Here is a 127,766-nt window from a genome sequence, read left to right on the forward strand (position 1 = left end):
CTAAAAAATACTCCGTAGCTTAAAAGTAATAATAATACAAAAGAAAGTTAGAAACTTGATACTTCCTCTGTCCTATAATATGTGACACAGTCAAATATTATACACATGTCAATGCACTAATTTGATTTTATTTTTATATTATTAAATATCATGAAAATTATTTTACTACTACTGGTAAAAACTATATTATGAAACTTTATATTAAAGCCTATCTAACAACATATTTTACGATAAAATATATTTTTATTATGTTAGTACTCCTTCCGTCCCACAATGCTTGATACACATCCCTTTTTTGATCGTCTTACAATACTTGACACATTACCAATTTTGAAAAGGGGCCACTATTATAAAATTATTTTCTTTACTCTCTATGGGCCCACTGCTTGCCCCACTTAGTTTTTTAGCTTTAAAATTCAAAAAGAGCATCTTTCTACAATAAACAATTACTTTGTATATTAAAAGGACCCACTTAGAATTTTATTAAACTATGTGCTCCTTCCAACGTTTCAAATATTGTAGGACGGAGGGAGTAAAAAATTATGGTCAAATCTAATGCATGAATAGTGAAAAAAAAGTCCGACATCTCATGTATTATGGAGAGGAGGGATTATTATATTCCAATAACATATGTTAAGATAAATTTAACAATAATGTAAGTTTTTATGCTTTTGTTGTGGAATTGCTTGAGAATTTTGCCGAAAATCGCACTTAAAAACCAAAAAAATTGATTTGGGGGTTTTCAAATTACTCGCTTTTTGTGTAAATTTCTTGCATGAATTTGTTTGTATGTTGTACCAATCATCCTCATGGAAGGTAGGAGAAAGAAAAACAGGAGAATTGGAATGCAGTGAGGAGTGAGGAGTGAGAAGTAGGAAAACAATAATAAAAAAAAAGTGACTGAAGCCATATACTTCCTCCGTTTTTTTAGTTGCTACACTTTTAGGGCATGTTCTTTTCAGCTTAATTTCAGTTCAATTTAGTTCAGCTCCAATCAGTTAAGTTCAGTTCCTAATTTACTTTTCTCATAAAATATTCATTTCAGCTCAGTTCAATTCAGTTCAGTTTCGTTCAGTTCAGCTCAGTTCAATGAATCAGAAAAGGCCCTTATTTTCACGGTCTCCTAGACAAGTTTTTTACAACGAGAGGTATAGAGAGAATAATAAAAGGAACCCATGTGGGTATGTAGAAGATATATATATATATATATATATATATATATATATATATATATATATATAGAGAGAGAGAGAGAGAGAGAGAGAGAGAGAGAGAGAGAGAGAGAGAGAGAGAGAGGGATGTCAAAAATAAAAAGTGTTACAACTAATTAACAATTTCCAAAATTGAAAAGTGTAACAAGTAAAAAGAAATGAAGGAAGTATGAAAGTTTGTAATTTAGTTGATTTTTGATTTTTGTTTGTTGGCCAAACTTATTTAAAATGATTTTTTTTAATATTTATTTCTAATTTATAATTATTAAAATCATATGTGGCCGATGTTATTTGATAAGGGGTTACTCGGCCGATTAGGGGTTATTCGATCGGTCTGTTACTCGGTCAGTCAGGAATTAAATGGTCGGTTAGGATTTAAATTCGTTAGCGGTTATTAAGTAGGTCAGTCGGTCAAGATTATCCGATTAGTGTTTTGGTGTGTGACAGTAAGCCACACGATGTGGTTATAGCCACACAGAATTACTTATTACGGATCAGAATAACATTTTTATTTTATAATATATTTAAAACGATGGTTTAAGTTATTTTTTTTTAAAAAAATGTCAAAGGTGTCAATTATTATAGAACAGAAAGAGTACTGTATAAGTATTTATGAAAAAAAAATCAAAGCATGTTAATTATTATGGAACGGAGGAAGTATGATACTTTTATTATATTTTAATTCGTGTTTTCTCGTTTTGAGGGTTTTACACAAGGTTTTTCTAATTTTTATTTTAAAAAAATCATATTTACCATATTTGACCCATTTATCGTTTTTTTTTTTTTTTTTTTTTTTTTTTTTTTTTTTTTTTTCCTTACGGATTTGACCCATTTATTATATTTTGTAATGATATTATGTTTTAACACTATTTGAGATAGTTTTTTAGTACAACCCAAAATATAACCCGAACCTGCCCCGATGACCTAAATTGACATTCATGTAAAATATATTGTATTTATTAATTTAATTGGGATAACATGCATATTGTTAATTTGTTACACTATATCAATCTAAGCTCTGGATAATCAAAACCTTAAATCTACCTTCAATAGCACAATAGGCCATCAACCTTTGAAGTAAAGCATCCAAAATTAACGAAGACTTATTTTACCTCGCAGGAAATATGCAAAACGTGACAATTAGTGATTTAAGTACCAATATATATTAGTGCCTATACAGCTATTCTTATGTTAGCTTTTCTTTTAAGATTAATTTTATCTCTTGAAAGGCTAATCTATACCACTAGATCTGGCTAATTATAGATAGTTTTCATAACATGATCCAACATTTCATCCACTATGCACCCAAAATAGAGATTCACTTCAAAAAGGCATCATATCTACCAAATTACTTGAATATATAACTACCAATATGATGAACATTGTAGTAGATAATTCATGCATATATCGTGCCACAAATTTGCTAGTGGTCATATATAATTATATATAGCTGGTCTCTCAAATATATATAAGTGTCTAGCAGACTACAAATTAATGCGTGCAGCAACCTCTCTCAAGGTTATAAATATGTATAATCTTCGATCTCTAACAAGTCTCAAAATCGATCTCTAGGATTTGTGCTTGAGCTTTAACAAACTAGTCACACAAAGAAAAAAATCAAATAAAATGAATGTGTTATGTATCCTATTCTTATAAACCAACTTATTAAGAGTCTAAGAGGATAGATGACTAAGTGCCTATTCTCTTCACCTTATTTACAGTTCAATTTAGCTCCAATAAGTTCAGTTTTTAATTTTCCTCTCTCATAAAATATTCAGTTCAGTTCAATTCAACTCAAATTAGTTCAGTTTATCTCAGTTCAGTAAATTAGAACAAGCCTTAACATATAAGTTAATATGTTGCTACTCCTATCACAAATTGGTGTTCATATTAAACCCTATTATCTTTATACATGGTTAAAGTTTTTTTAGAGTTGGCTTAATTTTTTTTATTTTTTTGGTTGGTAAGGAAAAGGAGCCTACTGAACTAGAACCTCTCACATGTCCTCGCGATCTGGGTTAGCAGGTTAGGCACTTTAGGAGTAGGAGGGAAGGGTAAGGGAATATCCATTTCAAAGTTTCTATATTGAGTTGGTCCCATAACCTTAAGGTTAGGAGATGCAAATCTCATCATTAGATCAAGCATAGCTTGATTTTAGAGTTGGCTTAATTGGCCCAATGAATATTTATCAATTATATCGGCATGATGCCTCTTCTTTTTATCTTTCAATATCTCACTCACTCACTCACATGATCACATAAATCTTAGCTTAATGGGTGCCCCTCTTTATTTTCAGCTTTAATTTAACAATGTGATCTTAATATCAAGTGCTTAACACTAATTAAACCAAAAAAGGAACACAATTACACATAGAATATTCCCTAATGATTTCCTACGCACTTCTTGGTGACATTTGATAATATAAAGATGTAAGCATCAAATGATAAAGCATAGCAAAGCGCTAAGCACCAACCCATTAGAGTGATCATCTACTCCAGCATTATAATTAAAATTTAGCAAAGAAATTAATATAAAAACTATAGTATATAATTTTATATATGAGGCTGCGGTTGACCGTATACTTTATAAGATTAGGAGTTAATTAATTGGACCTACAACCAAGATATTTGGGGTCCATAATAATGCTTTATTGCAAGCTTTGAGACAATAAGATGAAGATCTAGAATATAATTTAAGTCCTCTAAAACAAAAAAAAAGGTGTAAATTGGGTCAACAAAAAAAAAAAAAAGGTGTAAATTTGTTTGGGTGATGCCAACCCATTTGAACTTGTCTCCATACCTCAATCATCATTATTCCTATCTTATGGCTTGGATTCCATGGTTCTTCAACTACTAGTGATATATTGTGGATCAGGCATCAATATACTAACATTAAGTATAGCGAATAGCGATTCTCATATAATGATTTACCGTTGTCATATCAATGATCGATGCTATTGATTGTATATAATACACTGTATAAAATAAAGGGTTTAGATCGGACAGTTTACCCTCTTTTCCTTTATTACAGAAATAAAATGACCTACAAATCGAGATTTGACAAAGATTTTCTTACACTCGGATTATTATCTGAACTTAGATTTTTCCTACTTATGTATTCTAAACTAGCAATTATTTTATCTTACCCTCTATTCTAAAGGAATTACCGGAGTGATAAGTCTGATAACCCGATGTCTCAACCAAACATTTATATCCCTAAAAGCTTTTCTTACAACTCTTTCAAGGAGGAATGGAGGAATTTTCCAACTTTCACACTACTTTCTCTTTGTTCATGACAAGCTCTCTGTATATGATTGATGAGTAGACTTGGAAAGACCGCAAAAAAGGATTTTTCCTCTAAATGAATACTTTTTAAGTCATTTGGTCTACACTTTGAATTAGTAACAATGGAAATGATTATATTAGGCCTTGTTGAGTATACCTCTTCTTGCTAGTTGTCAAAGAAATTTTATCGCTATATATCATTTATTTATACGTTGTAGAAATATTATTATTCGTTAAAACTAGCTAGCAATTGGATTATAAGATAACAAATAATAACATTTTATTTTATTTTGTTAAAAAAATTACCTTTATTACCTCCCAAAAATACGTAATTTTCTAAGCTTCCTTGTTTAACTTTTATCACAAAGAGAGGCATGTGACTTCATACAAGGTGACAACTCACATATGCGTAAGGTTTTTGTAAATTGTGGGAATAATCTTCATTTGTAAACCCAAACTTTACAGGTAATTCACAATATAATAAAAGGTAAATTTTCTAAATAAGTCTTGACTTTTTCACATTTTGCTGAACTAATTAAGAACTAACTTTGATAACTAACTCATAATCTAGTAGTTAAAGGAAACCTACTCTTAAATTTTTTTAGATTTTAGTATTTTACCATAAATAATTATGGCAGTTAACAACGTAACACCATCAAACAAGAAGATGTAGCCAGCAACCTAAATTTTTTATTTTAATTTTAACATATTTTTTATTTAATAAATTAATATACAGTACATATTTTTACTACTATGGATGTATATTATTCAGAAGCAGCTTACCAAATGATGATTATATAGTATAAAAAACCAATAAATTATAATTTTAATTGAAGATGCTCATTTTAGACCAAACTTTTGGACCATATGCTTAAGTTGGACCCTTGTTACACCTAATGCTAAGGAAGGTTCTATAATTAATATGTGTGCTTTTTAGTTAGTGATTAAAATTAAATTAAAAGGGTTGTTTTCTTCTTCTTTGAAGTCACTAGACTAGACATAGTTTAGTGGCTTGATTTGATAGGCTTAGTTAAACGGTATGAAAATAACGTGTGATTAAATCCAAAATAGTGTTCAAAGCTAAACTTTGTCTTCATATTAAATACTACTATTACAATAATTAATTAAAGAAACAAGAGGAAGCTGAGATGCAGAAACCTTAAGCTTTAGCTAACCAAGGCCCACCCTTTAATTATAAAGATTGTAATTACTCCGTAGTATACACAACACACTGTTTCTTTGTGGATTTTTCTCATTCAAGCTAAGCTATTATGTATTTTAGTAATCATATTGGGAAAGATAAATAATTTCATAAATCAGACGCCTCATTTCTTCTAGAAGATATAAATTTTTGTATCTATAAATTACTCGTCTGTCACATAAATTATACGTTAGTTTTGAGTAAATTATTAAGAATGGAAAAGTAAAGAAAAGGACCAAATTTTTTAGTTCAAAATTATCAAGTTGATAGTTATATGAAGTCATGATTATGATATGTTATTGTGAGGTAATTTTACTTAAAATGATCATGTAAAAAATATATACAAGTAGAAATAATTTAATAAAAGATAAATACAAGTAATAGATAATTTTTTTTAAAATTATATATATATATATATATATATATATATATATATATATATATATATATATATATATATATATATATATATATATATATATATATATATATATATATATATATATATATATATATATATAAAGAGGAGTTCACCCCAACATGTAGTAAACCATAGCGTACAACAATACAATTAGGCTTGAAGTATCTTTAACCTAACCTAACATATACATACATACATCATCCCTAAATCCCTAATCGAAGTCGATATTACTAATTTAAGAGAAACTTGAATGGGCTCAAATCGAACTCTTGTCAATATAAATTGTTCTTTTATATACTTAATTATTTAATTTTTGTAAGCGATTATAATAAGGTTTTACATTGTTGTTGGTATATTTTAAACTTAATTTAAAATTGACCCGAACAGACCTGTAAATTCGAATTACCAAACCTAATTAAATAATGCAAATAACCTTGCACAAAGAATTCTTTGTATTGCGTAAAACATACCGATCCATGAATTTAGCCCATTTTTTGACTATAACCAAACCTTCCTTCAAGAATAATTCTCACTAATTATCTATAAAATCATAAACTATACAGATAACAATCATATTGGTGACACTTAACTCACCATGTGAAATATACAAATATATTCACAACCTAAAACCCTATACATAGATTGAACCAACCTAATGCCCTATACATAGATTGACCCTAATCTGAGTCTGCGGTGGAAATCGAAAACCATTTAATTATACACATAATAGATGTTTAATTATACAATTTTTTACTTAATTAGATATGTATATTCAAAATTCCAAAATTAGTAAATTGTACTATATGAAAAATAGGAGTAACAAATTGAGAAAATACACACACTTTGATCCGACATGAGAATTGAAAACAATTTTCTACTCGTATTATGACTCAATAAGTCATAATAGTATATACTTTTCTATCAGTTTCTAAATCGTGGAATAATTAATTAAAAAAACACATGTTTTCCTACTAAAATGTTCTAGAAGCTTTTTAATTAGCTAAAATTAATGATGTTTCTACCGTCAATCAAGTCCTTGTTTAAGTCAATTGGTTAATATTGACATAGTACAACATATATAGTCTTATTGTTGCAAGTGTGACTGTGTGAAAGTTCTACTAGGAAGGCTTTAGATGGAATTCTAAATTCTTCCCGTTTTAAAATCTATTCTTTTAGCTTCATCACCTTATGTAAACAGGTTGTTAATTTTTATAAGAATCCAATTAAATTAGATCTGATTTGAAATATTTTGACCAAACTAATTAATCACATCATCTAATTGGAATTTTATTTGTTTAATTTATCGTCAAATATCTGACATTTAATATTAATAAAATTATACAAAAATATATAGATATTTGAAAAACTACTCATTAAGAGGAATCTAACAAGACCCCTCACTTAGGGCCTGTTCTCTTCCGTTGAAATTCAGTTCAGTTCAGTTCAGTTCAGCTCTTATGTCTAATGATATTGCTAATGATATAAAGCCAAATTTCATTCTTTTAAGCTCTTATTACAACGACGCAACAAATAATAATAATAATAATTATTATTATCAATAAATAATAATAATAATCATGAATAAATAATAATAATAATAATAATAACAATAATACTAATAATAATAATCAATAATTAATTATAATAATAATAATAATAACAATAATTAATAATAATAATAATAATAATAATAATAATAATAATAATAATAATAATAATAATAATAATATCGATACAATTCATTGTTCAAATGGTTCTATTTTTTTGATACACATTTCTATTGTTAATCTTATTGAGAAAATTAGAGTACTACACAACTTAAACTAATTTTCATAGTCAGTTAGTTCTTCGTCTTCTTCTTGTCCACCAAGCTCCTCCATTACCTCGGCATTCCTCTGAACTGACTCCCATATCTGATCAGTTATTTCTTGTCGGACAATATCCATAGCTGCTTTTCTTCTACATGTAAGTGTTTTGTGTTCTTTTGTCATAATACTATTTTATTTTAAAATTAAATAGTATATGTGTTTAAAATATTTAGAGGTTTCAAGTTTTTAATATATTTTCCATAAATTTATAATTATATTATAAATTTTATAATTATGTCATATGAAATAGTACATTTGTATATACACATAGGTATAGTAATATATAATCAAAGACCACTAATCCGTAGTTAAAAATCACTAATTAATAAGTTCAGTTCAGTTCAGTTCAGTTGATTTCAGTCAATCAGAACAGGCCCTTAATGATATTGTGTTTCATATATATTAATATACGAAAAATACCATCCGAAAGACTTTAGTTAAATCAAATGATAAAAAAATAATATAAAAAAATCTAACCACAACCAGAACAGATAGTAAGAAATTTAAACCAAAACATTTTACTTCAAATAAAGAGTAAAGATTTAATCTACTTTATGATAGCAATAGCCAATATACAAAGGGGGTGTTTGATTATATTTGAGTGGACAATGTAAAACAAGGTTTGATTTTATAGGTTTGTGAATGTAAAATTTGATGATTAGCGTCTTTAATTTTTAATAAGTAAAATGTTTAAATTGGTAAAACTATTCATACATACTTTCTCTAATTCTTTTTAGTTGACACGTTTCTTTAATCACATTTGTTAACGCACTCATTCAATCATTAATACTACCTCCGTTTCATATTATTTGCAACGATTTGACATAAAGTAGAGGGGAAAAATGTCTAATCGTTGCAAATAATATGTAAAGGAGGTAGTATCTTTAATTATTGATAAACAAAAATTATGAAAAATTGATATTTTGAAAGTATATAACGTGACGATTCTAACAAGATCGCACATGACTATATTTTTCATTATATTTAAAGCACAAAACACTATCAAAGGGAGGTTTGTAAATAATGCTAAAGTCAAAACGTGCTAAGTAAAAATAACGAAGGTAGTATTTGTTAAAAAAAAAAAACTATTGATACATAAAAAGACACATCTATATAGTAATATAGCACATGTTTTTGTTTATATTACTAACAAAAATCTTCTAACTATACATTTTCACATTTATTCACGAGACTCTTTCAGAATTGAAATTATACATCACTCTAAATATATAATCACAACAATTTTTTTTAAATGATGTGATATTAATATATTATTAATATTTAATAATACTTGTATAATTTAAATTAACAACATATATAATTTGTTAGCAGGGAGAGTAGTATGGAGTACTCCCTCCGTTTCTCATTAGTTGCAACATTTTCTATTTTCGGTCGTTTCATATTAGTTGCAATACTACTATATTTGGAAAGGACCCACCATTATTTTATAATTTCTTTTCCCACTAACCCCACTTTTACAAATATTTTATTATTTCTCTTTCCTACCAACCCTACCCACACTATTTTTTTTATTACTTATTATTTTTATCTCTTATTAACAAGGGTAAGTCTTGTATGTGGCTAGCCACACGGTGTGGTCACATTAGTTTATAAGAGTAATTTTTATTTATATGTATGAGTAACCTCAATTTTTTATAAAAGTAACCTCATGTTGTCCATAAAGGTAACCTAAATTCATTATACAAGTGAATTCAAGTAATTTAGAAACAAGTAACCCCATTTGTTCATTCGAGTAACCCCTATTATTTTGTTTTAAAAAATGAAAGAATAATTCCAGTTATTTAAGAGAGTAACCCCTATTTCTCATTTAAGTAACCTACATACGTGTCAAGGTAACCCCATTTGCTCATCACTATAACCCCCTATTACTTAATTAAAATTCTTGTATGTGATTATGTGAAGTGATCACACCATGTGACTAGCCACATATAAGACTTTGTGTATTAACAATACTTTATATTATAAGCCTATAAGCCTAGTCTATAATTTTCTTAAATTATGAACCAAGCCAACTGTTGCAAGTAATGCGAAACAGAGAGAGTATAATTTATCTGGTAAGAAAATTCACCGGACACCAACCAATCGATAATTTGTGTACATACTTTGTATGTCAGTATGTGGTTTTTAATTAAGCCAATAATAATTTTTTTTTTTTTTTTTTTTTGCACGGTAAACTACGGGGAGGGGGCCCCCTTCCTATCACAGGAAAGGGGGCTATGAGGAATCGAACCCCCATCACATGGGGGGGAGATGGAGGGATTCACCACCCTTCCATCTCCTCATTCCTCAGCCAATAATAATAATTATCCATATACTACTCAAAGAGAGACAATAGAGGCGTCAAAATTGGCTTACGGATCTAAACTAATTAGTGGTTGCTTTCTGCCATATCATATGAAGTATGTACATGTTGTCCAAAAGAATAAGAATCTTTATGGTAAAATAGAATTTGAAATCCAAATAAAATAAACATTATATGTGATTTTGGGAGCAAAAAGATAAAAATAAAGTAAGGTGTGAATAATTAGAACGTACGTGTTCTAGAACTAGAGACTAGATGAGGCTCCCTAATCCCTATATATGGTTTTGCCTGAGCTTTTGGAATTTTCTTGCTGAAAAAAAGCTTATTTTGATGTGGAAATTTGAAAGAGACAATAGACTTTAGGTTGACAAAGTCTAAACGAAATTGCTACTTATTGAGTGTGCCCTTGTGTCATTTTCATTACTTTGGCTTTTTTCTACTTCACTCCTTTTTCCTATGGACTGTGGATTATTGTGGTCTATGCCTTCAATTCACTGAATTTTATACTAGTACGTATATTTAGCTTTCTAATTGTCTCCTTTCTTTTACTATGAATATAGGGCTATAGCCTATAGGCATATACAAATTACGAATCAAAATTTGGTAAAGTTGGTGGGGAATTCACCTTATTACTTTAAAGTCACAAGTTCGAGCCCCACCAACTACAAAATGCTTGGGAGTAGTGGGATTCCCTTACCTCCCCCCTCTACTCTCAAGCGATGACCTGCGAAGCTGCGGTGTGGTTTTTGAAAATGACCAAACCGCAGTTTGCGTTTTGGTGCGGTTTCCAAAAAAATTTAGACCAAACTGCACTTTGTTGCGGTTTACGATTTTTATGCTATATTTTAAATAAAAAGTTTATAAATGAACTAATAAAAAATATGAGCTAATCTTTTACTATTAGCTAATTAAATGTTAGAAATAAAAGAGTTTAATATTTGAATTATTAATCAATAATCACAAAATCGCATTCTGCGGTGCGGTGCGTGATTTATTGTTAAGAATATATATAAATAGTCACGTGAGATCTTTTTGAATACACCTTGATTTATACTTTTAAAATATCAAATTTTATAATGTTTTGGAAATATGAAATATAGATAATTGAAATAATGCCAAGTCGACAAGTGTAAAACGAAAGTGTTGCAAGTAAAAAAAAAAAAAAAAGTATCAAATTAGCGGAGGTTAAAATTTATCAATTACAACCAATATTGTTACCATAAAAGATTATCTCTATGTCGATAAAAGTTCTATATGTCGAGCCGCCTGTGAATGCTCATACAATCATACACATATAATTATAATATTGTCCGCTTTGGGTCAAGCTCGTATGATTTTGTTCTAGGGCTCCTTCCCAAAAGACCTTGTACTAGTGTATTGTGCATCATTTATATAAATAGCTCCTTATCTTGCTATTTCTTCCATGTGAGACTTGGGATGAAATTTCCAACAATCATTCCCTCATACCAAGGACCACATCACCACTCATGGCCTACCCTCGAACGATAAACCCGTTCTGTTACTCGCCCCTTTTTAGTACCGCCGATACACCATCGAAACCCGCTACTTGTTTACACCATCAACTACCATGGTTCGCAAACCATCAGACCATGTCCATCCGTTCCAACCACGAGTTACAGGGCAAGCCCACCGATTATAGGACAACCCTTAGTCCCATCACGCTGCAACCTGCCCCGAATCGAACTGCCCGACTCTGATACCATTTGTTAGGCCGCTAATGCATGTGCTCATACACACACCAGTACAATATTGTCCACTTTAAGCCAAACCCACATGAAAAAGCCTTGTACTAGTGTATTGAGCATAACTATATAAATAGTTCCTTACCTAGCTATTTCTTCCATATGGGACTTGGGATTAAATTCACAACACTATAATGACCCTTTAACATAAAAACCCAATTTAACCAGGAAAAAAGGTCGACACCTGTCAATATGTGACCCGACCTTTTTTAATTGGACAAACCTGTCCAATAACTTTCTCTAGATGGTGGTGGTGCATGTATGGCTGTTGAGTTCATGAGTTAATGCCTTAATGGTGGTCGGTAGGATTGTTGTTGATGTTGTGAAAATGAAGTCTAATACAAAAGGTAAACGGAAATAAACAAGAACAATATATAGCAAAGAAATCTTTCAAAATTAATAGAGGAAATTCGGTGTGACCTGATAAATTAGTGTCTTTGATCAAATAATAAGAAGAGATAACAACTACCCGGCTACCCCCTTAAACATCTCAATAATTATGGATGTTAAGCGGGGGTTACAGAGGAAGAGGAAAAGAAAGAGTCATTGGTCTGTTGACGCGCATCTGCGTCTGATCGGGCGAGAGTTATATGTAATCTCAACTTGCATTAGGATCCACTCTGACGGGCTTCGCCCAACTGGGCAAACAAACACATTAAAAAACACTTGTACTCGTGCCCGATCGGGGTAGAGTGCAACGGTCATCAGGTACCTTTCCTCTCTTTACTCCAACAATTGGTGCATCGTGATTGGCATGGGCAGGGAGTTGGGGATAATGGTCAGGTTTGTTAGAGGCAAAAATGAAGGGGCAAAAATGTAATATACGAGGGCAATGGATGGTACATTACGGCAATAAAATGTTCGATTCTTCGATCACATAAATTCAAAGCGGTAAAGTTTTGGGTGAGACGGACTCACGTGAGTCCACTATCATGTTTTTGGTGTTGCGGGCCTCGCGATCGGGTTTAGTTAGCCCGCGCCTTTTTATTGGACTTTTGTTATTGAGCCCGGTCTCACGTGAGTCCGGTCTCACACAAAACCTTTTGATTCAAAGCATGTCATATAAAAGTGTAACAACTATTTTGACACGACGAGATTACTAAATATCATGTTAATCATCTTCTATGGTCTTCCCTAAGCAAAGAGTCCTAATTAGCGGAAAGTTAGGCAATCAATCATATAATAGATACTGGTAAGAAGCATCAAGCATGAAAATGAAAGGGAACAACCATCACATACAATGTTCGGGACAATTCATAATTATGATGACAAAGAAAAAGATAAAGAAAAAAAGAGAAAAAGCATAAAAATTCAATCCTAAAATTCTACAAGGAACAAAACCTATAAGCATACGAATTTGTGCAAAAAGGGCCTTCCTATTTGCTAGTGTACTACCAAAAATGAATAGCAATTGGCCCATTTATCATACTGTAACACTTTTATGGAATTATATGAAATGATGAAAATTAATGATTTTTATTTTGGAGAAAAAGCACTACTCTTTAAGGTTTAGGACCTACATACTTATTGTACCTTTTTTTTGTTTAGCTCAAATTATTGATGGTGAATATATTGTCAAGACAAAATTATTTTACATTTCTGAATTTTAGGTAACATGATATAGAGGCCCAGGCCACCTTTAAGAAGAATTTGCTATTTTTTTTAGTAAAAATCTAAATAGACATGGAATTGTAAGTTTGCTACGTATAATACTTCATATATTTTAAAATTACAAAAATTGTCCATGCTTTGTGTATTCAGAAAAAATTGCTTATCAAACTATCTAATAAGGTTATTATATCCTTTAATTACACATGTTGTTAGTTAAATAACATATGTTCGCCAAACAACCTAACTCGGTTTTTTAATATTTCAAGAGATACCAAAGGAGCAAAACAGTTACATCAATTATTTGATTGCCATCTATTCATAACCTTCTAATTAAAAAGACTAAAACCTAAGCTAAGTAGCATAATCTATGTTGTGGATAATAAAGTTCAAGAAATCAAGAACCTTTTACCAATTTACCTTCCTAAGTGAAAAATGTTGCAAATTTTCACTTTCGGTGAGTTGAGCGTGTAATATTCTTACTTTGTGTTCAAGCATTCTCAATTTGTACCGTCGATTTAGGATTTATATCATAATAATAACTTCAATATATTAATCATGGGGTGCAACTTTCTATTTTATAGAAATTAGTATGCTTAGAAATGTCATGTGTTAAGCATGAGGAATATCCACCTATCCCAGGGATTTGAGCCTACCGCCAACCAAAGGTTCTGATACTATGTTACAAGACCATATCAACCAAAATCTTAAGTTAATGTTTGAAACACGGGAATATGTTTTATACTCTATCATTGGTCAAACTAACAATTCATAAAGGATTAAAGGGTAATTACTTTCATGTCAACTAAATTGATTGGGTGGCTTAACTGATTAGCAGTCTAAACAAATGTCAACTAATGGCGTTTTCGTATGAAAACAACACTGTGATATGAATAAGGTGACAATAACATTAGATAAGACAATTTTTTGGCTAATTACTGTAGCAATGAGATTTTAATTAGTTAGTTTGTTGTCGATTAATTAGGCCACTAATGTTAATTGCCTAAAATTAGTTTATTTGGATTGTTTTATCAATTGACATTTAAGTTGGTTGTTTTGGTTATTTGAGTATGTTGTTAATACGAGTAAATTAAAAATATTAGCTAAGTCCAAATATATCAGGTTGAGTGGTTGACTGTTTATCTTTGGGAAAAATAACATGTTATGGGCAACCCATCCAATTCTAAGTTTGATACGAAGTCAAGAAGATATTTATCGATTTCCTTCATAAATAAGAGATATTTACCGACCGACAACTACCAGATACAATTACAATTTTTTTTTTTTTTTGGAAAAATATAATTACAGCTTAGGGCCTGTTCTCATTAACTGAAATGAGCAGAATTGAACCTATTAGAGTTGAATTGAACTGAACTGAACTGAATATTTTATGAGAGAAGGAAATTAGGAGCTGAATTGAATTGAACTGAACTTATTAGATCTGAACTGAACTGAATTGAAAATAATCTGATGAAAACAGGACCTTAGTCTGATTGAATCACTTAAAACTTGAAGAGGTTTTTGACAAAATTTTAAGAGATTGATGGTATATACGTCTTACTCTTCTAAAATAATATTTGTGATGATTGAATTTAAGAACATATAATTTTATTTATTTATCTATTTTTTTTAATATTATTTAATAAAGGTAAGAAAAATAAGGAAAACGTTAAGAAGCAATTTTTTGGTGCAGCAGGCCACACCATGGGGTAGGGTTATCCGAGTTTTTTTGTTAGGGATTACCTAAGTTTTTCAGTCAGGGGTTACTAGAGTTTTTCAGTCAGGGGTTTCTTGAAATACTCGGTCAGGGGTTACTTGAGTTACTCGGTCAGGTGTTACTTGAGGGGTTCGGACAGGGGTTACTTGAGGGGTTCACTCGGTTAAGGGTTACTCGGTCAGGGGTTACTCGAGTTTCTCGGTCAGGCCGCATACAAAAAATTGTGACTCAAGTAACCATGACCGAGAAACTCGAGTAACCCCAGCAACTCAATAAATCCCCGACCGAAAAACTCGAGTAACTCTTGACCGAAAAACTCAAGTAACCCCGGAAACTCGAGTAATCCCTGACCGAAAAACTCAAGTAACCCCTGACCGAGAAATTGAAGTAACCCCTGCCGCGCGCACGGTACAACAGGCCGCATATAAAAATTTGTGAACGTTAGGAACCCTCCTCACGAGGGGAATTCCTTAACGCAATACAATCTTTGTGATTGAATTTAATAACATACAATATTACAATGTATATAAATCTAATACTTCGTACTTGCTAACAAACATAGATAGAAGCAGCGAGGAGTAGGCAGCAAAAAACCTAACTTGTGAGATTACAATCAAATGTACGTTAGGAGTTGTTTAGCGATTTAGTATATCATTTAATTATATTTGAAAATATATGACTTAAAGGACTACCAAGTTCCATGTATATTTAAAGATGAAACATGAGTAGCGTACATATTGTACAAAATTTCTACTTAGTTTATAATAAAGTCAAGATTCATTTCCTAACATCTAATAAAAGTTTTTGAACTGATTATTTCTCCTATTGACGATCCAAGTGGGATAAAATGGCTAGCTTTGATTTGAAATTTTGGATAATTGGCCGGACATATTCAAAGTTTTCTTTGATTATAGCTTCCTATAAATTAAATTAGTTGGTTGAATTGTCAAGTTGGAATATATTAAAAGGGCTTTGACACATTGTTATAAAGAATGATTATGTCGAAATATTGATATGGAGTATCATAATAAGCCATGGCTAATAAATTTGGCCGTCTATAATTTAAAATGGTTGGTATTCACCTATTCCTTGCTAGGTCGGACTTACACTTAAACAATGAGGGAGAAAGATTGAAAGGAAATGGTGAAATTTATCTAGGATGTAAATATACGAGTGCATTTAGGCGCATAGGATTTATGTATTTCTCATGCATATAGAAGGGCAATCTAGGATTCGGTGGTACATTTTCTCTTTTTTAATGGTACAGTGGTACATTTTTATGTATTATTATCATATTATGCATGTATAATGTACCATTAAAGTATAAGTTGTCTGAATAGTACTTTTGTATACTATTACGCATGTAGTGGTACTTTTTACCATTATATTTTCCACCAATTTTTTCTTCTTCTCAAATTCCCATTATTTACAAAAATGTCATTCTATTTACATGCGAAATGAATATGGCCTATGCGCCAATACTTCTCCTGATTATACCGAAAGGGAATCTAGGTTCTTGTTTAATTTGAAATTGAACAACTACACATTATAATATATGGCATTAATAAGAATAATTATAATTACTCCATGTTACAACTTACAAGTATCCCGTCTAATTATCTTACTCTTGGCTTATCTCACGTCGAAGAATGTCCTGATGAGGGCTGCTACTAGGGACAATTAGGCAGATTTTGAAGTTGATAGAAGCTTCTTCATTTTAAAATTTCAAAAAGAGAATAGGAATTATTGTATGAAATAAAGGGAATTTAATCATTTATCAGCAGCATTCATAAATTCTTCAATCAGGAATTTGTTAAAACAATAAAACCTATTGTCGGGAGGAGCATCACATCAATCTGGGTTTAATCAATCAAGTCTTTTTGTAAAACTTTGATAAAATTACCTGTAATCAAATTTCACCCTATTCTTTTGCTATGAACATGTATGTGTTTACCAAGACTTGAACATATACATATCATGTTGTCACTCACAATTAATGCTATTTTATCCGTTTTTATACGGTTGTCTCATATGCTAAAAATAAATATTCCGTCAAAAATATCCTTAACAATGTTGCTCCATAGTCCATACCATCATTGGCAAATTAAAATTTATGCACTTGCAACTTTGAAAGATTTGCAACCCCACTAGGTCTCTTTATAATCGGATTTTTTAGCTATCTCTTTATAATGGGAGTTTAAAAAATCCAAAAGCCCATTCTACTTTGCAGTACAATTTATAGTACAGCAGTTGCAGCCCAAAAATCTTATTGGGCAACATAGTTATATAGCCCATAATACTTTTAAGCAAGCGTTTCTTTTTATCAGTCCAAATCTTATGGTCTTACAAGACATGGAAATGACGTAAGTTATTCAATTTTTTCTTTTTCTTTTTTTTTTTTTTTTTTTTTTTTTTTTTTTTTGCAAATAAGGTAGAAACCAAAAGAAAAAGAAAAAATGTACAACCAAATAATCTACTAGGGAGGCACAAAGCGTGGAAAAGCCACACCTTGTACATCCTCGCAAATAATCCTACAAAGCTCTAAAGGAGCACTACCTAGAATAACAAGATTATTCGATTGAGTCACTCCACGATTGGCAAGCCAGTCAACTGCATGATTACCTTCACGTAAGTTATTCATAAATGGGAAATTAGGTTATATTATTATCACAATATGTTCAATGTTTGAAGTCAACTGATGTCTAAATAATGTTTGAAGTCAAGTTCTTGCAGTTACAAGCAAACCATGAACTAGATTTCTTCTTCTTCAAATGTAATACGAAGTATGAATTATAAAATAATAAATAAAGATATAGAAGCGCCACTTGATCCGTATGTTAGCGAGTAAACTTTGAATTCCAAATATGCACCGAAACAAATCTACAATTGAAAAGATATAATTTGCAAAAATTCTTCTAATGCTACCATAATAATTGTCAAAGTTTCAAAAATTACTATTGGTGGTCAAGAACACAAGCTAGGAGCATGTCATCCATTATGTAACTTTGAAATGAAAAGGTCAGCATTACTACAAATACAAACTCATTTTTCATATTTCTTGCCATCACTTAAATATATTGCCATTAACCACTTATTAAAGTAACCCAAACGTGCCATAATTCTGTTAACAAATCATGAAAATTAAGAGCAAGCAAACCAAGATTAAGAAAAGAGTGAAGATGTCAAACTCCGAGCCTTTCCTCGATGATAATGAAGTTTTAACCGATACAATGATAAGGAGGAATGGAAGACATGAAATTCTTAGTCAGACATTACAAGGCACAACAAACTTAGCCAATCTACTACCAACCGGAACCATCTTAACCTTCCACCTTCTTTCTCCTGTTTTCACCAATCGAGGTGATTGCGACAATGTAAATGCTGTGATGGCTTCCACCTTTCTCATGCTCTGTGCATTATCGGTGTTCATTCTCTGCTTCACTGATAGCTTTAGAGACAAACATGGAAATATCTCTTATGGCTTCACAACCTTTAATGGTCTGTGGCTGGTAGATTCTGAGGTACCTCTATCACCACGGCTGGCTTCCAGGTACAGACTGAGAGTCCTGGATTTTGTGCACGGTTTCACATCACTATTGGTTTTCACAGCAATTGCACTATCTGAAAACAATACAGTAAAATGTTTTTTCCCATCACCATCCAGAGATCTGCAGCAGATACTCACCGCACTTCCTGTTGGAATAGGATTCGCCTCGAGTTTCTTGTTTGTTTTGTTTCCTACACAGCGCCATGGAATTGGTTACTCCTTCCATGCCAAATGATCTCGCTTGCTCAACATTAATCTGGTTTCTGTTTCTTGAATGAGCTTCCAAATATTGTTATTAATTTGAAAATTTAGCGTAAAACTCATGTAAGACAGTTTGACTAAAGAAATCTCGACTACTGTTGGGCAAAGATGATGATGATCAGAGGATAATCATTAACTTCCTCCACTCTTCATTAATTGCATCAATTCATAACTGGGAAAGTAGGAAGCATTTTACAAAATAAAATTACTTCATTTATTTTTATCCACTACTTCATTTATTTTCCAGCTCATACTATTATGTAATCATAATCTCATGTTAAATGAGTATATACAACGCATTTATGTAAGTCTCTCTAATGGTATAATCTATGTTTCAAAGAAAGTAAAATACAAATTAATAAAAAATTGTCTCACTAATTTCAAAAGTCATCGCCAGACTCGAATAGTAAAACAAAATAATCGAATTCATAAAAGAAAGGATGATTCAACACATTTCTCTCTAATTTGGGATAGGATGGCTATAATAATACAAGCATCCAAATAAATACAAAATTACAAATATACGCCAATATAAATGACGTCCTACAAAGTAGGCACACAAAAAAGGAGCCGTTACGTTATAAACAAAAGCAACAACACAAAAGTGATACAATCTTTATAAAAAATCATACTCTAAAATGTCTACTGTATTAAACAAGTTACTCGAGATGTTTTAGAATAAAAGCAACACCCACACAAACAAAAAAAAAATATTAGTAAATGTAAACAAAGCAGCACAACTGATTTTCTGGAAAACATACCGTACAAGGGATGAAAGTAATGGACAAAAACATTATATCATATCAGGTTCTAAAATAGCCAAGAGAGCTCGGTCTGATGGTGCGATTTCAGGCCTTGCTGGATTTTGGTGGTGAGAATTTCTCTTCCCCCCCCCCCCCCCCCCTCCTCGCGGCCTACAAAAATGGACTAAGTTGACTTGCAAAGAGTATGGACTAGTAGAGAATTGAAGCAGGATCCTCCTACCATCCCGAAACTAAAAGTTCAGTACCTACCAATCTACCATGTGTATTACATAATTTTCATGTCTTAAGTAATAAGAATTCCAAACAATCTTCTTAATGAGCCTTGTCAATATTAATTCATCAATATTTCACCCAAAACAGAATTTTCAAAAAAGAAAAAAGAAATTCACAAACAGGTAAAATCATACTTAGTACTCCGTATATCTAAAATATATACATCTGGTGATCGCATGCTACAAGGAACTACCATAAGTTATCATTATTAATAAACCACTCTTTCAGGCCGAAATTAACGGGTTTATCAAGTCCAAGAGAAGATAAATTATCATCAAAAAGTTTAAGCTAACTGATATACAACCATGCAAGTAACTTTATCCAGAAGTTGCAATCAGCAACAAATTAAGTAGAAAATTAGGTTGAACTCCGAACACCAGACAAAAATAGGATGAGATATATCTAAAAAGCAACCCTTAATTGTGACTTACTATAAACTTTGGCAAAAAAATATCCGTTTCAGATGCTCTATAATCATTATAGTAGAATTCTCCAGCAGTTGCAAAAAAGATGCAATGGTTATACACAAAACATTGATAAGTCGAAGTCAAAGCAATCTCCCAAAATGAGTGCCCTCTCATCTTTTAGACCGATGTCAAATTAAGAAATGCATCGTAGCTCTTATAGTTTCATAACTGTAAACAATTGATAATATCTTTATTAACTAAATTACAGGAGCGACTTTCCCATGATTCTAATAAAGTAAGCTTTACCTCAAATATAACTTAGTTTCTTCTTTCTTGCAAGGCATTACTAACCAGCCCTCCCATTCCTTTTGCTCTACTCAATGCAATTATTAGCCATCCTCCCCCTCTTATAAAGCAGTCAGCCTCTCAAAGACCTGTAAAAAGCAGAACAGAGAGCAATCAGAAGAAAGATCAAGAAAGCGAGACATGGATGTCAATACAATCAGTGAGCAAGATCATCACAGTGATGAAGAGCAAAAGGTTCCCCTTCTCCGAGATATACCTTCTACAGTGGACAGAAATCCAATACAAGCAGCCATCAGCCAGACATTTCAGAGCACGGCTCACTTGGCCAATTTACTACCAACTGGAACAGTTATGGCCTTTCAGCTTCTCGCACCAGTTTTCACAAATCAGGGTGAATGTGACCCAGTGTGCCGAACAATGACTTCCATCCTAATTGCTCTTTGTGGGTTGTCATCATTCCTACTCAGTTTCACTGACTGCTTTAAGGATAACGATGGGAAAATCTATCATGGGTTTGCCACTTTCAACGGACTCTGGGTGATGGATGGGCCAGCGACTATTCCATCCCAGCTTGCTGCCAAGTACCGACTTCGGTTCATAGATTTTCTGCATGCTTTCATGTCAGTGTTGGTTTTTGCAGCAATTGCCTTATTTGACAAGAATACGGTTCAATGCTTCAATCCAACGCCATCAAAAGAGACCCAGGAGATTCTTACAGCACTACCTGTAGGAATAGGAGTACTTTGCAGTATGCTGTTTGTAGCATTCCCTACACAACGCCATGGGATAGGTTTCCCTGTAACTGCTAATTGATCATTTGATGTAACACGGACGCCTTACACATGTTCTTCTGTGACTAATTTCCAAATTGTATATCTTCGATGTGCATTATATTGTATATTGTATATAGCTCCAGCTGCTTCTATACCTCCACTGATCCTACAAAATGCTCTCATAAGATCAATTCATCCTATTACCGCATGTGTTTGAAATAAATAAATAAACAACTACTGACACAAAAGATGGAAAGAGAAAGAAGGATGAAGACAGGATTACCAAATACAAGTCTGCAATAAGAAACAAGCAGCTAAACTTAAGCTACTGTCAACAAGTTGTTCACGATAGAAAGGTATCACAAGATTCCTAGTGCTATGAACAAAAACTGGGAAATAAAGAGGAGATTAAAGGTAGTTGTTCAAGATAGAAAGGAAACACAAGATTCCTCGTGCTATGAACAAAAACTGGAAAATAAAAGGGGAGATTAAAGGTTATCATCTACATTAGGAACAACCAATGACAAATAACACAGCAATATATTCCTTTTAGTGTAAAAGGCCCTAAATAATATCATTTCGCGAAAACAAAGGATACTACCACAGTCATAACACAGAAATGACTTACACCTCTAGTCACATTCATTTGCATTCAGATCTCAGACTATTCCAAAATCTAGCAATCTTCTTTGATTTTGTCTCATTTTTTTTAGTATATGATTATACAATTATTGCTGATAACATACCTTAATATTCTGAGCATTGGAACAAACAAAACTAAAAGGAAATGCTGTGGTTTAAAACCGACTTTGTCAAATTAAATAATCCTTACAAATGTTTTGAGTGCCATAAAGAGATGTATAGAAAAAACAGTCAAAATACAGTAGTACCTGGACAAGAACTGAAAGAAAAAAAATAAAATAAAGGAAAACAAACCTATAAACAGCGACCCACCTTGCAGGAGATATTCTTTCAATCAAGATCATTGTTGATAGCCGAAAGCTACTAGCAAGGAGAACCATAAAAAACTCAAATCCAATAAACTACTATATACTTAGTCTTGAGCTTTTATATTTCATAGGTATTTTGATCAATCGATAATTTCTCAAGCTCATCAATATTCTGTACCAACAGCATGTGAAAGCTTTCAATGGTCTCCAACATCTTTTTTTGATCAAGAAAACCTCTTAAGATAGTCTTCCATATCTCCTCATCTGGTAGACAACCATCACAACAAACCATCTCATCAAGAATGCGGCAAACATTGTGCAAGTCTCCTTTCTTGCAGAAGCCTTTGATAAGAGAACTAAACACTTCAGATTCAACAGACAGACCCCTGGTTCTCATACTTAGGTACACATGAAATGCTCGATTGAGATCAACCACACAAAGTCCTTGTATGACAAGAGCATGGGTCCTAACATGAGTACTCCAAGTTAACCTATTGGGTGAGATTCCAGCAAGGACCATTTCATCGAGGAAATTGGCAGCCTCCCGGAACTTGCTCAAGTCAGAAAAACCACTAATGATCTTAGCATACAGTGCAGCATCAGGTTTAAGACCCTGAAGTTTCATTCTGTCAAAAAGTTTTACAGCTTCACAAAGATTCCCATCTTTACAAAGTCCAGGAATTAGAGTGCTATAAGTAATCATGTTGGGAGAAAGACGTTGGTCAAGCATCATGTCCAGTAGATCTAGCGCATGTAGGGATTGTCCATGCTTGCAAAGACCATCCATCAATGCACTGTAGGTAAATACATTTGGCTTAATGTCTTTGCTTCTCATCTCCTCAAACAAAGTCAGAGCATCACCTAACTTTTCAGTTTTGCACAGACCATGCATCAAAGTAGTGTATGTAACAACAGTGGGTAGGCAACCTTTTGTCTCCATTTCTCTGAAAAGTTCATTTGCTTCATCAATTCTTCCACATTTACACAACCCACTAATCAATGTGCCATAAGTATATGAATCTGGAGGGCACTGACGATGTGGCATTTCACGAAATATATTAATGGCAGCACCAATTGTCTCATTGCTCTTACAAAGGGCTTTAATCAAGATGTTAAGAGAAACAACAGATGGTGGAATACCTTTTTTCTTCATGTAACGGTAAAAACTCATGGCCATCTTTAACTGGTTTTCATCAACAAGAATTGAAAAGATAGTGATGTAAGTCTTCTCAGTGAGTTCACATTCATATCCTTTCGTGTTCTTAAAAATCCTAACAGCCTCCAATGGCTTATGAACTCGACCATATCCCCTACAAATGGAGAGGATTATATCCTCATTAACTTGACACTTCTCTTCCTTCATTTTGTCAAGTAGCTCCTCTGCAGGTCTAAACTGATTGGCAGAGACTAATTTAGAGATCATACGCCCAAAAGTAGTGTGGTCATGTTTAAAGCCATTTTTGTACTCAGCAGTTGCCGAATCAAATATCGCAATAGCCTTTGACAAGTCTTTTTCAGCTCGAATTAACTGTTCCACCTGTGATGTTGTAATCTTCTTAGACCACTTCAATGCCGCCTTGGTTCCCATGCTTGCGACTATTCAAGATCAATCAAACTCATATCATGGCTCAAGACGTTCTACATAAAAATAAGTCCAACAACATGTAACATAACCTGCAGTAACAGAGAATGACACACTGTTTGAAATCCTTTCCGATATCTTTGACAAAAAGTCGACACATATATTCACTAGGTTTTCGATAAACCAATTACAAAAGTTAATTTGTTTTAGCAGTATACATAAATTTACAGTCAAATTCCAAGCACATTATGCACACATAGCAACAATGAAAAAGGGTTAATTTTCATAGTTATGTCTTACAAAAAGAATTATAAACAACAGATTGCAACACATTAGCAATTACATTTGAAACAATTATCAAATTAAGCTCGAAAAATCGCATAACAATCTTCTTGCTTACAAAATCGACGTAAATTGCACATAGCAACATTCTAGCAACAAAATCGATAGTTATAATCATTCATAACTTGAGCAATTATAACCAAGAGTTCAATAATCAACATTCGAAGAACCCTAAATTGACAATATTGCTATTAAATAACGATATTTTCTAGATTGAAATATTGATATTTGATTATTTGCAAAAGAAAAAAGTAAATAAAACACTTACCTTTGAAGCTGCTTCAATGGAGGAGAGCAAGCTCAGAAGCCGCTTCAATGGAGAATGAGTTCGAGCTTCAATGGAGTTGACAGAAAGAGATGAGCGTAAAAGTGAGAAAAGCTCCAAAGGAGGAAAAAAATTTGAAAACGGAGGAAGAAGATTAATGACACGCATATATGGAGTAAATGTCCACCGTCAGATCTAAGGCTATGCTCAATTTTATTTATTTTTTATTTTTTTATTTATTTTTTTTTTTTCGTAAAGGAAGGTTATGCTCAATTGATTCGGGACTGATTCTAACTTACTCCGTCGCAAATCTCGCAATATCCCATTAACGAAGATTTTGCCCAAATCCAATCATTGTGTTAGCGGTAACAAAAAGTAGAATTTGTTATCTATACCCGGATGCACTTGCACTCATGTACGAGGGGTGTTGTTGAACGTCGCTCGTAAATTACATAGTAACGCTCCCATTTTTATAAGAAATTTCCTTTTCTACCCCTAGCATATAATTACGGAGTTTCTACTCAACGAGTCACATATTTCACTCTCTAACCTCATTCACTCTCATTTTCTCTCTCTAAAAATTTAAATCTGAAATTTTGAAATTTTCTGAAATTTAAATCCTAAAAAAAAAAAAAAAAACCATCACCAACAACCACCTTACAACCACCACTTGAAGAACAAGGCAAAGGGATGGCTGATCCGAGGCGAATTAGGGTGACTTATGGTGGTCGTGGATTAGGCGGCGGCGGCGAACAGGTAAATTTTTTTTTTAAAAAAAAAAAAACAAAACGGAAATTGGGACTTCCGCCCAGAAATTCCGGAAGTCCATATCCGCTTGAAATTTCCGGAAAATCCTTGGAGGATCCGGAAATTTCAGGCGGATCCTCCAAGGGACTTCCGGAATTTCTGGGCAGAAGTCCCAATTTCCCTTTTTTTTCGTGAATAAATCTTATTATTATTATGATTATTGTTATTTTTATGATTTTTATTATGATTATTGTTATTATTATTATTATTAGTAGTAGTAGTAGTAGTAGTAATATGTTATTGTTAGCATGATTTTTGTGATTATAATTATTGTTGTTGTGATTATGATTGTTGTTGTTGTTATGATTTTTATTATGATTATTTATATTATTATTCTTATTTTTGTTATTATGATTATTTATATTATTATTCTTTCTTTCCTTTTTTTTTTTTTTTTGTTGAAACCTTATTATTCTTATTATTAGTAGTAGTAGTATGTTATTGTTAGTTTATTTTTGTGATTATGATTATTATTATTCTTATTGTTGTTATTATGATTATTAATATTATTATTCTTATTATTATGCTTTTTTTTATTATTCTTTTTTTTTTGTTGAAACCTTATTATTCTTATTATTAGTAGTAGTAGTATGTTATTGTTAGTTTATTTTTGTGATTATGATTTTTTTTTTCTATTGTGATTATTATGATTATGATTATATTTTAAAATTTGTGGTTGGTATGATTATTTTTTTGAGTATGATTTTTATTATTATTATTAATATTATTATTATTATTATTATTATTATTATTATTATTATTATTATTGTTGTTGTTGTTGTTGTTGTTGTTGTTGTTGTTAATGGTGTGTTGGTATGAAATTAATTAATTCGAATAGTATTTTTTGTAGTCCAACTTTAAACAAGTAGTATTTTTTGTAATTATTACTGAAATTGGATTTTGTACTTATTTTATGTAGATCGAGGGTTCTGGTGCTCGACATGCAATATCACGACGTTTGAATGCGTCTGTTAGGAGACAATCATCTCGTTCAACACCGTTTCAGCCCGAGCAGCAATACGGGTCTACTAGTGGTTGGTCGGGAGACCAACAGTCAGGAAGTAGTCGGCCTATGTATTCTCCAGGTGGAGTACCTACATCTGACGAGGAGGAAGTCTCGGCTAGTCATGCTGGTGACCGGGATGAAGAATCGAGCCCCCCTCAGGATTATCATATGGTATATAGGGGTCAGTATGGGAGATTTGTTGGTAGTGGATCGAGTCAGCCTACTACCAGCTCTGCAGAGGCATGGTTAGTGTAGGAGCCGATGCCGGGTGGTCTTGAGGATGGGACTGTTATCCTTAGTTTTGGTGGTCACGTGGCACGATATATATGGATCGAGCAAGAGCGAGGTGTTTTGCGGTGTTTGAGTAGGTCAAAGCTGTGTTCTGACTTGGTTACGTGGCGAGGTGGTCAATCAGCGGAGAACCTCCAATTGATTGATGGTAGTTGGTTGTCTCACTTGCCCGGGCTGATGTTTAAAAAACTTGATTGGCCGTTGATTTCTGCTTTTGTTGAGAGATGGCAGCCAGATACAAACACTTTTCATATGTCATTTGGGGAGATCACGATCATGTTGCACGATGTGTACAACATTTTTGGGCTACGTGTACATGGAAAGATGGTCACCACTACACCTAGCACGGACTACTTATGGGACGCGTGCTCGATTACCATGGATATGACTCCGGATGATTTATTTGAGATTTGCGGCACAAAGACGATTTGGCAGGGTAGTGGGGTGTTGACTGATAAGATTTTTGAGTCGACATTGGAGGTTGAGAGGCAGTTTAGTGCTCAGTATACTGCGTACTTGTGGTTAGTGCTTGGACGTTCACTGTTTATAGACAAGAGTGGTAACCGTACGCATCCTTCCTTCCTCCACGAGCTATGTTATATGGATGTCCCTATTAACGAGTACGCTTGGGGCACAACTGCACTGACTTACTTGTTTAGGCAATTGGGCACAACATCACGGAAAGGTGCTGATTCGATCGCGGGTTGTCTCACGCTTCTGCAAGCGTGGATTTACGAGTACTTTTCGTGATTTCGGCCTCAGCAGGGTACCTTGACGAGGGACCTTAATATCCCTCGTGTGTCTGCTTGGGATGTTGGAGTGGGATGTCCTAGCAAGAACTTGGAGCGCTTGATATCTTTTCGTACTAGAATTGATGCGCTGACTGACCGTGAGGTGAACTGGCTACCATACGGAGTTGATCCTGGACTTGGAGTGCCCCCCACTTTATTCATTGGCTGCATCCAGTACCGTAACATCATAGAGCCGTACATGCCTGATAGAGTGGTTCGACAGCTTGGTTTCGTGCAAGGCAATCCACGTGACATTATCAGGCCAAGAGGCCGACTAACTTGAAGATGTACCGGGTAGACTTCCCGACCGAGATGACAGATGTGATGTGGAGGAGGTTTGTCCCTGGGGTATCTCAGAGTGTAGTTTTAGGTGCCCTCACCAAACTTAGTGCTGGAGCTCCTTCTGTTACGCCTGGTTACATGCCAGTGGCTGTACAGGTTTTCTCACCCTCGGGTATCTCCAGGTCCAGTAGTTACAAGCAATCTACCAGAGTGGACTAACACTGATTATGTAAGTTTTTGCGTTTATTTTACTATTTAGAATGACTTATAATAATTGTTGTTTATATAATATGTTATTATGTGATTTGCAGTGGATGAGTCGGTCAATGGAGATTCACCAAAGAGCACTAGCTGAGTATCCTCACATGTCTAGTGAGACTAGGACAATGACATAGCAACTTGTATTTGATTGGAAGTCAAAAATGGGACTCTAGATTGCTTTTTTGGTCGTGTTAGTGGTTTTTATGTGAACTTGTTTGAATTGTTTTATATTTCTTTTTTATTAGTCATGTACAATAAGAACTGGACAGTGTATATTTCTTAGTTTTTGTTGCACCTACTATCTAACTAATGCATCCCACATGTTCCTTCTAACTTCATATTATTGATCCCATCCATTAACACTAGCCTCGTGGTGCTCAGTCCACCAACCGGCGATCGGCGGGAGAGGTGAATCAGGTGCAAGGTCAAGACGGATGAAATGTGATCCACCAACTGTAGAATTATGAACTCCTGACTCGGTGACAGGACCCGTTTCGTGCCCTCAGCGGTAACACTGTGATGCATGGGTAGTAGCAAGTTGGTACTAGGCCTACCCCGAGACAAATCACCCTTGCGTTGAACCACGTAGCAATAGGAAATAAATCTTGAATAGTTACCATCCAATGTCGCTCCCCAACAGCCCCACCATCCCATCGAATACGCTCTATGTTCATCCATAGTCATCCAAGCCCGTAAATCCGTTCGTACAAATCAGGATGACCTGCGATCTCGTTCGCTATTGTTTCCCGAGCGTCAAACCTTTCCATAGTCCCTGATCACCAAAGAAGAAGTCGGCGACACAACGAAAGCCACAGTTCCCATCACCAATGACATCCTTCCAAGACGTAATGTACGGCAACATCGGGCCCGGAAGCTGGTTCAAATACCTGTACTGACTAATGTCACACGGATTTGCTGCACATAATTATAAAGATTAATTATTAGTAAAGCTACAAGATGAAATACATATAATTTTTAAAATCACTAGACTTTTAATATTACCTATTTCTTGGTCACCACCACGTTGACTGTATTGACGATTCACATGCTCGAAATAACTTCGATCACGCCTGGTGTCATTGTTCCTCCGTCGACCACGAACGTTGAGGTTCACATGTGGTTCTTCAAGTTGTGTATGATCCGGGTGCTGCTCCTCTTCAATGATGCGCGATAAATTTCGACGTACAGCAGGATCACTTTCCATAACTTCATCAAACAAAGAACGAAAATGTGCAGCCTCCTCGGTCGAATCGTTAACAAATTCTGGAATGTTAACACCATCACCAATAACCAAAGTCTTCCAGAAAGAATGAATTTGGCTGCTATACAAGCCTGTCTGTGAAACTAGCGAATCATGTATCTTGCAGGCACACGGTACACCATGAGTCACACGCATAGCACATCCATAGCGTTCATAAACCTGTAACTCAAATCCCGCATCCTTTTGGTCTCTGCATGAAGTAATTTCAAGCAATGTTGAGACACTTTGCCGTTTATACGTGACAGTGGCAATGGTCTGTACATCTCCCCAATTTTAGACCTTGATGCCTCCAAACTATTACGAATTTCAATAATTCGATTACTGATATGACAATGGACTCGGGCCCATACGGTATCCAAAGAACCTGCCATTGATTCCAATTAGTAAAAACATTTTGCTATTATTTATTATAATTACAGTTACGAAATAAAGACAACAACTAATATAGTAAAACAACTAACCTGTGGATGATTCAAACCACGTTTTCACTACTGAATGTTGGCTCTCAACTCTACAGTTGGTGGTGTTACCAAAGTGAAGAATTTGGTTTGTCCAATACGTCACAAATTTGGTTTTATGACACAGCCATGTTCCCTCAACGTACTCAATCGCTATCGGAAAACTTGCCCACCTTGCTTTCATGGTAGCCAGAGCATGATCATACTCCGCCTCAGTTGATGCATCCATAATACGTTTCCATTTGCCATTTTTAAAACTGGCACCAATCTTCTTGTTTTTGAACATCTTCGTCACCCTAGCCTCCACATCTTTGTTAATGTGCCATCGACATAGTAAATGCGACGTCCCTGGAAACACTTCTCTCAAAGCCGCACATAGCCCAAGTTTACGGTCTGACAAAAATACCGATGGCTCTTTATCAAACCCAATCAATTCCCTTAATCTCTACAACACCCACCGATAGCTAGCCGTGCACTCGTTGCGCATAAAACATAACCAACTAGAAAATTCTGGTTTGTCGGTGTCACGCCTACTATCTCAAAGAACGGCATACCATATCGATTGGTCTTGTAAGTAGAATCCATCCCTATGACGTGTGGGTATGTGCGGAGTATGTTGACCGTGATCGGGTGCACCATAAATGCATGTTGCAAGACGTCGAGATCATCGGACATGACCTAGTAAATGTACTTACTCTCTCTCGCCAAATGAAGAAATTGTTGAACAACTCCTCTTCCTTCGGACATCTCCATCCTGAAGTCATTCCGACAGTTGTAAATGTGCCTAATGTTTGGATGATCATCAGGAAATTGCTCTGTAATAGTTGCCATGATGTTACGGGGCGCAACCTTGGACTTTGTCATGTCACGCACAACCTGTTTTGCACCCGGGCTCAATCCGCTCATTTTACTATGACCCTCTTCATACACAATCATTGGGTGGTTATGTGTCACGGTGTGATAATTTTTCGCACGGATCTTCCAACTATCAGTGCTGACTTCATAATATATCTTGATGTAGAAAGGACAACCATTAGCTTTGGTTTTTGTGTCTTTCCGTATCGCGTTCTCCAAATCTCTCGGCTTGTTCCTCCGTGACCGATCACATCTCAAATATTGATACGGCCGACCATCTCTGGTTTTGTTATAAGACGATTTCACCAAAATAAATCCCAGATTTATGGAAACAACATCCGCCCATGTAACCGCATCCTCAAACGTTGGAAATAACGTATCCGTGAAGAGATTTCCACTATAATTCACACCGTCACCGCCGTCTTCAGATTCTATATCCTATACAAATTAAACAAAACAACGGTTTATGTCATTATGTTCTTTTTTATAATATTAATAATAATATTTATAAAACAATATTACAGCTAATAATATTATTAACATTAATAACTAATACTAATAATAACAACAATCATAATAGCAACAACAATAATCATAAACACCACCAACAACAATAACAATATTAATAATACAAATAACAAAACAATTAATACCCTAACATAATTATTAATAATAATAATAAAATTACTACTACTACTAATAATAATAATATTACTACTAATAACAACAATTACCAAACAATAATAACATTATTACTAATTACTCAAATTATCAAAAACTAAATCACAACAACAATTAAAAAAAAATTAATTAACTTAAACAATATTACAACTAATAATATTTATAAAACAATATTACAACTAATAATATTATTAACATTAATAACTAATACTAATAATAACAACAATCATAATAGCAACAACAATAATCATAAACACCACCAACAACAATAACAATATTAATAATATAAATAACAAAACAATTAATACCCTAACATAATTACTAATTAATATATTAATAATAATAATAATAATAATAAGGTTTCAAAAAATAAAATTACTACTACTACTAATAATAATAATATTACTACTAATAACAACAACAATTACAAAACAATAATTACATTATTAAAAACTAAATCACAACAATTAAAAAAAAAAAAATTAACTTAAAAAAAATGAAAAATGGGACATCCGCCCAAAAATTCCGGATGTCCCATGGTGGATCCGCCTAACATCCGGAAATTTTGGGCGGATCTATACTTCCGCCTAAAATTTCCGGATGTTCCATGGTGGATCCGCCTCCATGGGACATCCGGAATTTTTAGGCGGATGTCCCATTATCAGAAAATAAAAAAAAAATTAAAAAAAAAACTTACAGAATGTTCCGACGCATTCTCCGGCGTACGGATGTCCCAGTCATCCATCATCCAAAACCCGTCGGAAAAAACTTGATGATTAAATTTAAAAAAAAAACGATTTAAGGTGGTCGTGGGGACCAATTTGGTTTGAAGGACGTGGGGACCGATGTGGTGGGCTCGGGATTCACGGTGTACTACTTTGAGGGGACCATTAGTATATAAAATGTGCATGAAGGGAACAAAGTCCTTTTTAAATAGTACAACTTGCATAAAGGGCATCTTTGTCCATTCAAGTCAAAATGGGAGCATTACTATGTAAAATGGGAGTGACGAATAGCAATTCACTTATTGAGTTCTTATTTTAATGATTATTTTTCATTTAATCATTAAATGATGAGCAAAAACTAATATTAAGTTAGTTGTATTTGTTTACTACTCTCTTCTTTCATAATAATCGCAACACTTTGATTGGCATACATGCCAATACACAACTTTGACCATTAATATTTGTAATTCTACAAATTCAAAAATATTTTACATGTCAACAAATGTTTTTTTTTTTTTCAAAAATTTTGGTATAATTTATAGTCAAATTAAGCATATAAGTAGTGCAAAAGTCAAAAGGTTGTGATTATTACGAAACGGAGGGAGTATGTAAAACTTAAGGGTCCGTTTGGTTGGGGGTATTCATCAAAAGAAATGAAAATCAACTACCCTTATTCCTTTTTGTTGTTTTTGTTAGGCCATTTTTCCCATTTCCTTTACCCTCTCCATTCCCCCAAATCCCTCAAATTTGATTTCCCACCCCCTAGGTATTTCCATTCCATTCCTGAGCCACCACCTCACCACTAAAGGTGGGCATGGGCCGTGCCGGCACGTGGGCGGCACGGTCGTCGGCCCGTGGGTTGGCACGCCGGCACGACCCACCAGCCCGACACGTGCCACATAGCTGTTAAACTAGCCATTTTCCCAACTAGCCCATGCCATATGCATTGTTGTTTTTTGCTAAATTAATAAAATTATTTATATAAACTTAAACATAAATTATTTATATAAACTTAATTAAATTAAAGTTGTTCAAAAAAAATATATATATTAACATTAACATAAACATAAATTAATAAAATTATTTATATAAACCCAAGTTGTTCAAACCAAGTATAACAATGCCACTTAATTCTACCACCAAGCCATCAAAGTGGTGTATTAAATATTATGTACAAGTTTGATAATTATACTATTCATTTCATTTGGGGCCCTTAAAATGTACCTGTGCTGAGGACCAGCTTGCACAGGGCCTTAGCCGGCCTTGCATAGCACCACCCTCTTACCTATCCTCGCCATCGGAAAATCAGCCACCACATAGCCACTCCTCCCCTGACCATTCGTCGTACCACCCCCGCCCCTCGCCGCCCTTCTTCTCGCTCTGCAAATCTATCCCCTCCCCCGTAAAACTACCCCACGCAAAACCCTTAAAGCTCTTCTCCCTCCCCGTAAAACCATCAGTCGCCTCTCCTACCACCCTTGGAACCCTAGCTCGGTGGGAGAGGCGGCTGATGGTTTTTCGGGGAGAGAGAGATGAGTTTTTGGGTTTTACAGGGGTGGGGAAGTTTTATGGGGGATAGGAGGGGAGGGGTAGCGAAGGCTGAGGGTGGTGCTGCAAATGGCGGCGAGTGGTGGGGGAGGTGCGACGAGTAGTGAGTTGGCTGGGTGGTGGCTGAAAAAGGAGGGTTTTGAAAGAAATGGGTGGTTGTGTGGTGGTGATGTGGTGGTGGACTGATGGCTTATTTCTCATTGTTTTTCAAAACAAACAACACACCAAATTTAAGGCTTTTCCATTCCATTCTCTTTCTTTCCCTTTGTTCATTCCATTCTGATTACCCCGTTTAAACCAAACGGCCCCTAAAGACTTATCAATATTATTAAATCAATATTTCTTAGTTCCCATCATTTTGTTTTTTTTAAATTTTAATTAGTTTTCGATGGAAAATCCGTCAGAAATTATTTAATTTTCGACGGATTACATCCGTAGGAAATTTCCGACTAATTTATCCGTTGGAAAATAATTTCCTACGGAATTTTCATCGCAATTGTTTAAAATCAGTCGAAAATTTCCCTACGGGATTCTGTCGGAAATATTGTGATTTGCGACGGATTTTCTTGTCTATCAAAACACTTTTGTTGGAAATCAGCCTATTTCTTACACTTGATTCATCTGAATGTATTCGTGAGAAAAATTTTAGGAGAAAATATCCTTAAGAAGAAGAAAAACCTTGTCTTGCTTCAAGGGAGCTTAGAAAGTTCCTTTTAAAAAATAAAGACTTATTATAAACCTAAAAACAAGCAAAAGTAAAGGGGAGGATTTTTTTTTTTTTTTTTTAATATCACATGCATCTATAAAAATTATTTTATTTTATATGAATTTATTTTATTTTATTTTTGAAATTATCTACTTTGTAAACTAATTTGTTTTTTTACATATTGTTTTGTGTGCGGCTGGCCACCCCATGTGACCGTTTGTAAAATACAGTAGCAAAGTAACTCATATAAAACTCACAGAATGACCCTTGTAATATTGACCAAGTAATCCATATAACATTAATGAAGTAACCCCTATAGTGCCTGGCCACACCATGTTCAACCACATAAAAATTTGTGTTTTTTTAATAGGATAATAAAAGTAAACTTTAAAATAAAGATTAAAAAGATTCCTGTAGGATTCAATTTTTAAATTAATACTACTCTGTACAATTTAATACTTCTTCTATATCGATTAAAAACATCAATTTATGCTATTATCAATATGCAAAAGTTATATAAAAGTAAATATATAAATTCGAAAAGTACACGAATCTAATAAGAGTTCAAATAACTATGATTTTTCTTAAGTACTCATATAAAACACAAAATAAAGTAAAGTAATTTATGGGAATTGACTGTGTTGAAGTTAAAATGTATAGAGAGAGTAAGAATATAGCAAATTGACCTACCCTTCACCCTTTACCACATTTTGTGCCCTAATTTTTTTGTTTCCCTTCAACCATGTAAGAATTATAATGAAAATGATTGTAATTCCATCACATAATATCTATACATCTATATTAAAACTCAATGGGAAGACATGAGCCCGTCACGTGTCATCATGACTAGGCAGATGATGTGCCAAATCATATCATACACTTATTATAATTCATTAGAAAAAAAAAATGAATGGCTAGCATTAATGTTTAAACACCACCATTACTCTTTTGTTAAGTAACTCTTATAACCCCTCATTTAAGACGATGTTTAAGGTGATTATTCACCTCCCTTGATGCTTGAGATTCTTCTTCTATGTTCTTTCTTATTTCTCTATAAATAGAAGCCTTTTTTTATTTTTATTGAAAAATACATCAAGCACAATAATCTAAACACATTCTCTATTGGGCATAAGTTACTTGACTCAAACCTTCCACCTAAAAGTATTTTTGTGTGGAAGTGGAGTGTTAACCTTAGGGAGCGTGCCGGCAAATACAATTGATACCACCTTGGTTGCGTCAAAAAATCGTTTTCAAGTTAATGATATTGTTCCATTGTTTGTGAGATTATCTTTTTATCTTAAATATTTTTATACTATTTGTACTAGAATACTCCTTTATTTACAACAAATGTAACTAAATTAATCTATATTTGTATTTTATCACATAATTTTTATAATAAAATCTCATTTATAAAATACATATAATGAATTGGGGCATTGCCCCGGCCAAAAACTATTTATTACAAATAACCTAATATTTTTTGTGAAAACGATTGTTGAGTATTTAAAGTGTACTCTCTCTATTTCCTTTTATCATAATCTTTATTGTTTACATAGTTTAATGCACACATTTAACATAATCATATTCAAATACGTATTTGTACAATAATTTATTTAAGTTAATATTGTAAAATTATATACATTAAATGGGAATAAAAAAGGTCTTACATGAGTATGTATTTATAAACTATACAACGAACTCAAAACAAATTGTCCTGCTACAAAGTTGATGTTCACATGATTTGAGTGGATTAATTAAGGCTGAGCATCCAAAACACACTATATATTTTATTTTTTCTTTTGCCATTTACTTCTCTTAAACTATTTTGTTGTTTTTTTTTTTTTGTGTTTTCTTCTAAAAAAACAAATTCATCTTATATTCTAATGTTACAATCAAATCACAAATAAGAAAGGAATAATAGATAAGTAAATTGAAAAAAAAAAAAGTGCTGAAAAATTATGATTGGACAAGAATCATATATAATCACAAGACAAAACAATGCACACCACTCACTTACTATGGAGTGAGCTTGGATAAGGTTATCACGAACATCCCGCCATCTTTCAACACTTCCTCATCCTTTTCATTTTCTTCATCCAAACACACCCTTATTCTCCACAAGATCCTCTACACTCCATCCTACTTTCCATTTCCCTGCTCCCTCAATCTCAACCGTCCATTTCTCAATCAAACCCCATCACTGGGTCCCTTAATCACGGTCCATTTTAATTAACATGAGACTTGGTGTACCTGATAATAGATTTCATAGAATCAAAACCAAATATCAACCGCTAGTTTTAAGCATTGTTTGGTTTCCAATGCTTTAAAAAACTCTACCTCCACAAACTTAGCCATATATTCATATTCCTTATAATTTCTAGTGTTTGTTTTTTTGCTGAATTGTTCACTGTCTACTATGGAGTCGCGAGTATTGTCGCGGACTACGGCGATCGCCGCCCTCCCGAAGCTATTCCGGCCATCGAGAGAGGCGGCGAGTTTAGGTGTCGCCACCGGGGTGAAGACGCCGGTTGGATTGATTAAGGATGGTGGGAGTTTGACATGGGGAAGGCAGCTCAGGCCGGTTTTGTTGTTTGAACCGCTTCAATCCGGTTCGGTTTGTGGTGCTACTAGGAGGGAGAAGACAGCGGTTCAGCCGTGTCGTGCCGCTAGTGGTTCTTCCGGGTGAGGTTCGTTTAACTTCGTTCTGATCCAGTTCGTGTCGGGTTGTCGTGTTGGACTAATTTGTGTTTTTTTTTTATGATCAGGGAAGCTAAGGTTGGGTTTTTGGAGAAGTATCCGGCTCTTGTCACCGGTTTTTTCTTCTTTATGTGGTATGCATTGCGTTATTTTTGTGTCGTTAATGAGTATTACTGTGTTAGCGGTTCAATTTAATTAATGTTGCTAATGTTAGGTATTAAAAAGTCGATGTTAATGTCCGAAATTAATCAACCTCACACAGTCACATGTTATGTGTAACAACTCTTTTACTATTTATTTACGTATGTGAGATTGATCTATCGTGTTTTGCTTTGATTCAAAGGTTAGGTTTATTTTAGGATAATAGTAATACGAAGTATTTAATAGGGACATAGAATGGAACTTACGACCAAACCTTGGTACTTTGGAGCTTGGAACTGATTCCCTTTTGTTAAAAAGTGTATATGCTATTCTTAAATAATCTTGAACAAAATACAACCTCATATAATTAGTCAAATCTATCTGAAAAGCATCTGCATTTTATACAGTATTTTATCTATTTTTGGCTAGAATTAAAGAATATTTATATTTTGGTCAAAACTCAAAAGAAATACAAAGTAATTGTACATCTCTAAGTAATGAAAAATAATTAAGGATTTTCTAACGGGTGCAATTTAATTATTCTAACCAATCAAATTCGAAACATTAATTAAATTTATGTACTTAACTTAAATTAAGAGAGAGAAACAATTTGATGTACTTAAAATACAATTTATACAATAATTTAAGTGGCAGACAGGCCAGAAACTTGCTGGTCTGGGCGGTAGTATCCAAGATTCCAAGGTTTCAACTCAAAGCTTTCTTACTTTTATTTAATCGACAACTAGTTTTCGGCAAGAATCGTGCACATTTGCAGAAAATACGCCATTTTGGTATACCCTTTGAACTGAATTTCTATGATTTCAATTAGTTATTAGTTTTATGACTCTTATAATTAGTCTTATACTAATGTTTTCTAAAATTAAAAAAGAAATTTAAATTACTAATGTGTTTTGCAGAATAAATTGATTTTTGATTATCAAAATCATTTTTTTTTTGTTATATTTAAGCTGTCAAAATTGAATTTGATTAGTTCATTGATTAAAAGTGAATTCTACTTATCAAAATCGATTTTACTAAAACCATTATCATGAATTAGAAGAGAATAGGGTAAAAGAATGAGTTGTTGTTGGTGTTATTATTTTATTTATTTAATTTATTTATATTAATAATTAATGAAAGTCGTTAACTGCAAAACAAGGCAAAATGTGCATTTCATTTAATCATTTAGATGAGATATTTTCCTCTCTTGTAATTTTTATAACTCGAACATATGTTTGAATATTATAATTATAAATGACTGTATAAGTTTTTAGCAAGCAAATTATTACATGAAAGAGAATGTTCCATATAAGTAGTAGGATAAAAATTAGTAATGAGTATCATAATCACGAAATTCATAACATTGGTTAACACAAAGGTCTTCATTTCATTAGTAGTAATCTTCGACTTTTCATTTTTTTTTTTAGCAAAACAAGAAGCCTCGAAATTTTTTAACACATAGACAAAATAGGGAACAAAACGTGGCAGAGTCACGCCAACTACATTGTTTTGTAAAATACGCCCTAAATATATGGTGACTTCCATCAACTTAAATTTGTTCTTATGTTAGACTACATGATTAGTTAGCTGATGTACAACTTGATTTGGTTTTCGGAACTCGTGCTTTACCTCCACTTCCCAGTCATGCTTCTCAAATAGAGATATAGCATAAATAATTTCAATTTAGTAAAATTAATTTCAATTCAGTAAAAATAACTTCAATTAAAAAAAAAAAAACAATTTCACTCAAATGTTTTCAGGTGAAACAAAAACTTTTTTTCTAGGCGTTAACCATGCGCTTAGTTTTTAGTAGAGTTGATTTTTTTTTTTTTTTTTTTGGTGAAGGAGAGGGGCAAGCCCCAAACAAACAAAATATTAAACTAAAAAGAGAACAAACAAAACGAAAATAAAGAAACAAAAACAGAAAAAGGAAACTAACAGCAATGCCATATGGGCAGAAGAACTATAGCTAGAACGGCTTATTCATTGGCACCATTCGAGAAAACGCTACGCCTCCCAAATCCTCTAATAAAATAGCATGAAGATCCCTCGGGACCGCCTCCAAAAGCTCAAGGTTGTGACTCGCCGTTACATCGTAATTAGCAAGCCAATTCGCAGCTCGTTTGGCCTCTCCGTAACAATGCGAAATCACCACCTCCCTATCTCTCTGTAACCCTAGTTTTTAGCAGAGTTGATCCGCAAACATTTGCAACTTTGGAGTTACAAATGTTAAAATTGATAATTATATTACTCCATACACAAGTGCAAGTTGTAAATTTATGAAAACGTTCATATATTTAGTTATGTTTTAGCAATGAATGAAATAGAATCTATAAATCATAGATTGAACATAGCATTAGGTTTGTTTTTTTGTTTTTGTTTTTTTTTTTTTTCGTTTAGATTCTTTAAAAAATATGTTATTATTGTAAATTAGTATAACAAATGAATCAAATTTATAGAAAAAAATTATTTTCAAGTAAGTAATAGATTATCAAATGAAAATCTACAAAAAAAAATATATAAAGAAGAAATGCTAGGAATTTTCTTTAGAATTTATAGTGTGTTGCATAAGTACTAGTGTTTCACTATCAGTTACTCTGTAGCTTATTTGAATCCATTTCAACTTTTCGGGTATCTTAACTCATGATTCTAGTGTATATTTTGATTCTTCAATAATTTAACTTAATTTGCAAAAGTTAGAAGGTTTTAAAAAGAAGCAAAATGGCTTTTGTTTTTATAATTGTTAGTTATGGTTGTTTTGTAACATGTGTCAAGAGGCGGATTCAAAATATTTTATTATGAAATAATAGTGAACTTTTTTTAAGAGATGATTTTTTTTTTTGATTTTTTTTTAAAAAAATTGTTTTAGAAGGCTAAATTTCTTTTCTTTTTTTCTTTTTTTTTGGGGCTAACATGTAATCATGTGGTATCTCTTTATTCCTTGTGTAGGTACTTCTTGAACGTTATATTCAACATTCTTAACAAGAAGATCTACAATTACTTCCCATATCCTTAGTAAGTATTCCTGCCCTTATTCTGGCTAGAATGCTAGATACTTCTTATTACTATATCAATCAATCAATCAATCAAAGCCTTAATCCCAAAAGTGGGGTCGGCTAACATGAACCAAATTTGATTATTCCGTGTAGTCATCAACATAAATCTTTCTCCTCCATCCCTTACGATCCAAAACTTCATCCTCACGTAAATCCATGCACTTCATATCCTTCCTCACTCCTTCCAACCAAGTCATCTTTGGTCTCCCTCTTCCTCGTTTAATCCCTCCATGGTCCCACTCTTCCACTCTTCGCACCGGTGCACCCTCGGGTCTCCGTCTTACATGTCCAAACCAACGCAGACGATTTTCCCTTAATTTATCTACAATGCCCGCCACACCTACTTTCTTGCGAATAACCTCATTTCTGATTCTATCTCTTAAAGTGTTTCCACACATCCACCTTAACATGCGCATTTCCGTAACCTCCATCTTTTTAATATGCTCTTTCTTAGAAGCCCAACATTCTGTACCATAGAGCAACACTGGTCTTATGGCAGTCCTGTAGAATTTTCCCTTCAACTTTAAGGGAATGCTGCGGTCGCATAGCACTCCCGTGGCCGCTCTCCATTTAAGCCACCCTGACTTAATCCTGTGGGTCACGTCTTGATCAATGTCACCATTCTTCTGGATGATCGACCCTAGGTACTTAAAACATTCACTCATGGTCAAATCCTTTCCATCCAAACTCACCACTTCATTGCTTGTCCCCCTCTGAGTGCCAAAACGACATACCAAATATTCAGTCTTACTCCGACTTAGCTTAAACCCTCTAGATTCCAACCTTTGCCTCCATTGCTCCAACTTGACATTAACCCCATCCTTAGTCTCATCCACCAAAACGATATCATCTGCGAACAGCATACACCATGGAACCTCATCTTGAATTGGTCTAGTTAATTCGTCTAGAACCGTTGCAAAAAGAAAAGGGCTTAATGCAGACCCTTGATGCAATCCGATTGTAATAGGGAAATCTTTTGTCAACCCTCCGCATGTCCTCACATTTGTTGACACATCCCGATACATATCCTTAACTAGGTCTACATACCTTCGTGGGATACCTTTCTTCAACATTGCCCACCAAAGTATCTCTCTTGGCACCTTGTCATATGCCTTCTCTAAATCAATAAAGACCATATGAAGATCTTTCTTCTTTACCCTATAAAACTCCATCATTTGTCTTATCAAATGGATTGCCTCCATAGTAGATCTCCCAGGCATAAAACCAAATTGGTTATCTGAAATGCTTGTGCATGCCCTCAACCTTTGTTCAATCACCCTTTCCCACAACTTCATAGTATGGCTCATAAGCTTAATTCCTCGATAGTTAGAACAATCTTGAGCGTCTCCTTTGTTTTTATAAACCGGGACCAAGGTGCTCTTCCTCCAATCTTGTGGGATCCTTGTAGCCGTCCATATCTTGTTGAAAAGGTTTGTTAACCAATCAATACCAATCTTACCCAAACACCTCCACACCTCTATCGGTACCCCATCAGGGCCAACCGCCTTCTTAGGTTTCATCTTCCTCAGTGCAATCTCCACCTCTACTCTCCTAATCCTTCGCACATACTCCATGTTGATTTCTTCATCACTCATAGAGGTATCTCCTATCACAACTCCATTACTTCCATTAAATAATTCATCGAAGTACCCCTTCCACCTGTCCTTGATGCCCTCCTCTTGCACTAGGACCATTTGGTTCTTATCTTTGACACACTTCACCATGCCAATATCCTTCCTTGCCTCTTGTCTTCTCTTTGCCATCTTATAAATGATCCTTTCTCCCTCCTTGGAATCAAGCTTTTCATAAACCTCCTGATATGCCTTTTCTTTTGCTTGGCGAACAGCTGCCTTTGCCTTACTCTTAGCCTCCTTATACGCTGCAAAGGTTTCATCACTCCTACATTTTCCTAAGGCTTGATAGCATTCCCTTTTTTGCTTAATTACTGCTTTCACCTCTTCATTCCACCACGAAGTATCTCTCTGTACCGAAGTTCTTCCCCTTACTTCCCCTAAGACCTCTTTGGCCACTCTTAGGAAACAGTTCTTCATTCGTAACCAGGTCATGTCCGGATCCACCTCTCCATCCCAATCCGCTTCTTCAATTACCTTTTCTGTAAAAACCTTAGCTTTTGCATCCCTTAGGGTCCACCATCTTATCCTTGGTTCTTCTTGTCTAACTTTTTTCTTCGCCTTCTCTTTCAGACGAATAGTCATTACCAATAGCCGGTGTTGGGTGACCACACTCTCCCCTGGGATAACCTTACAGTTTATGCAACTTTGTCTATCTATGCTCCTTGTGAGCAGGAAGTCTATTTGAGTTGCATTTGCTCCATTCCGAAAAGTTATCAAGTGTGAATCCCTCTTCTTAAACCAAGTATTAGCCAAAATTAAATCATATGATTGGGCAAAATCCATAATAGCTTCACCACCGGCGTCCCTCTGCCCATACCCAAAGCCTCCATGGACACTCTCATAGCCATCTCGGCTCGCCCCAACGTGCCCATTTAGATCCCCTCCAATATATAACTTCTCTGAGTGGTGGACACCCTGCACCACCTCGTCTAGGTCCTCCCAAAATTGTCGTTTCTCTTCTGCATCTAAACCCACTTGGGGAGCATAAGCACTGATAACATTCACAATCTCCTTGCCACATAGCAACTTCAGCCTTATCAACCTATCGTTCTTCCGATAGACCTCGATCACCTCTTTTGCCAACCTCTCATCGAGAACCACACCAACTCCGTTCCTAGCTCCACCATTCCTTGTTCTGTGGCTCGTTTCTTGCCCAACATACCATACCTTATACCCCAAAACCAAGCCTCGAGCTCCTTCTCCTGTCCATCTTGTCTCTTGGAGGCACATGATGTTCACGCGTCGTCTTTTCATTACTTCTACCAATTCTGCTGATTTTCCCGTAAGAGACCCCACATTCCAAGAACCAATCCGCAAACTAAATTCTTTTCTCCCACGCTCCCTCCTGATCCCAACTCCAAGTCCTTGATTATTTGACACCACAATTGGGCAATATGGCGCGTCGCTTCTGGGCGACGACCTAGCAACCCTTACATACTTATCACTGCACCCGGGTCTGGGAAGTGCAGCGCGTCGCTCAGTAGGGAACGCCCCAATGGCACGCCCTTGCTCATTTGACACCACACTCGGGCAATGTGGCGCGTCGCTTCTGGGCGACGACCTAGCAACCCTTGCATACTTATCACTACACCCGGGTCTAGGAAGTGCAGCGCGTCGCTGAGTAGGGAACGCCCCCACGAAAATATCTGTTTGGCTCATGTCATGGGATGTGACGAAGTTTTATACTGGCTGTCACTGGCCTACCGTAACCCTCCTCCTTTATCCAGGCTTGGGACTGGCAGCGGGAAACCCACTGGCGGAGTTACTTCTTATTACTAAAAATAGTTTTTATTTTATTTTATTTTGTAACATTTTCTTGGCCATTGAAACATAACTGAGTTGTGAGTCTTGTGACTAAGATATTTGTGTGGTGTTGCAGCTTCGTGTCGGTGATCCATTTATTTGTTGGTGTGGTGTACTGTTTGGTTAGCTGGAGTGTGGGCCTTCCTAAACGTGCTGTAAGTATATTTCTCCACAAAAGCCCGTTTACTTTTTATTTAGTCCAACTAGCCCAAATGTCCAATAAACTTTTGTGGTGCTTATTGTTCTTTTTTTCAGTGTGAAATTTCTCCCACTACTTTTCTTTCTTCTAGGCTCCATACCTTTGCTTAATCATGTTTAGCTGGAAATTACTACCTCCATTTCGTGATAATTGCAACAATTTGACTTTTTTTGTATTCATATACTTACTTTGACTACATGTTTTACCTATATAAAAAACATATGTTGTTATGTAAAATATTATTGGATTAATCTTTATGTATATAACAACATGTTTCATTATATTAACCTTTTATACCTTTTAATAATATACAATTACATATACTAATGATCAAAGTTTTGCGTTGACACGTGTTCCAAACAATGTGAGTGTGACAAGTATTATGAAACAAAGGGATAGTTACTTGGGTGGATTTTGTTACAAGTTTATCAAGAAATGAAAATTTCATATTAGTGAGGGAGGGGATAGTTTGTGTTTGGTTTTGGGGGTCAAAAAGACAGTTGCTGAAATAGGAATGGGTAGTACATTATAAAACATCTTAAAATTGAAGTTGAGTAGTCTTTCATGAACACAGGTTAAAGTATAAGTCTGTGTTAATAAAAAAGAAAACACGCCATCAATTCAATTATCCATGAATTCCTAATGATAAGCTAGCATCTATACTATGGGATTTGTGCAGTATAAGAGATGGCTTATTTTCCTGTTCTTCAGTAAGAGCTACAACCCATAGTGTTTAGGCTCAATTGGTTGAAGGGGACTAGCAAATGAAGTATTTTGCATAAGAATTAGATTATCATAAGGTGCTACAGTAATCATGTGAATTTCTGCTTAATATTGACCATAAATTTTACAGAAAGATATTCAGCATTCTAACAATGTGAGAAATTTTTGATATGTTTGTAGCCTATCGACTCAAACCTTCTGAAGTTGCTCATTCCAGTTGCAGTATGTCATGCACTAGGCCATGTTACCAGCAATGTCTCTTTTGCTGCTGTTGCGGTTTCTTTCACCCACACTATTAAAGGTGACACTTTAACTCTAATTTCCATTATGCTAGCAGTATGCTACCATCCTTCCATATGTTTGTCTTTAAAACTTCTGTGCAACTGGTATGGATCTATTTTATGTATTGTGTAACTATATTTGTATTTATAGACTTTATCTGAATATGTGCTTCTCTTTGGTATTATGCAGCCCTGGAGCCCTTTTTCAATGCTGCTGCTTCTCAATTCGTTCTCGGACAGTCTATCCCCATTACTCTCTGGCTCTCTTTGGCTCCAGTTGTGATTGGTAGGTATCCCTTCTTGGCTATCATCTTCATTCTGTTAAACACAGGAAGGGTGAAGTTAATACTTACTATGTAGTAGTGAGCTCTCTTGACTTAAAGATTTTGGTTGCCGATTTCTTATAAGTAATGGATATATATAAAGTAAAAGATACAGTAAATTACACAAACTCATGCATAAAATTTTTGCAAAAATACCATATAAAAGATAGCGAGTAAGAACTACAAGGATACTACACTACTACATAGTTGAGAAATACACCTTGCGGCTTTGTCCAATGAAATCTTGTATACAAACTCTTACGAATGGTAACTTGTTGAGTGCAGGTGTTTCCATGGCTTCCTTGACTGAGTTATCATTCAACTGGCTTGGCTTCATCAGCGCTATGATTTCAAATATTTCCTTCACCTACAGGAGTATCTACTCAAAGAAAGCCATGGTTATGCTTCTCTTGCAACTTCTTCAATTACATCTGCATTTGGTTTTCGCTTCCTAACAACTTAGTAGTGTATTTGGCTTTAGCTTCATAACAATTTTTCTCTCCTTTTTTCAGACTGACATGGACAGTACTAATCTCTATGCCTACATTTCCATAATTGCTCTATTTGTGTGCCTTCCCCCTGCAATAATTGTAAGTACACAGAAATGTGTTTGTTCAGCAAATCTACTATTTCGTTTTCTTTTGATAAAATTGCGAGTTGTTCTATCATTCTAATTGTTGTTTTTTTTGTTAATGTTTGCTATGTATGATGTATCCAGGTCGAGGGTCCTCAACTTATCAAGCATGGTTTCAGTGATGCCATTGCGAAAGTGGGGATGACCAAATTCATATCAGACCTGTTCTGGGTGGGAATGTTTTACCACCTCTACAACCAGGTCCATTTTCGTCCTCTTCTCTTTGTATTTTCAGTGACTTACATTATTGTCATGCTAACAAAGATATTTGACCTCTCTTCTATTTGCAGCTAGCTACCAACACCTTGGAGAGGGTAGCACCACTTACCCATGCAGTTGGCAACGTTTTGAAACGAGTGTTTGTCATTGGATTTTCCATCATCGCCTTTGGTAATTATCATTTTCAAACCATTTGCTCTGTATCATTTCTTTCTTTAAGAAGAAAATGTCTTCTCGGTGGGTTTATAATTAATATGTTTCCCCTTGCAGGCAACAAGATTTCAACACAAACCGCCATTGGAACCAGCATTGCTATTGCCGGTGTAGCCATGTACTCTTTCATTAAGGCCAAAATGGAAGAAGAGAAACGAGTAAGACACACTTAACACCAGTTTAATGTCAAAATTGCTATCCTGTAATAGCATTCAGACATTCAATTAACTTGATTTGAAATTGTTGTTTGCAGCAAATGAAGACCACTTGAGTAGAATGACTTGGCCCGAAACTGCATTTTCTTGAAAGGTGCTGTAGATGTGATAATTTTCCTTCCTGAAAAGGAGAACAACAAAAAAAATGTTGTAAAATTAAATTTTTTTCGTGTCAATTTATTCGATTCGGAGAATGAACCATTGCCATTCTGTAATCTTCTTGTATTCAATAATAAGCATATATCGTACTGTCTTTGGTCCCTCAACTCGAGGCAAGTGTTTGAATGGCGGCATTAGAGAAGAAGTGAATTGTTATGGTTGTCTTAGGAGATTTTGAAAGGTTAATCACATTACAGGTTACCAGGTTACCCTGAATCATGGTGTATTCTGATGGTTGAATACTTTAATCATAATATAGTTTAACATTCTCTAGCATGTTAAAAGTAAGTTTAAAAGGGCTATATGAAGAGTTGAGCTCCACTTCCTTAAACTTGAGCTCAAATTTATTTTTCCCAAACCCCAAGCAATATGAATCATTAAATAGGAGTTAAGCATATACAAAGGACCTTAAGTTTTACTTTTTTCACCGTTAAGGACCTCTTATTTTTGTTTTCACCGTCAAGGACCTATTGCCACTTTACCGGTGAAACTTAATTACACTAGTTAAATTATTGGGTCCCTTTTAGTTAAACTTTAATACTTTATTATTATAAAATTTATATAAATGGCAATTGACTTAAATTTTTTTTTTGGAGAAAACAAAATTTAATTATACTTACCCCCAAAATGCAAGACTGACGAAACTTATCTTCCTCCAAAATTTAATCATATTGGTATTGAGAACAATTTAAGACTGGCTTAATCTTCAATTAACATAAGTTAGGTACATATCAAATTCCTTAACTTTATTTATTTATTTTTATTTTGACATAAAACTTTAAATTAATTGATGTGGTTGATCAATCTTAAGCAACTTAATCTTCTCACAACAACTTCTTCTTATTCACATTTCATCAATCTTCCTTTTTTTAACCTTTAGGAAATCAGGGGTGCATAGTTAGGAAGGGCGAAGAAGATGGTTATAATTTTAGCTAATTTTGTTGATGATTCTTCGCAAAAGCAGGGTAAGAATTTTTTGGGAAATAAAAAGTGAAAACAATTATGTAATTTTGTTAACAATTACGGAGTATTTTTACACTGAATATGGTTTTTGTTAATGTAGTTTAAATTCTGATAATTTAGTGAACTCAAGTAATATATGGTTCTTTCGAAAAAAAAAAATGTAACTTATGGTTGACGGTCAACCTTTGGTTAATGGTGAGTTAAGTGTCCGAAATGCTAACCTTAGGTCCTTAAAGGTGAAAACAAAAATATGAGGTCCTTAAGGGTGAAAAACTCAAAAGTTCAGGTCCTTAATGTATGCTTAACTCCATTAAATAGGGAGATGATGTTTGCTTGAGAATTAGAAGTTGATGGCCTTGATGATTACACTTCTATTTGATGATTACTGAACAGATTTTATAACTACAAACCCAAGATGCATATTTTGATTTGAACTGTAGCTGTTAACCAAAAATTATACTTCCTCCGTTTTTTTATAGTTGTAACAATTTGACTTTTAGACTATTCATGTATTTCACTTTGACTAGCTATAACGATTTATACTGAAGCAAAAATATAGTCGTGTGAGATCTTGTTAAATTCGTATCGTTTTATACAATTTTAATATTAAATGTTTATAATTTTTACATATTGGTAATTAAAGATATAAACGATTAAAACATGCATCGGCAAGCGTCAAAAGAGAAGTGTTGAAACTATAAAAAAAACAGAGAAAGTAAAATTTACCAAGAAAACCGTAACTATTGATTAGAAATTCATATATTTAAGTATTTAAAAAAACATGTCTCAGCAAGCGTGAAAAGAGAAATGTTGAAACTATAAAAAAAAACAGAGGAAGTAAAATTTACCAAGAAAACCGTAACTATTGATTAGAAATTCATATATTTAAGTATTTAAAAAAACTGTCTCGATAAGCGTGAAAAGATAATTTATGCAATTATTTCAATACCTTTAGTATGGAGTATATCATATTTACATATATATTTAGGTGTTCTCATGAAAATTACAAACAAACAAGAATGAATTTACAAACGAATTGTTTAGCAAGCGTAAATAAGTCAATACATAGTTACTCGAGTTAGACTTGTTTAGTACTGAGCCCAAAAATCCACATACAAGGTCATATAGCGAGTTAGTGCAAGATTTGACCAAATTTTTACTAGAATTTATTTACAATCCTACCGGATTCCATAGCAATTTAGGGTAAAACCGCGAGGAGAAGGCGGCCTACCGAGTCAGAACCTCTCCAAGCATGTCCGACTCGAATACACAAGCAAGGCCCTTTGAAAGTGGGGGGAGGGTAAGGGTATCTCCACTCTCAAGTTGCCTCTAGTGAGGATTGATCTTGGGTGACAATCCTTTCCACTAGACCAAGTACTACTCCTTTTTCTTTTTCTTTTTTTTTTTTTTTTTTTTTTTTGCATCGGTTTCACTGGCATATTTGGCGATACACAACTTTGACCAATATCATCTTTAATTGTGTATTAGTAAAAATTATCATAAAATTATATTATGAAATTAGACATTAGGACTAATCTAATGATATATTATATAATAATATTTTTTTATAGAGGTGAAAAAATTAAGTCTATCATAGGATGTGAATAGTGGAAAAATCAAAGTGATGCATTTAAAAAAAAACGATGGAAATACTTAAGTTTGTGACTTGAAATAAACTCGTATTTTGTATTCTTTTTCCTCCATATTTTTCAAGGAATTCCAAGTTTATAAGTCTAAGGGCCTATTTACATTTATAAAATTGAACCGAATTGAATTGAACTGAACTGAACAGGCCTTAAGATACACATTTTGTATATCAGGGGTTAATTATGTATTTAATTGAGGGCATTTTTGTATTTCCATCTCTTTCTTCCTCCCTTCTTCATTTCACCATGACCAACCAACCCACCTTCTTCCTCCATGTGAGTAAGATGAACAACACGACCATCACTACATGTGGCGGTCCAGAATGCCAACACGAAGAAAATGCTTTCCCTAAGAGTGAGGCCATTGGATGACCAGGTCATTGGTCATGAGGAGAGAGAGAGGAGTTTTTATATTAAAAAAAATGAAACAAAGAAAAAATTGGATGAAAGAGAGTAATGACCAGGTCTTGAAGATGACCAAGCTGAAAATTTGGTCATGAAGATGTAAATGACAAGTGGCAGTGTATTATTGGAAGAAGAAAAAGGAAAACTTGCACGTACTAGCAACAAATGACACCAACGGTAATATTGTTGGATGATCACGCATGCATTCAACGGCTAGAATTATTATCGTTGCAAATTTTTGCAACGGTAATAATTTGAAAAATACAAATAAAAAAAAAATTACCAACGTCTTTATTTTTTTTTTCTCTATAAAAAGAGAGCAATATTGAGGTATTTTTGAAAAACTTCTCATTAAGCTCAATTTCTTCATTTAGCTCATTCCTTTTAAAGTAATTTATTTTTTATCTACAAACTCCAAAAAACTATTGAATATGGATAAATCCAATCGGATAAAAAATCCTTCTAAATCGAAAAAAAATTCAAATACTCAACCTTCATTTTCTGATTATCAAATAGATCTCAACTTTCAAGTGGAACCAAACTCACAAATTTTTCCACAGTTTCCAAATTATAGAATGAATAATATCAATTTCACAAATCCAAGTTCTATCTCACAATTCCCTTTACGACCACAACAAGTTCTTAACTTCTCCTATTCTCAAAATGTTCTTCCATCTGAAGGACACTCACATTTTTAAAATCGTCAATTTGCTGAAAATGAAACATCCTTCCCTATGTCACAACACTTTAACATGTCAGAAGGTGAAGGTGCAAATTCAAATTTTAATTGGTCATATAGATCAACTGCTGCCTCTGATGACGATAATGATGACGAAGCTGAAGAAAATGAAGGTGGGGATGTAGGAGGCGGAGGTAGAGGCAATACAGATCGAAGGAATTTTTGGTCGCATGCTGAAGATGAGGTCCTTGTGAGAGCTTGGCTTGAGGTAAGTAAAGATAAAAAAAACTAATACCAACCAAAAGGGGAATGAATTCTGGGCAAAAGTTGAGGCAATGTTTAATAATGTTAGATTATATAGAGAGAGGCAATTTGAACAAGGTATTGAAGAGATTAAGAAGGATGATTTGCTAAGAGTAAGGGCTTTGGAGCCACTTAGATGTCGGTGGAAAAGACTAAGTGCTAATTGTTCAAAATTTTCTGGTGCGTATGCACATGTTGCATCAAGGAGAGGAAGTGGTCATTCTGACGACGATGTTATTAAGGTTGCGCGTAGAATTTATAGGGACGACAAAACTAGGAAAAATACCAGTAGAGTTTTCCAAGATATGCATGCTTGGGATATTCTGAAAAATGAACAATTATGGGCGGAAAATGAAGATTCAGTCGAGACATGTAAGCAGAAGACAGGAACCCAGTCCAGTGTTTCAAAGAGATCTTGGATTAATGAAGCTAGTAATTACTCGTCTTCAACAAACCCAGATACATCGACCAGTGGTGATGTTGGGTGTTCAAGCTTCCCCTCTATTGATGATTGTAGCAAAAATAAAGGTAAGAACAAAGTTATGAACATGGCGACGGAAAATTCTCAGCAATGGTTGCTTACTATTCAAAACATGAACATAACAAGGCAATCTGAAACTGAGATGGAGATGATGAAGTTGAGGTTCCAGAGAGAGAAAGAAGCTGAAAATGCCCAGCTAGAAAGGGAGAGAGAAGCACGAAAGCAAAGGAAAATCAACTTGGAATTGTTCAAGATACTTAAAGCAAAGCCATACTTATCAGAAGAGGATCAAGAACGAAGGAACAATTTAGTGAAGATATTATTCCCATCCAATTAATTTATTGTCTTCAAAATGTAGTAGTGTTAGATTCTAGAATGATTAGGTTGTTATTTAGTAACCGCTTTTGAACTTGAAGTTGTAATCATGTTGTTTAAGTTGTTATTTATTATCAATTAATGTGTAGTCATTATGTTGTTTTTAAATAGCTCTAATATAGTTGTACTATTATGTGATGTATGACTGTCATATTTAAATAGTTTACTATTTTTAAAAAGTTGTGCATTAATGGCATTGATGAGATGTAACAATAACAAAAATTGTGCATTGCTCACATGAACTTACGTATTTGTATTTTTCTGATAAATGTAGGTGTTTAATTTGATGTGATTGCTCACTGGAAAAACCAAAGACTTACTCTTCTGAAAAAGTGAAGCAATTACTGATTTTGATAAGACATAAAAATGACCACACAACCTATTGATATGAAATCACATTGAAGCTTTTCAGTACATTATTTTTGATGGTGAATGATAGCATTATAACAACACACTATTATTAAAGTTCGTACATTGTTCTATATATTGCTATATGTTTTAATTTGGTTTCACTCAACCAATAATCTATTAGCTCTCTCATCAAAGTAGCTTCCTTAGCTTTGAAAATGTCTGAGAGTTCTAATTCGTCCAACTCATCTTCTAACTCTTCCAATTCATCTGCCAACACAAATCAAAATTCCGATGATGACTACAACCGACGTTATGAGAGACGGAGGCAAGCAAATCGTCTTGTTGATCGAATGATGGATGAATTCATAATGACTAATCCAGTTGAATTCTTTCAGATGGTTAATCAAGTTCCAAGGGCACCAAGGATGGTGGTCGAAAGGGATCTTGAAGACGTACACAACCGTTTATGGAATGACTATTTTGCTGATCCTCTAGTGTTCCCTCCAAACTTGTTCTGTCGGAGATTCCGCATGAGAAAGCACGTCTTTCTCCGTATTGTGCATAATTTAGAAGAACGTCATCAGTTCTTTCAACAAAGGCAAGATGCTACTGGTAGATTTGGAGCATCAGCATTGCAGAAATGCACCGCGACTTTAAGATTACTTGCATATGGAACTGCTGCTGATTCCATTGACGACTACTTACGGATTAGTGCATCTCTTGAGAGAGACTCCTTACAACATTTTGTTGAAGGAGTTATCTCTTATTTTAGTAACGACTATCTGAGAAGACCTAATGAAAAGGATATGGCCAGACTCCTACGAGATGGAGAATGTCGAGGCTTTCCAGGGATGATGGGATTCATTGATTGTATGCATTGGCGATGGAAGAATTGTCCTTTAAGATTGAAGGGCATGTTTTCCGGGAGAGCTAATAAGCCCATTATGATTTTAGAAGTTGTGGCATCACAAGACCTTTGGATCTGGCATGCTTTTTTCGGGACGCCAGGTAGGTGTAATGATATAAATGTTCTTGACATGTCTCCATTATTTAATGATATATTCGAAGGTCGTGCACCTTCGGTTAACTATGTCGTTAATGGCCACCAATATAATATGGGATATTATCTCACTGATGGTATATATCCTACATGGGAGGCATTCATTCCCACAATATCCCTCCCCCAAAATGAAAAAGAGGGTCTTTTCGCCAAAAAGCAAGAAGGTCAACGAAAGGATGTCGAACGTGCATTTGGAGTACTACAAGCTCGTTTTGCCATAGTTCGGCATCCTGCTCTGGCTTGTGATGTATCAATGCTTGGAAAAATTATGATAGCTTGCATCATCTTACACAACATGATCGTCGAGGATGAGCGAGATACATATGCAAGATATTATGATCCAAGGTATGATGATCCAAATGAATATGAGCAACCTGAACCCCCGTCTTCAAGTAGAAGAAATTCTGAAGGACCATTTCAATTTAGCAACAGTAGTAACTGACCAGCTAATTTGGACACTTACATGGCTAATAGAGCTCGAGTTCGTGATGAAGTTACGCATAGAGCCTTGAAGTTAGATTTAGTGGAACATTTATGGCTTAGATATGGGGAGTCTTATAATAGGCAGTAATTGATGTATTATTGGGCCTTTAAGAATATTTTCTTTAAGTAATTATGTTTAGTGTATGTTTTAGCTAATGTTAAATAATGTGTTCTAATCATGCATGTGTTATCGTACTATCGTGTATTATTATTACCTAACGAGGTTTTAAATTAAGTGTCCATGTATTTTACATTTGCGCTTCAATAATACATCATTGATTACAATTAGTGTATAATTATATTTATCATTAAGCATTTTAAATTTTAATTATGTGCAACAATTATAGGAATTATTATGTTTTTAACAACAATTTTAAATTATATGGTGGGATAGAAGAGAGAGAATATATGGTGGGGTATGGTAAAAGTAGGAGAGAGAAAATCATGACCAAAGTAATTTTGGACAACCATTGGGAGTTTTTGGTCATGTTGGTCATGTGACTTGGTCATGGATGAGTGGAAAGAGAAATAAATTATATAATAATCCATAACCAAATATTTTGGGTCATCCATTGGGTATACTCTAAGGGATTGATATGGCTTTAATTTACACCCATTTGCTACTAGGGTGTCTTTTTGTTTTCACCGCGTAGTGGCGTTGGGGTGGTTGTTGAGGAAGGAGAAACAAGAAGGGTAAGAAGGGAGGAAGAAGAAAGGCGCGATTACGCGAAGAGGAACACGGGATGGTAGTGCGGTGACTTCGTGATGATCGGCAAGATGACATGTGACGTTAGATCTGAAAAAAAAACATAAAAAGGTGTATTATATTACAAAAGAGGCCCCACAAAGGAACTGATTAACATTCTTTGTTTCTCAGACTTATATTTTTCTTTCATTACGAGAAGAAATGAAGAACAGAATTGAGAGGGAAGTAGGAAAATACTTCCAGGGTAGCAGCAAAGTGGCAATGACGATGACCTTACCGACGGCGTACCTCGCAATCGCATTCTTCCTCTCTCTCTCCTCACTTCTCTTCTCCACTTCCAATGCTGTTACTGTTGATTTCACTGAGATCAACCATCCTCAATTTCAAAATCACCAAATTTGCTCAAATTCTGACACTAATTTGGAATGCGAAATCCAGGATATGAACCTCAAAATTGCTCGATTAGGTATCTCTTCTTCCTAATTTAATAAGTATCTCAAATGCTGATTATTGCATTCTAATTTCGACTATAATTGAGTGTTTTTGTTAGAGATTAATCTGAAAATTTTCCGTAAATTTGATTTGATTTGATTTGTGAGTAATTAAGTTCGATTATTGATTGAACATATTACTAAAAATTATTTGCATTATTAATTGCATTGGTTTTGTAAATTGGCATAGTCAATCGCATTGTAATGTGCAAGTACTTCGTAATTGGCTGAAAATTGATTCTAAATTGTGATATTTGATGTTGCATTCATATTGTAGAATGATTAAATTTCTTGCAACAGAAGAAATCTGTGAAACGACTAAGATTTTGAGTAGAAAGTAGAATAAGAATAGCTAAATTCTCTTGTAAGTTGGCGTTAATGCTAATTTCTGATTAGTTTGCTTCAATTAGACTGCAATGTTAATATATTTACTCCTTCCCTATATGATGATTCAAAATTCTTTGTGTTTCTTTTTTCCTGTTACTTTAGAAACAATTGATAATATTTTGCTAGACTAATAGAATCATAGAATAGATAAACCTGTTGATTGTCTTCATTCAAGACTTTAATTAAAAATGGTGTGAAACGAATAGTAGAAGACCGCAATCTTTTTGCAAATTGCATTGATTTTGGCTTATCACTTTTCCTCAGCTTAAAGTTTGAAAAGATTAAATTCAGTTGTACCTTTCGGTGTGCTGACTAATTTTGTTTTTCTTATGTTGTGGTCAATTTTTTCCATTGGTATATGAATTATTGCAAAATTTGGAATTTTCATCATTTGGCATTGTTTTAAGTTCTGATTTGCTTGACAATTTTGATTATTATTGCTTGCAGTCGTTTTAATCCCTCTAGATATTTGTCCTGAATGATATCTACTCATCTATGTTGTGGATCAATTGCTACAGAACATTTAAGTGAGATGACTGGCCAAGAACTCGACAGTAAAAGCCTTCTTATTGAAAATTGTGAGATGAAAATTGAGGAGCTTAGTCGTACTATACAACACCTGGAGTCTGATTTGTCCAACTTAAAGGTCAGCAGCTTTGTTCCTTTTTCCATGATCTGGAAGTTGTCGATTGTCATTCCCTTCGTTCCAAAATATATGTTGTGCTAGATTGTTAGCCACTTAGCCAAAGTCTTTTGATCCAAATTTGTTTGTTACACTACAATATTGATGCTTGGTTACATACTTACATGTGATTTTTTTTAACATCAATAGAAGATTGTAAGTCATGTCATGAAATCGATGTAATATTAGACACCACTTTAGCATGCTAATGCATTTTTAACTAGATTGAACTGTATTGCTTACAAGTGTATGAGATTGGAGGAGTATATCAATTTACACATCTGCATTGTTGAATTTGCTTGACTATACAAACATACACATTATCGCTTTAGGATTGAGCATTATATTTTAGTATATCGTAAATAGATTTGGAAAAATTCAAATAATTTAAAGAGTAAACCTACTAACACCTCCAAGAAGACGACAAGAAAAAAAATCCTATTGTTTTTTTTCTTTTTTTTTTTTTTTTTTTTTCCATTTACACTTTCTTTAATGCAATCAAATTATCAAATATTATCTCAACAAGCCTTCTTTATTTCAGCAATGGACTGTCAATTTAGCAATGTCAACTATTGACTAGAGAATGTATATTAGTTATGCTAATAAGATCTGCAGTACATAAATGGGTTCATTTTTATGCACATCCCAGTGTGTATTCTTGGTTGTTTTCTGCACATGTCATCCAAAGACCAAACAAGATCAACAAAAATGTTCCAAACAAAAATCAAGATCCTGTTGCTCTGTAGATAAAGTGATTTTCTCTTGTAACAAATTGCTGTATTTTTACCACTAGTTCATTATGCAAGTGTTTTTGGATGTGGGTTATCTGTTAATTAGGCTGGACAGTGGTTCAAGGGTCTCAGTTATCTTGTATGATTGATAGAGGCGGCAAAATCTTCATGCGAGCCAGGATTTTTGTACCCTCCACAATTTGAGTGTGAAAGTTGTTTGGATGGGATAGACTATAGAGCCCTAATAGCGAGAGAACAAAAATTTCCGAGAGCATGAAACCTACTTGAGAATGTATTTTAGTCATGATAATAAAATCTACAGTACATAAAGTGGGTTCATTTTTATGCATATCCAAATGCGTATTCTTGGTTGTTTCTGCACATGTCATCCTTCATTGATTAGTTGATATAAATGATCGTTTATGAGTGTTGACTATCTTTTTGGTATAAAACTGTGCTGAATAATTTTGACCTATGGAAACCTTTATTTGTTTGATCTTGTCTTATGTGATTCAATGTTTACTAATTCGCACTGTATTAATGATTAAGTAAGCTGGAAGCATTGGTGTTCGGATGGGTATAAAGTTTATCATCTTTACTCATCTGGTAAAATAATTTGCAGGATGTGCCAGACTATGAGGAAATGATAAAGTTGCTTGAAGAACAGGTATGCTAAAGTTTATTGGTTTGGTACCTTTTAAATTGGTTTTTCCTTTTAACGATTTATTGAAACCGTTGAAAGGGAATAATAACCACTACATTAATTCACTTGGGCATCGTTAGGTACGAGAACTGGAGGCTGTCGTGAGAAGAAATGACTTGAACATCAGTCAATTGAAAGTCAGGGTTAAGGATGACAAGAGATCAGTGGAATCGCTTGCTTCAAAAGTTGAATTGGTAAGGCATAAGATAGAACAGAGTTATTTCATCAATGCATGCAACTGAAATGTTCTCTGAGACTGTATAGTCACTTTTTGAAAAGTAAAAATTCCGTCTGTCACATTGATAGTCACATCCCGAGTAAGTCATATGCAGCCTTTATATAATGAAAGCAAAGTAAAGAAGAAAATTTAATGAACAGTACTGCCCAAACTAGCAAGTCTTTTTGATTTTCAAATAATACAAAACGCTTAAAACACTAGTATTTTCTGCCTGCAAATTGTCGTACATTCCATGTGTGCCAACAGGATCCGATTTAATTTTAATTGTATTTCTAGCATGCTGCCCATGTGAGATATTATACAGTTTGTTTGTGACCTCTTAGGTTCTTATTGATGGTATATTCCAAAATACTTGTCAGTATCCTAAAGTTACAATGCCACTGAGATGTCCTCTTTTTATAAATCATGTATGAAATATATAAACTAGGTATTACTCCTTTCTTATAAGAGAAATTCAAGCTGTTATATGCCTTTGTTGTTACTAATTAACCGTTTGAATTGTTATGCTATTATCGTACATTTCCTGGGTGCCAACAGGTTTTTTGTTTGTTTTTTAGTAAACAGTATGCTGTATCAGCTATTTCATTCTTAGCCTCATCTAATGACCTGCTGTTTCACAGATGGCAAAAATCGTCCCAGAACTCTGGTTTCATGTTCAAAAGCTTGAGCAGGCTCGCGAAGTCATAGAAGTATCTCTCACCTAGCTGAAGTCAATGCTTTCTGTTCACTATATCTTTTATGCTGCCTACTGAGTTTATAATTTGTTGACAGAGAAGAACAGGGGAGCTACGACGGCACTTACGCAATGAAAGATGTTTATTTTTTAAGGTCGTAGCTATGCACGTGTTTGAACTTTTTGTTTGATTCTTTCTCCCCCTCACTTTTCTGAAAGTTATATATGTTAAATATGTAGTGCTTAGTGATTTAAATGGCAGCTTCCCTTTGACTGCTTCTGTATGTTTTACATTTCCCTAGTTAACCTTTCTGCGTCTCTTGTAGTTTATTAACAAATTACCTGGTAGACGATATCATGATATGCTAGTTGCCTACTCTTCGGAAGCTATAAACCTACTAAGAAGATCATATACAGCTATCAAAAAGTATCACCATCAGGTTTGTCATCTCTGAATTGAGTCCCCTTCCCTTTATCATTCACTCTGTGGCCCTTTTTTTTTTTCTTTTTCTTTGGGGCGTGGGGGTTGGGAAGGGTGGGGAGGAGATCTTTCGGAATCGCTTGTTGATGCTTTGGCTTGAGTGTTTTTTTTGTTAAAATATGTCCTGATTTATTTGCTCCTATAAATAAATTTAATCATCAATATAGTTGATGGAAATTAATTTGATCAATCAAAAATTACTTAGTTCAATCAAACAAAATTTATATGAGAATAGCAGATCTTACATGGGAACTAGTTACATCGTGTGATCTCCGGGCTTATTTCCTGAGGTTTTAACCTAGCCTATTCCATGATTTTATTTCACTCAAGGTCAATAAAACATCTTCTTGCTTGCCGGTGGACATAGCTAACACATTGTTAGTGAAGCATGTTTGTGTTGTTCTTTGTTTATGTTCCTTGCATCTGTCACAACAGCAATCCTTAAAGCTAGACTACTTGTTTGTGAACTTGTAATGACTCAACTTACATAAGCTTTTCCTTGATATCACTCACAAACATCTCTTGTACATTTTCCCTAGAAAGATAATGCAAGGCAAACCCTTAGTCACAAAACTCAAGCGGTGATTAGGATTTTGGGCTAGCAATTTCTTCACTATATTGCAGGTACCTGCCAGCTGATAATGATTCATATTTAGCATTTTCAGAAAATTTATTCATATCAAGCCAAAGGGACAACATAGTATCCCCTATTTTTTTTATTACTTTTTTTTTGAACAAACATAGTATCCCCTATTAAGCATAATTTATTTATGTGAAAATTATTAGATTTATTTTTTCTATAGGACCTAATGTGGCCTGGTGTTGGGAGTAGTATAGTATCTTACATCCAACTTTCATCTTGAAATGAGGATTTGATTCTTATTGGATGTCGGGGTATTTCCCCAATCTTTTACTCCCCAGTTCCCACCTCATGACCTCAGATGTCGTCCTAGTTCCTACTTTATCTCTTAATTTTTGGTCATCTATTTCGATTTTCGACAGTACAGAGAATGAAACGCAAAACAAGTAAATTAGAAAAGGTGTGACATAGCTCCAATCACTCTTCTAGAACTTATCAACATTAGTTCCCTTGATTTTCTCTGACTACAGTAATTTGAACCCTTTGCTCTGCTATTTTATTTACCCTATTGTCTGGCAGAGGCTATTATAACAGTTTTTCATTACAAGTGAGACAATAAATCAATAATCTCATCTATTCAATGATAGGTGAGCTCACCACATGGACTTACTGTGACTTTTAAGTGCAATAGTCTCTTAAATATCAATGTCGGGTTAGAGACTTATCACTTACGACGTATGTTATAGTCTGCCAAATCACTAAATCTTTATAGCCTGTCATTTAGCTAGGCATGATCAAAGAATTACTATATTGGTTTTTATTGATCTATACATCAAAGTATGTAACTTGATCTAGTTGAAGCTTACATCTCATAATAAGGCAGTATGAGCTGGAGCTAATGTGATTTGTGTCCAAAATTAAAATTATGCATGAAAAGCATGCTTTGTCTGACATTAGATTGAATAACTGGACTCTGACAGATTTCAGGCTTTCTTGTTGGATTTAGGATACCAATGAATTTTGGTTTCTGGTTTGAGGTTAGTTCTGTGCTTCTGTCACATATTATGTATAATGGTGATAAATTAGTAATCAATGTTGATGATATTTGACTAGAAAATCAGATTCAGCTTATTATTCTGTAATGGAGGAAAATTTACTATGCTTTTTCTCGTGCCTATTTGGATGCTTATTCAGGGATTTTATGCTCTTGGCAGTTGGTAGACAGTAGCCAGGCGCGCTTATAGCCTTAGCTTGATGTGTACCTGAACTGTGCATGCTTTCCTACTGCTTTCTTGACATTGAGCTTATCGTATGCTATATTTAGTTGTGTGCTTGTTGCTAATAGATATGCTTATAGTTGCAAGGTTTTGTCAGACAAAAGATGGAGATAAATGATTTTACTGCTGTTTTTGCCAGTGAAGAGTTGGTGTTCTATCTGGTAAGTTAACATACATAACTATAAACTATGGACCCTTAATAAACAAGTTGTCTCATAATTGAACTGATATTTTTGAGTTTGCTTATTCCAGGTTTCTGTTGTAGTTGTATTTCCTGCCATTCTTGCTCTGAGATGGTTGTTATCAGTGTTTTTTTCTCTGGTAAGTTTATGAAGAGCCTGGATTTTTACAATTCTTTCTCGTGATTGAGCTGAAGCAAATCTCGAGTTTGCTTATCGTAGGCATCTTCTGTGGCTGTTTTCATGCTTACGCTTGCCTTGAGCATGTTGTCGTTGGTGCCCTTTCTGGTATGTCAAATGTGGATCTTCTTGTCTGGTGAATACTCTCTCGTAAAGTCATAATTAAGCTGGAAGCTGATCTTAAGTTGGATTTAATACAGGTTTCTGCTCTAGCTGTTTTCTACCTCTTGTTTGCTTTGAGATGATTGTTGCCACACTGACGATAACTAAGAACAATGCACATACAAAAGAACCCTAGAAGAAATGACACAGTTTTGGCGTTGATAATACGTAATTCAGGATTATAGATTGTAAGCTAAATATATCATTACTGCTATACGCGAAATTTCAGTGTAACAATGTTAATGTGCAGACTATTACAGATTGTACAGTGTTTTGCAAAACATGTTCTCGTGATTATCATATTGCGGTGGTTGTCTTCAGTCTGTTTCAGCGCATGGAACACAAGTAACATTACTGGGAGGAAGCCTTTTGCAAGCTTATTAGATAAGAAAGCTGCGAAAAAGAAAAATATGGATTATGTAAGTCTGTTCGGCTTGCCTTTTCACTTTTCTTCTTATTTCAGGTATCATTCTTTTTACGGTTTCTTCAACCCTCCTGAGCTATTGAAGAAATCTAATTAATGAAACTAAGCTAATAAGCGTCAACAAATTTTACTTGGTCCTTCGGTGATCTATCCAAGTTTTTAGTTCAAAATATGAAGTATTAATAAGCGTGCAAGTTTAGTAAGCACTAGCTCAATATCAAGCTTATTAGAAGACCCTATTCAATTCAATCATGTAAAAATAAGTATCTGACATGTTTGGGTAACAAATTTCAGACATAAGGACATTGTCCTAATTTAAATGTGGACACAAGTGAGGGAACGACATTAATGGAACATATGTGTAATTTTATATAACTCTACTCGAATTGCAAGTATATCGTAAAAATACTTGTACGCACATTTTAAGCTAACTTGATTGTTAATCTTGTTAAAATGTTATTTGAAGTTTATTTATAGCACATACTCTTCTTTTCGTTCCTTTTATTTCTATATTTTCTATGGTTTTGTGGTTAAAGATGATTGAAGCATCTAAGTGAGCATTGAAGTATAATGTAAGGATTTCATGCCCTCATCTGAATGTCGAGTGTCCAACACGGATACAAAATAGAGTCGAAATAACATACTTTGACATGACACAATGTATAGTACGACATACATATCAAGTAGTACGGGACGGGCTTGGCTTAACCAACCATAAGACGGATAACTATTAGCGCATAGGCCTTATTTACTAATATTGCATATAGGATGATATTTTTGTAAATATTGGGAACATGATGGTGGAAAATATGATGATAAAAGGTACCAATATATGCATAATAGTACACAAAAAGTACTATTTAAACAACTTATGCTTTAATGGTACATTATACATGTATAATAGTACACAAAAATGTACCACTATACCATTAAAAGTGAAAAAAATGTACCATCGAATTCCAGATTGCCTTCCTAATTACAAGCCAAACAAATAGGGCCTATGCGCCTATGGAGACTCAAGACATACACGGTGGGCACGACTGCACGAGGCATAGCCCAAAGCCATCTTACACTTAACTAATGACTACACGAGTAGACGTATGGAACAAAAAATTCAAACCAATCCTCTCACTCAATAATTTCATTCCAGCTTTCTTCCAAAGCAACAAAAATGGAGGGTACAACATGGGAGCAAAAATTCACAGCCCTAACACACATCTTAACAATCCCAACAATAAACCCATCACTCCACTCTCAATATTTCATTGCTAACCAAATCCCCTGTTATCTAAACTGGGATTACCCACCTTTACTCTGCCCCAAATACCAAAACAACCCAACATTCAACTTAAAATGGAGTTTATCTCTCTTCCTTAAAAGATTAAGGGCACCCCCTATTTCTTGGAGGTCAAAGTGCCCTTACAGTCAACCCCCACCTCTGATTTTGGCCAAAGGAGTTGAAGAAGCTAAATGGGATGATGAAAGTAAAAGATTGTATTTCAGGAAAAGATTGTTTAGAAAGAAGCTATTGAGTGAAGTTAATCCTTTGATTCCAATTTTGGTTCCTAATGTCTTGTTGGTTTGGGTCCTCTTTTGGGGTCCAATTCCTCTCGATGATCCTTGAAGGTGTTTGATAATGTTGGTTGATGAAACTTTTTTTTTTTTCCTTCTTTGTTATTATGTATGTGGTGGAGAAACTCTCTTGGCTGTGTTGATAATGTTGAGTTGTTGACAACTTGCACATTGCAATGCATGAGGCTTTTTTTTGTTTTTTTTGTTTTTTTTTTTAAATATTGTCTTGTTTAGAATCTTGCGCAATTTTATAATGTAATGTATTGTAATACTCGTAATAATAATAATAATTCTAGGTACATGAAATAAAAAAACATATTTGTAACATTCCGTATTTAATAAGAAATAAAAAATAAAAATATAGATATTATACAATCTCACGTCAATATCTTTTGAAGTATTTATTTTCTGTTTATTTCATTTACTTTTTACACAATTTCAATGCAATGTAATTAAAATATACTGTACTCTCTCCGTCCCTCAATTAGATTCCTACTTGTAGCATTTATTCCTCACATAATAGAGAGAAGTAGGAAATCTAATTAAGAGACGGGGGAGTATTACTTACTAAACTATGTATAATATAAAAAGAAATATAAGCATATAAATTACATATATGAAACTTAAACATTAATATAAATATTATAAAATTTTACTTGACTATATTCTATTAGGAAAAAAAAAATAATTGAATTGCTAGATTATTCTATTTAGGCCCAGTTCACTTCACCTTAAAAAAAAAAATTCAGTAAAAATAATTTCAGTTTAGTAAAAATAATTTTAATTCAGCAAAAATAAGTTCAGTTCAGTAAAAATAAGTTCAGTACAGTAAAAATAATTTCAGTTCAGTAAAAATCAATAACTTTAAAGAAAAAATACAACTGAAAATCAGTAAAAATATTTGAGTTTAGTAAAATTAATTTCAGTTTAACAAAAATAATTTCAGTTCAGTAAAAATAATTTCAGTTCAATAAAAATAATTTCACTTCAGCAAAATAAGGCAAAGTGTACGAGGCCTTACTATAAAATTTCTAATGTTTTTAAATGAGACAAACATTTCAAATGGGAAGGAGCTTGTATGTATTTATGTACTTTTATACTATCATACTACCTCCGTTTTTTATTAGTTAACACGTTTTGACTTTAGCACTATTCACACACTCTACTTTGACCATATTTTGTGAATTTATATGTAATGAAAAATATAGTGATGTGGGATCTTGTTAGAACCGTCACGATATATATTTTCTAAATATCAAATTTTTATAATTTTTGCTTATCGAAAATTAAAGATATTAACGATTGAATTTGTGCATTGGCAAACGTGACTAAAGAAACGTGTCAACTAAAAAGAAACAGATTAAGTATATATTTAATATTGAAATCTCTTAAAAGCTCCAAATACGATTAAAAAAATTATTGTAAAAAATTTTGTTTGATTTTTTTAAACAAATTCATAATATTGTACAATGGCATTGCATTGAACTCAATTTTTTAAGAGATTAGGTTAACGCTGTTAGGATCCAAACTACAAATTAAAATACGCGGGTGTTTAAGCCCTTATATGTTACTTGGCAGATAGTTAGTTGGTATAAGTTATTTTCACTATTTGATTAGTTTTATGACCGGTTATATTAAATGATTTGACTAACTCTTCAAATCATCTATCTTATCAAATGCTAAAATAACTTATAGCTCTTTCTTAAAAAAAAAGAAAAAGAACCAAAAAAAAAAAAAAAAAAAAAAAAAAAAAAAAACACACCCTATCTAACTTACTAACATTAAAAAGAATAAATAAACACAACTTACATAACAAAAAATGGTATGACTTTTTTGATTCATATGGTGAATTTTGTGATTGTCTTACGATTCTTGATATAAGCATTAGTATCATTTATAATTTCTGGAAGAGAAGGATAGACATGACACACATATATACTTGATTAAGAACATTTATTTAAAAAAATATACTGTATAATTACTAGTATGTGGCATGGATACTTGGAAAGTGCTCAGAATTGTACTTTGATTAAGAACATTTATTTAAATAATATACTGTATAATTACTAGAATGTGGCATGGATAGTGCTCAGAATTGCTGCGTTGAATGTCATATCATAACTTATCGAAATAATAAGATATCAACAATATTATAAAATATATAAATCAAATAAGAATAATGTCAAAGGCATAATTTTTTTTACAAGAAGTCAAACGAATTGTTATAGTTAATGATTTCAAAGATCTTATTGTGAAGTACGGAGTACTTTATTTTGAAATGGGAAAACGGGTCTTGGGAAATTTTTTAGTGTTATTAGAAAGTGACAGGTATCAAATGAACTTTATCTTGTGCATTATTTCGTACAGTCCGTGGTATAATTACTACGTAGATAGATACTGTAGATGTCATTTAATTTTAATATGATCAAACATTTTTATCACATATTATCACAACCTTCTAGAATAATAAGATTTCAAAAAACATTAATGGATTTCCTTTAAGTAGGAATGGAATGGTGGAAATATTTTTAAGTTGAGAGTAACATGTGTCAAAAAAACATATATATTTCGAATTAAATAATTGAATCAATTAATAAAAAAAATGTCAAAGGCGTAAAAGATTTAAAGATGAAACTCCCTATCCTTTACCAAGGAATAGGAAAATGGATAGAATATCTTTGATTAGAGAGTGACATTTGTCAAATAAACTTCTATCATGCATCTTGATTTTAGTTACGTGGATAATTAGGTGTGTTAAATTTTAGCTTCGATCAATGTACGTACTCATGCAGCACGGGTATCGATTATAACGAGTTCTTTTATATTTGAGTAGTAATCTATTCTTATTTAAAAGTTGGTCACATATTGCACTAATTTGAGAGCTTTTACCCAAAAAAAAAAAAAAAAAAAAAAAAAATGCAATAGCAATTTTTAGTTAGATGTCCATCGTTGCATATCAATATATCATCTACAAAGATAGTTTCCCTTTTAAAAAAATTATCGATACCTTAAAGATCAGTTTAAATCAGTAAAATTTTGGATAGGACAAGTATATATCCTAAGGATCTACTTCACTTTTTAAAAGTATCTTCTTTTTTTATATTTTTTTTAGAAGTATCTTAATTTTTTTTTTTTTTTTTTTTTTTTTTTTTTTTTGAGACAATAGAAGTATCTTAATTACTCTATATAAACAACGTACCATTTCTTCTTATCCATCATAAAAACTTACAAGCATCAATTGGGTTGTTTTGTAACAAAGAAATAATATTAAAAAAAATATATATGGGGAGTGGTGAAATTGCCAATGCTGTTGCTAATGCTACTGAAAATATGGCAGCATGGCTTCTTGGTGTTGATAATCTCAAAATTCAACCTTACGAGCTGCCTACTCTTGGTACGTGAACTTTCGTATTTTGTTTGATAATTATTGATGGTTTTTTTTAGTTTTATTTTTTTAGATTAGATGCTAATAAAGCTGTTATCGTGTTTGTTTAGGGCCTAATGACGTAAGGGTTCGGATGAAGGCTGTTGGAATTTGTGGTAGCGATGTTCATTTCTTAAAGGTAATTTTACAATAACCTCAATCTGTCTCGATTTAGTAGTCACGTTAATAAAATGGTTAAACATATTATAATATGTTTGTTATGGAATAACACTAGACAATGAGTTGCGGCGAATACCATGTCAAAGAACCGATGGTAATAGGCCATGAATGTGCTGGTATTATTAAAGAAATCGGTAGCGAGGTTACGTCCCTAGCTCCAGGTGATCGGGTAGCACTCGAGCCTGGAATCGGGTGTTGGCGTTGTGATCGCAGCAAGGAGGATAGCTACAATCTTTGCCCTGATATGAAGTTCTTTGCAACTCCACCTATTCACGGATCACTTGCAAATCAGGTACGTAATCAACTATGATTTCCTAACGTTAGTATAAGACTTAAAGTCTACGGAGTATTGGAGTAATACAAGATCATGTATCAATATAGAGATTATATATTGATACATGATCATGTATTACCTTATACCATATTATATGATCAATGTATCAATATATAATCATTATATTGATACATGATCATGTATTACCTTATAATCAATGTTAACATTAATTATATATTGATACATGATCATGTATTACCTAATACCATATTATATGGTTTAATGTGAGGGAGTCCCAATTTAGCTCGTCTTGTAAAATTGTAAATAACTCAGGCCTTGTTTGGTTGACAAACAAATTTATGGGAAGTTTGATTTCCTAGGAAATGAATGTATGAATACATGTTTGGTTGACAATAATGTAGAAATTGGGACTTCCCGCCAAATGGAAGAATTAACTTACCTAGTCCTCCTAGGTAAGTGGAACTTCCCATGAAAAGTAGAAATTCCTACATCCAACCAAACAATTTTTTGGTATTCCTAGAAATTACAATTGCATAGTAATTGAGATTTTAGGGGAATTTCTACTTCCTACATCCAACCAAACAAGGCCTCAATAGTTTTGCCTAGTTAATATGACTTTTTGTAAATAAATCAACAACTGTGGTGCAATTTTTGACAAAAGTTGTTAATTTATTTACACTTTTGTCATTTAATAAATATATTTTGTTTACCAAGTACATAAACTTGTATTTTCTCGTTTAATTTAGTTTTATACTTTTATTGAATTATTTGTTACATGATGATGAATACATAGATTGTGCACCCAGCAACTTTATGCTTTCAAACTACCTGATAACCTTAGTTTGGAAGAAGGAGCAATGTGTGAGCCCCTAAGTGTTGGTGTTTATGGTTGTCGTCGCGCTAATGTTGGGGTTGAGACTACAGTTTTGATAATTGGAGCAGGACCAATTGGTCTTGTAACTATGCTATCAGCCAAGGCTTTTGGACCCCTAGGATTGTGGTGGCCGATGTAGATGTATATCGCCTTTCGTTTGCAAAGAACCTTGGTGCTCATGCTGTTGTCCAAGTTTCTACTAATAAAGAGGTATAATTTCTAATTACAAGTATTGATTTTCATTTTTTAATTTGAGATCAAATTTAATGATAAATTTTTGTGGGAAGTGGCATTAGAAGTTGAAAAAAATAAGAAAGCTATGGGAAGAGACATAGATGTTAGACTTGATTGTGCTAGTTATGAGAAAACTGTATCAACTGCTTTGGGTGCTACTCGAAATGGAGGCAAAGTCTGCCTAATTGGAATGGGTCATTGTATCATGACCGTTCCCCTGACCCCGGCTGCCTCAAGGTTAATTAATACTACGTACAATACTTATTCATAAGTCATTTTAGGAAGTTTCACACATATTGTAACATTTATTGATAACGACTTTGTTTGCAATGTTACAGGGAGGTAGACGTACTAGGAGTTTTTCGTTACAAGAACACTTGGCCACAATGCTTGGAGTTTTTGAGTAGCGGAAAAATTGATGTGAAGCCTCTAATAACTCATAAGTTTGGATTCTCCGAAGAGGAGGTGGTGGACAATAGTTGGTTCCTACAGGCGCCTGTACGGTGCAACGTACAGCTGTTTTGTAGGAAAAAACATGATATATAAAAGTAATGAACGTATAGTTATAGTGAAAAGAATATATTATTAAAATGTAATGAACATATACCTAGAGTGAAAATAACATACTATCAAAATGTAATGAACATATACCTAGTGTGAAAAGAACATATTTGCACCAAAAAAAATAAATGAAAAGAACATATGTTTATGTTCTTTGATAGTCAGTGTAATGTACTTTTATCTGCGACATAATGTTCATTGCTTATTGTGAAATGTTTATTGAATTTTGTCTTCAAATTGTGGTGGTTATATATATAGATAATATTTATTACATAATATTATCATGTTCTTTATTAATATTACAGATGTTCTTTAGATATGAAAAAATATATAAAATTGGATGTTCATTACTAAACAACTATATGTTTTTTACAAAATCACTGTATGTTCTTTACAAAATAATTACATGTGTTTTTTTGCGTTTTTTGGCTGTATCAAGCAAGGTACAACCGCCTACACCTTAAAATTTTCAGGTGGTGGAAGCTTTTGAAACCAGTGCTCGGTGGCAATGCGATCAAAGTCATGTTCAACCTTTAAGGATTCGATTTTACTATGAAAATTTGAAGAGTCTTATCAAGGAATAATAACAATGTCTATGTTTTAATATAACTAGTTAGTTTTTCAAATATGTTTACATGTGGAACTTATGAAAGTTGATCTCTTTTGTTAAGTAATAGTTTGATGGTTGTATTTTATCCCCTATTTCTCTATTAAATTGTAACGTCTTGAAAGAATGCAGTAGGATTTTATATGGGATAATGGGGTTGCTCAACGCTTTCATTTTTCATCTATTTATTTATGATTAATTGCAATACTTCTTTATTTGATAATATTCCACTAACCCCATTTTTACTGTTTTTATTTTATTTGTATATACTTCCGGCTAAATATACTCCTAATCTATGTTACTCCAATATTCTTAAGCTATGTGACAACCTTATTGTTCGTTGCAATTAATCCAAAACAAATGGAGTATTTCTTCTCATTTGATAGTTTTAACTCATATTTACAAACTCTTACCCACATCATTTATATTTGTATATTGACTCTAATTATCTTCCCAACTCATTTGTTAAAACAAAGTTAGCTAAGGAAATTTACATCGAAAAACAATAGTAAAATTTGCTACTCCGTTGGAGTGATTTTTTCTATCTATACTATGATCACTGAAAAACAGAAAAAGTGAATCCCTTTTTTTTTTTTCCTTGCCTTGTTTTAAATCACCTCTTCATGATTACGTGAATATTGGGCTCTTGGGCCATTGTATTGAATTAAGATTTCTTATTAGACACACACCAAAACGACCCAACCCCGATAGTCACCAGTCCCCACCCCTTTTTCTTAGCCCATTATCATTCAGACACTTTTAGGGATGTTTGGTATGAGTTTTTGGTAGAGTTGAAAACGGAATCAATTACTATTACCCTTACAATGTGTTTGTTTAATAGGTAAAGAAACAAAAACCGTTTCCTGGTTGTAACCGTTTCCATCATTTTGTTTCCAGAGTAAAATAAGGGGAAACAAATAACGTTTCCTTAACTGTAACACAAAAAAACAAACTTTTTTCTTCTCTCTCCTCTCGTTCAACCATTCTCGTGAGAATTCCCAACTTCGTTCGACAATTTCTCTGGAAATTCTCCTAAGAAATCTGCAATTCTCCTAATTTTGATGCAAAAATTTCAATATTCTACCCAAAATCTACAATCTCAAGTATGATAAATTCTTTGCTTTCGCTTGTTCAATTTTTAGGGTTTATACGATATCAATTTCACCCCCTAATTAAGGTTAAGAGATAAGGGTAAGGTTAGGGGTGTCCATTCGGTTTTCGGTTTGGATTTAGCCCAAATCCGATCCAATCCGAAATTTAATTCGGTTTTCAATTTTCCAATCCGATCCGAATTTCTCTCCTGATCCAATCCGAATTAAAATTCAGTCATTTGGATCCGATCCGAAAATCCAAATTATAATACAATATTTTTTAGCACCTAATACAATTTATAAAAATAAAGCTTTAATATAATTACAAGTCTTCAAAATCATTATTAAAATAAATAGTTCAACATCAAGTCATTAATTAATTAATACAAAGTCTCCCTAATATATTTTATGTAATAGTAAGTATTTGAGCTAAACTTCAAAAATTAAAGAAATACATATTTATACAAGCTTAATTTTACAATTCGGTTTTCGGTTTGGATTGGATCCAATTCAGGTCAATCCGATCCAATCCCCAATCCAAAAATCCGAATTTTCAAAAAATTTCAATCCGACCCGATCCGATTTAAATTTCATATCCGATTCGAATTGATAATTCGTTTAGATTGGATTGGATTTTAGTTTTAATTCGAATAATGGACACCCCTAGGTAAGAGAATCCCACCCTCAAAGTGTCACAAGTGGGATTGAACTCTCACCCTCAAGGTTGGAAGGTGCAATCTTTCCTATAAAACCAAAATTAGTGTTGAAGTATAAACTATCACATAACACAAAAAAAAAAAAAAAAAAAAAGAGAGAGAGAGAGAGAGAGAGAGAGAGTCAAATACTTTATAAGGCTAAGGGAATAAACCTCCTACTGCCATATGATTTTAGGATAGAACCTCTCTTTGTCTTGTGAAGTGGAATCTCTCTCTTGATTTGCGGGTACGGCTCAGACTTGTATTTAATATAGTATCAGAGTCAGGCCCAAGGTTTAGGACCTTTAATGGCTAGAGCATATTGTTAGGCCCATGGTTTGGGACATTTAATGACATTAAGTATTTTCGGACAAATTGAATTGGATCATGTGATACTTGAGTTAAAGAGACCTTACATGTGAGGGGGAGTGTTGAAGTACATCCAACCACATAACACATATAAACGTCCCACATTAATAAAAATTGAAAAAGTCAAATACTTTATAAGGCTAATGGATTAAATCTTCTATTGCCATATGGTTTTAGGATGAAAACTCCTTTTGTCTTGTGAAGTGGACTCTGTCTCTTGGTTTGCGGGTGCAGTCCAGACCCATATTTAATATTTAACTTTTTTATAAAAAAAAAAAATAAGTCTATTGTGAACCCTGTCTAGCCGGACCATTGGCCCATTTACGCTACAAACTTCATTTCTTGCTAAAAACCTAGGCGATTGTTTAGATTTTTTAACTAAATGTTCAAAATTTGCGATGTTCGGATTTTATTACTAAATGTTCAAAAGTATAGGCGTGTTTCATTGTGATTGTTCAGCTATTTTACTAAATGTTCAAAATTTGCAATGTTCGGTTTCTTTTACTGAATGTTCAAAATTTGCAATTGTTCAGATTTTTTTACTAAATATTCAAAAGTATAGGCGCGGTACATTGCGATTGTTCAGATATTTTTACTAAATGTTCAAAATTTGCGATATTCAGATTTTTTTTACTAAATGTTAAAAATTTACAATTGTTCAGATTTTTTTACTGAATGTTCAAAAGTATAGGCGTGGTACATTGCGATTGTTCAGATATTTTTACTAAATATTCAAAATTTGCGATGTTCGAAATTTTTTTATTAAATGTTCAAAATTTGCAAATATTCATATTTTTTTTACTAAATGTTCAAAAGTATAGACGTGGTACATTGCAATTGTTCAGATATTTTTACTAAATGTTCAAAATTTGCGATGTTCAAATTTTTTTACTAAATGTTCAAAAATTGAAATTATTCTGATCTTTTTACTAAATGTTCAAAAGTATAATTAAGCGTGATAAACCTATTTCTAGATGGACCAGGGTCATTAGATGAATAGAATTTGCGTATTTAAAAAAATTACAAAATAAAAACACTTGAACCGAGTATGCAGGCAACTAAACCAAACTACTAGGATTAGGAACGAAATTTTGAATTATTAAAGATATTAAGAGATATCATGGATCTCTTGGTATCATGGTCTTTCTTATTTTTTTTATTTTTTATTTTTTATTTTTATTTTTACAAGAAGAAGGTATCATGATCATTATAATAATTTATTTATTTATTTATTTTTTATAATGGAAAGGTGATCATTATAATAATGTATGTTAATATTGTGTGAATACCTTTGATATTAATCTTTGTAATCGTAAATGTGTATCTTAATAACTTCATATAATCTTAGTGATTATTTTGATATACTAATACTCCTTTGTAACACGTACACACTACTATAAAAGGCGTGCTTTTTAGACGCTTTTTAGCCTTATTTTCGACACTAAAAAGCGTTGTAAAATTTTCTCTTGACGCTTCTAAAAAGCGTCGAGAATAAGTGAGTCGAGAATTTTGTTGGACATCAAAAAGAGTCGCGAATTTCGACACTTTATTGTGTCTAAATTTTTATACGAAGCGTCGCAACTTGCAACAGTTGGCGCACTTTCTTAACTTTGGTGATGCTTTTGTAGTCAAGAATCTTAGGATTGGTGACGCTTTTCTATGTCCAGATTTTCATACATTTGTTGTCTAACATTTTGGCGACGCTTTTTCCTATCCACATTTTCTAAATTGGGGACGCTTTATCTTGTCCATATTCTTTTTAAAAAATATCAAAAATACTAAAATAAAATATTTCATTCACTGACAATGATTTCTAGTATACTAATATATACTAGAAAAAAAAATTAAGAAGTACAAAAAAATTATACCGAAATTTTTATATTGCATATAAATATATTATAGCATATATACAATATCTCATAGTAATGAGTTTCTATTACAACAATTATAATTGCAACTTAGAATTTATTCGTGACTAGTTGTAGTGGAACAAATTCCGAATCATTAATTAAAATCTTTAAAGAGCTTAATATATCTTTCTTCCGTCCTTGAAATATTGCAGTGTTAGTTGTCAGACTTTTTCTACCGTTTCTCGGTATTCATACATGGATGTCTACATAATCTTTTGACCCTGCAACACATTAAAGCATATGCATCGATCAATACATCAACAAATGAATCTAAATAAAATATTAGATCAAAACTACTAACACTAGGGAGCCATCTACCAAAAAACACAGAGAATACAATTTCTGAAAAATACTTTCCACCTAATAATTTAAGCAAACAAAAATCACAACCAACGTTCATAGCTAATTATGGAGTAACGAACTTACTAAAAGTATCCAGACACCCATACACTTAGAAGACAAGACATCATTTGCCAGTATTATCAAAATTCTTAAGTTATAATTTCTGTAATGAATATAAATAATAGGTGAATATGCAGTGCTAAGATAGAAAAAGAGAGGATGGTGAAGTACCTTTTTTTCTTCTTGACTATTCTCGTTACACGTCTAGTCGTCGAAAGCCACAATTATGGTTTCTTAATCTGCTTCCAAGAGGGAGAAAAACAAAGTTCAAATTTTGACAAAATGCTCAAACTTGCAATCCAAAGAGGAAAAAAAATCCATTAACCTTTAAGACTTTGGAGAATATATACCTATAGCAGTATACCACTATACATGAACCTCTCTCTTCCTCCCTAAGTTCACATTTTGTAGCCAAAGCCTCCAAATCCCTGCATAGCGTTAAAAACAATAAAATCTTTTTACGAAAATTGTCTGTTATACTAGCCAATTAACCAACGATAGAATGCGGCTAACAACTTCTTCTTTGACCTTAGAAAATTTTTGTTCCATTTGTTCCGGGGAAAAAGTAGGGTCCAAAGCTCCTCAATAAAGAGAATTAAGCATTGTTGGAAAACAAATAAGCACACAATGGAAACTAGTAATTAAATGCCGATAGCAAGTTACCTATTTAAATTGCTTCAATAAGAAGTTCTCTTCCATAATCTATTGCAGGAATCATGTATCATGTATCTTCTGACAAATTTCATCTAGATCTACCCTATTCATTGAGGCACGCTCCTTCATCTTACTTTATTTGCTCTTCTATCCTGGAAACTTTTGCCAAGAGTACACGACATGCACAAGTACATAGATTTTTAGATGAGATCAATTATTAGTAAACCACCAATTTATTTGTAAGGAATTTCTAGGAAAAAGAAATAGACAGGAGGCATGCAGCTCATATATTCAATAAAATCTGCTGACAACATGTTGGGGGCTAGTAAGTTATCTCATGCATGTTCTAAAGCAGAAATACTACATGTGACATGTTGAAACTATTGTTGTACTTCAACTGGTGTATCCATTAGATTCCAAAGCTCCGTCAACATGTTAACAAGATCTTGAAGTTGCACAAGATTAATTATATTAAGTACACAAACTTAGCCTTTAAAAAATTCACTTAGAAGAAGGTTATATAAAAGACTAAATTTTACACCTTCTGACTCCTCCAGCTTATGCTATCACAAACTCTTGTAATTTCCTTGAAGGCTCAATCCAAGGGAAATAAATTTATTGTTATTTAGTTATCTATGAATTAAAATGGGACTTGAAACCACTCAAAAGATGCTCACATGATAATGCAACGACCTTAGAACTGGTTGCACCAAAGAAACCTATCACTAATAAGCTGAGAAGCCAGTAAATTTATGATGGCTGTAGAAATGTAGGAATGATCTCCATTATCTTCTTACCAAGATGAATGTCATAACCAATAAACTAAAATCAGCAAGTACTAACATACAAAGATAAGCTTTATAATTTAAGGAGTTATTTTTTTAGGGTAATTAGTGTACATGCAGTTGTTGTTGACTAAATAAATGAAGATATCCTGATTCTGGGCAAGCAACAAGCTCAATCAACTCGACAAGCTTATCAGGAACCTCAAACAACTCCACTAATGAAACAGACATCTGCAAACATAGTTACAAGTGGAGTTCAGGATCTACTGATTACAAACAATGGGCACATTTAGCCATTCAAATGCAAATGACAGAAAATTTGAGTGGCTACCAATACCATAACACACTTACCTGCATGTAGTGTAGAATTAATTTTGGAAGACAACACCTACGACAGAAAATGTGTTGACTTTAAAGACCTCCGTGGAATGTTCATAGAACAAACTTCCAAATAAATCCAAACCTTCATAGAGTTTCTAAATTCAAATTTTGACTACTCAAAAAGTTCTATATATCCCTCTATATATGGCTAGATCTATTTTGTTACTCTGAGTTTATTCATCATACAGACTTTAGAATTATTACTTTCAATTGCATGTGTAAAACCAACATTCTACCTTTGCTTTAGAGAGTGTTCAAAATCCATGGGTGCAAGAATGAGTGCAAGTATTATAATTATAAAATGCAGTAGGAATTATGCAGTATAGATCAAATAATTAAAATGCAAATGCATTCAGCCACGAAATTCAACAAAATTAAGCTAAAACAGAATCAAAATTTACAGAATAAGCATATAATAATAAGAAATTGACAAAACCCAAAACATTCATTAAATCGGTTGCCTGGGTTATAGCAAAGCAGATGAAAATTAGGCAAAATTAAAAGGGGAAATTAAGCTAAGCTAAACTAAAAAATTAATGAAAATACCTTTACCTTAGGCTAAGAAAATTTAGAAAATCCAAACAAACAAGCCATATAAATCGCTATAAAACAAACAAACAAACGACCCATTTTTTTTTTAAAAAAAAGGAAAATTTGAGGAACAACAAATTTGGAAATTGAAAGCACGAATTATGAACTGAAAAACGTTTAAGTATCTAATTAAGTGCAGAAAATTACCCGATGCGTCGTCAATGAATTCTTCGAAGTATTGGTATGGCGATGCTTGTTCTCTTTCAATTCAAAACCGTAAAAGGCCAAAGATTTTCCAATTTCAACCAGAGATTAAAGAAAATTCATGAGAAATTCGAACATTATACTATACCGTAGTTGAAATTCGAACCATAGATTAAGGAAAAGCAAGAAAGTTTACCTCTATTAATCGATGAAATTGACAAGTTGAAGAAGAAAATTCCCATAATTTCCAGAACGAATTTAAACTGAGTGATGAATTTATAGGAGATTATTTTAGATTTTGGAATGAATTTGAGTGGAGAATAGATAGATAGATGAGGCGTAGCAAGTTAGAAACTCTGATGATCTGACCTAGGCGGTTTAACTCTAGGGACACGTGCGGGTCATGTGACTTTGTCAACGCTTTTTAGCGTCCAAAGACTACTTCGACTTGGAAAAGCGTCGACAATAAGCGGAATATAGATCCGTACATTGACGCTAGTACCACAGCGTCGAGGTGCGTCCATAAAATACGGAAATTGTAGTAGTGACAATAAATAATTATACCATTTATAAATATAATAAAGCCTTCCAACAAAGGGTAAATTCTAAGATAAATTCATTTTGTCTGTACGTGCAGAGGGGGACTTTCCACCGGGGCCATTTAGGGCCAGCCCCCAACCCTACCCCCCCTCCCCGCGTAAATTATTGTAATAATTAGTTAATAAACTTGGATAATCTATATTTACTTATAAACTTAGTTATTGGCCCGGACGATGCCCCGATATATCATATATTTATAAGTTTTATGAAGATTAATAAAAAGGATTAATGTTGAAAAATGATTATTAAGTGAAAAATATAATAATTTATATTATCTTTTATTATTATTATTATTATTATTATTATTATTATTATTATTATTATTATTATTATATATATATATATATATATAATATGTCATATACAAATATGGAGGTTATACATATGAATATGTTTGAAGTAAATAAATCATTATTATAGAGAATTAAATTTATACTAATGAAGAGTTTTAAAATTATTTACACGTTACTACAATTCAATGTTGTGAAAGAAGGGTGTTACACATAATATAGGATGACATCACATGGCGCACATGTGGCACCAAATAATAAATAGGGGTGACACATGGCGTTAGCATGTTAATCCCATGAGTTTTAATAATAATATAAATATTGAGATATAGTGATTAGTTTGGAGCAAGAAGTAAAATATTTTAAATCCCGGCCCCTCTTATATTTTCGGAGTTGAGAAGCTACAGAAGACGGTATCTTAAAAACCGACAAGATATAAACGATGCTACCAACATCGAATTTATGATAACAACTAGTTCACTGCTGCCGACAAACGAAGAGAAGCAAAAGCAGACAACCGGCTAACAACCTTGTCAACTAAAAACCTGAATTCCAAAACTTTACTCCTTCCAAGGTCAACAGGAAGACCCAGATAGGTACCAAAAGAAGCCTTCGATTGTAGCCGAAGACTGCGAGCCAGAAAATCACGATAGTCATGAGGCGTATTCGGGATGAACTTGACAAAGGACTTCTAAAGATTAATCATCTGACCCGAAGCAGAGCAAAAGGCCGAAAGAATGGTCATGACATTATCACACACCTGGGGCGAAATCTGGAAAAATAACAGCGAATCCTATTTGCATACAAGTAAAACACAACTAGAATAAAAGGCTCTCTAACTACTCATAGATGAAATTAATTTCTAACTTTAGCGATTGTTGTATACTTGAAACAACTACAAAGTATAAGATAGGTTGAATCAACATCACTTTTTATCAGGGGCTCCCTTAAGGAAAAGTACGAAAAGTACTGCAATTTCACTTTGTATTACTCTTCTTTGAATGTTAAGCAACAAATTAAGGCAATCATACCCTCCGCTCATCACGCAAGAACTTTGCACGCAATCCAAGACATGAAAAATAAGAGGTGGTTGTGCATAGAGTTAGTAAAAGTTAGTAACCCTCTATAATTTGGGTCATCAATCACACATATTTTGTCCACCGAATAATATATAAATCACTCCTACATTCAAGCAGAGATATATTTCAAAAAGGAAAGACATTTTAGCATTGAGTACAAATTAAATTAATTATGCAGTAGTAATCATAAATTAATTTTCTATACTACTAATTACTAAACATAGTACTTGTAATGTTTAGTATTGTTTTGCCAATGACTAAAGTCAATCGTATTGTGTAATTTATTTCCATGCATTCATTACTTGTTGATTAGTTAAAAGCTGTTGAAAGATTAGGTTTTGAAATATTGCATGGGTGAGGGTTGATGAACTAAAACCTGGTACAAAGTCATGACACTATATTGTGACACTCCAATATGTCTAAATCCCATGTTACGGTACGTGCTAAGCTAATTACTCCGAAAGAATTTATTAGTGTTGATAATTTGTATACCTACTATATTACGCTACTTAATCTTTTATTATCACTTCTAATTTTATGTGATTATTTGAGATAGAATTGTTGTGGTCGTGTCACTTGGACTTTATCATGCATGCAATTAGGCTCCTTGCCAAATTATTTATGAAAATCTTTAAGAAATTGGTGCTAGAAGGGCCTAGAATCAATATACAATGGCTTCCAATTCTTTCTTAAATACCGACCACATCTATATAAACGCAATTACAGTTCATTAAACTAGCTTATGAACATTATAATGGACCACTTCTACAATCTACAATCCTACTACATACATTATTCAAAGGCCAATTAATATTTTGGTCATGTTGAAAATTTTTAAGTTGACTCTTCTAGTGTAGGAAATAGTCATTATCCTAAAAACAACTTCATTGTCTGTACTTCGTATGTCAACTAACTTAGTTAATTAGCAGTATTACTCAGTATTAGAGTAGTACATGTCAATTAAATTCCTAACTATAATTATATTTGGCTATATCTTTCACCGTTTACAACTCTTTGTATACTAAAAAATTAATTAATCTGTGAAATAAAAAGTACTACGTACCCGATCCAGAGTACTGTATAATATTGCTGTATAGTTAATGGATTGTTAATGACCTCACTGTTCGGTAATTAATGGACCATTATAAGTAGTGACTTTTATGGAGAAGATAACATATGATCGAGACCTATTGACGAATTGGCGCACTTATCCACTGATCCACTATTCTTAGCACTCATTGGAAAAATGTTGGTACGTGGAGTATGCCTAATTCCATAACACCATGCTTTATGTGTACTCAATTTTCAACGCCTTATTTATTTGATAGTCCGATTTATACCGGCTCAATCACCTTTCTGTTTTTTCCTTAAGATCAAAACAAAAAGAGGACAGAAATTGTTGAAATTAATGATGTAATTCATACTAATAGATTTAACAGTCTATATCACTTTCCTCATGTGTTAATGAATCCACAATTTACTACAAATTCTACAGTAGATGACTACCACTATAGATAATTTTTATTAACCAATTTTTAATTTATTTTTTATTGGTCAAACTTATTAAATATGATTTTTCTTTTTTTTTTAAAATTCATTTTTATACGAAAATTATATTTTCTTATATGTGGCTGGTCATACGGCCAGTAATTATGCATGGGAGTTACTTCGTTACTATTATAAGGGCTACTCGGCCAGCATTATAGGGTTACCTCGTCAGTACTATAGGGGTTACTCCGGCAGTGTCATAGGGGTTACTCGATTAGTATTATAGGGGTTACTTTGTTCTTTTACAAGCAGAATACATAACCGCACACAAGTCACTTTGTTTTTCTGAATTTTCGATTTTTTTTAATTGTCATCATTAATGAATGAATTTTTGAAAAATAATCATTTTTAATAAGTTTTACAAAAAAAAAAAAAAAAAAAAAAAAAAAAAAAAAATCAAAAATCGACCAATGAATATTAAATACAATGGCAGTCATTTTGTTTTTTTTTTTTTTTTGAAAGCAATGGTAGTCATTTTAAAAAGAATTTTAATTCCGTGTCTAAAAATTCTTGTTTAAAGAAAAGACAAATACGGAGTACAACACAAGTATGTATAAATAACTGACACACAGATAGAGTATATTTGGATTTTCCACTTGAGACAATCCCAAATACTTGTAAGGTTTTGTAGCATCAAATCAATTAAGACACATAAAATGTAACAGATCACCACCACTTATACGCTCGACTACTCATGTTATCGACCGTAAATTCCAGAATGAATACGATTTGCAAATGTAGCAATCGACCATAAATTTCCACAATGAATATGATTTGCAAATGTAGCAATAATTGATAAAGTATGAATTAATCCTTGCAAGTAATTTTTAACCCCACGAGTAGAAATACAATCAATGATTTTCATGTTGACATAGAACAATTCCAATATACATAGACTGATAGACCTATTTACTACGTTTATTCTCTTCTCTCCGAAAAGACAAAAACAATTCTTATGTTGGTTTAACTTATGTGTATAGCTTATTTTACTTCTTTATACTATCCAAGAAAGGACATACACTAAACTTGATTTACACAATGCTCAATGTTCGTAATGTAATAATCAATTCGGGAAAAAATTTATTAGAATTGTAATTTATACAAGTAATTATTACGTTGGTTGTTATAGTTTGCATTGCCATAACGTATAAGGCTAGCCATCATTAACAATTTATGTATGTATGTAAATTGGGTGATACAGAATGAGATAATATAGTCTAAGAGCATGTTCACATTTACTGAACTGAGCTGAAGTGAACTGAACTGATTGGAGCTGAACTGAACTGAATAGAGCTGAAATGAATAGTTTATGAGAGAAGGAAATTAGAAACTGAACTGAACTGAAATGATTGAAGCTGAACTGAACTAAACTGAAGCTGAAGTGAATATGCCCTAATTTATAAACTGTATGAGATGTGTGGCACATCAACTATCATCCTATCAATTACTCCGTACATAAGAAGACACGTTTTTAAACTACGGAGTACAATATAGAAAGTCACAGAAATATGGAGCATGCAATGATCGATGATGAAAGGCCAATTTGCTATAAGGTTTTTCCTTGACAATATGATAGATCGAATAGGCTCAAATTACCTCTTTCGTTAACTATTACATTAATCAGTTTAGAAAACAAAACTATGTTGAAGTATTTTAATAATTTCACAACATTTATAACCCAAAAATGTATTAAATACGAATAAAATCGAGTCACAAAAAACACGTTAAGGAAATCATAAAGAGAAGATTATAGTCTTTTCTAATTTTAAAAACTTTCTTGATTTTTATATGAAATTGTTTGTCAAAATATTCTTGAAAGATTCTACCAACGAGGAAAATTACTTTGTTTATGCACCATTGCTCCAATATTGAATGAATAGTTTAGTTGTAATCTTGTAAAAGATACGGAGTAGTATTCTTAAATTGAATGTATACAATTAATCTATTTATCATTTATGGACAATCATTCAGCCAAATATACAAAAGAAAATTGTTTATATTTTAATTTTTCTTAGGGCATGTAGTGATGATAAAATAGGAGGTGGGAGGGATGAGTTTGGTTTAACTTTTCCTAGCCTGAAGCTAATTTGCTAGGATTGTCAGGGTAAAACTTAAAAAAAGATTAGTAAATTAGTACAAAAGTAGTTTAACTACTCAAAGTAATATATTATGCAAACCAAACCAAGTGATGGGCTTTGCAGGGGTAAGCGCACGAGTCACATGACTCTTTTATACCCAAAATTATTAAATATTTTCTCTCAAATAGTTAAGTCATCAAAGAGTAACTCTAATGGTCATGTAAAATACTATATCAAATTAATTACCGGACAGTTAAAGCAAAATCTCACAATCAACGATTGGTTGTCAAATTAAGCAGAAATAATTCATAAATAGCGCAGCACTATTAGAAAGGATCATTTTTTTTTTATTAAATTCCTATATATTTGTCAAATCCTAAAGATATCCACCAATGTAATATATCCTTAGAAAATTGATAATTATAGGAAATCAATCAAAAATAATCTTTTAATTGTGATATGTTCATGAATTATACCTTATATGACCCTAATGGTTGATTATTTGATATTGGCTTATTCACTTGACTTGTTTGATCAAAATAACCATAAAACAATGAGAAACTTCCATAAAATAAAAAATAAATAAATAAATAAAAATCCAAATTATTTGATGAATTTATTCTTAAGTAAACCAAAAAACCACATTGCAAACATGTATTTTGGCTAGTATATGAAAAGATAAAAAACCATTAAGAAAATCTACCAAAAATAGTCATGTACTAACCAAAGCCATAACTCTTTCATTCAATTAAAACTTTATCACCATCTCAGTCGCAACTTAAAAACAAATTAATACTCATCATCAGTCAGTCAGTTTTGCTTAGTTTCGCTTGCTAGTTTTTTCTTTTATTTTTCTGCTTTGTTTGTTGCTTTCCTGCTCTTTTTCTTTTTCTAGTTCTAAGGTTTCTATTTGTTTTTGGGGCTTGCCCCTCGTCTTCACCAAAAAAAAAAATCATTAATCAGTCAGTTATAGTTATAATCCACTTAGGTCCCGTTCACTTCATCTTATTTTTGCTAAATTGAAATTATTTTTATTGAAACAAAATTATATTTGCTGTAATTAAATTATTTTTACTGAACTTAAATTAATTTTACTGAAATGAAATTATTTTTGATGAATTGAAATTATTTTTACTGATTTTGTATTATAATTCTTCTTTAAGAAAACTGAATTTTACTGAACTGAAATTATTTTTACTGAACTGAACTGAAATTATTTTTACTTAATATTATTTTTTTATGGTGAAGTGAACAAGGCCTTAGTGTCTGTTCACATTTACTGAAATGAGCTGAACTGAACTGAACTGATTGGAGCTTAACTGAGCTGAACTGAACTTATTAGAGCTGAACTGAACTGAAATAAATATTTTATGAGATAGTGAAATTAGGAGCTGAACTGAACTGAACTGATTGGAGCTGAACTGAACTGAAATTAAGTAAATGTGAACAGACCCTTAATAATATTTAAGCTTGAATAACAACACTATTAAAATTATATACTTTTATATAATTGAAAAAAAAAATCCATTTTCTTGTATGAAATGGAGAAAATTTTCCCGGACATTATGCATGCTCGCAATCATGACCATTTTTTCTTCCCAAATGGACAAATTATATTGAAGACAGATCTTACCCACCCAAATTTGAGGAAAAAAGAAAAAAAATTAAAGAAAAATTACAAAAAGAAAAAGACAAACCAAAAAAAAGAAAGAAAAAGAAAAAGTGTTAACTAAGGCTCTATATAAAGGGCTTTTAGACCATCAAAGTCTTACTAAGCCACTAAACCCTATTTCATTCTTCTCAATTTTGAGCCTCTTTCACTCATGGCTTCCTCACCAAAATTTGTGTGCCTCTTTTTTCTTCTTACAATCTTAGTTTGCTCAATCCAAACCTATGCTAGAGATAGCCAATTCTTTAGCAAGGTTACTCGAAACCGCGACGATGCCACCCCCACCACAACCATCAACCCAAACACTAACAACAATTACTTCACCAGCAACAAAGTAGATGATTTTGTACCATTAAACAAGCAAGAAAAGAAGGATGAACAACCCGTTTTCCTCCCTCAAACCACCGAAACCGGTTATGGCCTATACGGGCACGAAACCGGCCTAGATGCCCCTTCTACCACCACCACCACCCCAAATACCTTGTACAACATGGATGAAAACAACAACCAAAAGTACGAGAACTTCAACAACTACTACAAGAACAACAATAATGAAAATAATTATGAGAAGAATTACACACCCGAGTTGAAGGGTTTATCCGGTACTACCTACGCCGAAAAGACTCCAATGTCATACAACAATTTTAACGATGAAGGTAAGTTCTATGAAAACAACAACAATGAAAATAATTTCAATTTCATGAACAACAACAATGAGAAGAATTACGAGCCGGAGTCGAAAGGATTGAGTTACAACAACGGTAAGTACTACGGTGCATCATTTAGGTACAATAACGGCGCGGTGGAGAAACAAGGAATGAGTGATACAAGGTTCGTTGAAAATGGAAAGTATTTCTATGATGTTAATGCTGAAAATAATAATGGTGGAAAATATTTTTATGATGTTGATAATGTTGAGAATAAGTATAATAATGGAAACAAAGAGACTAATTATTACGAAGATGTTTACAACAACAACAACAAGTACAACAACAACAACAACAGGTTCTTCAATGGAAATGGCATGCAAGAGGAGTTTGATTTTGATCAACCTTAATTAGATTAGATTATATTATATTATGATGATAACTATGATTTAATCTTCTTTACATGGATGATTAAGTTAAGGTTATGTATGTTATTTGGGGTTAATTAAGCATAGGTGATATGATACTTTTTTTTTAAAAAAAATACATAATTATGGTGCTTATTATTGTAAGTTTAAGAAGATTATGTTGGTTTTTATTATTTAAGTTTTTCCATGTTTTGTGGTTTGTGGATAGTTTATATCATGCTGAAACAAAGTTGAGTGTGAAAGTGAAAGTTAAGTTGTATGGTTTAAATATTTTAATAAATGTATATTTTTGTTCAAAATATGTTGTTTCTCTTCTTTTTATGTACTTAGCCATAGTCAAGATAATCTTACTTTAGAAAAAAAAAAAAGGGGAAAAAAGTCATGAAAGTCTGTGGCATATAAAAAAGTAATGACTACTTGACTAGTATGTACTAAACTAAGCTAGTACCATAATGAATTTGTTTAATGTTGATTTTTCGACTCTATATTTAATTAAGTATTAGACGTACACGTATAGCTTCTTTTTTTTATTTTTTATTTTTATTTTTTTATAATTATCACGAATGTATGATGTTGAGTTACTCATCTATATTTGCCACTTTGGTGAAGTATTGAATTTTATGAGGGTATTGAGTAGTAGGAATGATGAACCCATTTGGTAATATTATTATGTTATAGTCTAAGAAAGTAATTTTAATGGTAGTTGTGTGATTAAGGCGAAAGCAATAATAGAAATTGATTGCTGATATTTCAACCAACCAAATCACATCTTCAATTGTCAAATTAAAAATGGCATTCTGTATTATTTCATCCTATAATTGTTGGAAGCTTAAAATAATAAATCATCTTATTTTGGTTACAAATTATTATGAGTCTTCCTTACGTGTTCATGAATCATGAAAATATTCTTGAAAGTTAATACAAAATATCTTATTAACATTAGGAAAATTATAAATGAATGTTTCTATATATTTTGTGCATGCACAGTATAAGTATTTAGAAATTTATATGAAATCTTTCATGTTTAGAAAAGTGTGATAATTAGAGATTCGATCTTGTATATTAAGGATTGTGATCTTTAAAATTAGTTCTAGGTTATTTTAAATTGCTTGTGAAAAAATAATATTCTAAAGAAACTATGGATCTGTTCACTTCAGCTTAATTTCAGTTCAGTTCAGCTCCAATCAGTTCAGTTTAGTTCAGTTCAATTCAGCTCCTAATTTCCTTCTCTAATAAAATATTTATTTCAACTCTATTCTGTTCAGTTCAGTTCAGCTCCAATCAGTTCAGTTCTATTCAGTTTAGTTCAGTAAATGTGAACAGACCCTATGTCAATAATCAATACCAATACGTATATATTTTGTTACACTTAAAAATATTGTGCACAAAAAAGCTCGAGCTAATCAATGTTTAAACAAAAATGTTATGGAGTACAAGTTAGGGCATAAAAAACATATAACATGCAAGACTTGACTAAAGATAATATTGTGTTTTCAACAATGTCAAAATTACTCACTAATGAACCTTGCACTAGTTGTCCACACTTGTCCCCCACTATCAATTTATGCAATGGGCAAAATCATGTACATATGTACTCCGTTACCTCCGTAACACGTTTGAATGCCAAATTGGACTGTTTAATTACTGGGTATTGACGTATTGTTGTGGGGCTTTGAATTTTTTATATATATATGCGAATGATATGTGTATTCAAGGTTAGTTTTTGCTAATTAAAATAAACAATAATTATCAAAATGAACAAAATACACCATACGTCTAGATATATATAAAATGGATAATGTTATACCTAGCCTTAATCTTTAGGGCTATCCGACTATGTATAAGATTGTTTAAAAGGAAAGTATTAATGAAATATCTTCATTTATTACACTCATTTGCGTATGATTTTGTCATACATTTTGAAACTAATACAGAGTACCAAATAAGAAAATATATTTAATGTCTATTTATAACTCTAAGGGCTACATATATAGAATTACTCATCTATTAACTATTACTAAAACAGAAGTTGCTGACGTCACCATTGCTCACGTGTCGCTTTCTCAATAAAAAATTTCCCATCTAAATGCAATGATGATCTTTTTTTTTTTTTTTGTAGAACTATATATTTAACATTTTTGAAATTTAAATATTGGAAGCTTCTACATTACAACTAAAACGTATCAGTTTATCATAACAAATTGAAACAATTTTAAATAGCACACTAATAAATGACCTCCTACAATGAATTATGAATTAGACAACGTTGAACAGATATTATATCATAATTTTGATTAAAATAAAAAATTTTAAAATTACAAAATATATGTAAATTCTTATTTATATTCATGTATAACAACGATTTATTTTTAAAATGTACAAATTAAAAATATGCTTTATATAAACCGTGCATCGTACGGGTTCAAACCTAATATAAATATATCCGAATTGATAACAAATTTTGCCTAAATCTACTGAAGACAGTGTAGAGTATTTTTTACAAGTCTCTTTAAAACAGAAAACTACAAAACGTCAATATAAAAAATCCGATTAAATTATCATCTCTAATTAAGTTCATTGTGATTTAAAGGAACATAGCAAATTCCCTACAACAATGGTCAATGTGGGGATTATCTTTAATTCCCGTGATTGGCGGACCAACTTTTAAACTGTCCTTTTGACTTACAATCAAAATATTCTTTTGTTTAGTTGCATTGCATTGAGTAAGACGAGTTGGAGGAATTTTACTAATAAGGATCCTAATATTGGTCACCTAGTTTCCACCCTTTTTTTTTCTTTCTTTCTTTCTTTTTTTTTTTCTATTTAATTTATCTATTTAAAATTGTAATTTTATTTGGGGGAGGGGGATCCTAAGAAAGGGAGGGTATGTTAATGATTTTAAAATAAAAGGTGCCATATCCCTAGTGAGTAGTAAGTACGTGTACTAGATGAGTTGTGCTTTACATAATTAGTTAATGTCCCTTGCCACTATTATTAATTTTGTTGTCTAAGCAATTTGATGCATAATTATGATTCTCTTCGTTTCTTTCTTCTCTTACAATTTATCTTCCCTTAATATGTAGCTTAGGTATTGTTTGGGAATCTATTATTGGTTGTATTTTGTTGATTGATTCACGTGACTTGTTTGATCAATTGATAGTATTGGTAATTTGTACGAGTTGTTGTCATACAAGTAATTTTTATTTGTATTAGATTTTGTGTAAACTCCTCAGATTGGAGTGATTCCATTGATCAAATATATATAGGGTTACAAGGGTAAGTCCTAAATACGTTAGGAGATCTCACAAGATAATTACAGAATATTAACAAACTATATCCTTCTATACAAATAATATCGAGAATATTTATCATATTCTATCATACCCCCGCATTCATAGCGGAAGGAGGACGTACGCTGAGACTGGATCGAAACTCCAAAAATAGTTGTCGAGGTAGGCCTTTCGTGAAGATGTCAGCAAACTGATAGTGTGAAGGAACATGCAAGACCCGTACATGCCCCAACGCCATCTTTTCTCAAACGAAATGAATGTCCATTTCGATGTGCTTGGTGCGTTGGTGTTGTACAGGGTTATAGGATAAATAAATGGCACTGACATTATCACAATAAATAACGGTGGCCTTTTTAAGAGGACACAGTAACTCCAAAAGAAGATTACGAAGCCAACATGCCTCGGCAACAACATTTGCTACGCCACGATATTCTGCCTCTGCACTTGATTTCGAAAGAGTAGGCTCACGCTTAGAAGACCAAGAAATGAGATTGTCACCTAGAAAATAGCAATACCCTGAGGTCGACCGACGAGTGTCAAGACACCCACCCCAATCGGTATCAGTATAAGTAATCAACTGCGAGGATGATGAAGGATATAAGTGTAAATCTTGATCAATGGAGCCTTGAATGTAACACAGGATGCGTTTCAATGCATCATAGTAAGCCCCTCTGGGGTCATGCATGAATAAACAAACCTGCTGAACTACATAAGCTATATCAGGGCGAGTGAAAGTCAGGTACTCAAGAACACCTGCAAGACTACGATATAGTGTTGGATCATGAAATTTAGGCCTTTTCTCTGCACTAAGCTTGGATTGGGTATCCACTGGAGTTGCCGCAGGTTTACAACTGGCCATACCTGCGCGCTCTAATATTTCCTGCGCATATTTCTACTGTGAAAAAAACAAATATGATGGAGTACGAGTGATAGCAATGCCAAGAAAAAATTCAGAGGACCTAAATCAGTCATTAGAAATCCTTACGTAAGTGAGAGATGATGCGCTCACGTAACAAATTTGAGGATGTAACCAACACAATATCATCAACATATAATAGAAGGTATGCCATATCATTCCTGTGTCGGAAAATGAATAAAGAGTTGTCACTCTTAGCAATGAAAAACCCCATCTGCAAGAGATAGTTAGAAAACCGCTGATACCAAGCCCTAGGAGCTTGTTTTAGACCATATAGAGCCTTACAGAGTCTGCAAACATATCCTGGAAATCTCTTGTCAACAAAACCGGGGGGTTGATGCATATACACACACTCTTTCAAATCACCATGTAAAAATGCATTTTTAACATCAAGTTGATGAATAGACCACTAACGAGTCATAGCCAAGCTCAGCACCGTGCGAATAGTAGCCGGTTTCACAATCGGACTAAAGGTTTCATCACAATCCACTCCTTCAACCTGTGAATTTCCATTACAAACAAGACGAGCTTTGTGTCGTTCCAAATCACCATTAGAATTCAATTTATAACGAAAAAGCCACATACAAGTAACAATGTTCACCCCCGTAGGCCTAAGGACCAATTCCCATGTCCCCGTTGTAATTAAAGCACTATATTCATCACGCATCATGGCATTACAATTTGGGTCGGAAAGGGCTTGTTTGTGATTTTTAGAAAGCGGGGATCGGGTTATTGGATGACTCGGGGTGGTAATGGCAAGACCGAATTTGGGTTCGGTTTAAAGATGCTGTGTTTGGAACGTGTTTGCCTTTGTGGAGAAGTGACAGGCTACAGTCGTAATCACCCAATCAAAAATAATACCTAAATCCACTATCTACGTAGATAGGGAAGAAGGGTCGAACCACAGGGAAACGAGTTAATTTATTCCTAATTAATCAATATAATCTAAATTATCAAGTAACCAAATTGTTATTGTAAAAGCGAACTAAACTACTAAGAGTAAAAGTGGGAATGAATAAAAGCAGGAGGAAAATCAATGAAATAAAAGACTAGGGAATAGGTTTACCAATAAACAATATTCAGGGTAAATCATAACAATCAATCATCAATGCATCAATTAATCAGATCATAAAGGGCTTTCGCTACGTATTACTATCACAGAGTTAATTTACCGGTATTAAATCTCATCTCTCGAATCTTGACTTAACCATTTATAAATTAGTCCGCCTATTGAAACTAAGCCTAAACATCAATTCTCATCTCTCGAATCTCGAATCAATATTGCTAAACTCATACAATTAAACCAGGCCTAATCTAATTGCATAGCATTAAATCAATCAATAGGAAATTAATCAAGCATTGATAATCAACAATAATAAATTATCCCTTCATATTATTTATGGATCCCCGCAAACCCTAAAAAGAGGACTACTCACACATAATTAAATCTAAACTAAATAAAGAAATTAAAGGAAACATGATGAATTAAAGAAATAAAATTACTGAAATTAATAAAAAGGAAAATGTTACCAAAGTTATCGTAAACAAGGAGCTGAATCAAGAACAAAGTATGGAGTTTGTAGAGAAAGAAATAAACTAAGTAGAGAGAGAAAGTCTAAGAAGAGAGGTAAAGCAAATTAAAACTACTCAATCGTACTTATACAAAAATCTCTAATTATTCCTAATTAGAAACTAAGTAATCGTCGAAGAAGCCTCCCCAGAAACACGCGCCTGATCGGACGCGCCTTTTTCTTCGCAGCATGCTTCTGACAGCCGCGCCCGATCGAGCCAATGCTTGGCCGATCGGGCCCGGCCTAAATTGGAACCTTGGACTTCGATTGGGCTATTTCTTAACCCATCTTCGAATTTCCACTTAGGAGCTTTAACCATTCCGCCCAATGCTCGTATTTCACATGTCGAGCTCCTCCAATGTCCGTATTTGCTCCATAAAATCCCGGGAAAATGCTCCAAAAGCGTACTTCCCTACAAAACTCAACCAAAACTACGAAAACACTAGAAAACACCAATTAGTAATAAAAGTTGCTCTAACGAGCCAAAAACACTACTAATTGTGACCATGGGACGGGGGTAAAATACCATATAAAATAGACATATCAAGAAGGAGGTGGACGAGTTGGTGTTATGGGAGGGCAGCCTCAAAGAGGAAGAGGTGTGTAGGCAAGGGAGCCCGAGCCAGCAGTCTGCGTGGCTGGGCTGTGCGGAGCAGCAGCACTACCCGAGCCAACAGAGTGTGTGGCTGGGCTGCTTGGCTGCACTGCGTGGCTCGGAGGGGGGGTGTTGCAGTGCTGCGCATAGCTTCCTGGCAGCACTGTCTGGCCTGCTGGGTATCCAGCGTGTGCTGGGCAGCAGGGCCAGGCAGGCTGGTCCTCAGGGTGGCTGCTGTGTGAGGCAGTGTGTCGCGGCCTACTGGTCGGGTCTAAATCTACCGCAAGTGTACGGGTCAATTACAGTAAATATAGGGTGAGCAAGGTATCGTATCCACAAGGAGGTCTACTCAAGTACCAAATTAAGAAACTAGAATATTATTTAGACGACGAAAATATGAGAAAAGTAGTACTAAACTATAAACGATTAAGGCTTGCAAACTAATAAAACGATAGACAATAATAAGAAGTAGTTCTAGGTTTCGGGTTTCGCCAATTACTCCCTATAATGAAATTAAACTAATTGCAGGGTTGAACATATATAATATAACAATGATCGAATTACCAATAGTATGTAATCTCCTCTTCCAAGGTAGAAAACGCATATTTAAATCAACATTATGTCTACTTCCGTGATCACAACAATTGAAATAAACTCATTAAGAATAAGAATTCAGAAGGACCACCCCAAGTGTATAACTATTCCTAAAATTATACTACTTGACGTTTGGTAATCCCACGAACTAGTATTGAAATTTCACTTCCGCTAATAATCCAATACCTTAAACATACAATCAATTGGCCAGATTAAAAGTACGAATTAAAACAAGATTATCAAATTGCATTCATATAAATCAAACCCAAACAATATAATTCAATTCATTGATAAAATATAATGGACTACATCCCTAACCTAGAACAAAGAGATTTAGCTAGACATGGAGATTAAGAAAACACAACTAATTGATGAAGAATTGATACTAATAAACATATTAAATCAAACCAAAATCAACCAATTGCATAAACTAGAAGGATGAAGAGTAAACTCCAATTGAAGTGGTTGAACGCTGCTCTTCGTCTCCTGCGTGTGTGTTGCTGCTTCCTTCCCCCCCTGCTGCTGCCCTCGATCCTCCTTATATCAGTAGGTCGATCTTGAGGGTTTTTCTACCAATCCTTCGTGCGTGTGCAGCTTCTGTTTCTTGGGCCTTTAGGAGTTGGTGGGTATTAAATCCCACTACTACTACTTTGGCTTATATTGTTGCACGTGAGTATATAGTGGGCTTTTGTTTCTATTGTTTTGTTTAGTCTTTGTAAGTAATAAACCTGAAACAATATGAAAGTTGAAATTTTAGTAATTCCTTTGTCAAAATCGTATATAAGGGGTATAATTAAGTAAATGTTATCAATTAAGCTCAACAAAGTAAATTTCATGATAAGCTATTAATATCTATATATAAACACATAATTTATACTCTAAAATAGAGTAACAATGATACTATTAAGTATATAAAATATGAACTTATCAACTCCCCCACACTTGAGATTTGCTAGTCCTCGAGCAAATAATAATAGATCATATCAAGAATTTCAATTTCATTTCAATATTAGTTTATTGTCACAATCAACAAGAATGGATCAAATGTGATATGAAACAAGAATTAGCACCCTCATTGACCAATCATTCTTACCGCTTCTTTTCCCCAAATTTGAATTCACCCTAGGGATGCTCAACCATTTAGCTCATGCCTCTCTTCGGTTTGATGACCCTCGTCAAGACTTGTACAAAATCTAACCCTCCACCAATTTGTAGACCAATAGCATATATAGATCAAAAGGACTTTCATATGGTTGTAGCGAGGCTAGGGTTAAGGGTGTGAATATTTAGGAATGTGGTGGTAAAAATGCCAAGCTAAAAGAGTAGTACACAACCTTCAAAAATAGAGATCATATTCAACTCTTACGAAAATAACATCACCGTACTCCAATTTTTTAAACTATAACCCTTTTTTCATCATATATTCATCATTTTCAACTTATTTCGATTATATGACATTTTTTTTTCTTTTTTTTTTTTTTATCAACCCTTTTCATTTTTTTTCTTTCAGGGCTCATTTTCATTTTTCCCTTCTTTTCATACTTTCAATTTTTTTTTCTATTACAAAACTTACGACATAACTCAATAATAACTTCACTCATTTTAGCAAGGCATAGGTAAAGGCCATAAGCTTGTAATGTAGGATTAGCCAAAAGATGGATATTACGGCACAACAGGGCTAAGCAACGGGTAAATATGTAAAAGAAAAAAAAAATGAGTGAGCCTAAATTCTGAAGGTTCTAATCATGAAAGAAAAAAAATAATGCCTTTATCATTTCTCATACACCTTGGTCTTTGATCTCAGGAAGCTAAAATGCAAGTCCCAATTTGAGCGATCAAGAAGAAGGATAAATATGTAGAAAATTGAGTCTTACGAGGTTCGTGGCCCTCCTTTCGGGATTCATCGCATAAGGGAAAAGCAATCCATCTTACCACAAAGTCACAAAAATTGTCACAACCAATGTCAATGAAGGACTTATGCTATCTTTGCATACCATGTATATTTTTATTGATCCAAAACAAGTCAATTAGTGACAATAAAAACAAAACTCTTTTTTTTTTTTCAAGGAAAATTCTGCAGAAAATTTGGCAGCACTTCCCTTGAAACAGGCAAAAATCGAAATTTTAAACTCATTGGAAACCTGCACAAAATCCCAGCCATGCTTCATACATGGCAACACATAACAAAACTAAGTATAACTCAAAACACAGAGGGAATTTGCAGCAATTTCTGACCTCTCCCCCACACTTAGGGACAAACATTGTCCTCAATGTAAATAAACAAAACTGAAAGGCAGGAAGTAGGTGTATTTATAGCAGCCAAGGACACAAGAATTTTGAAAAATAAGCAAAGAAAGAGACAACCTGATGGAATTTTAGGCTTAGTGTTTGTAGCAGCTACTCTGGTTAACAGCAGGTACACCACATAAGCAGATTCTACCAGGCTATAGCTTGCAAAGCAGTAGTTCCTTTCTCTTCATTTAAAAGTGTCCAGATCACCATCTTATTTTCAAAGCTGAAAGAAAACAAAACAAAAAAAACAGAAAAGAAAAAAAAAAGGAATGTGAAAAACAAACAAAAACCAATAAAGGAAATGGAAAAGAAAAAGGAAAAGAACTTGGGTTGCCTCCCAAGAAGCGCGTGTTTTAAGTCACGAGCTTGACTATTTTGGTGCTTAATCTTCAGTGGGTTCTTCTAAGGAGTAAGTCACTCCTGTAGGCACCATCTCATCAACCAAGTAAGGTTTAAGTCGCTGACCATTCACCTTGAAAACTTCAGATTTTCCTTGTATTTCAACTGCACCGTATGGATAAACTTTCACAACAGTAAATGGACCAGACCATCTAGATCGCAACTTTCCAGGAAACAATTTCAAGCGTGAGTTAAAGAGTAAAACTTTCTGTCCCACTTCAAAAGTCTTGTGATTAATGTGCTTATCATGCCAAAGTTTAGTTTTCTCTTTATATGTTTTAGCACTCTCATAAGCATCTAACCTAAACTCTTCTAATTCACTCAATTGTAGCAATCTCTTAGCCCCAGCAGTCTTAAGGTTCATGTTTAACTCTCTTATAGCCCAAAATGCCTTATGCTCTATTTCTACGGGAAGATGGCAAGATTTTCCATAAACTAGCCTATAAGGAGACATGCCTAAAGGTGTTTTGAAGGCTGTCCTATACGCCCATAATGAATCATCAATCTTATTAGCCCAATCCTTCCTAGAAATGTTCACGGTTTTCTCTAGAATTTGTTTTAACTCTCTATTAGCAAGCTCTGCTTGACCATTGGTTTGAGGATGATAAGCTAATGCAACTTTATGTTTAACCCCATACTTTCTTAAAAGAGAATCAAGCGGCTTATTACAAAAATGAGAGCCTCCATCACTTAAAATCGCTCTAGGAACACCAAATCTAGAAAAAATATTCTTTTTAAGAAATTTCATAACAACTTTAGAATCATCAGTGTGAGTAGCTATAGCTTCCACCCATTTAGAAACATAATCAACAGCGACTAAAATGTATCTATTGTTATGGGAAGAAGGAAAGGGGCCCATAAAATCAATTCCCCACACATCAAACAACTCAACTTCAAGCATAATATTCATAGGCATTTCATTTCTTTTAGATATGTTACCTACTCGTTGGCACCTATCACATTTGCTAACATGATCTCTAGCATCTTTGTACATAGTAGGCCAATAAAAACCAGATTGCCAAACTTTAGCTACTGTCTTATTCGTACTAAAATGACCACCACACTCTAAAGAGTGACAATGATACAATATGTTATGAAATTCTTCTTCAGGCACACATCTTCTAATGAAACTATCAGCACAAAATTTATATAACAAAGGCTCTTCCCAAAAATAATGTTTAACATCCCACAAAAATTTCTTTTTCTGGTGATAGCTTAGATTTGAAGGAATAATACCACTTACCAGATAGTTTACTAAATCAGCATACCAAGGAATACTAGCAATTGCCATCAATTGTTCATCAGGAAATGATTCATTTATAGGTATATCAGAATTATTATCAACTTCCAATCTAGATAAGTGATCTGCAACAGTATTTTCAATGCCTTTTTTATCTTTAATTTCTAAATTAAAATCTTGTAGTAAAAGAATCCAACGAATTAATCTAGGCTTAGGTTCCTCTTTACTTAACAAGTATTTTAAGGCAGAGTGATCTGTGAAGACAATTACTTTAGACCCTATAAGATAAGATCTAAATTTATCCATGGCAAACACAACAGCAAGCATTTCTTTTTCAGTAGTTGTGTAATTTAATTGAGCATCATTAAGCATTTTACTAGCATAATAAATTACATGCAGCTTTTTATCTTTTCTCTGCCCTAAAACAGCACCAACAGCATAATCACTTGCATCACACATTAATTCAAAAGGAAAATTCCAATCTGGAGCTATCACAATAGGTGCTGAAATTAACTCTTGCTTTAATTTGTTAAATGCATGCAAACATTCAGAATTAAAATCAAAGGGAGCATCTTTATTTAACAAATCACATAGGGGTTTAGAAATCTTAGAAAAATCCTTAATGAAACGTCTATAAAAACCCGCATGGCCTAAGAAACTTCTAATTCCCTTAACATTAATTGGAGGTGGGAGCTTTTCAATTACTTCTATTTTCGCACGATCTACCTCAATTCCTTTTCCGGAAATTTTATGTCCAAGCACTATACCTTCTTGTACCATGAAATGACACTTTTCCCAGTTTAAAACTAAATTAGTCTCTTCACAACGTTGCAAAATCAGAGAAAGGTTACCTAGACAGTTATCAAAAGATGATCCAAAAACAGAAAAATCATCCATAAACACTTCCATAATTTTCTCTATATAATCAGAAAAAATAGACATCATACAACGCTGAAAAGTAGCTGGAGCATTACATAAACCGAAAGGCATACGACGAAAAGCAAATGTACCATAAGGACAAGTAAAGGTAGTCTTCTCCTGATCATTAGGAGCAACAGGAATTTGATTGAAACCAGAATATCCATCAAGAAAACAATAATAGTCATAACCTGCAACTCTCTCTAACATTTGATCTAAAAATGGCAAAGGAAAGTGATCTTTTCGAGTTACACTATTAAGTTTTCTATAGTCTATGCAAACTCTCCAACCAGTCACTGTTCTAGTGGGAATTAATTCATTATTATCATTAGGCACAACAGTCATTCCACATTTTTTAGGTACCACTTGTACAGGACTAATCCAAGGACTATCAGAAATAGGATAAATTATTCCTGCATCTAACCATTTTAAAACTTCTTTCTTAACTACTTCTTGCATGTTAGGGTTCAATCTTCTTTGACTTTGAACAACAGGTTTATAATCTTCTTCTAGCAAAATTTTATGCATACAAACAGATGGGCTTATTCCATTAAGATCAGAAATAGTCCAACCAATTGCTTTCTTTCTTTCTCTTAAAACACGCAAAAGTTTATCTAATTGTTCATCAGATAGTGAAGCATCTACAATCACAGGCAAGGAATCATTTTCACCTAGAAAAGCATATTTTAGATGTGATGGTAGAGGCTTTAACTCTAAAGTAGGTGCTTGCACAGTAGAGGGAGGAGGAAGAGGATTACCTTTCTCAAGTTTCTCAAATTGATTACCTCTTTTCTTCCATGGAGGGCATGCCTCTAAAGCATTGGCCATTTCCAACACCTCAATATCATCATTATGGGATGTACCTGCACTTGTTAGACATACTTCAAGGGTATCTTTAGAAATAGAATCAATCATTTCTTTATTTAATTCATCAAGCACATCAACTCTAAACACATGGTCAGTAAAAGAAGGATATTTGGCAGATTTAAATAAATTGAATTGCACTTCTTCTTCACCAATTTTAAAAGTTAACTTGCCATTTTTAACATCAATTACAGTACCAGCAGTAGCCAAAAATGGTCTTCCGAGAATAATAGGCACGTCAACATCCTCATCCATATCAAGAATAACGAAATCAACAGGTATAATGAATTTACCAACTTTCATTAGCACATTTTCTACTACACCTAGAGGATATTTAACAGACCTATCAGCAAGTTGCAAAGAAATAGTAGTGCGTTTTAAATCATTTAAACCAAGCTTCTTGTAAATAGACAATGGCATTAGAGACACACTTGCACCTAAGTCACATAAAGCTTTAGAAAAATTAACATCACCAATAGTGCAAGGAATAGAAAAGCTGCCAGGATCTTTTAATTTAGGAGGAAGCTTATTCTGAATTACAGCACTACATTCTTCACTCAAAGCAATAGTTTCATAATCTTCCAATTTCCTCTTTTTAGACATGATTTCTTTAAGAAATTTAGAATATGAAGGAATTTGCATCAATGCATCAGCAAACGGAATATTAACTTGCAATTGCTTAAACATTTTAAGAAATTTTTCAAATTGATGATCCACTTTATTTTGCTTAAGCCTTTGGGGAAAAGGAATGGGAGGTACATAAGGCTTAACAGGAATAGGGGTAGGATTAGAACCATCACTGCCTAGTTCAGGTTGCTTTTCAGGTTCAACTTCAGCATTTTCATCAATTAGTTCTTTAGCCTTGGCTTGAACAGTTACATCATCAAGGGTTTTACCACTTCTTAAGGTTACAACTTTGCATTGCTCTTTAGGGTTAACCTCAGTTTGACTAGGCAGTGTTCCTTGGTTTCTAGAATTAATAGCATTAGCCAATTGGCCTAACTGAACTTCCACATTTTTGTTTGAATTAGCTAATTGATCAACCTTATTTTCCAATTTTATGATTCTCTCAGAAGTAGCATTAGCAAGTTTTTCAATAGCCAATTCCCATGAGGGTCTCTCTTGTTGTGGTTGTTGTCTTTGAGGGAAACCAGGTGGATTTTGTGGTCTAAGGTTATTACCTTGGTTTCCTTGATCTCTCCAAGAAAAATTGGGATGGTTCTTCCAGCCAGGGTTATAAGTATTAGAGTAGGGGTCATTTTGTGATCGATTATAATTAGAAACATATTGAGCTTGTTCAAAATTAAGACAATCATTACTAGCATGTGCACCCCCACAATTATCACAAGATAAATCAGGACTAGAAATAAGACTAACATTACTCATTTTACTGAAAATTTTAGTCAAGTTATCAACCTTAGCATTTAACATGTTAATACCATCCACATCATACATCCATGTACTCTTTTTAGCAACTGACCTTTCACTAGAACAACCATAATTATTAAAAGCAAGTTCTTCTAATAACTTATTAGCCTCTTCAGTAGTCTTACTCATTAAAGCACCACCTGCTGCAGCATCTATAGTACTTCTAATAGAGTGATTTAAGCCATTATAAAAAGTTTGAACAAGTAGCCAATCAGGTATTCCATGGTGAGGACATTGGTGTTGCAAATCTTTAAACCTTTCCCAAGACTCATATAATGACTCTAATTCATTTTGAGTGAAATTAGTAATATCATTACGCAATTTAGCCGTTTTAGCAGGTGGGAAAAATTTATTTAGAAAAGCTTGAGATAAAGAAGTCCAAGTGGTAAAAGGATCAGACGATTTAGAGGACAACCATTTTCTTGCCTTATCTCTAAGTGAAAATGAAAACAACCTAAGTCTAATAGCATCTTCACTTACACCATTCATCTTAATGGTATCACATTTTTCAAGAAAATTAGCTAAATGTTCTAATGGACATTCCACAGGTGACCCACTAAACTGATCTTGCTGAACAATATGAATTAACGCAGGCTTAAGTTCAAAATTATTAGCTTGGACAGAAGGTCTTACTATACTTGCAGAGGTTGAACTAGCATCGGGCATTGCATACTCCCGTAGCATCTTGGGCGGTGAATCTCCCATGTTTTCTGTTTCTGAGAAAAGCGACTCCAAGTTAGGAATTACAAATTCTTGTTCAGAGATTTGGAGTCTCCTTAACGCGTGCAACGTTCTTTCGATTTCTGGATCAAAAGGAATTAGAGGACGATTAGTGCGTGGCATACACTAATATAAAATAACAATTAAAAAGTAAACTAAAATACTGTAACTAAAACAGAAACTGAAACTCAGAGATAGCAAAATTATAGAGTAGGCAGAATTTTTTTTTTTTTTTTTTTTTTTTTTTTTTTTGTAAACTGCTGCTGTGTGTACAGTAGCAATCTAACAGTGATATAATTTCCAGACTACCAAATACAGAAAACAGAAAATACCAGCAGCAAAATTTATTTTATTTTTTTCAGACTCTAAACGACACAAAACAGAAAATAAATAACTAATAGAAACAAAATAAAACTGGCAGAAACTAAAATAGAGTCTAAACTAATACGAAAGTTTCTATGGTATGATATTGAATTATTGCCTCCCCGGCAACGGCGCCAAAAACTTGGTCGGGTCTAAATCTACCGCAAGTGTACGGGTCAATTACAGTAAATATAGGGTGAGCAAGGTATCGTATCCACAAGGAGGTCTACTCAAGTACCAAATTAAGAAACTAGAATATTATTTAGACGACGAAAATATGAGAAAAGTAGTACTAAACTATAAACGATTAAGGCTTGCAAACTAATAAAACGATAGACAATAATAAGAAGTAGTTCTAGGTTTCGGGTTTCGCCAATTACTCTCTATAATGAAATTAAACTAATTGCAGGGTTGAACATATATAATATAACAATGATCGAATTACCAATAGTATGTAATCTCCTCTTCCAAGGTAGAAAACGCATATTTAAATCAACATTATGTCTACTTCCGTGATCACAACAATTGAAATAAACTCATTAAGAATAAGAATTCAGAAGGACCACCCCAAGTGTATAACTATTCCTAAAATTATACTACTTGACGTTTGGTAATCCCACGAACTAGTATTGAAATTTCACTTCCGCTAATAATCCAATACCTTAAACATACAATCAATTGGCCAGATTAAAAGTACGAATTAAAACAAGATTATCAAATTGCATTCATATAAATCAAACCCAAACAATATAATTCAATTCATTGATAAAATATAATGGACTACATCCCTAACCTAGAACAAAGAGATTTAGCTAGACATGGAGATTAAGAAAACACAACTAATTGATGAAGAATTGATACTAATAAACATATTAAATCAAACCAAAATCAACCAATTGCATAAACTAGAAGGATGAAGAGTAAACTCCAATTGAAGTGGTTGAACGCTGCTCTTCGTCTCCTGCGTGTGTGTTGCTGCTTCCTTCCCCCCCTGCTGCTGCCCTCGATCCTCCTTATATCAGTAGGTCGATCTTGAGGGTTTTTCTACCAATCCTTCGTGCGTGTGCAGCTTCTGTTTCTTGGGCCTTTAGGAGTTGGTGGGTATTAAATCCCACTACTACTACTTTGGCTTATATTGTTGCACGTGAGTATATAGTGGGCTTTTGTTTCTATTGTTTTGTTTAGTCTTTGTAAGTAATAAACCTGAAACAATATGAAAGTTGAAATTTTAGTAATTCCTTTGTCAAAATCGTATATAAGGGGTATAATTAAGTAAATGTTATCAATTAAGCTCAACAAAGTAAATTTCATGATAAGCTATTAATATCTATATATAAACACATAATTTATACTCTAAAATAGAGTAACAATGATACTATTAAGTATATAAAATATGAACTTATCACCTACCTGCGGACTAGGTTGTTCGAGATTTTGGGGCATCAAACGCAAAGCGTTGTGATGTAGAAGATAAGGAGATGGATCATTGGAAGACAAAAAATCATAATTGGTTTGGCGAAACAATGAAATGTCACGATATGGAAGAGTATTCTTATCAAATGTGACATGAAGAGATATGATAATTTTGTTGGTTTTGAGATCCAAACACCGATAACCTCTATGGTCGGAAGGGTAACCCAAAAACATGCAAGGTGTGGAACGAGGTGCTAGTTTGTGAGACATAAAGTAAAAGACAAGTTCGGAAAGCAAAGACACCCAAAAACCCGGAGGTGATCATATGACGGAATTACCCCAAAGAGAGCTTGAGCCGGAGTGATTTGATTGAGAGTTTTTACAGGAAAAATATTAAGTAAATATGTCGCGGTTTCAAGCACAAGGTGCCACATAGAAGGTGGAAGGGAAGCATGGAATAGAAGAGTACGTTTAACGTTGTTAATCGTACGAATCATTCTTTCGGCTTTGCCATTTTGTGAGGATGTGTGAGGACATGAAAAACGAAAAACCAATCCATTTTTGACACAAAATAATTTGAACGGACCATCATCAAATTCGTGATCATGATCGCTTTGAAAGGATTTAATAGGACGTTCAAATTGAGTGAGTACATATTGTCGAAAATTAAGAAAGGTTTAAAACACTTGGGATTTATAGGCAAGTGGAATAGTCCACAAATAATGAGTGAAATCATCTAAAAGCACTAAATAATATTTGTGACCCTTGTCACTGTGAATAGGAGAAGTCTACAAATCAGCATGAATAATTTCAAAAGCAGAATGAGTAGTGCTATTAGAATGATAAAAAGGCAAGCGAGTATGTTTTCCCAATTGACAACCAACACAAGTACTGGAGTCATGCTCCCTATTACAAACAATCAAATTCCTACTTTTAAGAAAATCTAAGGTCGGTTCCTCGGGATGTCCTAGATGGTTGTGCCATGTGGATGGAGACAAGGCTGTAAGAGAAGTGGCTAGACAAGTTGACGGAGCTGTGGTGACAGGATAAAGGTCCCCCGCGCTATTGCATCTGATTATTAGTTTCCCCGTTCGAAGATCCTTCACTGAAAAACTACTAGGATAAAACTCTATGGACACAGAATTATCAGAAGTAAATTTTCTAACATAAATTAAATTTTTGATAATTTATGGGGCTAAATAGACGTCACGTAAAGCAAGGGATTTATTAGCAATAGTAGAATGACCATAACCCGTTATTGGAATGCGTTGACAGTTTCCCACTTGAATATAATTATGAGTGCTTAAATTAAAAAGAGGTAAGAAATTATCGGCTTGATTGGTCATGTGAGAAGTAGCACCAGAATCCATGTACCAAGACGGGTCATAGTTGCAAAAGTGTTGCCTAGCTCAGTTGGAGTCATTGTTGCACCATACTCCGAACTTTGACCATGATAATGTAGCTGCTGGTGTAAGGGCCCTGTGTAGTGTGCTTGTGGCTGTTGCGGGTATGCTGGCCTCGGTCCTGCTCCCTGCTGTAGGTATGGGTAGGGGGCATACCCCCATTGCAAGGCCTGTTGGCCTGCTGTTAGTGGCCACTGCTGTTGCGGAGCAGCCCTCCACATGGGCGCGCCCAACTGCTGTTGGGGTGGGGGCTGTTGCTGTTGTTGCTGCTGGCCATGGCCACGGCCTCTTCCTCGGCCACGGCCGCGCCCTCTGACCCGTCCACCTGTGCCGCCACCCCTACCAGCCGGCTGTTGCTGTTGCTGTGGTGGCGCGGTGGTGGTGCTGGTGGAGCTCGAATTGTTTGATTAGGTTACGAAGGATGAAGCGGATGCACTTGTATCATTGGCACGCCTCGACTCCTCAAGAAGAAGACGAGATCGAGCAGTTTCAAATGATGGCATAGGGTCTGACTGTTGTATTATGGTAGCAATGGTGTCAAAATCGGTACCTACGAGACCCGAGACCAACCGAATCACCATCTTTTGCTCCGACACTGCTTGATAAATGTTGGCCAATTGATCCTTTAAATTCTTCAACTCACGACAGTACGAAGAGATGTCTGCAAAATTGGAGAGATGTAAGGCATTGAATTGATTTTCAAGATATACCGCCCTAGTCGTTTTATTATCTTGAAAGATCGCCTTGAGCTTGTCCCAAATTTCTTGAGCCGTGGCTCCGTTGCACAAAATCGTTTCAAGCAAATCATGAGAGATTGTGCCATAAATCCAGTTTTTAACAACCGAATCTAGTCTCTTCCATAAATCATCCGATAAACCTGTAGGCCGTGAAGTTTTTGGGTCAATATGATCTAGAACGTTGAATACATGAGCATGAGCATGGCATTCAAACAATTCAACCCAATTTGAATATTGAACTTTGTCACGATCAAGAATCAAAGGGATTACATTTTTTATGTTATTCACTCCAAAGGAAGGATGATAGTCGGAGGAAGATGAATTATCACCGTCTTCCTTGGTCATGGTGGGTGACTAGGGTAAGGAAAAAAAAATATTGCGGAAACGAGGTTTGATCAAAACATGTGCTCTGATACCATGTTAGATTTGTGTAAACTCCTCAGATTGGAGTGATTTCATTGATCAAATATATATAGGGTTACAAGGGTGAGTCCTAAACACATTAGGAGATCTCACAAGATAATTACAAAATATTAACAAATTATATCCTTCTATACAAAATAATATCGAGAATATTTATCATATTCTATCATCAATTTGGTTAGATATTTGACATGATCAATGGTGATTGTTAGATGTTTATGTGTAATACAAACAACATTTGTATCAAACAAACAAAAGCTAAAACAATCAGTAAAAATCAATATTTCAATCATTAAAAATTGTAATTTTAATCAATAGAATTTATTTCAAACAGTGAAAAAATCATTTTCAATTTAATTATAATAATGAATCAAATATATGAGCAATGAAATAATGTATGGCGAACTGACTGCACCTCCTCTAAACATGGGCTTAAAACTCAAACTAACAAAATTGGGGAGACCTCTATGATGCATTTAGCCTCGAGTGTTGAATGCTCTAAAAGTAGAGTTGCCGGGGAGACAGGCCAGGCAGCAACGAAACTCGAAGTTTTTAGATTAAAATAACCATTAATAACTTAATAAACTTTAAGGATGATAGAGTATAAAACATATTTTTGGGCCTCAACCATTAACTTAAATTTTTGGTTGAGTTAGACCTTTAACATGGTATCAAAGCCAACGTGACATAGAGGTCACGGGTTCGAATCTCATCCACCCCTCCTTCAAAGTGAAATTAATTTGCGCCGGGTATGGGAGGGCTTGTGCCGCATCCACAGTTCAAGTTCTAAGCGTCTTTCATGTGAGGGGGAGTGATAGAGTATAAAACATATTTTTAGGCCTTAACCATCAACTTAAGTTTTTGGTTGAGTTGGTCTTCTAACAAAGGAGATCCTGTTCAAATGGATGGAATTCATATCAGGCTTGCTAGGACAAGCAATTTTAGTAAATAAATATTATCCAATGCCAGTTTGAGCTTCACTGAAGCAGATCGATGCACAATTATTTGAGTTATAGTGAGTGAGAACAATAACATCCAATGGCGATTAGCTGTATACTCGGGTTAAAATCAAAAGTCATCTGTTTGATCTAACAACAACTTCACTTGTTTCTTCCACGCGAAAGTTTTAGCTGTGACATGATCAAAGTTGTTATAGGAAACATTCAATAACATTGCTACATAATACGAAGTACAAGATAGTAGTATAATGTATGAACATTACTAAATGCAAGTTTAGACAAGTAGATAAGCATTGAGAATATTTAGATGTTCAAGTTCTTTTTTCATTTGCTTGGTTAACAGAATCAAAACTAAGAGTTCTGCCTGTACATATATGTATTCTTCAGCTGATCTAATTTAAGACTTTAAAACAAGCCCATGTGTTATGTGTTAGGTCTGTTAACCTTTGGACTTTGTTTTTGGGCTTATTGTTGTTAATACGAAGTATTGAAATTGTAAAATTTCTTGTTACTTTGTTACTATCATGCAATGCATTTGGGTCAACTAATTGTTGGGCTTTTTCAACCATTTTGATGTACAAATATTGCCGCATTGAATTATTTTTTTTATTTTTTTTTTATTTTATTTTTTTTTTAAAGAAAATATTAGGTAGGCATTTTATTATAAACTAGTGTTTTGGCCTGTGCAATGCACGGGTTATTCATATAAAATTGTATTGAGAGATAAGTAAGGAAATATCAGTAAGTCATTATAGGGTATAATATGTAATCGGAAACATGATTAAAGAAATTAAAATTTTGGAACTTTAATCGAAAAAGAGGCTTAAATAGAAGGTGGAAGGGCTAAAATTAAAGAGAAAATAGGAAAAGGTTGAATTAAAGGGGAGAGATGAAGATGAAGAGATGAAGTGTGTATGAAAGATGAAGTATAAGTTTAATGAAAGAATTAAAAAAAAATGGTATAATAAAAAATTAATAGTGTAAGTTGACATGTGGCACTATGATTAGAAAAGTGTAATAGAATGGATGGGGACATGTGTCTTTCTTAGTTTCTTGGTTATAGTTTTTAAATGCTAAAGTATAGATTAGAATTAGAATTCACTAAAATTACAAGTTTTTGTGCGAACGGAGCCATACAAACAAACTCCGAGCAACCATGAGTATCCTACTTAGCCATAAGGTGGGCTACTATGCTACATTGAACATTGGTCCTCCTTGGAAACTGATTTTGACAAACTAAATATTGATTTTGGCATATCCTTTTTGTGAGATAGTGTAAAAAAAATTGTGTTCTCAAAATGGGCGTTCCAAAATCAATATTTGGTGTGCCAAATTCATTTCTCGTTCTCTATACTTGTGTGTATATATATATATATATATATATATATATATATATATATATATATATATATATATATATATATATATATATATATATATATATATATATATATATTAACTATTACTAAAACAAAACATGTTGACATCATTAAGGGACACATATCAATTTTTTTATTAAAAATTTTTCCACCTAAACTATTTTGACATCATCCTTTATTTTTTCTTTTTTTTTTCCTCCTATATTCCAAAACTAATTAAGTACAGTACTTCTTTCAAAATTAATAACTACTTAATCCACGGGACTAAACTAGTATATATATATATATATATATATATATATATATATATATATATAGCTTCTCACCTTATTCTTACTTTTTTCAAATAATTTCACACTCCCCGAGTTCAAATAAACTAAGAGTTGATAATTCGGCTAAGATAATATTAGGGTTCAATAGTTTCAATAAAGCTATAGTAAAAATAGTGTCCAATAAGATTATACATCCTCCATTTCACTAATATTGCAGCATTTCTCATTTTACATTCATTAACACATTATTTCAACCACTAATATTAAGTATCAATAAGTAAAAATATATTAATTTGATAATTATGCAAAGTATAAGTTAAGGCGATCTAGTCAGCCCCATATATTTTTCCTTAACTGTGATCATACAGGTTAGTCAAAGTAAAGTATGTATGTGAATAGTTTATAAGTGATAAGTGTTGCAATTTTAGGGCTTGTTCTGTTCAGCTTAATTTCAGTTCAGTTCAGTAAATCGGAACAGATCCTTAGTAAAAATAAGGGTTGATAAAGTTTATATATAAGTTGAAATAAGAAAGTTAAGGTTTATTATAAGGTAATATAAGTTATAAAAAAAAAATCACACAGAATCGAGAATTACAAATATAAATTGCAAAACATTGAGGTTGCACATACAAGCTAGTGATGACACTAGTACCATATTTACCCAAATAAAAACACCATGAAACTTCTCGAATCACCCATTTTAGAAGCATGTAGAACTTAACCCAAATTTGTAGCAAGTGCTACAACTTCTTTCAGTGTTTCATACACAAACACACACTCTTTTTCATTGTTTTTTCCTTGAAACCAAAAAAAAAAAAAAAACACACAAAAAAAGAAAACCTCTGGTGGACTCATTCTTCAACCAAATATAAACCTCACGCTTTACACTTTCTCTCTCCTCATCGGAAAACCACTCACTCTCTTTCTCTCTCCTCCGGCACCCGCCAAACGACGTCGTCACCCGGCGTGGTTCCGTCATCGGACCTCCATTTTCCGGCAACTTAAATGGCCATTTCACCTTCATGGGCCGCTCAATGGGGCATTCGTCCCGTACTTATGTCTGGAAATTCAGTGGAAACTAAATTCGCCTCGTTTTCAACTTGGTAAGCACTTTAATCCTTCAAATTTCATGTTTCGGCTTATTGTATTTGTTTTCTAATTAGGAAAGGCAATTGTTATACTACGTAATTCTATTTTGCTATATTATAATCTTGTTATGTTGATGTGATACTGTATTAATGCGATGTTGTAATTGTTTTCTAATTAAAAGAGGCAATTGTTATGATTATATTTCGCTTCATTATAATCTTATGAGTTATGATGTTGATATGCTACTGTTTTAATGTGAGTTTGTATTATTTGAATATGTTTTCTAATTTATCTGTTGGCTTACGAAGCTAGGCATTTTAAGTTTCATATTATGTAGCGAATTTGAATACATACTTCGTGGATGAATTAGTTACACATTTCAAGTACCGGTGTCGGATTTTCGATGCTTGGACATGGATAGGATATTTCAACACTTCATTTTGAGCTAAAATCATGGAAAATTTTCGGGAAATAGCTAAGTCGGACATTTGGACACGTATTAGATACCCGAGTCTAAGTAACATAGATTATCTTTAATGATTTGAAGGATTTCCATGTATGAAAATATTGCCAAATTAATTTTGTTGGGCCTGGAACCTTTTTTTTTTTTTTTCATCATCATTAAAAAAATGTCTTTAGAATGAGTGCTCCAATGCGCTGATAGACAAAAGGAGAAGGATGTGGATGTCGACGTGTGTGTTTGATAGAAAAAAAGGAAGAGGATAGGGAGGCCTACTCTGGAGAAAAAAAAACTATTGGTAGAAGTAAGAAGTTCATTTCTTTTTTTAGGGGGAGAGGTAACCGGGTAAGTACTTTGGTGGTGGTGGTGGTTTGAAACAAAGTTGGTTGGAGGGAGTTAAGATTGATATGAAGAAACTCAATTTACAGTAGCAGGCGAGTGTAGTAATGTAGTCAGCGGTGAATGAGAGAGAGTATCTTCGTTGGCGACTAGTAGGGATATTTGGGACTTGGGAGTCATAATTAGATTTGTTTGGTTGGTTATGTATGTACCAAAGTTACTTTGCATTAGGGATGCACAATGCACCTTTACATGTTTGTGTTATTCTCAGTCTCTCATTGAAAATTATATGACCTGATCCTATAATTTTGTACTTGAAAGTGATATATTGGCTGCCTTATTGTTGTCTTTGCAGTGGACCTAGCAAGACAAGAGCGATTCAATCCCTGAGTTCAAGCATTTTTTCCCCTGAACGGGTGCATTTATTATTTAACGTGAATTCAGCTCGAAGTCCATGCCATAAAAGGGGTTTCCGTTTCATTGTTAGGGCCGAGTCTGTGAGTATCTCATTCCAAGTTCTGTATTTCATGTCTTCTTTGCTATTATGTTTCTGTTCATTTTATTTTTATGAATATGTGTGTACTCATACACCTGTATATACAGGACTACTACTCAATCCTAGGAGTCTCACGAAATGCCAGCAAATCAGAAATAAAAAGTGGTGAGTTACTGTTTTGCTTCATGACTCTATATCATCAATGATGTTTTAATTAAAAAGATTCTTAATTTACTATGATGCTTATAGCAACGTAAGAAGATTTTTATTCATCAAAAATTATTATTATTCATCAAAATTTATTCTCTTGACCATGAGCTGTGCTGCACAGTCATATTATACCCTTGCAATTAACAATTATTGGGATGTGAAATTATAGTAAATGCAGATTCAATCTTAAAAATAAGCTTACATAGAAGAGACTAATTTGGTTTAACTTTAATTTAGAATATGCAATATAATTTTATATGTTTGGATGGGGGCTGTTTTGCAAATTTCACGACTATTGAGATTTAAATTGATAATAAGGCAATTGAAGGAATGACATACAGAGTACCTACACCAAAGGGGTATCATATCAGAAATTCTTGTTCATGTAGATTGTAGATTCATTCTTACGAGTATAATAAGTCTAAATAGGAGAGACTAATTTTGGTTTTATGAATTTATGCTAATTTAGAATGTGCACTAGAATTTTATATGAATGGATAGGGACTGTTTTTTAAATTTCATGAGAAATATTGAGATTTAAATTGATATAAGGCATTTTTTTTTGAAACCTGATATCAAGGCAATTGAAGGAATGAGACACAAAGTATCTACAGTTTTACACCAAAGGGGTGTCATATATGTCATTTCATTAGAAAAGGAATTTTGAAGACCTTATGCCATTGAGCTATTTTGAAGCAAATAATCTACAATATCAAATAACATAAAGTGTTGTTAAGAGGCAGAAACTTGACTTCAACTCTGTTTTACCTTTTAAATTCATTGTTTCTTTCTTTTTAAACGCAACACCATAATGCCAACAGAACTTCAAACATTATACTCTCAAAAATTCAATGGTTCTTTCTTTTTTAGCACACCATCATATTGCCAACACAACCATCTTTCACACTTCAGCAAATCAATTGTTATCAAAAAACTCAGCGCTTCTCATATGAGACTAATAATTGGTGCCAAAGCAAGAGGCTGGTACATACTATAGCAGCTTGCAAGGTACACATTCCATCTCTTATAAACATCTACACTAAGGATCTTCACAATGTAATAGACTAACATTAGGAAGGGCAATTTGGGAAGTCTAGTACTTTTAGGTTAGTATTCCTTGGCCTTAGTATAAATAGGGGATAGTATATGCAGTAGGACATTATGTGAATTGTGAGGAAATATGTTGGGAGTAGTAACCTCAAGTTACTAGGAGAGTGATAATTAAAAGTTATCTAGAGAATAATAGCCTCAACCTATTAATCTATCACTTTTGTATCAAATTCTGCCATTATCAATCAAAATTCCAAGCTTTCATCTTATTATTCATATAATATACAAACCAGAAAATCAGTCTATAACACGCAATGATGATGGTCAGGCAAAACAAGCTTCAAGAGAAGCTTTCTTCTTCAAATATCAATAGTAGAAAAGACCACACAGAACATTGTTAAGGAGATCACAGAAAAGGATCCACTCTTGCTTTGTCACCAAATCATCTTGCCATTTCCCTCTAAAAACTCCTACACCTCTACAAGGAAGATGTTCTGAAAACCTCAAGACACAAACTTCTTCCCATATTTCTCTATTTGGCTCATCTGTTGTAAAAAAAGATGACATTTTTTAGGCAATTTTTTGATTGGTTCCTTTTTGAGTGACTTAGTTCTACTTCTTGCAATGGTCTTTATAGCTTCATAATCTACAATTGGATATTGGTTTATGTATAAGTATGCGATTTTTGACAATGACGTCACAGAGTGAAGCTGTTGAGTTTTTGTACGAGTATTACACAGATGTACAAACAAACAATGTTGCCTCTTCCTTTTTCATCTTATTTCTCATTTGTCTATAGGATCTATGTTGACTGATGGGATCCTAATGACCATTATTATTGAGGATTGAAAGCATTCCTTTAAATTCTTCTTTGCAATGTGAAGGAGTGTATGTTTTCCGTCGATATTCAACATGTTCTTCGGTTGTTGAAGCTAGCTAATGGGATTATTTTTTATGGGAGTAAAGGAAAAGTTGATAGGATTTAGCCTAGGTCTAGTTTCACAAAAGGTTATATCTTCATATTTGGGCGTGCATTAGGATATGTGGACTAGGTTTGTACAAAAGATTTGGAAAACCAAAAACGAATTTGACAACAAATATCACTAGGTTGATTGAACCCGGTTTTGCACACCCGTAAATTGGGCTGACCTACTTCACGACTGAGAAGTACAAGGGACTTATATTTTGTGAGAAGATAGTAGGAGCAACATCTTTATTACCCCTAGCTTGGAAGACTGAATATGGAAGGGGATGGGACCTCTACAATGTTAACCAACTATCCTGCAAACCAGTTAACAGATTTTCCACATTTTTAAGAGTTATAGAAGTAGATGAATGCATACATTCTGTGCAAATTATGATAGGTTGTAAACAGGTTGATCTTGTTAGGTAAGTTGTAGGTCTTGGATGCAGAGTCTTTTGGATATTTCTTTGGTATCGGATTTAATACTTTGGAAAAATGATGGTTGTGGGCTTAAGACCAATTTTCTTGATGAGCTTTATTAATTCGCCTTTTGTGGAATTTCTGCCATAAAAAAGTGACAAGCCTTCTAACTATGTAGGTGAGGTGAAACAAATAGTTTATGATACCCCAGTTTAGCACTGGATCTCCGTTACTTCGATTGTGTGGAAACTCTGCCATACCAAAGGGACAAACCTTCTAACTATATAGGTGAGGTGAAACAAAGAGTTTATGTGACCCAAGTTTAGCTCTGGATCTCTGTTAGTTCGCCTTTTGTGGAAATTCTGCAATACCAAAGGGACAAGCCTTCTAACTATGTAGATAAGGTGAAACAAAGAGTTTATGTAACCCCTGGATCTTAGGTTGTTGTCAAATACCTCTTATAAAATCTTTTTAGTGAGCTTTGTTGGATAAAATGAGTTGGAGGCGTTGAGGCTGTCTTTTCATTGGAAGTAATTGTCTATCATAGATGGCATTGGTGTGAAATTTGGAGGAAGCCCTCAAAATTTAAAAGCAAAACATTATTGTAAGTAGATGAAAAATTAAATGAAGGATAGAATGCCAAAGAGCTATGTTATATATATATATATATATATATATATATATATATATATATATATATATATATATATATATATATATATATATATTTTTTGCTGTTGCAAGTAGTCAGAATGGAGTATCAGCTTTTCAGTTCTCATGAATAAAGTCGTTGCTATTGATCCTCATCTGAACAAGTCATGTATCCTTATGTGTTTTTCATTTCAATAATTTAATATTTTTTGATGGGTTATTTCTGGGAGATAAAACTGTATTGAAAGGCTTTATTATCCAAGTTTTGTTTTGTGATCCTGATCTGTTATAATGTTCATACCCCATGCTTATTTATTTAATTTTTCCTTCAAGGGTTACAATTATTTCCCTATAAGGAACTAATTTTGTTTTGTGTTCAGCTTATCGCAAGCTTGCAAGGAGTTGCCATCCTGATGTTAACAAGTGAGTTTATTCTTCCCATATTTTTTTCCTACACATGCTCTCCATCTCACTATGATTGCAGGTGATATAATATTCTTATGTTTGAGTAGTTATTTAGTATTTAGGTTTCTCTGTAACTCTATTGCTATTTACGGTTCTGTGTGTGTCCTGTTCTTTTTTTTTTTTAGAGTTTTGTGCTTTGAATATTAATTTGTTATTGTCAGCTCAAATTTTAGAACCATCACACTTCACATTGCATCATTAAGGGTAATTGAGAGATAGATATTAGCCTGTGCCCGTAAAAGTTGTTTGAATGATTTTGGTGGAAGTAAATTGGGTTTGTCTTTACTATTTCACAAGAGGTATCCTTGCTGATTGTAATTCATGCCTTGTAACTTCAGAGTTCCCTCACGAGCACTTAGTTGTTTAGTGCCTTTAAGCATAGGTGAAATTTGTTGTAACTTCCTGCCTTGTTCTGTTTGAATCCCAAAGGCTTTCATTAATTTACTTTGGCCAGTCTTCCAAAGTTTTGTTGAGAAAATGTGATTTGATAGCAGCCCACACCTTTGTTGTAGGCATAGACAAACTGATCTTTAAATTGGTCCATGTTGTTCCTTCTGGATTTTAACCAGTCTGTAACTTTTGATTAGAGAACCTTTTTAAAAGAAAGTAAAAAATCGAAATAGGCAGCTACAATAGAATGTCAATACGAGGCAGGGAATAGGCTTAGATATAACGCCAGCGAGGATTACTGCCTATTAGACAAACAAAGTGGATGAAGTATGTTGAAGTAATTGCCACCTTGTTTTTTTCTGAATTATTTTCCCATCATTTGGCTATTCATCAAGGAGAGTAGGGACCAGGTAAGCTTGAAGGCTTTACACTAGATATGTGATAGGATAGTGATGTCTAGCAGACAGCCAATTCAGTGCAAATGAAGAATTGTACTCGCTGAAATCGCGAGATAGAACGAATATGGACTTGAAGCATCCTTAAGTGCCTTAAGAATTAGTGATCACTAAATTGTCGTCTACTTGCTACCAAATCTAAACCTAACTTGATGAAGCACAGCCTACTTAAACATCACATGTGGTTGTCCCACATTGATAAATGAAGAGAGAGTTAACACTTTATAATGCTAAAGCGTACTCCCCCTATTGCCATATGATTTTGTAGTAAAACCTCTTATGGTCTTGTGAAGTTTGTTTCTCTCTCTTTTGATGATGGATTGATGGGTGTGGCCCAAGCCCATATTTAACATGATATAGGGCCATGCACATGATTAGGACCTTTAATGGCTACTCTTATTGCCATATGGTTTTGAGACTTTTGACTGCAAGGTTTTTATTATTGTTATTATTATTATTATTATTCTTTTTTTTTTTTTTTTTGAGGGTGAGTTATAACTACCAAACTAATATAAGAAAACAATTCTAAAGAATTGAAGAATGCTTAACAATATGATACAAACACTAGAAAAAAAAAAAAAAAGATGAAGGTATAAATTAGGTAACCAAGCAGTATGCATCCACTGAATTGATCAAGGAGAAACAAATTAAAAAGGTGCATTTAATCTGAATATCATATGGCAATGGGTTTTCTTGATAAAGATCAAGGTTAGGCTAGGGCGTCTGCTACAAGGTGTTTCCATGGCCCCCTTATTGTGCAGTCTGGAGCAGGCATCTCAAACTCATGAAAAAGAGGCCAAATTAAGGGTATAAAGCGATGTAAAAGTCGTCTTAAAGCCCACTTATCAGGTAGTTAGCACATTGAAGCTGATTGACAGCTGATTTAAGAATAAAAGTCAGATTGACTGAATGCTTTTGGCATTTGGGCTTTAATCAAGTAGTGCAGTACCTTGTGGGTTTGAAGGTGCTATGCAAGGCCTGTGATGGGACACTGATGTCTCAATAAGGCCAACTCAACACAACTGAGGAATGGTACTGGGATTGAAACTAGTTTGAACTTTCAAGCATCCTTTATTGTCTTTCTAAACAATTTGGGATCATCTGTGAGAAGCATAAATAATGTTGTGTGGTTATCCAACACCTAATGACTTTGTGACCTCTGCCTTGTTGAGACTCAGGAGTGGCGCCCTTAGCTATACCTTCTGCTGATGCATGTCCCAATTTACATGACTAAATCTCAACTTAATCATGTTGGTGCTGATTGCTGACATACCTCACTGATCTGCTGTTCCTTTTTTTAAGCTCTGATAATGCTCTGATGTTACTTGCTACTGATTTTTTGTCCTCCCTCTATATATGGAAGTTATAGACTCTTCCAGAAGTTGCATACTGATTTTCATAAATATTTCCTTCTCTTACCAAGGATGTTAATCATACCCTGAATTGTGGTTCATGCCATTGGCATGTTCAACTGTTTGTTGATCTTAATAAACTGATTGGTCTCAAAAAAATAGTTTACTTGAACAGTTATTTCAGGTTTTCCTTTCTTGTAAGTTTTTCTTGTGTAGTTGTGTGCCTTTGAGTTGTGAACAAGGTTTGATTTTCTTTTTTTGCTTTATGAAGGGACCCTGGAGCAGAGCAGAAATTCAAAGATATCAGCAATGCTTATGAGGTATGTATGACAACTGTTGCATTACCCTTCATTTGACATGTTATCTAGTTGCAAATTTTCTTTTAGCCACTTTTATATTAAGAGATTTACTGATCTCAAAAGGCACAACCCCTATGAAGGGTATCCCATCATTTACCTAGAAGGAAACTGCCATATAAAACCCGCCCGTGAGGCTGAGAGTTATACAATCAACCTCACGGCTGGAAGATGGGAGCTCAATTATGATGCTCGTCTTTGAGCCACTTTGATTGATACAATCTCCCACTTCAAATAATAAGCTGACAATTAACCAAATGTGTAGGTCTTGTCAGATGATGAGAAGCGGTCTATATATGACAGATATGGGGAGGCTGGCCTTAAAGGAGCTGCAAGTGGTGGTCCGGGGGTAAGTGATATTTCTGAACATTTCATTGATGTTTTGTGGCTGTAGTTGTTCTGAAGATTTTATAATTTCTAACAGGATTTCACCAACCCCTTCGACCTATTCGAGTCTTTATTTGACCTTGGTGGAATGGGAGGAATGGGGGGAATGGGAGGAAGAGGCAATAGAAACCGGACCACTGAAGGTGAAGACCAGGTTTACAATCTGGTGCTGAATTTCAAAGAAGCCATCTTTGGCATTGAGAAGGATATTGACGTAAGTCGTCTGGAGACCTGTGGTACTTGCAATGGATCAGGTGCCAAACCTGGTACTCAGCCAACCAAATGCAGCACATGTGGCGGCCAAGGGCAGGTCATATCTGCAGCACGTACTCCCCTTGGGGTGTTTCAACAAGTCTCCACTTGCTCGGCCTGTAGTGGGACTGGGGAAATTTCAACTCCTTGTAATACCTGCAATGGTGATGGAAGGGTAAGAAAATCTAAGCGCATCAGCCTGAAGGTTCCTGCTGGTGTTGATGCAGGCAGCCGATTGAGAGTTCGTGGAGAGGGTAATGCTGGAAAGAGAGGTGGGCCTCCTGGAGACCTCTTTGTTTCTATTGATGTCATCCCTGATCCTGTGTTGAAACGGGACGATACAAATATTCTCTACTCCTGCAAGGTTTCTTACATCGATGCCATCCTTGGGACAACGCTGAAGGTCCCAACTGTGGACGGGACAGTAGATTTGAAAATACCGCCTGGCACACAACCTGGGACAACTTTGGTGATGTCTAAGAAAGGTGTGCCAATGTTGAACAAACCCAACATTAGAGGAGATCAGTTGGTCAGAGTGCAAGTTGAAATTCCAAAGCGTCTGAGCGATGATGAAAGGAAGCTTGTTGAGGAACTTGCTAATCTAAATAAAGGTAAGGCTCCCAGCACAGCCAACAGTAGAAGATAGCTGAAATGATAAAAACTAGGAAAGTTATTCTTGTGTTGATGGTGTTTTTGCTCGACTTCCCCCTCTTTGATTGATCTCATGTTGCAAGTACAAGCCCAGAAATTTATCCCCTTGCCCTATGTTCTTAGCTGAAATAGTAGGAAAGGGGATATATCCCGAGGCAGATATAATTGTATGACATGTATGTATGGTACAAACTTTTTAGAGGAGGAAACAACTTAGGTAATATATCTCATTTTTATCTTAAGCCACAGCTTTTTGTTTCCAGTTTTTCTGAGCTTGCTGGGAATATTGTAAATCATTGGTGCAGTTAGCGATAATCACTGGTGTAAGCTCTTATGAGCGAATGACAGCTGCAAATATTAGCAAATTATAATTTTATTCTGGGAGTGGTGAACATGTTCTCATGGTTTTCAATTCATCATTTTAAAAATTTATTAGCAATTTATCATTTTTATGAACTTCTGAAGTAGTGAAATATGCAGCCCTTTCGGGATCAAGTAACATACAGTAACATGCTGTGGGTATTTGAGTACCATTGCTGAGAGTTTGATGTGCTAATCTAACTAGAACAATATACAACCCCATTTTACCATAAGTAAAATTAAATTTGTAGTAAAATATAATTGGGAAGCTGCTGCAAAAAGTAGAGAAAAATAGAAGGAAAAAAGGGAGGTATTTTAGAATACCTCTTCTATGGTTTTAAACCACTGCTTTTTAGAGAGAAGAGAGAAAGAAAGGTGGTACCAATGCTTGAACCCTGGACCTAGACTTCAGAGGTTTCATTCTCTTACCACTAGTCCACAAGGGAAGCTGGTGCAAGCTACTTTTACAGATATTAACTTAAAAAGTTCAATTTCGTACGGATGACATGCTTGAATTTCTTTCTTTCTTTCGTTTTATTTTTTTTTTATTTTATTTTTTATAACAGTAAATTTAAGTATAAAAAGAAAAAAAAAAAAAAAAAAACCCTTACCTTTTTGCCTAATGATGTGAATATAAAAAATACTATGTAGTAATAATAAAAAAAACATTGATAATGTATTTCTTTAATAGTAAGGAGGAGATCTTACCTACTCCACATAAAGGTCTCTTTGGTCTAGTATCTGCAAAAAAAACATTGAAATGAAAAGGAATTCTTACCGCCAATATTTTTAGGGACTGTTCTGATTTATTGAGCTGAATTGAACTAAACTGAATATTTTATGAGAGAAGGAAATTAGGAACTGAACTGAACTGAACTTATTAGAGCTTAACTGAATTGAAAATAAGTTGAAGAGAAAAGACCCTTACTTGGCAAAATTCGAGCCCTAGTCTCGATCCCTAATTTGGCAAAATTCAAATCTCAAATGGTCAAACCTCTAGGACTTGAGTTAAGAACATTACTAAGTGAGTTAAGCTTTAGTTGGTTTTTATAAAAGGCGATTGGAAGAGCTTATTAACCATAATGAAATTTGTTTTAGGTATAAAGAGAGAACGAATAAGACTTGATCTCATATTTGAATATCACCTAACATCGAAAATTATTATGATCAATTGACTTGATAAATTACATTGGTAATTTTATGGGATGTCTTTAAATAAAGCTAATACTATCAAATGACTCATTAATTAGTCCAATTCAAGTGAATTATTGATCATGATAGTTGATAAGGTCATAATTTATCAATTAGACCCTACTTTTTTTTTTTTTTTTTTTTCCTAAGCACTGATTGAAGAGGTAATTTGTACAGGTAGGTCACCTTTACGTGCCGCAAGAAATAAGGTGATGCATTAAACAGTCTCATTAATAATCCTTAATGAGTGCATTAAATATGAACTCTCTTCGTTGATTTTGGTCCGACACATACCACATGCAATTGAATCTATTCGATTTTTTATTATTTTGTGAAATGGAATGAAAGGAGATCTAATTGATTATTTGATTTGCTTAAGATAGTGCGGATTGCCCTGATTGGCTAAGAATTTTTTGTTGGTATGGTTTTAAGTTACAAAACTAAATTATTAACAATTGATAAACATACTTTTATTTACAGGGAATAAAGTCAATTTGATACAAAGTCATACATACACTATATACAAAATAAATCATACTCCGTATTCAACGAATACATAACATATTGATGTGAATCAAATGAAGGTCGAGTATTCGTCAAACAAGGATTGATGTGAATATCTTGCATTGTGGGAGAAGTATTGGCGCATAACACCTATATATTTTGAAACAAATAGGATGGCTAACTTGTAAATATTAACATGAATATAAAGTACTATCAAATAGGTAAATAGACCATTAAATAGTCTAGTGGTATAAATATTTTTTAATGATACAAATAAGTATGTAAATTTTATATCAAATATTATACCACTGTGAGATATATAGTACTACTAAGACAACCTATAATCTAATAGCATAATATAAATGTATAATACACAAAAAATATCACTATAACAATAAAAAAAAATACATTTATGTATATCAATTGACTATTTTACTCTCCTCTGTGTTTCCAAAACACATAGGAGCTATGCGTCAAGATGCACTCTACATTGTGTTGTAGAATATGTTCTTCACAAGCATATTGTCACCTGATTCAAGAAATTGAATTTGAATAATCAATGGACCTAATTGACCATATTTCACCAATCCTACACTAAACTAAACACACTATACTAAACTAATCCGATCTCTAAAGTACTAGTTAACTGCATTCACACATTGTAATTTATTGAAACGTATGATAAAAACATGAATAATTTATATATATATATATATATATATATATATATATATATATAGTATTAATTGTGAAAGTGTCCTACTTCAATTCAATTTTTATTTTTTTTCTCGAAAATAATATACGTAGTACATTTCTATTACACTTAAAAGTCATAAAAATGAAACACACTATTATGTCACTGGCGGAATATCTTAAGTGAGTAAAATGTTCTCCATCAATCTTCATACTCGATTGCAAGATTAAACCTTATATAATCGTAGATATTCAATTCCTCATCCCCTAACTCCTATTCAAATCTTAAAATATAATAAGACCAACCAATAAAACTTATGGATTCAGAGTGGTACACTACACAAATCACGTACAATAATGTCGGCACATAATAATAGATCTTTAATCTGAATGCATGGCATGGGTGTGAACGTGTGTTACTGTGATCTACTCATTTATATAATCTCCTTTTTTTTTTGTTAGTTTGAATAGATATAATAGTGGGTAATGCTATATGTAGCCCTAAGGGTTATATATAAGCATTAAATACAAACTCTTGAAAATTGTATAAAATTAGGAATTTATAAAAAAACACGCATAAATGAGTGTAATTAGTGTTTATATTTATGATTTCTTAACTTTTTTACGATTTTCAAGTGTAAATTTAATGTTTATATAAAACCCTCGGGGTTATGCATAGAATTTTTCTATAATAATTTTCATTTTTAAAGTGTTTGTATAATTGGGTTGATGTAATGTAAAGGATTTATTGGTTAATTAAGTTAAATTGATTTAGATTCTTCCGCATTTGCATGCCACACATGCAACTACCAAGATAAGTGCAAGCTTCGTGGATTGCCCGTACTGTACTCTTATTCTTGTTTCCAATTTTCTCTCTTACAATCTCGAGGTACCACAGTTTTTTTTTTTTTTTTTTTTTTTTTTTTTTTTTTTTGGGAGAATGATTCTTCAATTATCCTTGCAAAAATAACACAAGATGATGGGGTTTTACCTTGCTCATAAAATAGGTTTTGTACATGTCTAAAGTCTTAAGGAATAAGAATTAAAAAAATGTAATCAAGTGATTAAACAGTACTAGTGAGCATCAAAGTGGTGAACTGAATCCGTAACTAAATCAATTTTTCATTACTATAAATTGACTTTTGATTAAGAATTAAAAAAAATGTAATCAATTCGTTAAACAGAAAAAGAAACATAATACTCCGTAGATAGCACGGGTGATCTTGCCAATTGTGTATATGATGCTAGCAAGTTTGATAGGGTGATCTTGCCTATTGCTAGACATTCATGGCCTCACTATCCTACTACTTGTTGGAAGAGTACAAAGTGATAAGCTAGGTAAGGAGGTCCTTCGCTTAATTATTTAAATGTCAACAAGTTTAATTGGTAAAATTTTTTGAAGGTTGTACATTCTCAATTTACGAAATTAAATCACATCAAATACAATTAGGGGTGTCAATTCGGGTAAACAGTTCGGGTTTGGGTTGGGTTTATCAATTTCGGGTTATAACGGGTCGGTTTATAACGGGTTAAAATAATTAGCGGGTCGGTTTTGGGTCGGTTTTGAAAATTATCGAGTCAGTTCGGTTTGGTTTTTGTAATTGCAGTTTCTATTCGGATCGGGTCCTTATCGGGTCGGGTTCTAGTCGGTTCGGGTCATAATCAATTTGGGTTGAATCGGGTCGGTTTGAAAACGGGTTTAGCCCGTTTAATGTGGGTATCGGTTAAAAACAGTTCGGGTCTTAATCAGGATGGGTCGTAATTGGTTCGGGTCATAATCAGTTTGGGTTAAACTGGGTCGGTTCGAAAATGGGTTTCAGTTCAAAATAGATCGAGTAAAATCGGGTCCAATCATTATCGTTTCAGGTTATAATCGGTTTAGATTGAACTTTGTTGGTTTGAAAACGAGTTTACCCAATTTGATGCGGGTTTCTAATCAAATCATATCGGGTTAAAATTGAGTCGGATGATTATCGAGTCGAATTAGTCAGATAACGGGTAGGAACGGGTCATGTTATAATCAAGTCAAGTCATAAATAAGTTGGGTTTATCGAGTAGTGGGTTGAAACGGATTAGATCATAAACATATTGGGTAACAGGTTGTAATAACGGGTTACAGGTTTTAAACGGTTTGGTCTCAACGGGTTACAGGTCGTAAACGGTTCGGTCACAACGGGTTACGGATTATAACCGGTTCGGTCACAACGGGTTACGGGTTGAAACGATTCAGGTTTATCGGATTTTTATCGGGTTTTAACGGTTTTCGGTTTAAAATGGGTCGGGTTACTATCGGGTTTAGGCGTAATCGGTTTGGGTTGCTTTCAGTTTCGGGTTGTAACGGTTTGGCTTGATACCGGGTCGGGTTAGTAACGATTCGCACAAATTCGATTTAGTTCTGTTTCGGGTTGGAAAAAATTGGGTCGGGTCAGTTTTCGGTTTCCAAAACACGGGTTTTAAGCAGTTCAGTTCCTTTTCGGATCGGTTCGAAACAGTCGGGTTTAACGGTTTGGGTCAGAAACTGACAGCTCTAAATACAATTCATCAAGATGAAAAGACACAAAAAGTACTTATACATATGGCTCATCATTAAGGAGATCTAGGGGAAACACACTCTAATCTTAATAATGTCAAAAACAATGACCCAAGTCTTTATGGTTTTTCTGCTTTCCCTTCATATCAAGCTTAAAATTCTACTTATACTTTAATGCTTTCTATTGATCAACTCCCATCTCACTAAAATTGTCTTATCAACCAATTAAACTCACAAAAAATGGTTAAATATGACAATCTAATGCGTGGGACAGATGAGATGGAGAATTTATTAATTAGAAGGCTTTTTTGAGTTTTTTTCCCCCTTTGCCTCACTTGTTGAGCCAACTATCTTGCAGTCTTACCGCCATATTCTATCTACTCTTTTTATAAACAAAAATCAACCACTAACATAAAGATAGTATCATCGAAAAAAATTGATTATGTACCAAATTAGTCATTTTCAGTACACATAACAAGCATTATAGTACTTTAATATATTATTTACTTTTCATAAACCAACTTTTTGGACATCAAATCATGAGGTTGAACTAGCTTTGAAAGGCTAGTCACTACAACATTAAACCGTTGAACTAACATGTCATTAGTTAAGTTAGTAGATGATTAGTAAGGGTGAACCACTTTGTTTCCTTGATGTGGGGACATTTTTGATAACTCCTCTCAACTTCTACTTAAGGAAGATGCTTTATTTTACATACCCAATTTAATTATTTCCACCTGCCTATTATTCCAAATTAATATACCATGTTTGAAGGGCAAGTTTATTATTTTAATTGACCAACTACCATAATACTTTTATATAAATATGCTCTATCTTCCCTCTTTTTAAGGTCTTTTTATTTCTTCTCTTCTATGGAGGTACCTCTCTCATCCCAAACTTTCTTATATGTATTAATTTTTTAAAATAATAAAACCAAAAATTATCTATTCATTTCATTGATCTTCTAAGCATTTCTTCATAAAAGTTATTGTATAATATAGTACGTACACATACTGGTGTACGTACTAAAATGATTTCATATAATTTGTTATTTCCGTCTGTTAATTTTTGTGGTCATAAACTTTTTTTATATTTTAAATGGTAGTTTTAACTTGAATTTTATGTATTTTTGGGTGCAGAATAGGGAAAGGGGAATAGGGTGGCCATTAGGGCTAGGGAGCATGTACATGAGGCTGAGACTGGTGGAGGGTTTGCCAGTTTCTTCAACAACAGATCGTGCAAGATCATCTTTTTGTTTTCCTTCAAGCAGTTTTTCTTCCTTCTCTTCTTCCAATCTTGATACCGAGGTATTTCCTTCTTTTACTTATTGGTTTATGGATTAGGAAGAGGGTGGACTATGAAAATTTTAAAATTTTTAGACCAAATAATATTTTATATATCTTTTACAAAAATCTGAATATCTAATACGAGTATTATTTTGTATTGTTTCAATGATATGAGTAGTGATACTAGTGAATGAATCAACTTACTTCAGATTAAAGTTCTAGTTTTGTCAATAGTTTGTATTCTCATTTTCACTAGCTACCATAAAAAAAATAAAAAAAAAAAAAAAAATAAAAGTAGGGGTTTGCAAAATATTTTGTATAATTTAAAACCGTTATACAATATTTTCAATTTTTATGCTTTAATTTGCATATTTTTCATATACGTTTGGATCAAGTTAAATTTCTTCATGCTTAAAGATATGTAAAAAAGTAGCACATTTTCTTAAGAAAAAAGTACTACATAAAGAGTCATGAAGGACATCAGTTAGTGACATCGATGATATTTGATTCTAAAAAATTCAACTAAATTAGCTAGTATCACGTAGTGGCAGTGTGGCACAATTATGTATTGTTACCACTGACTTGAGGTATATCCTCTAGAAACACCGAGAAGTTTCAATAATGGTTATTGTCACGAATAATTTTCCGTAGTTTCATTAGAGTATAGGAAGCGTATTTATACAATCCTAACAAGAGATTAGGGCTCATGAGATAGACCCGTTAGCTATACAAGATACACAATAAATATAGGCCCTAATACCCCCGGCCCCCTCAAGTTGGAGCATGCAAATAACAAATGCCCAACTTGCCAAGTAAATACAAGAATTGGTTTTTGCTTAAAGCCTTGGTGAATATATCTGCTAGTTGATCAGTTGTCTTCACATAAGATGGACTAATAACACCTTCCTGAATCGCATCGCGGACATAATGACAATCAACCTCAATGTGTTTAGTACGCTCTTGGAAGACCGGATTCTGCGCAATATACAATGCAAACTGACTATCACAAAACAAACTCATTGCACGGGGATGCGAGACTCCCAAACTCAAAAGTAGAGCCTTCAACCATTTCAACTCATTAGTGATTTTAGACATCGAACGGTACCCTGCCTCTACAGAAGATTTAGCCACAGTGTCCTGCTTTTTAGTCTTCCAAGAAATAGAAGAACCACCAAGAAATACCAACCAACCAGAAATAGATTGCCTCGTCAAAGGACAACTAGCCCAATCCGAGTCACACCAACCTGTAATATGTAAATCACAATCTGAACTCAAAAGGATTCCTTGACCCGGACATCCTTTTAAGTAATGTACCGTACGAAGGGCGGCCTCCAAATGGTCATGTCGCGGTTGTTTCATAAATTGAGATAAGATATGCACTGCATAAGCCAAATCAGGTCTAGTAAAAGACAAATAAATCAAACGACCTACAAGTCACCGATACATTTCAGGATCAGAAAGAAGAGGGGACTCTGATTTAGCCAGAGTATCATTCTGCTCAATAGGAGTACCTTCCAGACGTGCCCCTAGCAAACCATACTCTGTAATAATATCAAGTGTATACTTCCTTTGACATAAAAATATGCCTTCCGGACTCCGTACAACTTCAATGCCAAGAAAGTACTTCAACACACCCAATCTTTCATATGAAAACAGTCACTCAAATATGATTTGAATGTTTTAATTGCAGAAGAATCATTTCCAGAAATTATCAAGTCATCAACATATATCAGAACACTAAGTTGAATAGACCCAGTTTGCAGAGTAAATAGAGAGTAGTCAGAATACGACTGTAAAAAACCGTACCTTTTCAGAGAGGTAGCCAATTTAGAGAACCAACAACGAGGTGCTTGGTGAAGACCATACAACGACTTCCGAAGACGACACACCATACCAGGTTGAGTGCCATGGAACCCAGGGGGAGGTTTCATATAAACCTCCTTATCAAGATCACCGTTAAGGAATGCATTGTGGACATCCATCTAATGCAATTCCCAATTCTTTGCAGCAGCAACAACAAGAAAAGCACAAACAGTTACCATTTTAGCAACAGGAGCAAAAGTCTCGTTATAACCAATGCCCTCAACCTGATGATTACCAAATATAACAAGACGAGCCTTCAATCTCTCAAGTGTGCCGTCGGAATTAAGCTTGACCTTGTAAACCCATCTACAACCAAGAGCTTTCTTACCCGGAGGTAATTTTTCCATCACCCATGTGCTATTGTTTTCCAATGCATCAATTTCTTTTTGCATCGCCTTTCTCCAACCTGCATCTTGCATTGCCTCCTTGAAGTTGCGGGGCTCAACCGCCGTATCTATAGCTGCAATAAATACACAGTGCCGCATAGAAAATTTATCACAATTCACAAAATGTGCTAAAGGATAGGGAGTACCTGAGGAGCATGGAGTAGGTGAACATGGAGAGATAGATGGACTTGGGAGAGAGATAATATGTGCAACATAATCACGGTGCTAACCCGGAGGATGTCGGGAACGTTTACCACGTGCTAAATCAAAAGTAGAGGCCGAAGAATGGCTCGGAACAACCAAAGTATTGTTGTCCGAACCAGCAGCAGTGGCAGCGGCACCGCAAGAGGGCTGCGGTCAGCACCAGATGCCGTAGGGGGGTTGCGGTCCGGACTGCTGTTAAGACCAGCAGTAGCAGCAGACGCCCCGGGGCTGGCTGCAGGCACCCCAAGGCTGCTGTGTTGGGCAGTAGTGGCAACAGTCACCCCGGGGCTGCTGTGATAGGCAACAGTGGCACCACCCACCTCGGGGCTACTGTGAACAGGGCTGGCCGGAGGTTATTGTGAAATAGAGTCTTCACCGACCTCCAAAACATTTTCCAAATCCTCCAAAAAATCATGATCAACTACCACATTTTCTTGTGCCAAACCTTCGGTTCCCACATTATCATTAACTGAGTCACTAGTAGGCATAAAGGGTCATTCTCATAGAATTTGACATCACCTGAGACAAATATTTCACCGGTTTCAAAATCATACATCTTCCAACCCTTCTTACCATGAGGATAACCCACAAACACACATTTTCTACCCCGAGGAGCAAATTTGTCACCCTTAGCTTTTTGGTTATGAGCAAAGCAAAGGCACCCAAAGACACGCAATGTATCAAAATTAGGTTGTTTGCCAAAAAGCATCTCATATGGAGTTTTCTTATCAAGTAAAAGAGAAGGAGTGCGATTAACAACATAAACCGCCCCAAGAACACACTCTCCCCACAAATCAATCGGCAAATTGCCTTGAAACATCAATGCTCTATTGACATTTAATATATGTTGGTGTTTACGCTCTACCCGACCATTTTGTTAAGGGGTACCAACACAAGATGTTTGAAAGAGAATGCCATGTTCATCAAAATAGGGAAGCATGTGTTTGAATTCGGTGCCATTATCACTCCGAATAAACTTAACAGTGACATCTAATTGATTTTTAACCATAGCAAAGAAGGAGCAGAAAGAAGAATAAACTTCAGTTTTATTATTCAGTAAATAAACCCAAACACCCCTTGAAAAATCATCCACTATAGTTAAAAAATAATGAGCACCATAAGTAGAAGTCGTTTTATACGGTCCCCACAAATCACAATGTATCATTTCAAGAGGACGACTAGCACGACTATCATTATCAGGAAAACTGTCTCGGGTTTGTTTAGCTAGAGGGAAAATTTCACATGCTTTATGTAAACACTTAGTAGCAGTACTACCTTGAATAGCAGGAAGCAATTTGACAATTTTCTCCGATCGGATTCCCCAACCGACGATGCCACAACTCAAATGTAGATATCTCCAGACCCATGATTGCACATACTTTTGGGAGACGCCGGAAATAATATAGTCCATCTATTCGTTCACCGCCTCCAAGTAAGCTCCCCGAGGATTGATCCTGTATAGCACAAAGAATTAGTAAATCGAGCAAAGCAATTAGAATCATCAATCAACTTAGACACCGAAATCAAATTGCAATTCAATTGCGGAACAAATAGAACATGTTGAATAGTAATGCCATCCGAAAAAACAACACGACCCTCCTTAGTAGCCATGGCCTTAGCACCATCGGGAAGACCAACAGGACAAGAAGTGATTAAGTGAACATCTTGTAGAAATTTCTCAATGCCGGTAACATGATGGGATGCACCGGTGTCAATAATCCACGACAATGATAAATAATCATCATTAATATAATCTGTAGGAGGACCGAACACACCACCCAAAATAGGAGTAGTGGCGGTAATAGGGTGCAGCGGTAAGGTAGAGGAGGCAGCGCCCGATGGAAAACCATTGGGTTGAGCAGAATGTGCCCCTGCTGCTAGGCTTCCCACACCAGCGTGCGCTGGGTTTGCTACGGGTGAAGCAGCAGCAGGTGTAGCAGCGAGCAAAGGAGCAGCGGGCAGAGCAGAGTCACAAGGCAGGCCTTGCGACATAGAGGCAGCAGGTAGAGCAGTAGAAGCACCAGGTTTGGCTTGGTTACCATATTTTTTCAGCCACCATTCGGGTAGGCCATGAACAAGAAAACAACCATTGTAATCGTGACCCGTATGACGACAATGAGTGCAATAGAGATTTGACTTGCATTTGGGAGTAATAGACATAGTATTAGTGTCATTCACCATTATCGATCAATGAGAGTCTAAGAAATTCGAACCGGAAATTTAAAGCAATAGAACAGAAATTAGGATCAAAGAACACCAACATGAGGCAACCACAGAAAAATAAATAAATTCAAACCAGAAATTAGGGGCCAGAAATTCAAACTAGTAATTAAAATTTTTTGCAGAAATTGAGTTTATGGATTTAGAATGTAGAATTTAGAAATTTAGAGATTTAGAATTTGA

The 127,766-nt window shown here is 33.9% G+C and overlaps 7 protein-coding genes, 1 non-coding gene and 4 pseudogenes across 10 annotated transcripts; 10 read left to right on the forward strand and 2 right to left on the reverse strand.

Moving 5' to 3' along the window:
* Positions 1-18,525: 18,525 nt before the first annotated feature.
* LOC145578201 (protein DMP4 pseudogene) lies at positions 18,526-19,178 on the forward strand (annotated as a pseudogene).
* Positions 19,179-21,103: 1,925 nt separating this feature from the next.
* On the forward strand, positions 21,104-21,767 carry LOC145577379 (protein DMP4 pseudogene; annotated as a pseudogene).
* Positions 21,766-25,018, reverse strand: LOC145577378 (pentatricopeptide repeat-containing protein At5g46100 pseudogene; annotated as a pseudogene). 2 transcript variants are annotated; one of them, XR_014098776.1, is made up of 3 exons: positions 24,870-25,018; positions 22,682-24,351; positions 21,766-21,893 (listed from the first exon to the last, which is right to left on the reverse strand). The product of XR_014098776.1 is annotated as a pentatricopeptide repeat-containing protein At5g46100 pseudogene, transcript variant X1 (transcript). The 2 variants fall into 2 exon arrangements; XR_014098777.1 differs by having other exon boundaries at positions 21,779-21,887.
* Positions 25,019-36,657: 11,639 nt separating this feature from the next.
* LOC145577380 (triose phosphate/phosphate translocator, chloroplastic) lies at positions 36,658-46,942 on the forward strand. The gene is made up of 12 exons (XM_081634792.1): positions 36,658-37,220; positions 37,304-37,369; positions 40,326-40,391; positions 43,946-44,024; positions 44,972-45,092; positions 45,263-45,358; positions 45,681-45,793; positions 45,908-45,985; positions 46,114-46,230; positions 46,320-46,419; positions 46,519-46,619; positions 46,715-46,942. Exons 1-12 carry the CDS (start codon positions 36,955-36,957, stop codon positions 46,730-46,732), a joined length of 1,221 nt encoding a protein of 406 aa, XP_081490918.1. The 5' UTR covers positions 36,658-36,954; the 3' UTR covers positions 46,733-46,942.
* Positions 46,943-52,253: 5,311 nt separating this feature from the next.
* On the forward strand, positions 52,254-53,540 carry LOC145578202 (uncharacterized). Its single transcript, XM_081635561.1, has one exon. It carries the CDS (start codon positions 52,254-52,256, stop codon positions 53,538-53,540), a length of 1,287 nt encoding a protein of 428 aa, XP_081491687.1.
* Positions 53,541-54,237: 697 nt separating this feature from the next.
* LOC145579381 (uncharacterized) lies at positions 54,238-61,737 on the forward strand. The gene is made up of 11 exons (XM_081636622.1): positions 54,238-54,753; positions 55,684-55,811; positions 57,201-57,245; positions 57,362-57,475; positions 58,140-58,208; positions 58,291-58,347; positions 58,519-58,632; positions 60,611-60,691; positions 60,783-60,851; positions 60,932-60,997; positions 61,090-61,737. The coding sequence occupies exons 1-11, from the start codon at positions 54,489-54,491 to the stop codon at positions 61,132-61,134; spliced, it is 1,053 nt and encodes a 350-aa protein (XP_081492748.1). The 5' UTR covers positions 54,238-54,488; the 3' UTR covers positions 61,135-61,737.
* A 909-nt stretch (positions 61,738-62,646) lies between these two features.
* LOC145578204 (uncharacterized) lies at positions 62,647-63,099 on the forward strand. The gene has a single exon (XM_081635562.1). The coding sequence runs from the start codon at positions 62,647-62,649 to the stop codon at positions 63,097-63,099; it is 453 nt and encodes a 150-aa protein (XP_081491688.1).
* Positions 63,100-66,218: 3,119 nt separating this feature from the next.
* Positions 66,219-69,152, forward strand: LOC145579382 (sorbitol dehydrogenase-like; annotated as a pseudogene).
* A 14,510-nt stretch (positions 69,153-83,662) lies between these two features.
* LOC145578205 (uncharacterized) lies at positions 83,663-84,565 on the forward strand. Its single transcript, XM_081635563.1, has one exon. The coding sequence runs from the start codon at positions 83,663-83,665 to the stop codon at positions 84,563-84,565; it is 903 nt and encodes a 300-aa protein (XP_081491689.1).
* A 9,342-nt stretch (positions 84,566-93,907) lies between these two features.
* Positions 93,908-101,456, reverse strand: LOC145578206 (uncharacterized). Its single transcript, XM_081635565.1, has 4 exons — positions 101,184-101,456; positions 97,808-99,536; positions 95,342-96,901; positions 93,908-94,837 (listed from the first exon to the last, which is right to left on the reverse strand). Exons 1-4 carry the CDS (start codon positions 101,454-101,456, stop codon positions 94,224-94,226), a joined length of 4,176 nt encoding a protein of 1,391 aa, XP_081491691.1. The 3' UTR covers positions 93,908-94,223.
* Positions 98,908-99,014, forward strand: LOC145580418 (small nucleolar RNA R71). The gene has a single exon (XR_014099465.1). It is a non-coding gene; the product is annotated as a small nucleolar RNA R71 (small nucleolar RNA).
* Positions 101,457-107,157: 5,701 nt separating the features above from the next.
* On the forward strand, positions 107,158-116,740 carry LOC145577381 (chaperone protein dnaJ A7A, chloroplastic-like). Its single transcript, XM_081634793.1, has 7 exons — positions 107,158-107,462; positions 108,603-108,744; positions 108,851-108,908; positions 112,419-112,461; positions 114,972-115,020; positions 115,322-115,405; positions 115,481-116,740. The coding sequence occupies exons 1-7, from the start codon at positions 107,365-107,367 to the stop codon at positions 116,339-116,341; spliced, it is 1,335 nt and encodes a 444-aa protein (XP_081490919.1). The 5' UTR covers positions 107,158-107,364; the 3' UTR covers positions 116,342-116,740.
* The last annotated feature ends 11,026 nt before the right edge of the window (positions 116,741-127,766 follow it).

The sequence above is a fragment of the Chenopodium album genome, chromosome 14 (assembly GCF_948465745.1).
Source record: "Chenopodium album chromosome 14, dcCheAlbu1.1, whole genome shotgun sequence".
Taxonomy (NCBI): Eukaryota; Viridiplantae; Streptophyta; class Magnoliopsida; order Caryophyllales; family Amaranthaceae; genus Chenopodium; species Chenopodium album.

Bases quoted from the DNA above. Each gene is read 5' to 3' on its own strand.
- LOC145577380 (XM_081634792.1), top strand. From the start codon at position 36,955: ATGGAGTCGCGAGTATTGTCGCGGACTACGGCGATCGCCGCCCTCCCG. The intron at 45,359-45,680 runs GTAGGTATCCCT...TGTTGAGTGCAG, and splicing joins TTTGGCTCCAGTTGTGATTG to GTGTTTCCATGGCTTCCTTG. The intron at 46,420-46,518 runs GTAATTATCATT...TTCCCCTTGCAG, and splicing joins ATTTTCCATCATCGCCTTTG to GCAACAAGATTTCAACACAA.
- LOC145578202 (XM_081635561.1), top strand. From the start codon at position 52,254: ATGTCTGAGAGTTCTAATTCGTCCAACTCATCTTCTAACTCTTCCAAT.
- LOC145579381 (XM_081636622.1), top strand. From the start codon at position 54,489: ATGAAGAACAGAATTGAGAGGGAAGTAGGAAAATACTTCCAGGGTAGC. The intron at 57,246-57,361 runs GTATGCTAAAGT...GGGCATCGTTAG, and splicing joins TAAAGTTGCTTGAAGAACAG to GTACGAGAACTGGAGGCTGT. The intron at 58,348-58,518 runs GTCGTAGCTATG...CGTCTCTTGTAG, and splicing joins AAAGATGTTTATTTTTTAAG to TTTATTAACAAATTACCTGG.
- LOC145578204 (XM_081635562.1), top strand. From the start codon at position 62,647: ATGGAGGGTACAACATGGGAGCAAAAATTCACAGCCCTAACACACATC.
- LOC145578205 (XM_081635563.1), top strand. From the start codon at position 83,663: ATGGCTTCCTCACCAAAATTTGTGTGCCTCTTTTTTCTTCTTACAATC.
- LOC145578206 (XM_081635565.1), bottom strand. From the start codon at position 101,456: ATGTCTCACAAACTAGCACCTCGTTCCACACCTTGCATGTTTTTGGGT. The intron at 96,902-97,807 runs GTGCTGTAATTC...TGCTAGAAGAAG, and splicing joins TGCTTTGAGTGAAGAATGTA to ATTATAAACCTGTTGTTCAA. The intron at 94,838-95,341 runs AATTTCATAACA...CTTATCATCCTC, and splicing joins AAGATGTGTGCCTGAAGAAG to AAACCAATGGTCAAGCAGAG.
- LOC145577381 (XM_081634793.1), top strand. From the start codon at position 107,365: ATGGCCATTTCACCTTCATGGGCCGCTCAATGGGGCATTCGTCCCGTA. The intron at 107,463-108,602 runs GTAAGCACTTTA...TTGTCTTTGCAG, and splicing joins TTCGCCTCGTTTTCAACTTG to TGGACCTAGCAAGACAAGAG. The intron at 108,909-112,418 runs GTGAGTTACTGT...TTTTGTGTTCAG, and splicing joins CAAATCAGAAATAAAAAGTG to CTTATCGCAAGCTTGCAAGG.